This window comes from Pantherophis guttatus, chromosome 11, assembly GCF_059756535.1.
Source record: "Pantherophis guttatus breed Tessera chromosome 11, ASM5975653v1, whole genome shotgun sequence".
Classification (NCBI taxonomy): Eukaryota; Metazoa; Chordata; class Lepidosauria; order Squamata; family Colubridae; genus Pantherophis; species Pantherophis guttatus.
This window is the reverse complement of record NC_142073.1, coordinates 7,213,374-7,357,552: the sequence shown is the minus strand read 5'-3', so window position 1 is coordinate 7,357,552 and position 144,179 is coordinate 7,213,374. Positions and strand designations below refer to the sequence as shown.

The following is a 144,179-nucleotide window of genomic DNA, read 5'->3' as shown; positions in this document are numbered from 1 at the left end:
TGAAAAAGCAGCTTTGGGACATGGGTCGTTGTTAGTTTTTCATTTCTCCCAAGCCTGTTTTCTTGTCTGTCTCTTTGGGCTGAAGTTTAAACTTCATTTTTGCTGACCAGTTTTATTTTAGATGAAACAAAGCTGAAACTATTCAGAATGCTAATTGAGTTCTAATTGGTTGCGTTCCCTGCTTAATAGGCTAAAAAAATATTGCCGGGGGGGATAGAGAAGAGATGTCATAGCCCACAACTGCATAACAGGAGGAGAAAGAGGCTCAGAAAGGACTTTTCCCTAGTCTCTCAAATGGTTAAGGAGACAGTGGAAGATTTGTACCTTCAGACCTGAAAGATTCTATTAATATAACCTTACAATAATGTAGAATTATCACATCAGGTCCAGTTGTGGGATTCAAAATTTTTTACTACCGGTTCTGTGGGCATGGCTTGGTGGGTGTGGCATGGCTTGGTGGGCGTGGCTTCATGGGCGTGGCAGGGGAAGGTTACTGTAAAATCTCCATTCTCTCCCCACTCCAGGAGAAGGATACTGTAAAATCTCCATTCCCACCAGTGATGGGTTGCCCCTGGTTCGCACCGGTTCTATAGAACTGGTTGTAAAACTGACGGGAGGCTCCGCCCACCGACCCTGATGTCATAAAAATGCTTCTGCAAGAGCAAAGCGAGCGCGTACGCGCGACCCTGCTGCGAACCAGTAGTAAAGGTAAGTAGAACCCACTCCTGATTTCCACCCCACTCCAGGGGAAGGATGTTGCAAAATTTCCATTCCCTCCCCACTCCAGGGGAAGGATACTGTAAAATCTCCATTCCCATCCCACTCCAGAGTAAGGTTACTGCAAAATCCCCATTTCTTCCCGATCAGCTGGGACTCGGGAGGCAGAGAGTAGATGGGGGCGGGGCCAGTTAGAGGTGGTATTTACCGGTTCTCCGAACTACTCAAAATTTCCGCTACCAGTTCCCCAGAACTGGTCAGAATCTGCTGAATACCATCTCTGATCAGGTCATGTTTTCTGTCTGGTCTACCTTGGAAGTCTGAAGACAGAATAACAGAGTTGGAAGGGACCTGGGAGGTCTTCTAGTCCAACCCCCGGCCGGAAACCCTATACCACTTCAGACCAATGATTTGGTCAGACAATCTCATCTTAAAAACCTCCAGTGTTGAAGCACTCACAACTTCCAGAGGCAAGTCGATCCATTAATGAATTGGTTCTAACGGTCAGGTATCTCTTGGGATGAAAAAAAATGAATTAAAAAGAGAGAGAGAGAGAGAGAGAGAGAGAGAGAGAGAGAGAGAGAGAGAAGGAGGAAGGGAGAAGTAAAGCAAAAGAAGAAGCGGTGAATGAAGAAGCCAATAAAATAGTGTTGTGGTGTGATGGTCTTAAATGCAATCTCCATCGCAACAATTTGTGCATGTCTAACTTTTTAATCACATTTCGCAAAGCCGACTCTTGGCAACCAGCAAAAGTCCCCAATTCATTTGTAACGTGGATTAATTTATGGCATATTGGCTAATTCCGGATGGATGATTCCCATCAAGCAGAGATCAATATTTTCTTTTCTTTTTTTATTGTCTGGGAGGGCAACACGATACAGTATCCCTAATTTGTGTCCCACTAATTAAGATTTGACCTTGCCAATTAAAATTGGTTTCTCCATTAATCAATTAGAGCTGGTAGCATGAAAGCATAATTCATCCCTCCCATACTGTAAGGATGCTTTTGTTGAAATACAAAACCACCTCCACATCGTCTAATCAAACCATGCAATCTTTAGTGGGAACTGCCACAATCTGCCAATTTCTTTGTATTTATTAAAATAAACAAGAGTATCCAAGCTGTTGAATCAAACCTTAATAACTTATCAATAAACACGGACAGCATTCTATTAGAGTCAGTATTCTCAGTGTGGGTTTATTTACACACACACATGCACACACAAACACACACACACACACACCTGCCCCCCCTAACAATTTAAATTAAAAGCCCTATTCAATTATTGGTCTAAAACCACTCTCCATCTGTTCATAATTTTTTTAATGCCCTACTGGAAAAATTACAATCCATTCAGGCCACTTATGAAATAATGTTCACTCTCTAAAAGTATTCTGAATATTTAATCAAAGCCGGAACAGATGCTAAATTCATCTGAAGGAATATGTTTTTGTGCACATCTAGACTGCCTTTACCAGAGGTCTTGAAGAAGACTAATTTGTATTCTCCATTTATGCTTTGTACCATTAGCACTTCTTCCGTCCAAAGACTTCATCTGCCGTGAATGATATTCCTGATAAATATAATTAGGGTTATAAGATGAAAACAACAAAAGAGAGTCTTGGGCAGTGGTGAAATCCAAGGTTTTTTTTACTACCGGTTCTGTGGGCGTGGTCTGGCTTGGTGGGTGTGGCGGGGGAAGGATACTGCAAAATCTCCATTCCCATCCCACTCCAGGGGAAGGACACTGCAAAATCTCCATTCCCACCCCACTCCAGGGGAAGGATACTGCAAAATCTCCATTCCCACCCCACTCCAGGGGAAGGATACTGCAAAATCTCCATTCCCACCCCACTCCAGGGGAAGGATATTGCAAAATCTCCATTCCCACCCCACTCTGGGGCCAGCCAGACATGGTATTTGCCAGTTCTCTGAACTACTCAAAACTTCCACTACTGGTTCTCCAAACTACTCAAAATTTCTGCTATTGGTTCTCCAAACTACTCAAAATTTCCGCTACCGGTTCTCCAGAACCTGTCAGAACCTGCTGGATTTCAACCCTGGTCTTGGGCCTGAGTTGAAAGCCAAATCAAAAGCTTCAAATAATTTCAGCAGAATTGTATGGGTTCATGGCCCTGTTTTCACCAGAGATTTCCCTTTCCTTAACATCTATCAAGCTAGAGGAAACTGAAGACTGAATGTTTATCTATCCATTGCTTTATTTTCTGCTTAATTTCTATAATTTGGACACATTTCTTGCAAGATCCAGCTCTGTGGATGAGGTTTTAATGCTGGGAAAGATGAAAGGAGAGGATGACCAGCAGCAAGTCATGACTAAGAGTTCACGCCAACTGGATGGCACATAATCAATTATTATCTGCTTATTTATTGATTTAATATCCACGCTGCCCAACTCCAAGGTGCCCCTGGTTAGCTTTGCTAATGAAAAGAAGCAACAATATATAAAAATAACCATCATCTGAGGGTCAATACACTCAAGCTAAAGAGGTCAGGAGGAGGAGGAGGGAGATGGAGTCAGGGAGAAAGAAAAAGAGAAGAAAAATGAAGAAAAGGAAAGAGAAGGAGAAATGGTGGTGATGAAAAAGGAGAAGGGGAGAAGGAAAGGATAAATGGCAGTGATCATAGAGGAGAAGGAGAAGGAGACTTCAAGCCAGCATGAGCATCAAAATTGTCTATATCTTTCATTCACAGCACTTTCATAGCTTCTCCTGTCACCACAATATAAGACCCAATCGAAGTGGAAGTACTGTTTGGCACAAGGAGAACCAGTAAAGATGAAGATGAAGGTCCTGATTTGGGATGAAAGTCTTTTCTTCTATCCCCAACTCCGGTCTAAGGATTAGAAGGACAAATCCATACATCACTTTGGTAAAACTGCTCTCTTTTGTATTTTTTTTTTATAAGAAATTATTATCACTGCATATATTTTGTGACATCAACTAACTCTAGTACTTTCCATGTGTTTTTTTCCCCCAGTGACAGCTACTGCTTTTTAGTTTCTCCTTCTCCTCCTTTATTTACTAGAATAGAATAGAATAGAATAGAATAGAATAGAATAGAATAGAATAGAATAGAATAGAATAGAATTCCATTCCATTCCATTCCATTCCATTCCATTCCATTCCATTCCATTCCATTTGAATTGTCCCTTCGGTGATTTTAATAAGCTCTTCATTGCCCTTAAAGTCAGAATTAATTCAAGAGTTTATTCCTTATTTTGTAAGAGGGGAAGAGAAGTGAACAGAGATAGACAGACGAGAATCAATGATTGCTGCTTGATCATAGAAATCTATTTCTGGGCCACCTCTAGGCCACCGCACCACTCCTCCACCTTTGCACCAATCCCACCAGGAAAATTCCTGATGCTGAAGATAGGGGTACATTTTTCTCAATGCAAACGCTAAAATGGATGCCAGGATGAGATTTGAGGTGGAATTTCCTGCTTAAAATTGATGCTCGATGTTTTGTTTTGTTTTTTAATCACCCATATTGGTGGAAAATTCCTGATGCCGGCTGTAAGGGTTCGTGTCAATTTCATTCCTCTAGAGCAGCATAAAAATCTCCCTTAGATGAATTCAGGACAAAACATAGTATAATTTATATGCTTTTCCCTGGCTTTCACGTAGTGATAACTGCAATGCACATCAATATTTGGGTTGATGAAATAGCAGTTCCGAAACTCAGAATATAAGAGAAAGCATAATTGATCTCAGAATCACATTATGTCATGGGAAAGATTCTATGTATGGATAGAAAAGAAATATGAATAAAAGTTGATAGATAAATGATATAGATAATAGAAAGTTAAATGAGGGATAAGATAAAAAAGAAATAGAAACTCAGATAAATGGAAAAGAGGGATGGGGAAAAAAGAAAGAAGATGTACAATTATGAAATGATAGATTGGGTAAAATGGGAAAGAAATTGAAAAGAAAGTTATACTATTAGAAAATTGGAGTTGCTCAGATACCAAATAAGGGAAATATTGCACAACAAAGGAGAAAGAAAGAAAAGAGGAGGAGAGGGAGAGAGAGGAATGGAAGAAAGGGCAAGGAGAGGAAGAAAGGATAGGGGACAAGAGCAGGAGAGAAGGTGAGAAAGGGGGAAAAGAGGGGAGGAGTGGGGGAGAGGAAGGGGAAGTAGGGGAGGAGAGGAGAGGAGGAAGAAAGTAGAAGAGGAGAGGAGGGAGGGGAAAGAAAGAAGAAGGAGAAGAAGGTCTGTTGTGAAAAGAGGGAAAAGAGAGGATAGAAGAGAAACCCCAAATGTAACTATAATGTCTTATTTTTATGCTTTCATTAGAAAAAAAAATAGGTATATATATGATCAATTATGGATAAGAGAATGTACATTTACAATATTTAGCTTAGCTTAGCTTATTTAGCTTATATGCCGCCCTATCTCCAACAGACTCAGGGTGTATATGTGTACAAGAAATAAAAATAAAAAACTTTTTTAAAAACATCACATTATGTCAGTTCTAATGACTAATTAGAAATTAATCAATTGTGGTATGGAGACAATAACTTGGTCCTTAACACCAATAAGACCAAGGAACTTAATAGTGGACTCTAGAAGGAATAGATCAGACATCCAACCCTTGCTTATCAATGGAGACCGAGTGGAGCAAGTGGCCAGTTTTAAGTTTTTGGGTGTTATCATAAAAAGAGGACCTGACCTGCTCACATTGCAGCATTGGTCAAAAGGGCCCAGCAGAGATTATACTACCTGAGACTTCTCAGGAAACAACAACTGAATGAAAAACTGCTGGTGAACTTCTACCGCTGTACCTTAGAGAGTAATTTAACTTACTGCATCTGTGTATGGTTTGCCAATTGCACAGTGGCAGATAGGACAGCGCTCCAGAGGGTCAACGTCATTGCCCAGAGGATCATTAGTTGCCCTCTCCTCTCTTTGGAAGAGCTTTATAGCTCCCGCTGCCTTAAGAAAGTTCAAAACATTCTTAAAAATCCATCTCATTCTGGACACCCTTTTTTTTTTTTGAACTATTACCATCTGGCAGACGGTACAGGATAATAAAAACAAGGACAAATAGGCTGAAAACCGGCTTCTATCCCAGTAACTATATTGAATTCTACTGTATAGTGCAATATGAATGCAATATAAGAGGTTTTTAATTCAGTTGTATAGAATGTGAAGGATGTGTGTTTGTCTTTTATTTTTATAATTATAATGTACACTGAAGATGGCATTTAATTTCGTTGTACGAGGTTCAATGACAATAAAGTAAAATAATTACTAAAAACATAAAGGGAGTAGACATTAAGTCTCTATTTTAATTCCCTCACACGCTGACTTTATTGTGAGAGTGTTTAATTCGTCTCTTGTCTTGAAAAGTCATCTTGTCTTTTATCGCCTGAAATAATCCTCTTAGATCTTGTTCAGGAAAAATATCCTGAGAACAGTTGGGATGATGCATAATTATTGCACGTGGATAATTCTATAAGTTTACTAAGACAGTATAGATCAGAAATCCATTTATTGACTGTTGCAGGTGTGTTTTTTTTTTTCAATCTCAAATATTATTTTCCCTTGTTAGGAAACAAAAAAATACAAATTAAATATTTGTTTAATTCTAGTTTAAAAAAATAAGCTCAACAAAAGATATATTTTACCAAAAATGAATTGGACATCTGTCCTGGCCAGCTGTTTTCTAACGTAGGAAAGAGAACATATTGCACTTATCTTTTAAAGAAGAAGAATGTCAGAAGAAAAAATGGAATTGAGGCTTCCACTCCTTACAACTTCCAACAGAATAACAGTTGGAAGCAGTGGTGGGATCCTCCCGGTTTAACAACCGGTTCGGTGAGCAGGTGCTTTGCTGCGCGCGCGTGTGCAGTTTGAACAAATCTTCACTTCCGGGTTTCTTTGGAGGAGTAACACAGCTGATTTGTGCAGCCATCGGCTCTGCCATGTGAATCAGTTTAGGAGACAAAGGTAGGAAAAGAGCGTGGGAGGGCGGCTGGGCCTATCTGATCGTCGGGACGAACCGGTTCGCTCCCAGCTGATCGTCGGAGCTACCAGTTCAGTCGAACTGGTCCAAACTGTAGAATCCCACCACTGGTTGGAAGGGACCTTGGAAGTCTTCTAGTCCAATCCTCTGCTCAAGCAGGAAAGCTTATACCAGTGATGGCTAACCTTTTTGCCGCTGCGTGCCAAAAGCAGGGGGAGCGCAGAGGGTCGTGCATGTGCGTGCCCACACCTGCACCCCATTCCCCTGAACTCCCCCCACTTTTGGCACGTGATGGCACGGTGGGCCCGGTAGGCCCGTTTTTCACCCTCCCCAGGCTCCAGAGGCTTTCTAGGAGCCTGGGGAGGGTGAAAATGGCCTTCCCCTCCCTGCCGCAAGCCTTCCGGAGGCTAGAAACAGCCCATTTGCTGACTTCCGGTGGGACTGGAAGGCCCGTTTTTTCTTCTCCCCAGGCTCCAGAGCCTTTCTAGGAGCCTGGGGAGGGTGAAAACAGTCTTCCCCACCCCTCTGGAGGCCCTCCAGAGGCTAGAAACAGCCTGTTTCCCGACTTCCAGTGGGCCCGGAAGGCCCAAAAATCAGCTGACCAGAGCACGCATGCGTGCTGGACCTGAGCTCGGGCAACGCTCGCGTGCCCACCAATATGGCTCCGCGTGCCACCTGTGGCATGCATGCCATAGGTTCACCATCATGGGCTTATACCATTTCAGGCAAACAGTTGTCCAATCTCTTCTTAAAAACCTCCAGTGTTGGAACATCCACAATTTCTGAAGGCAAGCTGTTCCACTGATTAATTGTTCTGTCAGAAAATTTCTCCTCTCTCCTTTGTTAGGAGTAAATGAAGAAGTGTCTCAGTTGTGATATTCAGTTCTTTCTCAATATTATGTTGAAATCTACAGAGGTTACCACCCATTCCTGTTCTAGCCAACGAACTTTAGGAATGGCCAAAATATATAGTTTAAACTTTTGGTTAAACAAGTAAGACAATTGGAGAATATGCAACAATGGTAAGGTTGACAGGAGATACCCATAATAGAAGTTTACTCAAATGTAAACAAGAATGGGTCCTTTATATGCTATATATTAGAAAGCTAGGCAAATGTAAACATTTAGAATAGGGTTTCTATGAAAAATGTTATGAGACCAATAAAAATAATAAATGAAAGAATTTAGATACTTATCAATAATCTTCAGTGTTCAATTGGTTGTGATCAACGTTTGGGAAAACGGAAGAGAAGAGAATAGGAAATATCCCCATCATGTTTGTATTTATGCTTAGTCATTGTTTATCCTTTTTATTTTATTGGCCCTTTAACCTTTGCATTTTACTTTTCTCACAATATTTTTCTTAAAAAAGAATTTTACTGGACCATCGCAGAGATCCACCGAACTTATCCGTTTGTGCTTTCCAAGAACAGCTGGCCTAAAACAACCACATGTATTATTGATACTTCCTTTATTATTTTCTATATTTTTATTTCATTGTTACTTTATTAACATATTATATCATTGACACTTAGTTGATCCAAAAGATTAAAAAAGAAGAAAAAAGTGGAGCGTGCCCTTGCAGAAAATTGTTGGAAGAAAAAAAAAAAACACCAGAATTTATGAAAGCAATATCAGGTACCAGATCATAGTATTACTCCCGATATTTTAAATAGAGTCCAATTAAAAAGATTGCTCCTAAAAGACAAATGAGTCAAACACTCTTGACCTGCTCTGTTGACCTTAAATTATAGTCTTGGGCAATTCCAGGGGTGGGCTGCTGGGGGTTCGCAGGGGTTCGGGAGAACCTCTAGCTAAAATTCTGTGCAGTTCAGAGAACCCCCAAATCCCACTCCTGGCTGGCCCCGCCCCGCCCCACCCCGCCCACCCCTCTCAGGAGTCCCCACGCGGCCCATTTTGGATGCAGGTAAGTGCAAGGCACGCACAGAGGCTCAGGAAGGGCAAAAAACGGGCCTACTGGAAGTTCAGGAAGGCTAGAAATGGGCGCTAGAGGGCCTCCGGAGCCTGGGGAGGCCATTTTCGCCCTCCCAGAGGCTCGAGGAAAGCCTCCGGAGCCCAGGGAAGGCAAAAATGCCCTCCCACCCCACTATGGTGCAGGAGGCTGACTAGGCCACGCCCACCATGGCCACACTCACCAAACAACCGGACAGAGAACCCTGTGCTAAAATTTTTGAAGCCTACCCCTGGGCAATTCCATAAATATGTAAAAAAAAAAAAATAGAGATGCAACTAGTTCAAAAATTATTTACTTAGAATCTGGCCATTCTGATCAACTTGAGGGATCTTCCGACTAAGACTGAATTGGCACAATGTTCCATCTAAGAAACATGTCTACAAAAAACAGGTTTCCATGTATTTGAACTTCACGATAGATTGGTTGTTGAGTTCAAGAGCCCCAGAGCCTCATAAAGCTTCAGAATTGTATTCATTCTGAGTTATGTTATATGTTGAGACCTTACAGAATTTAATTTCTGTCTCTCTGTAGCCGAGGCAATATTTTTAAGGTGTTCCTTTGACCCATAACATTTTCAGTTTCGAGAATTAAAGGCTGTTCTTCTCGCTCTCCGAACAAAATGTTCTCTTCCTCAGATTTATTTTATTTTACTTTTAAGAACAGAGGCAAAATTAATGAGGGACAAGTGAAAGATCCTTTTTTATTTTTTATATTAAAAAAAAAACCTCTTAAGATATCACCCAATTGGAATGGCTAGGTCAGATGTTCTTGGTCAAAGCAAAAGCTTAAAGGAAACCATGCTCCACACTTAGGCCAATAATGTTTCTTTAGTCTATCAGGAAAATAACATTTAGGGGGAAAAAATACTTTTCCTAGGGATATATAGCCCAAGTTTACAGCAGTTGATTGGGAGCCAAATAATTTTGGGGAAGATACATCACTGGGAGGAGAAACAAGAAACGAAAAAGAATGTAGATGACCAAAAAAACTGCCAAAAAAAAAAAAAGCCAACACAGTCCTAGACTGCATAAACAGAGAGATAGATCACGTGAAATGTTAATACCACTTTATAAGGCCTTGGTAAGGCCACAATTGGAATAATGCATCCAGTTTTGGTCGCCATGATGTAGAAAAAGAGGTTTAGACTCTGGAAAGAGTGCAGAGAAGAGCAACAAAGATGATTAGGGAACTGGAGGCTAAAACATATGAAGAACGGTTGCAGGAACTGGGTATGTCTAGTTTAATGAAAAGAAGGATTAGGAGAGACATGATAGCAGTCTTCCAATATCTCAGGGGCTGCCACAAAGAAGAGGGAGTCAAGCTATTCTCCAAAGCACCTGAGGGCAGGACAAGAAGCAAAGGATGGAAAGTAATCAAGGAGAGAAGCAAGAACTAAGGAGAAATTTCCTGAATGAACAATTAATCAGTGGAACAACTTGCCTGCAGAAGTTGTGAATGCACCAGAGGTGGATTTCAGTAGGTTCTGACCAGTTCTGGAGAACCGGTAGTGGAAATTTTGAATAGTTTGGAGAATTGGTAATAATAATTCTGACTGGCCCCACCCCCATCTATTCTCTGCCTTCCAAGTCCCAGCTGATCGGGAGGAAATGGGGATTTTGTAGTAACCTTCCCTTGGATTGGGGAGGGAATGGAGATTTTATAGTATCCTGTCACGCCCACCAAGCCACGCCCACCATGCCATGCCCACCAAGCCACGCCCACAGAACCGGTAGTAAAAAAAATTTGAAACCCATCACTGGCATGCACCAACATTGGAAGAGATTGGACAACTATTTGTCTGAAATGGTATAGGCACAGGGCTTCCTTCCTGAGCAGGGGGTTGGACTAGAAGACCTCCAAGGTCCCTTCCAACTCTGTTATTCTGTTCTGTTATGAACTTCGTAATGCAGTGTTCCTTGGAGCCGGCTGCGTTTACTAAGCAGAGAACTGACCTACGAGTCTACTGTATCACTAATGGTTCAATCAGCTCCTCCATAAAAGCTTTCTCTGTTCCCAAGAAATGAAGGGAGCGTTACTGTAAATATACTCACCGTCTTCCTGCCTTCAGAAATGAGTTTCTGTGCCCTTAAAAGCAGCCGCATTTTGGCAAGGAAGTCCATCCTTCCATCTGTTATGCTTCCTAATCGGGGAAAGGTTTTTTCCCACCTCTCTTTTTAACCAAACGTGCAGTGAATATAGAAAGCTACCCTGGTTTTGGAGATGTGGTGCATTTCAGCCTTCGATACGCCCAGACACCATGTAAATGAAGTCCCCGAGTGGGATTTGTAGTCCAAAATACGTAGCAATTCAACACATCTGGAGGGAGAACTGGTCTACAGCGATGGAAGGTGTGTAGCAGTGGTGGGTTGCCCCTGGTTCAGACCGGTTCGCAAGAACCGGTAGTAAAACTGGCAGGAAACTCCGCCCAGCCACCCGGACGTCATCAGGAAGCTTCTGAGCATGCGGCCCTGTTGTGAACCGGTAGTAAAGGTAAGTAGAACCCACCCCTGGTGTGTAGAGCTTTAGACTCCCATTAGTAGCTAAGGAGTCTAAGAGATGCTTCCTGTTCTTTCTCTTCCTGAGCTTCTGCCTCTTCTTCTTTGCTGTTTCATGACCGTCTTATGTCAGGGATCCTTCATGAATTGATAGAAGAGAATATTTGTAGCTCAGAGTTGAACAATGGAGTCCTTGGTGCCCTCTGAGCTTGGTTGTTTTCTTGCAGCATTGATGAAATTACCTAGTTTGGGTGATGAAACTTCTGCAAGAAAAACAACCAAGCTCAGAGGCCACCAAAGTCCCCTCATTTCAATCCTGAGTTACAAATATTCTTTCTTTCTTTCTTTCTTTCTTTCTTTCTTTCTTTCTTTCTTTCTTTCTTTCTTTCTTTCTTTCTTTCTTCCTTCCTTCCTTCCTTCCTTCCTTCCTTCCTTCCTTCCTTTCCTTCTTCCTTTCCTTCCTTTTTTCTCTGTCTTTCTTTCTTTCTGTCTGTCTGTCTGTCTGTCTGTCTGTCTGTCTGTCTTTCTCTCTCTTCCTCCCTTTCTCCCTCCCTCCCTCTCTCTTTGGTACTAGCACTGATGATGTTACCTAGTTTCGGTAATGAAATGCCTGCAAGAAAACAACCAAGCTCAGAGGCCACCAAGGACCCCTCACTTCAACCCTGAGCTACAAATATTCTCCTTTCTTTGTATCATTTCATTTTTCTGCATTGGTATGTTGATTCCATAAACTATTCTTTGCTTAACTGTGGTTCGTTGAGTGGCTTGCATTGTGGCTCAGAATGAGGTACGTACTCTGCAGTGGTAGGATTCAAAAATCTTTACTACCGGTTCTGTGGGCGTGGCTTGGTGGGCGTGGCATGGCTTGGTGGGCATGGCTTGGTGGGCGTGGCAGGGGAAGGATACTGTAAAATCTCCATTCCCACCCCACTCCAGCGGAAGGATACTGCAAAATCCCCATTTCCTCCCAATCAGCTGGGACTCGGGAGGCAGAGAATAGATGGGGACGGGACCAGTCAGAGATGGTATTTACCAGTTCTCCGAACTACTCAAAATTTCCGCAACCGGTTCTCCAGAACCAGTCAGGACCTGCTGAAACCCAACCTTTGGTACTCTGTTCAGGTAGACTAGCTCAGAAGGAAGCAGTGATTGGACCGGACAAATAGAGAAATCAAGACCACATAGAATATCTTGCGATTTGTTTCAAAGGCAAATATGGCATCAGGATTAGGATGATCACATCTAGGCTGCAAACTTGTACAGGTAATCCTCGACTTATGACCACCGTTGGACTGAGAATCCCATCACTGAGGTTGTTAAGTGAGTTGCGCCTGATTTTACATCCTGTTACACTGAATCACATCGTCTTTAAGCAAATTCACTTTCCCTGTTGCCTTTGCTTGTCAAGCATTCACATGACCCTGGGATACTGTAAGTCATAAATACATGCCAGTTGCTAAGTATCCAAATTTTATAGAATATAGAATATCAGCTGGAAGGGACCTTGGAGATCTTCTAGTCCAACCCCCTGCTCTTTTGCTCGCGTGACTGCAGGGATGCTGTGATAGTCGTAAATATGGGAACCAATTGGAAGTCGTTTCTTTTAATGCCATTATAACTTCTAACTGTTATGAGTGGTCATAAATCAAGGACTACCTGTAGGTGGCAGCCAAGAGACACAGGAACACTTTAGCCTGCTGCCATCCAGTGGACATTTGGATTTTTGCAGCCTAGATATGATAGCCTTATTAAGAATGGCCTGCCCCCCAGTTCCCAAATGCATAATTATGCATAAAAGGTCTGCAAATCATTCCCATTTAATGCGTTTGAACGTTACTTCAATAAGTGAACCAATTATGCTAATCCAATTATTGTTATAATAATAAGGGTGCTAATTTGAGGCTTTTAAGACTACAAATGCACAGCTCAGCCACATTATAGTCTCATTAGTCACCTGCTGCAGAACCTGACACAAAACGGGTGTTTCATCTTTCCCAGATTTGATCCTCCTCAAACAAGGAAAACAGCCGATCGATTCGCCCAGGAAGGATCAAGCTCGCATGACAACTCCACGGGCTTTTCCCGAAGGAAACGTAGGAGGTGAGCGGTAGAAAAAGAATGATCTAGAGTTCAGAAATGAAGAACAAGAAACGCAGGGCCAAATATCAAGAGGGCTGTTTTTCTAATGTTCATTACTCGGAAAATCTCTTTTCCACGTGAAATTGGATGTTTCTGTGCAAAGCATTCTAACATGCGGATGTGGGGGGGGAGAGAGAAATTTTGGGGAATTGACTCTCAGGAATGCCGTGCGAGACGCAATCAAAACACAGCTACAGCCTTATTCAGCTCTTTTTGGCACGCTGGTTTATTCGCATCCGCATCCAGCTACACACTGTGATTCGTAAACACGATTGAAATTGGCGCTACGTTACACCAAGAATGGGGCGTTTATACAGCCCATCTTTCCATTAACTCATTAGGACCGCGCCCTTGTTTGTTACTACGCCCCTCGTTTAGGGGCGTAGACCGTGCCCTTGTTTATTACCACGCCCCTCTTTTAGGGGCGTAATTGGTCTTCAGCGTGTTCTGGAAGGTGCTGCCGCTGTGTCCTCTGGAACGGCCCTAATCCCGTCGCACCCGATACCACCACCCCACACCCCGCATACGTCCGCCTTCACCCAGTGCCACCACCACCAAGTATGTATATGTCCCTCGATGCTTTCAGCACGCGTTAGCGATGTCGAGCAGGTTGCCAGGCTCGACATTAACATTCAGTTGACTGTGTTGGGGAGGTCAACAGGATGAGGGAACCTATAAAGATTAAGATTACATATCACGCTAGACACACTTTGTGGATGGAGATAGATAGATAGATAGATAGATAGATAGATAGATAGATGGATGGATGGATGGATGGATGGATGGATGGATGGATGGATGGATGGATGGATGGATAGATAGATAGATAGATAGATAGATAGATAGATAGATAGATAGATAGATAGATAGATAGATAGATAGATAGATAGATAGATAGATAGATAGATGGATGGATGGATGGATGGATGGATTTTTACCTGCCTCGGAAGGATGGAAGGCTGAGTCAACCTTTAGCCTGGTGAGATTTGAACTGCCAAATTGCAGGCAGCCGGCAGGCAGCAGAAGTAGCCTGCAATACTCCACTCTAACCACCGCGCCACCTCGGCTCTTAGATAGATAGAGCAATAGCAATGGCACCTAGATTTTATACCACTTCATAGTGCTTTACATCCCTCTAAGCAGTTTGCAGAGTCAGCGTATTGCCACCCCAACAATCTGGGTCCTTGTTTTATTAACCTCAGAAGGATGGGAGGCTGAGTCAACCTTGAACTCCGTCAGGATCAAAATAAGTTATAGGCAATATATAAATGACAAACTACTCCTGAAAAACCTCCTCAAGGAAACTGCAGGCAACTGTCCAGGTAGTTTCCAAGAACGGGACATGATTGAAGAGGAAAATTTAACATTTTTTCTTCCATTCAGTCATGCCCGATTCTCAGACAGTGCCAAAATGAGTCCCAGCATTTTTCTTAGCAAGACTTTTCATGGGTGATTTGCCATTGCCTTCTTCCTAGGGCTGAGAGAAAGTAGCTGGCCTAAGCTCACCTTGCTGGCTTTTCCTCCAAGGAGAAACTAGAACTCATGGTCTCCCAGTTTCTAATCCAGTGCATTAAACTGGCTTTCAAGATTTTGGGGTATTTGGTGGAGAAAAGTTCCCCGAAACCAGGGGTCGGCTGCTGGGGGTTCGCAGGGGTTTGGGAGAACCTCTAGCTAAGATTCTGTGCAGTTCACAGAACTCCCAAATCCCACTCCTGGCTCGCCCCGCCCACCTCACCCCTCCCAGGAGTCCCCACAAGGCCCATTTTGGATCTAGGTAAGTGCAGGATGCGTGCGGAGGCTCGGAACATGGGGAACAGGCTCCAGCTGTTCGTCTGCCTCACTGATGTCCGACTCCGAAGGCAGCTGACAACTGTCTGACGGCCCTGGCCCCCTCTCTGCCTCCGACGCAGAGCCCTCATTAGAGCCTTCCCCAAACTCCAGGACTGGCCCATGTTCCTCCCCAACCTCCTCACTGTCTGAATCTGCTGCCAGCTCCACTGGCCACTGGCAGGCCACAACAATTAGGGAAAAAAAATAGATAATTAAAAGGAACATTTTTTTTCACCGATTATGTTCCAACATGTCCTCTCAAGTGCTTAAGTTCACTTTATAAATAAGATGAATAAAACAGAGCCTAAAACCAAACCTCAATCAGAGGGCACATTTAATGGAATTTGCAGGGCCACCGGTTGAAAGGACCTTGAATCATTTCTGGTACGTTGTCCTGCGGTTTGTTATTGGGACCTTGGGCTCTCGGCTTGATTGAGTGACAAGCATTAATAGAAAGAGTCAGGGTTTTTTTTTATAGTCTTAGCTGCACAACGTAGACTCAATTATCTTATGTCATTCTGCCTCAGAACTTCAACTGCAATTCTTGGATGGCCAAAAGGCATCCGGTAGGCGTTGAAAGGCATTCCAAAGTTCTTCATGAGTGAAGGAATGGCTTTGGAAAGAGGAATTGGAAAATACATTTTCTTACCCATTTAGAATCTTAACAATGAAAAGCAATAATAATAATAATGATAATAGTAATAGTAGTAATATTATTATTATTATTATTATTATTATTATTATTATTATTATTATTATTATTATTATTATTATTATTTCCAATATAAACATACATGTTTTGTGGACAGTACATTGATTGGGTCAGGTATTTTTTATACAACGTTAACAATAATAATACAAATAGTATGTAGAATTCTAATCTTCCAACTTGAAACAATACTAGCCTCATTTTACATTTTCCCTTTAATTCATTTAAACATAAATAGCATTTCTTCGCACACTGTGTTTATTATCCCTTAGTAAATGACTCTAACCTTGTTGATAGTATCCTTAAGATTTATATGGACTGTTTCCCTATGACTATCATTAAGTGTTGTACCTTATGATTCTTGACGAATGTATCTTTTCTTTTATGTACTCCGAGAGCGTATACACCAAAGACAAATTCCTTGTGTGTCCAATCACACTTGGCCAATAAAGAATTCTATTCTATTCTATTCTATTCTATTCTATTCTATTCTATTCTATTCTATTCTATTCTATTCTATTCTATTCTATTCTATTCTATTCTATTCTAAATGTTATCATTCAATATTTTAAAAATCACTCATTATTCCACCATAACATCAATATTCCAAATGTATAGGATTACTAATAATACCACTTATTAACAATATTCAATCCATCATGGAAGTATGGGTTTTTTAACGTCTCTTATTGTATATTGTTCATATGTCTTTGTTGTAAGCCGCCCAGAGTCCTCGGAGAGTTGGGCGGCATAGAAATACAAATAATAAATAAATAAGTATAAATTAAAAGCAAAAATTTTTGGGGAAAAAGACTCTCTAGCCCAGGGTTGTCAAACTTGATTTCATTGAGGGCCGCATCAGGGTTGGGTTTGATCTCGGGGGACCGGGGTGGGTATAGCTGGGGTGGGCGTGGCCAGCTCGACATCACTCATGTCGGAGTGGTGGCCCAAGCACTCTGCCAGCAAAAAATGGGCTCGCAAGCTCCATTTTAGGCTGCGACAGCTCCTGCAACCTTCTGCCAGAGAAAAAGGCTTTTGGGAGGGCCACGGGCCAGTCCTTCAACTTTTCCAGGATGGCCCCATGGGCCAGATCCAGTGGTGGGATTCAGCCAGTTCGCACCAATTCGGGAGAACCGGTTGTTAACTTTCTGAGCAGTTTGGTGAACTGATTGTTGGAAGAAATCATTAGGGCAGAGAACCGGTTGTTAAATTATTTGAATCCTACCACTGGCCAGATCTAAGCACCCCATGGACCAGATCTGCCCCGTGGGCCTTGAGTTTGACACCCCTGCTCTAGTCAAACCTATGTGACAGAACTTTGTTGGTTAAAAGCATGCAAAACAAGCGTTGTGCTACTAAGCAATGGGCAAATATTTTAGCAACGCATTTTCCTTCATCCTTCTGGTTTTTCATCATATGCTCGCTTCACCATGGATAACTTGATTTGCATTAAGGTAGGCTGCTCATTATTCCGAACCAGGGAACTCTGCTAAACAGACTAGGATAATAAATCAATCTCAGATTAAGTCCTGATTGATGATTCCAATTTGTTAATATTAGCACAGCTCCTTGTGGGGAAACAATGGTGCGCGTTGACCTAATGCAATCTTGGTTCAAAGTCTGAATATTGTAATGTACAACGTGGAGCCAGTCAAGCATCTCTTTTATTCAAGCTGCGGAAAAGATCTTCTATAGTTGACCTGCCATAATGAACTATACTGAAATCACATCTAATTCTTTTTTTCAGAAGAATGGCAAACTGAAATGAGGGAATATGCATCACTGTCAAAAAAAATAAATAACGTTGCATCTGAAAAATAAGTCTCGTGCAAAATGTAATTGAACCTGAAAATTGCACAAGTGTTATAATTCTGCATATGGATTCTAACTGCATCTAGCTTTCTCTGAACATTTAAGGCTTTCATATATTAGCTCTTGCCTGGCTTTTTAAATAAGGAATTTATTTTCTTTAGATCTGATAAAAACTCTGGCTAATTGCTTAGTGGTAGTTACAAATCTAATTATAATGTTTATCTTTTTTTGGTTAATTATGAAATATTGACTTGATCTTAATAATGGTTTGGATCACTTTTATATGCAGCACTAATCTAATGTTACTTTTAAAGGGAGTACTCGGTTTTATACAGCTCTTACATCTCTTTTCTTATTTCTTTTCTCTTTTTCTCCCGCCCCCCGGATTGTGCTTTTAAATATTTATTTATTTATGTATTGTATTTATTGGTTCGATTTATATTGCGCCCTTCTCCGGAGACTCAGGGCGGCTTACAATGCGTTAAGCAATAGCCTTCATACTTTTGTATATACCTGCTTAGTAGGGCTTTTTGGCCCTCCCTAAGCAGTGTTCTTTTTTATACAAAGTCAGTTTATTGCCCCCACAATCTGGGTCCTCATTTTACCTACCTCGGAAGGATGGAAGGCTGAGTCAACCTTGTGCCTGGTGAGATTCGAACTTGCAGTAATTGCAGGCAGCTGGCAGCCAAGTGCTATTTAACAGCGCTTTAGTCCACTGCTCCACAAGGCTCCTTATTTCCAAAATAAATGAATAAAAATGAGAATACAAGCAAAAAATGACAAAAACAATTACATGATTTGAGTCGAGGAAGACAGATGCATTTTTTTAAAAAAAGCTTTATTTTCTGCACTGACTTCATGCATTTTTTTTTAAAATTTGATTTATATGCCGCCCTTCTCCGGAGACTCAGGGCGGCTTACATTTATATTATATTTATATAATACAATACTTATATTTATACAAAGTCAGCTTATTGCCCCCACAATCTGAGTCCTCAATTTACCTACCTTAGAAAGGATGGAAGGCTGAGTCAACCTTGAGCCTGGGGAGATTCGAACCTGCAGTAATTGCAGGCAGCTGGTCTTAATAACAGGGTGCTTTAGACCACTGTACTACCAAGGCTCTTGCATTGATAGAAAATAATATTCGTAGTTCAGAGTTGAACTGTGGAGTCCTGGGTGCTCGGTGAACTTGGTTGTTTCCTGGCAGACGTTTCATTACCCAATGAGATGACATCATCAGTGCTGCACTGATTATCATCATTGAGGACTCATGATATTAACCTAGTTGGATAATGAAACATCTGCATGAAAACAACCAAGCTCAGAGAATACCAATGAGTCCACTTCATGCATCATTGCTTTCAAGAACTCCCAAGTAATTATTCTCTATGCCATTATTTGATTACATGGTCTTTGTGTCATGTACAAATACGTTCTTCGTAACCGAACAGTCAAAACTGTTCCAGCCAGAAACACATTAAGATCCCTTCCTAGGAACAAAAAAAAATAAAATAAAAACCAGTCTTCTAGTTTTCTGTAAGGAATGGAAAGTTTTGCTAATGAAAGCTGGCTTGACTTGACCTTCCCACAATCCTTTAGGGACCGGCTGAAACATTATCTGACACTAACAATTGTTGTAACTCAGCTTCAAACTGAATGGCGAAAGCAAGGAGGAATTTTAAAAGGCTTGGTTATTATAAATAAACTCTGGGAAGAGTATAGACCTGTCCATCACTCTGGATTTCCTCCCGCAATCAATAATTTGAGGAGAAGCCGAAGCGGCTCCGTAGAAGCAGCAGCACCAGTAGCGACAACGATACCAACAGTACATGAAATGGTAAGGAAGAAATAGCCATAAAATTAAAACAAAACCTTCAAAGTTGTGAAAAGCAGGCTAAATATATATGGAGAACACTTGCAGGAATTGGCTATGTCTAATTGAATGAAAAAAAGGACTAGGGGGCGACATAATAGCAAACTTCCAATATTTGAAGGCAGTGGTGAAATTTTTTTTTACTACTGGTTCTGTGGGCGTGGCTTGGTGGGTGTGGCTTTGCTTGGTGGGTGTGGCTTGGTGGGCGTGGCAGGGGAAGGATATTGCAAAATCTCCATTCCCACCCCACTCCAGGGGAAGGATACTGCAAAATCCCCATTCTGTCCCCACTCCAGGGGAAGGATATTGCAAAATCTCCATTCCCATCCCACTCCAGGGGAAGGATACTGCAAAATCTCCATTCCCACCCCACTCCAGGGGAAGGATATTGCAAAATCCCCATTCCCTCCCCACTCCTGGGGCCAACCAGAGGTGGTATTTTCCGGTTCTCCGAACTACTCAAAATTTCTACTTTCGGTTCTCCAGAACCTGTCAGAACCTGCTGGATTTCACTCCTGTTTGAGGGGCTGCCACAAAGAAGAGGGATGTGTGTGTGTGTCAACCTATTTTCCAAATCAGCTGAAGGCAGGACAAGAAGCAATGGATGGAAACTCATCAAGGACGGAACCATCTTAGAAATAAGGAGAAATTACCTAGCGGGTGAAATCAATTAATCGGTGGAAGGGCCAGTCTTCAGAAGTTGTGGCTTCTCCATCACCGGAGGTTTGAAAGAAGAGATTAGACAGCCATTTGTCCGGAATGTGCACAGAGTCTCCTTCTTGAGCTAAGGGTTGACTAGAAGACTCCAAAGTACAATTCAAACCTTTATTGTCAACATGTGTACAATGCAGTGGTGGGTTGCTCCCGGTTTAATCCGGTTCTTGTGAACCGGTAGTAATGGCGGCCACCCGCCCTGACGTCATCACCTGACGATCTGCGCATGTGCACGCGCGCTCTCATTGTGGACTGATAGTAAAGGTAAGTGGAACCCACCCCTGGTACAATGAGATTGGCTGAGCCTCCTTTCGTGCATGCCCCCCCCAACCGAGTGCAACTCACAGTGAAAGATAGTAAAAGAAAACTCCCTAACCCAATGAATCCTACTAACAAACACACAATCCTATTGCACCATGTGAGTTTATAGCACATTGCGCCAGCCTCACAAATCAATCATACTATGTTGTTGTAAAATTATTTTCCATTCAGAAGCCTGACAGCCCACAGATAAAAAAAATTGTTTTTCAGCCTATTTGTGCGGCCGCCTATGCTTCTCTATCTCCTTCCCGATGGCAGGAGAATAAAGACGCACTGGCCAGGGTGTGAGTCGTCACTGGTGTGATGACATCCCATCATGTCATCTTTGCCTCTCCTTGGCCTTCTCGGCGGAAACTCATCTCCATTAGTTGCAGCTGCCAAATGAGAAACACGAGTGGCCGTCAGAAATTGAATCTGTGAGCGGATTGATTCCAACGAAATGAGAGCGAGATTACATAAATTGATGTAAAGCCGTTTCCAAAACCCCCATATAAATGCAATCAAAAGCCATGCGGCCCATTTAGCCATGTGTGTGAGAAAACCGTGAGGAAGCAGGGAAAGTAGATGCAAAACCTCCTGGAGATAGCAAGCGAATCATAGCTTATCGCATAAATGGGCCGTTAGTCCAGCTGGAGAGACATCCAAGAAGAAGCGTTTCGTTTCAGCCTTAACAGACTGTCCATGAGTCCTTGCAGTTTCTAGATTCTGCATTTAAAGGTAAAGGTTAAGGTTCCCCTCACACATATGTGCTAGTCGTTCCCGACTCTAGGGGGCAGTGCTCATCTCCGTTTTAAAGCCGAAGAGCCAGCGCTGTCCGAAGACGTCTCTGTGGTCATGTGGCCGGCATGACTAAATGCCAAAGGCGCACGGAACGCTGTTACTTTCCCACCAAAGGTGGTCCCTATTTTTCTACTTGCATATTTTTTACGTGCTTTCGAACCGCTAGGTTGGCAAAAGCTGGGACAAGTAATGGGAGCTCACCCTGTTATGCAGCACTAGGGATTCGAACCGCTGAACTGGCAACCTTTTGATCGACAAGCTCAGCGTTTTAACCACTGAGCCACTGCGTCTCTTACTCTGCATTTATTCCAGTCTAAAATTTGAAGATGCTTTTCTGAAAAACGATGTAATTATTGCCTTCTTGGTCTTGTTCTCCTCTGTGAGCCATTCAGTGGCATTCTTAGGTTTCTGGCATTTCGTTTATTGATGTATTTTAAATTGATCTCCCATCTCACAAATGTGACTTTTGGGTGGCATAAAATAAAACCAACAATTAAAAACCGTCTTAAATAACCATCAACGTTCTCGCTTCTTGAGTCTTACCCGGCTTCATGGAACCTGACACTCTTCTTCTTGATATATTTGTAAATCAGGACTCAATACTGACTAAATTGGGTGAATACCATACAGATAGCCCTCAACATAGGATTATAATGGAGTCCACCTATTGTTGTGGCCCGCCAGCGGCCAGCGGAGCTGGCGGCAGACTCAGACAGTGAGGAGGTGCGTGGAGCAAGACGGGACTTCTCTTGCCATCTTACCTGATTTCCAGTTCTGTCTCCCTAACCCTAACCAGAGGAAATGCGGTGACCGGCTATGCATGCATTTAAATATTTTCAGGGAGGGCTTATTTTTGGAGGAGGACTTATTTTTGGGAGAGGGCGTATTATCTGGGGAGGTCTTATTTTCAGGGAAACATGGTACCATTCACACATGATAAATGATGTGTCGTTTTTTGACCATCCCTTTTATTGGGGTTTCATATCAATCTTGTCTGGCTTCAGATGCTTTCTTTCCAACTTTCTGGCCTTCACCCAGTCAATTTTTCCAGTGCTTCCCATTTGTGTCTCTGGGGGATTTCCGAGAGATTTTATTTGGACAAATAACTGCCAGTTGAATTCCCCCCTATAAACTTCGAGTTGCAAAACCCAGACACCAGAGACAGAGTTCATTTTCCACTTAGCTGCTTTCGGCTTTCTAATAAGATGAGTGTGCTATTTTGGAATATTCAACCAGGGGATTTTTACGAACCTTTGAAAATTTATACAAAAGGGAGCGAGCATGAAAGAAGAGGCAAGAATTCGGACCCAATGAACTGTTGCCTGTTCAAGCAGCAATGATACTAAAATATGGCAGCCTAGCATTAGAGTCTCAGTACTTCTTGGGCCCCTTTTATATTAAAACATTAATTTTGCTTGCAATTGTTCTACTTGTCACAGAGAGGACACTGGCGTTGGCCTGGAGAACAGTTAACTTTTAATAACTGTGTGTTGTAGACTCTTTCAGAGTGAATATTCAGTAGAGGAACACATGCTGTTTGCTCTTGGAATTTTTATTATAAAAGCAAACTCCACCGAGATTTGACTTGCCTTAAAGTAATATACTGTGTTATGGAAATATGAATAAATGGATTTCTTTCCTAACGGGCAAGAATTATTTTTGGAAGACAGCATTGCATCGAGAGATTCTCTGTTCTTGTGGGCTATTAAACCCAGCGGTGTTGGGGAAAGGCATCAATCAAACCCTTCAAAAAGCAGAAGGTTTGATGGATCTCCTTGCATGGATACTTCCAGGGGTGGGCTTCAAAAATTTTAGCAAGGGGTTCTCTGTCTGGTTGCTGGGTGGCCATGATGGGCGTGGCCTAGTCGGCCTTCTGCACTATGATGGAGGGGGGTGTTCTTGCCCTCTCTGGGCTCTGGAGGCTTTCTTTGAGCCTCCGGGAGGGCAAAAATGGCCTCCCCAGGCTCCGGAGGCCCTTCGGAGGCCAGAAACGGGCCCATTTCCGATCTTCCCGAACTTCTGGTAGGCCCATTTTTCACTCTCCCCGAGCCTCTGTGTGCGCTCTGCACTTACCTGCATCCAAAACAGGCCATGTGGGGACTCCTGGGAGGGGTAGGGCAGAGTGGGCAGAGCCAGCCACAGGAGTGGGATTTGGGGGTTCTCCGAACTGCACAGAATCTTAGCTAGAGGTTCTCATGAACCACTGCGAACCCCCAGCAGCCCACCCCTGGATACATCGGAAATCAAGGGGCCTTTCAAAGCCAAAGAGCGCGTGTTCATAAGAGCCCTCACAATCTGTAATTTGGTTCTCATAAATTAATCAGCCAATCTCACATTGCTTCATTAGGGTTTTTAAGGGCAATCTGCCACCCAGACCAACGACTTACTTTGTTGTTGTTTTTTGGTTTTTTTTTGGTTGTTGTTGTTTTTTATTAAATTTATATACCGCCCTACTCCCGAAGGACTCAGGGCGGTGAACAGGCACAAAATAAAATACAAAATACAAAAGTTAGAAACATAATTAAAACCAGATTAAATAATTTAGTCTGAGACAATTAAAAATCCCAATAATTTAAAACAGATTAAAATTTCGATTTAAAAGAATTTTAAAACAGGGGAGAAAATTAGGCCAGGCCAGCTTGCTGGAATAGGAGGGTCTTAAGAGCATGGCGGAAAGTGCGCAGATCCGGGATCCTCCATATCTCTGGGAGGAGCTCGTTCCAGATAGTGGGTGCCCCCACAGAGAAGGCCCTCCCCCTGGGGGCCGCCAGTCGACATTGTTTGGCTGACGACTTGCCTGAAGATATGATGGTGCTTTCGGCTAGCCCAGTCAACCAATGCTGATAGTCTTCTCTTTGAGGTTATATATTGTTCAACACTCCTTTCATGATTGCCAGGAATTTGGGGCAGTTGGAGAAGAAAGCACAGCGGTACCTTGGTACTCAGATGCTTGGAAACTCATCAAATTTGGTACTCAGTGCATTTTGACATGAAAATTTTGTCCATTGTTTGTTTGGTACTCCATGCACAATCTAGACCTTGTTGGTGTCGGCTGCCTTGTGACTCGCTACATTACTCCTTAAAGGAAAAAATTGTTTTTTTTCTTACTCCTCATTTTTGGTACTCAGTGTACTTCCCGGAACCAATTAATGATGCATACCGAGATACCACTGTTATGAGGAGGGGGTGTACAGGAATATTGTTGGGGGTGAGTTGCAGAGGTAGTATTCAGCAGATTCTGACCAGTTCTGTAGAACCAGTAGCGGAAATTTTGAGTAGTTTGGAAAACCGGTAAATACCACCTCTGACTGGCCCCGCCCCCATCTATTCTCTGCCTCCCGAGTCCCAGCTGATTTGGAGGAAATGGGGATTTTGCAGTAATCTTCCCCTGGAGTGGTGAGGGAATGGAGATTTTACAGTATCCTTCCCCTGCCATGTCCACCAAGCCACGCCCACCAAGCCACGCCCACAGAACCTTCCAATGAATTCTCCAAAAAATGCTTGATTAAAATCACAAAGGTAGAAGAGACATTCTTTTGCTGCGACCTTCTTTAATATCAGATCTGGAACTAAAAGAGCTTGTCCCTCGCATAACATTCTCATCAAATATCAGAGTCGATCCTGCCCCATTATTTTAATAAAATATCTGACACGCCAGACCTTCAGCTAGGAGGTCCAATGGCAAACATGTTTCCCATTTTTGCACAGTGTACTTTAAAAATGAGAAAAGCCATTCTTTGATGTAACTCACAATCTTGCTGTTGGTCCCTAAGAGCAAATAATATAAGTACATATTTAATTTGCTTTTATTGCGTCTCTTGCAGCTGGAAAAAAAAAACGGTAGCAGGGTTTTCTTTTCTTTTTTTTAAAAAAAATCTCCATATAATAGATTCTATCATGCGTGAAATATTTCTCATTTAAAAAGCTTCTGCAGACAGTCATGTATTCCCAACATCGCGCAGGAAATAAAAGGGACTTTCATTGCAAGACACATTACCATTAGAAATTACGATTCCCTTCACTGGATGGCTGTTTTTCTTATCATATTTTTCTTGCAAATGGCCTATCAGGTTTATTATCACCAGGAAATAGTCAAGCCCGACAAAGCATGAAGGCGAATATCAGCGTGGCAGCTGATGTTTTCAGGTGCAGGAGAAACTGGTCAGGCTGAAGGGTCTATGGCAAATCTCCGCAGCCAACTTACCATGGCCAACTTGCCATGACTATCTTGCTGGAGCTGGAAAACAGGTTAGTGGGGTGGGGAGGGAATGGAGATTTTATAGTATCCTTCCTCCTAGAGTGGGGTGGAAATGGAGATTTTCCAGTATCCTTCTCCCCTGCCGCATCCACCAAGCACACCCACAGAACCGGTAGTAAAATTTTTTGAATCTCCCTCGTGGACTACCTGCAGGGGTGAAATCCAGCAGGTTCTGGAGAACCGGTAGCAGAAATTTTGAGCAATTCGGAGAACCAGCAAATACCACCCGTCGTTGTCCCAAGAGTGGGGTGGGAATGGAGATTTTGCAATATCCTTCCCCCAGGAGTGGGGATGGAATGGAGATTTTGCAGTATCCTTCCCCCAGGAGTGGGGATGGAATGGAGATTTTGCAGTATCCTTCCCCTGCCACACCCACCCAGCCACACCACGCCCACCAAGCCACGCCCACAGAACCAGTAGTAAAAAAATTTGGATTTCACCACTGACTACCTGTATACGTGTCCCACGTATGTTGCCCATGTATGTTGCACACATTATCTAAGGATACACATTCTGGTGAGAGAGAAGTTTCCTGAGGATGGGCTCCAGCACAAGTCCAAAAACTCAGAAGACTAAACCTCTGGTCCCAGTGAGCGACTCAGATTGAATCCTGCAAATAGGGACATGTTCAAGATTGTCTCTGTCCCATTTGAAGAAGTGCAGGCAAAGTTCCATTTTATTCTTCCTATCAAAGCAGTGAAACTTGGGGCCATCCAATATCTTGTTAAATCTAGCTGACTGTCAACAGAGATTTGGGATGCATCCAAGAAACGAATTTCTCATCAGCTCACGGTAAAAATTAATGAGTTTGCTGCCACAGGAGGTGGGTGAAGACAGCCACTTGCTTGGGCGGCTTTAAAAAGGGATTCAGATGATGATGATGACGATGATGGCCGTGATGATGGCTAATCAATAATGTGACTCACAATAGGATGTGAGGGCGATCTGGTGGTGACATCTGTCATCCCATGAGCGCCACAGTTGATTACGTTGATCTGGCTAGCTAGGTGGATGCCGTCTTCTTCTTCTTCTTCTTCTTCTTCTTCTTCTTCTTCTTCTTCTTCTTCTTCTTCTTCTTCTTCTTCTTCTTCTTCTTCTTCTTCTTCTTCTTCTTCTTCTTCTTCTTCTCCTTCTCCTTCTCCTTCTCCTTCTCCTTCTTAAAAATGCTTTTAAAAGTAAAAAAAAAAAAGCCTCAGTTGGGATTGTCAGAGGCATTTAAAAGAAAAATAGTTTTTTTTTTCCTTTAAATGCCTCTGACGATCCCAGCTGAGTTTTTTAAAAAGCCTCTGCCGATCAGGCAACTCAGCTGGGATCGTCAGAGCCTTTTGAAAGCATTTTTTTACAACCTCTTCGGCCAAAGAGGTTGTAGAAAAACTGCTTTTAAAAGTAAAAAAAAAAAATTGGCCATGCCCACCCAGTCACATTACCCCCCCCCCACCAACCCATGCCCACAGAACCGGTAGTAACAAATTTTAGATTTCACCACTGGGGCGGGGCCAGTCAGAATTTTTACTACCAGTTCTCCAAACTACCCAAAATTTCCACTACTGGTTCTCCAGAACTGGTCAGAACCTGCTGAAACCCACCACTGGGAAGGATATTTCAAAATCTCCATTCCCACCCCACTCTGGGGCCAGCCAGAGGTGATATTTGCCAGTTTTCCAAACTGCTCAAAATTTCCACTACCGGTTCTCCAGAACCTGTCAGAACCTGCTAGATTTCACCCCTGGAATCAACCTCTTACTTATATCGTGGTGACCAAAACTGGATGCAGTATATTTTCTCCCTAATTTTCTCCCCTGTTTTAAAATTCTTTTAAATCGAAATTTTAATCTGTTTTAAATTATTGGGATTTTTAATTGTCTCGGGCTAAATTATTTAATCTGGTTTTAATTATGTTTCTAACTTTTGTATCTGTGTATTTTATTTTGTGCCTGTTCACTGCCCTGAGTCCTTCGGGAGTAGGGTGATATATAAATTTAATAATAATAATAAAAAAAAGTGTGGTCTTACCAAGGCCTTATAAAGTGGGTATTAACACTTCATGTGATCTTGAGTCTATCCCTCTGTTAATGCAGCCTCTGCAGTTGTATTTTTGTTTTCCTAAAATGTGAAGATTTCTCGTTTGATCACAGGAAAACTGGACTCATTTTTAATTTTAGAAAACAGGAGCAGAGGAAGTTTGGGAGGATAGAAGTGTGCATCAACTAGCATTCCAACTTCTCGGTTCCTCAGGGAGATGGTTCCAACCCATTTAATCTCTGTAATATACATATAATGGCATCTTATCTTGCTTTCCCACTAGCTTCAGTGGTTGAGCAGATGGAATCGCCCCGGAGAACATCATTTTGAGCTCTTGTGAATATTGCTCTTCAGCTTTCCTGAACTTGGTGCCATTTCTGGATGCGTTGGACTGGTTACAGTCATAAATTAAAAACCAGTGGCTTTTAATTCTGGAAGCTGACATCTGGCACATCTGGAGGGTGCCAGCTGTGTGGAAGAAGGCTTCAGAAACATCTTCTGATGCTATCTGAACTGACCCTCTCTAGTTGTCAGTTGCGTACTGAGATGGCTTTATATTCACAGTGTCTAGGAATTATGGGAGCTGCAACCCGCAATACAAGTAGTCCTCGACTTATGAACACAGTTGAGCCCGAAATTTATGTTGCTAAGTGAGAAATTTGCGAAGCGAGTTTTGCCCCATTTTATGCCCTCTCACGCCACAGAGTCATGGTGGAGCGGTGGTTAGAATGCAGTATTGCAGGCTAATTCTGCCAACTGCCAGCAGTTCGATTCTCACCAGCTCAGGGTTGACTCAGCCTTCCATCCTTCTGAGGTCGGTAAAATGAGGACCCGGATTGTGGGGAGGGGCAACGTGCTGACTCTGTAAACCACTTAGAGAAGGCTGTAACAGGACTGTGAAGCAGTATATAAGCCTAAATGCTATTTGTTAAGTGAATCTGGCTTCCCCATTGACTTTGCTTGTCAGAAGGTCTCAAAAGGGGATCATGTGACCCCGGGACACTGCAACCGTCATAAATAGGAACCAGTTGTCAAGCCTCTGAATGTAAATTACGTGACCCTGGTGATGCTGCAACAGTCGTTAAGTGTGAAAGACGGTCCTACGTCACTTTTTTCGGTGCCGTTGTCACTTTGAACGGTTGGTCCCTAAATGAACTGTTGTAAATTGAGGACTATCTGTATCTCGGGGGCTTGCCAAATTGTGCAATGCTCTTTAGCTAAAAGGTAAAGGTTGCCCTCGCACATATGTGCTAGTCGTTCCTGACTCTAGGGGGCGGTGCTCATCTCCGTTTCAAAGCCGAAGAGCCAGCGCTGTCCGAAGACGTCTCCATGGTCATGTGGCCAGCATGACTCAACACCAAAGGCGCACGGAACGCTGTTCCCTTCCCACCAAATGGTCCCTATTTTTCTACTTGCATTTTTTACGTGCTTTCGAACTGCTAGTTTGGCAGAAGTTGGGACAAGTAACAGGGAGCTCACCCCGTTACGTGGCACTAGGGATTCGAACCGCTGAACTGCTGACCTTTTGATTGACAAGCTCAGCGTCTTAGCCACTGAGTCACCGCGGCCCTATATCTGTAGCTCTTTAGCTACAGATATAGAAATCCATATAAGCACACATCACCTCCTACAGGGGTTTAATTTCTGCCCTTTTGATTGCTCCTGGAGCTAAAACTCTGATTCCAGCGTAGAGACGGACTAAGAGCGAATGTAAGATTCCATTTCTTTTTCTTTTCTTTCTGAAGGGGGAAAGGAAGAAAAAAAAAATGAAACCATCCCTATTACCCAGATGTCAGTTTCTGTGATTTTGTACTAGACTCGGGAACATTGCATTTTCTTTCCGTCGGGCTCCATAAACGCATTCGCAATGACAAAATGGTCTTGCTACTGATTGGATTTACCCAAGAAGATTGCCGGCCGAGATAATGCCTCCCTGAACACCATGAGGCTGTGCATTCAGGATTCCCATCACCCTGGCTGGTACTGCCACCTCTGGATCAAAAAATGAAATTTGATTCTAGCTGCAGATAATGACTTCCACACCAGCCAAACATTTTAGAGCAAGGTTCAGCAGGCAGAATGTGGCAGAGGATTCCTTTCCTTAATTTGCCTTTTTTTCCTGTCCTCTCTCCTTCTCTTTCCCTCCCTCTCTCTTTCTCTCCTTCTCTGACTCTCTCTTTCCCTCCTCTCTCCTCTTTCTCTCTCTCCTTCTCTCACTCTCTCTTTCTCTCCTCTCTCCTCTTTCCCTCCCTCCCTCTCTTTCTCTCCTTCTCTCACTCTCTTTTCTCTCCTCTCTCCTTCTCTTTCCCTCCCTCCCTCCCTCTCTCTCTTTGTCTCCTTCTCTCACTCTTTTTCCCTCCTCTCTCCTCTTTCTCTCTCCTTCTCTCACTCTCTCTTTCTCTCCTCTCTCCTCTTTCCCTCCCTCCCTCTCTCTTTCTCTCTCTCCTTCTCTCCCTCTCTCTTTCTCTCCTCTCTCCTTCTCTTTCTCTCCATTCCTGCCTCTCTTTTTCTCTCCTTCTCTCACTCTCTTTCTCTCCTCTCTCCTCTTTCTCTCTCTCCCTCTCTCTTTCTCTCTCTCCTTCTCTCTCTCTCTCTTTCTCTCCTCTCTCCTTCTCTTTCCCTCCCTCCCTCTCTCTTTCTCTCCTTCTCTCACTCTCTCTTTCTCTCCTCTCTCCTTCTCTTTCCCTCCATTCCTGCCTCTCTTTTTCTCTCCTTCTCTCACTCTCTCTTTTCCTCCTCTCTCCTTCTCTTTCTCTCACTCTCTCTCCTTCTCTCACTCTCTCTTTCTCTCCTCTCTCCTTCTCTTTCTCTCACTCTCCACCCTCTCTCTGCCTGGCAGCAGACTTAAAGGAACCAATCCTTTCATTTTGAAAAAGTCTGCAAATATTGCTCCTCTTAACTGTATGGCAAAACTTATATAGTAAGAGCAGACGTGGAATACTGCATCCAGTTTTGGTCACCACCTTTAAAAAAAGACGTTTGGAAAAAGTGCAGAGAAGACCAGCCAAAATGATTAAAGGCCTGGAGACTAAAACGTATGAAGAACGGTTGCAGGAATTGGTTATGGCTACTCTAGAGAAAAGAAGGACATGATAGCAGTGTTCCAATATCTCAGGGGCTGCCACAGAGAAGAAGGAGTCAACCTATTCTCCAAAGCATCTGAAGGCAAGACAAGAAGCAACAGATGGAAACTAATCAAGGTGGGAACCAGCTTAGAAATAAGGAGAAATTTCCCAACAGTGAGGACAAATAATCAGTGGAACAACTTGCCACCAGAAGTTGTAAAAGCTCCAACCCTGGAAGTTTTAAAGAAGATGTTGGATAACCATTTGTCTGAAGTGGTGTAGGGTTTCCTGCCTAAGCAGGAGGTTGGACTAGAAGACCTCCAAGGTCCCTTCCAACTCTGTTATTCTATTCTATTCTATTCTATTCTATTCTATTCTATTCTATTCTATTCTATTCTATTCTATTCTATTCTATTCTATTCTATTCTATTCTATTCCATTCCATTCCATTCCATTCTATTTTATTCGATTCTAGAAGCTAAACATCTTCAAAGAAAAAAACCCAGAAAGTCCAGTTGCCTATTGAAAAAGCACCTTTGGGAAAACCATTGCTAGATGAAACAATGATCTGATGTAGCCTCTTTTAGAGTTCAGATTGTCTACTCTGAGAGAAGTTCTCAGGAGTCCAGTTCAGGAAGCCTTTCTTCTCATCCGTGACTTGCTTTTCGTGGAAGAAATGTCCTAGGATCACATGCCTTGAAGATCTTGGGTGAAGAAAGAAAAAGGGAAGAGATGCTGAAAGTGCCTGAGTTTTACACCATCTCTGGGCTTTTGAATTTCAGCTTGTATTCTGATTGGTTGTCAGACTCCCATGGGGCCATGCAGGGGTAACTTTGTAGGTTGAGTTTTTGAGTCCCAAGCTTGGTTGAGCCTTGCTGGGTGATGATTAGGGATGAAATGCTCTGAAGGCTGCTACCGGTTCATTTCACGCGTGCGTGCACACCACAGGCGCTACCGCACAGCGCTGAAAAAGGAGGATTAAGGAACCTTTTCTAAGGTAAGTAGAACAGTGATGGCAGGACAGCTGTGCCGTGTGATTTAGATTAGCTAGAAGGCAGGATTTCCTGCTTTCTAGCAAATATAAATAATGCGGCACAGCTGATCGTTGGAAATACCAGTTAGCCTGAACTGGTAGCATTTTTTTTTTTTACTACCGGTTCAGGCGAACCAGTCCGAACCCGTAGCATTTCACCCCTGGTGATGATGTAATGAAAAGGCTTTGGGCAATTCCTATTATGGCTCTCCCTGAAGGAGGTAGATCTTTGTTATGTAGAATGGATTGGCCCAGGCCTTAATGGCCCATTGACAAAGATGGGGAGAGTGAGTTTCCACCTCCCTTTTAGGGGAAATATTCTGCCCTTTTAATATTTCCTAAAATGTCTCATTTTCCTAGGAGAGGGGTGGGTGTTAACTCCCTACACTTTTTAAGAAATTAAAGCTAGAAAAGCCCAGCTGTTAAAGGTGGGACTTTGCGAATGTATTTTTTTTCCCAAGCCGAACCTTTTGCAAACCACAGTCGCTGTGAGGAAGACAGTTTCCAGAGGATCACAAGCATCTCTGGCAAGAATAATTCAGTTGTAGGGCTTGAATTAATGGCTAGTGAGATATCCAGGCTGGTTTTATATGCTAGTGCCTCTGCGGTGAGAAAGGATCTCTCTAATGGGCTTATCTAAGGAGGCTTTTTTCCCCCCCGGATACCATCTCAGGTTTGCCAGTTGCAATATATAATAAGCATAAACGAACTGCGGTTAGGACAGATTCTGATGAATTTGCAAAATGGATGCCTTCCAGGGAGATTAAGGGGGTGGTTTATCTCTCTTATCATCAGAGCTGTCGGTGGTTTCCCTATTATGTCTTTTTTTTTCCCTAGGCTGCTTTGGCGAGCTGAAAAATGCTTGCAAGAAAGGGAGGAGGAGGAGGAGGAGGAGGAAGAGGAGGAGGAGGAGGAGGAGGAGGAAAAAGAAGAGGTACATGCCAGACCATTTATTCTGAAGAGAGAGAGAGAGAGAGAGAGAGAGAGAGAGAGAGAGAGAGAGAGAGAGAGAGAGAGAGAGTGAGTGTTTTGCTCAGAGGAAGCTGTCCAATTAATTAGCTAAATTGTGAGTGCGTTTCAAAGAAGATGCAGAGATGGCAAGCAAAGTTTTGTTCCTGGGAGATCGAGAGAAAAGGCTGTTTTTGAAAAAAAAAGGATGAAAAAAAATACATTTCCCAATTCTCCAAAGTTCTTACCAGCCTTGTGTTGAAAAGCCGGCTGGGATGTTCCTCTCCCAAGATACCCGAACCGCAGTTAATCTGCCATCAAAATAACAGAGAGGATATGCAAAGGATTCTCCAGTGTACTCTTTGGAAATGTAAAGAACGCCAGCTGCTACAAAATGACACGTTTTACCAAAAAAATAAAATAAAAAAAAAGTCCTCCTTAGCATTTGCACTTCAAGGCCTTTAGAACTTGAAGGTTAGTCTGGTTCTTATACAGGCTAATGCCTCCTTGGTGGGTTCAAGCTCCCACTGCAAATATTTGCAGCCAAGTGGTAAGAAAATGGGGGAGTGTGGATTTGGTATACCAACAGGATGCTTGGTTAGGGCTTAGGTAGGGTGTTGTATTCAGCTTGTTCTATCCGGTTCAGGCAAACCTGTAGCGGCGGCTGTGGGAGGCTCCGCCCACCTCCCCGAGAGTCATCACCAATGGTGAAATGTAAAATTTGTTACTTCTGTCGGCGTGCCTTGGTGGGGTGGGTAATGTGACTGAGTGGGTGTGGCCAACTTTTCTTTTTTTTTTACTTTTAAAAGCATTTTTTATACAAGCTCTTTGAGGTTGTTAAAAAAAATGCTTTTAAACGCCTCTGACGATCCCAGCTGAGTTGCCTGATCGTCAGAGGCTTTTTTTTTCTTTTAGAAACATTTTTACTACAACCTCTTCACCCGAAAAGGTTGTAGAAAAAATGCTTTTAAAAGCCTCTGACGATCCCAGCTGAGCCGCACAATTATCAGAGGCTTTTTTTTTCTTTACTTTTAAAACCATTTTTTCAGCCGAAGAGGTTGTAGAAAAAATGCAAACATTTGCAAAACAGTAGTGAAGGTAAATGAATACCACTCCTGGACCACACCTTACTAAGACCACACATGGAATACTGCATCCAGTTTTGGTCACCACATTACAAAAAAAAATGTCGAGACTTTGGAAAAAGTTCAGAGAGGAGCAACTAGGATGATTAAAGGCCTGGAGACTAAAACATATGAAGAACGGTTGCAGGAACTGGGTATGGCCAGTCTAGAGAAAAGAAGGATTAGGGGTGACATGATAGTAGTGTTCCAGTATTTGAGGGGCTGCCACAAAGAAGAGGGGGTCAACCTCTTCTCCAAAGCACCTGAAGGCAGGACAAGAAGCAATGGGTGGAAATTAATCAAGTAGAGAACCAACCTAGAAATAAGGAAAAATTTCCTGACAGTTAAAACAATTAATCAGTGGAACAACTTGCCTCCAGAAATTGTAAATGCTCCAACACTGGAAGTTTTTAAGAAGAGATTGGATAACCATTTGTCTGAAGTGGTGTAGGGCTTCCTGTCTAAGCAGGGGAATGGACTAGAAGACCTCCAAGGCTCCTTCCAACTCTATTCTGATTGGTTGGTTGGTTTTGATTGACAGCTGGACTCTAAGCCAATGAAAGGGCATCTTTCACCCCATGCCAAGGTTCCTGAATGTACGCAACAGATAACAGGAGCATAACTAGTGTGCCAAATTCACTCCTCCCAGGGGTAATGGTGATGATGATGTGAGTTTTCTGGGGAAAAGACATCCTGTTGTGTTGACATTTCCCCTTTTTCCCTGCAGAGAAAAACCTTGTTCCTACTGGCGTCTAAGTCATGGCTGCATGTAAGGTGCCAGTCACGTTTGCATCGTGAGAGAGAAATTAACCCGTCGCATGATTGCTAACATTATTCCGGCACCGTCTAGACAGCCAAGCAATCTTTGCTCAGCAGGGTGTGAGAGATGGTGAGGAGGAGGCAGGAAAAAGAACAGAAGAGGCAACAGACGCAAACCACCTGGAGACAGCAGGTGAGTCAGAGCTTATCTCACCCCTCCTAGAAGAATGAAATATGTTAGGAAATATTAAAAAGGCAAGAATATTATATTTCCCCTCAAAAGAGAAATAGAAATCTTAAGCGAGACAGAAACTCAGAGCCACAGTTCCCTGCCCCCCAAGCAGATACTAAGCTGAGGCCAGCTTTTAGAAATGCAGATTTGGTAATCCATTCAAGACAAAGGCAGAATTAGGTAGAATGGTAGGATCAGCCCTCACTTAAGATCCAAACCAGGAAAGCCATTAAGACACAACAGGAATCGCCCAACACCTTTTCAGGACACAAGCCTCCTCATTACATCATCTCAGAGAGTCTGGGTATCAATCAAACTTAACTCAGACAACCTAAAAAGTTAGCTATGACCCCTGCATAGCCCCCTGGGAGTCAGACAACTAATAGAATACATTTCTTGCACAGGAACAGGAAGCTCAAGGGCAAGGCCCAAGAGAGAGTATAAATACCCCTCTCTCTCTCCTCCATGTGTTCGGCTGCCCAGGACCTCAAAGCCCATGTGGTCCTGTCCATCAATAAACCATCTTTCCAATCAGCCTCCATGTTTTCAGTGTCTTTCTCCTCACTTGGAACTGAACCAGATGGATATTTCTTCCAACATCATAAATGACACCTTAGTCCAACCGGAGAGACATTGGAGAAGAAATATTACAGATCATTCAAAGAGAGTCTGCCTTGTTCAGCCAACAAACAACGTTGGCAAGCTTCCAGCCAGGCAAGGAGGAAGAATCAAGTAGGAAGCTAGCCTCGAGTCATTGCAGAGCTGCAAGAGAGGTAGGACAGACCCTCCATTCCATATTCCATGGAACCTTATCTGGTAGTTCCCAAGAGAAGGCGATCAACCTGACTAGATTCTCATATTATAGGCAGAACATCATAGAGTAGTCAACTTGAACATTGACATATGGATGTGGTTGCTTTCACCTGACAAACAATGTGGCTGGAGAAGACCTCTGGCAGTTTCCAAGGAACTGTGTTTAAGACTAAAATTAAAGATCCTTTCCTGAAAATTGAGTAGTTATTGTTTCTTTGGTCTCACTCCCTTATGTGCTAATGGAGTCATTCAAAAGCCCTTTTGAGTTTCTGGTCCCTTATTTATTGACCAAATTTATATAGTCGCTCATCTCTGCTGTGACCTCTGCATGGCATCAGGAAGGGCATCCAGCCAGTAAACATTCAGCTCTATCCCGTCTCCCCCAACTCTACCCCGAATTAAGGGATTACAGGGTCATAAAAAGGGAATTTGTATAGTTGCTCATTCCACAAATATGACTCTGAGTGGCATGTAAAAAAAATTAACATTAAAATAGTCAAATAAAAATAAACATGTACAAGATCATGGGAGAATTTGTCAGAAGCTTATTCATAGCACAACCAAATCACAGGCTCCCTGTTGTCAAGTTCAGGATAGCATTTGTGGTTTGATGACCAACTCTGAAGTTGTTGAAAAGGCAAATTAACAGCCTCCTCATTTTTTTTCTTTCCATGATCTCCACAGATGGTACTCTGGTTATTCCAAACAGAGCAAGAATCAGGGAGGGAAAAGTCAAGATTAGTGTCAGGCACTGACAATTAGCTTTTTACACGTTGCAGCAATGATGATAGAATTACATACATGATAACCCACCAGAATGTAGGGAAAAATTAATTGATTATGTCCTATCAAGTCATTTTAGCAACCAGATTTTTTTTTTCTCTGACTAGGGGAAAATAGAAGTCCTGAATACAGGACTCCTCCCTTAAAAAAACAAAACTATAACAGACTTATCTTCTTAGCCATGCCATTTCTCCTCCTTTCTTGAGGAACGTCTCCATCTTGTCTTTAAATGAGTTAAATTAGGATTCTTACTTTGTGGTCCCAAAGGTGTTTTTTTTTCAAAAGGCAAATGGGCTTTCTTGGTTTTTTCTTGAAGACGTTTCACTTCTCATTCAAGAAGCTCCTTCAGTTCTGACTGAAGGATTTGTATTCCTTGCAGTCCTCTGGTCGTTAGCACTCTTTCTGAGAGTCATTGAGGCCACATGGAGGTTCATCTGTGCCCTCAGGGTCATGTAAATAGTGCAAATGGGTGTGGGACCTTCTTGGAACTGCTGAAAGGACTAGAGGAATTTAAAGGAATATAAATCCTTCCATTTTCCACTATTCGGTCAGAACTTCTTGAATGAGAAGCAAAACGTCTTCAAGAAAAATCCAAGAAAATCCAGTTGCCTTTTGAGAAAGCACCTTTGGGACAACCATGACCTGGACGACTGAGAGACTCCATAGACGTTCTTGCTTGTTGCTTCATGTACAACTCTTGAAGAAGAAGATGAATTTCCTGACTTTTCCTGCCCTCTGCTGACATTCGTTTTGCTTAGTAGCAAATCCGTCAGAAGAAAAATGGGTTCTGCCTGCTATTCAGAAAACAACAAGCAAACACATTATATTTCTACACAACTGACAATGGGAAAATGCACGGACAGCTGAATTGCATTGAGGTTAGGAAGTTCCCTTTTCCAATGCCCAATTTTTATTTCTAGTTTCCAAACCGTGGACTGTGTTTGCGGAGGTGTTTAAGAGACAGTGTTGAGAGTAGTTTTCGACTGTGATGGACCGCATATTGCAATGAATAATAAAAATGAAACAGAATAAGCAGCTATCCATCCATCCATCCTTTCTATGTATTATATAGTCCCTTTCAGGGTAAATGTTATGCAACACTTGGGGGGGGAAAAGGAGTTAGGAAAGGAAATAAAAAGCAGGAGAAAGAAAAGAAGAGGAAAAGAGAGAAGGGAGCAGAAGAGAGAAGGCAGGGGAGAGCAGAGGAGGCAGGAGAGCAGGGGAGGGGAGGGAGGGGAGAGGAGAGGAAAGGAGGCAGGAGCAGGGGTGGGCTTCAAAAATTTTAGCAAGCGGTTCTCTGCCCAGTTGCTGGATGGGCGTGGCCATGGTGGGCATCGCCTAGTCAGCCTCCTGCACCATGGCAGGGGGATGTTTGTGCCCTCCCCGGGCTCCGGGGGGAGGCAAAAATGGCCTCCCCAGGCTCCAGAAGCCCTCTGGAGGCCAGAAGCGGGCCAGAGGGGAGGGGAGGGGAGAGGGGAGAAGAGGCAGGGGAGGGGAGGGAGAGATGGCAAGAGAGGAGGGAGGGGAGGGAGAGGAGAGGAGGCAGGAGAGGGAGATGGGATGGAAGGGAGAGGAGGGAGGAGGGGAGGAGAGGAGAGGAGGGAGGGGAGGGGAGGGGAAGGGAAAATAAAAGGAAAAAGCAAAAGCAAAAAACAGCTCTAACTAAATCTGGTGTACATCAATAACATCAGTTACATCAGAGTGTTTTGTTTTGTTTTTAAAATGACTTTCCAAAATAGATCCATGATGGTTTTACGTAGCATTCTCTAATGCACTGAACCCTGGCTTAATGGATCTTGGGGTTTAATGGATTTTAGACAGAACAGATACTGGTGCTTGGGTTTGTTTTTTTTCCCAGTTGTTCTGAATTCACCCACATTTAACTCTCTATTCTTCTAAATGGAGGGTTGGTCTGTTAAACGAATATTTTATTGGAAAGCATGCCATCGATGTCAATGGCATAATTATACAAGTAGCATAAATGGACGTAGATGATATAAACGGACTTTGGTGGACTTCCCTTCCCCACAGAATCTTCAAGGTGTTATTGTACGTATGGATTTTTTTTTTTTTGGGTGAACTTTCCCAGCTCAGAGCGAGAGTGGTCTCCATTCCTGTTGTCCTTGCTGGTTTGAGAAGATTAAACCTTTTCAATATTTTTTTTTTAAAAAACCCTGTAAATCCTGCTTCCAATTTCTCCAGGGACCCCTTCCTTCCCTCTTTGCAAAGAAATGAAAGGATGTTTACAGATCCTGCCCACCTCCTGCAAAGGTCACCTACCTAGCAACCAAATCTGACATGGAAACTTCAGAATGAATCATTCCCACATCCTAATTGTACGTATCACAAAAGGGGAAGGGGGAAACAGGGGTAGGCTGCTGGGGGTTCGCAGGGGTTCGGGAGAACCTCTAGCTAAGATTCTGCGCAGTTTGGAGAACCCCCAAATCCCACTCCTGGCTGGCCTCTCCCACCCCACCCCGCCCCTCCCAGGAGTCCCCACACGGCCTGTTTTGGATGCAGGTAAGTGCAGGGGGCATGCGGGGGCTCGGGGAGGGTGAAAAACGGGCCTACCGGAGATTCAGGAAGGCCGGAAATGGGCCCATTTCCGGCCTCCAGAGGGCCTCCAGAGCCTGGGGAGGCTGTTTTCGCCCTCCTGGAGGCTCGAGGAAAGCCTCTGGAGCCTAGGGAGGGCAAAAATGCCTCCTCCCCCCGCTGTGGTGCAAGAGGCCGACTAGGCCACAACCACCATAGCCACGCCCACCCAACAACTGGGCAGAGAACCCCTTGCTAAAATTTTTGAAGCCCACCCCTGCGGGGAAGTGATCCTCAACCCGATGGATCCTTTCAGGTCTTTCTGGGAAGCATTTCTATATTATGTCATCTGGCTGACTCCTTTCCCCGTTTCAATTATAAAACATGGTTTACCGAGGTTTCAGCTGTCGAAAGCCAGACTCGTGAGCTGATGGAGGAATAATTGCATTTTTATCACTGGAAATGTTTGAGCTGATTTCAGCTGTCAGTGTTTTCCCTTCCCGCTTGATGCCTTGGAAACTCGAAACGGAGTGCATGTCATACCTTCAAATGAGGCTTTGCAAGCTGATGCCGCCTTTTCCTTCCAAACACGTTTCCCGCTGTCCCAAAGGTGCTTTTTTCAGGAGGCAACTGGACTTTCTTGTTTCTTCTTTGAAGACGTTTCGCCTCCCATCCTAGAAGCTTCTTCAGCTTTTACTGGATGGTGGGGAATGGAAGGATTGATAATCTTTGCAGACAGCTGGACATTTGCATCCTTTTAGAGGGTTGTTGAAGCACTTGAAGGTTTATCTGTGTCCTCAGAGTCGCCCGAGTGGTGCTCCTGGTTCCTGTAGTCTGCAATTTTTTTTCTCTGGAAATCCATTCTTAATCCCACATCATTCAAAGGGTGTTTATCCCAAATTATATAGCTAAAAGTCTGTAAAGATTCTCAGTCATCCAAGTCATGGTTGTCCCAAAGTCACTTTTTCAGGAGGCAACTGGACTTTCTTGTTTTTTCTTTGAAGGCATTTCACTTCTCATCCAAGAAGCTTCTTCAGCTTTTACTGGATGGTGTGGAATGGAAGGATTTATACTCCTTGCAGACAGCTGGTCCTTTGCTTCCTTTTAGAGGGTCGTTGAGGCCACTTGGAGGTTTGTCTGTGTCCTCAGAGTCGCCCGAGTGGTGCTCCTGGTTCCTGTAGTCTGCAATTATTTTTCTCTGGAAATCCATTCTTAATCCCACACCATTCAAAGTGTGTTCATCCCAAATTGTATAGCTAAAAGTCTGTAAAGATTCTCAGTCATTCCGGTCATTCCCAGTGAATGAGGAAAGGCTGAACGAATGGATCTGCAATCCTCAAATGTTGGTGGAAAAAATGTAACACTATTGGCTCTTTACCCCATCTCCCCCCCAAAAAAATCTTTCAAGACTTTCCATACTCCCCAGCAGAACTAGTTGCCTCTAAGTCATTGCTTTTTGCCAAAACAGAGACAGTTTGGTCTAGTGGTTAGGGCACTATGCTAGAAACCTGGAGACTGGGAGTTCTAGCCCCATTTTAGGCCTGAAAGCCAGTTGGGTTAATTCCCAGGAATACCACATCCAAGTATTAGATGGGCTAATTTTGCTGAAGATAAGACATCTTACAAACCAATGTCCTCTCCGTCTTGTGTTTTCCTTTTTCTTGTTTTTTTTCCTTTCCTTTTTTTCTTTTTGGTTTAAGAATCTTTTTGTGTCACCCTCCAATTAATTTGTCCCCTGCCGCCATGAAAAAAAATGGACCTGTCAGTTTCAAAGATATGATCTTTGGTCGAGCGGTAACTGTTAGAATTAATTTTTCATGTTACTCTTTTGATGAGCTTCCAACCTCACTTTAAGAGATTACAGTTGTCATTTCCCTTTCTGTTTTTGTTTTTTTAAAAAAAATGATAAACGTTTACCCCACGTTTGACAAACTTGGAAGTGTTCTCGGATGACTCTTTCCAAGAGCAGCCATATGGAAATATCATTTGAAAATCCCACCGATCCTGTTTAGCTTTATACCGCATTGGATTACATGTCAAAGTCATTCTCGCGCCAACTGCAAGATTTCTTGGAATGGGTTTCCCTCTGACACCCAATATCAAGTGAAGCATTCTTTGCATCAAGTTATCAGCATTGGTATACTTGTTACAAATGCCACGGAACTTAATTTATCCCATTCTTTTGAATCTTGGTGGCACAGTGAGCCTTGATGGCACAGTGGTTAGAGTGCAGTACTTCATGCTACTTCTGTTGATCACCGGCTGCCTGCAATTTGGCAGTTCGAATCTCACCAGGCTCAAGGTTGACTCAGCCTTCCATCCTTCTGAGGTGGGTAAAATGAGGACCCAGATTGTTGGTGGCAATAAGTTGACTCTGTAAACCACTTAGAGAGGACTGGAAAGCACTGTAAAGTAGTATATAAGTCTAAGTGCTAATGCTATTGCTAAGTGCTACCTTCAGTGAAGATTCTGGATACTTACTGTACCGATTCCAGAAGATAGTAGCAGACTCAGATGACATCCAAACACACATATGTGCAGTCAGATTAGAAAACTTTTAGTACACTTTTATTCCAAAATGCATAGCTAAGTGTCTATGGAGATTCTCAGTCATCCAGGTCAATGGTTGTGCAATTGGTGCTTTTCCAAAAGGCAACTGGACTTTGTTTTTCCTTGAAGACATTTCGCTTCTCATCCAAGAAACTTCTTCAGTTTCTCCACCATTCAGTCAGAACTGAAGAAGTTTCTTGGATGAGAAGCGAAACGTCTTCCAGGAAAAACAAAGTCCAGTTGCCTTGAAGTGGGGGGGGGGGGAATTTCTTCCTCCTCCATTTCCTCCTCCTCCTCTTCCTCCTCCTCCCCCTCCTCTATTTTCTCCCCTCCCCCTCTTCCATTTCCTCCCCCTCTTCCTCTTCTCCATTTCTTCTTCCTCTTCTTCCTCCTCCTCCCCTCCTCCATTTCCTCCTCCTCCTCTTCTTCCTCCTCCCCCTCCTCCATTTCCTCCTCCTCTTCTTCCTCCTCCTCCCCCTCCTCCATTTCCTCCTCCTCTTTCTCCTCCCCTCCACCATTTTCTCCCCTTCCCCCTCTTCCATTTCCTCCCCCTCTTCCTCTTCTCCATTTCTTCTTCCTCTTCTTCCTCCTCCTCCCCTCCTCCATTTCCTCCTCCTCCTCTTCTTCCTCCTCCCCTCCTCCATTTCCTCCTCCTCTTCTTCCTCCTCCTCCCCCTCCTCCATTTCCTCCTCCTCTTTCTCCTCCCCTCCACCATTTTCTCCCCTTCCCCCTCTTCCATTTCCTCCCCTCCTCCTCTTCTCCATTTCCTCCTCCTCTTTTTCCTCCTCCTCCCCCTCCTCCATTTCCTCCTCCTCCCACTCTTCCATTTCCTCCCCTCTTCCTCTTCCTCCTGATTAGCAAATGCTGCGCAGTCTTTTTGCCAAGATCTGTTGGGAACCAATTAGCGCATGACATTTGGAATTGCTTGGTGACTTCGGAGTAAGTCTGCTCTTTCACATAATGTGTGGATGAAATGTCATGCTCTCGCGGTGAAAAAAAAAGTAGAATTAATGAATTGTAAATTAGCAAGAAAAAAAAAAAAAACCAAGGGCGACATGTAAAAAAAAGAGTTGGCATGACTCTTCATAAAACGAACGAATTAATTTAATGGAGATGTTCCACAACCATGAAGGACTTAGTTCAATCTGTGTGGCAGGGCACATCCATGCTTGAGTGACATTCCAGTCAGATGCTCACGGAGTAAAGCATTAGCTTACAAATAGGAGCTTCTTGATTTCTTTGGGCTCGGCTCTGACTTAGATGAGACAAGTCCTCATACATGGTCTTAGGGTGATAAACCTAGCAGTCGAATGTGGGTGAAATTAAGTCAGGAAATAGCAGAGTTCAAGCTAAAGGTTGGCATTCAGGAACGATCTTCTCTGTCATTGTCATCTTATTCCTAAATTGTACACAGGCAACCAAGGACAGGCAGGGCAAAGCTATAAATTGGGGTCAATGCAGTGAGTGTCATCGTTCCGAGTAATGAACTCAGGGAAGTCAGGACTCTAACACTTTGCCCAGGTTCAAGAGATCCTTTATTGAGTACATCATATTGGCACTTAGAAAAGTGAAACTAGCTCTAAATTATTCCCGCGCTTAGGGATAGTTAAAAGAATAAGACGTCCCCATCCCACCCTTTTGTCTCTCGGGTCCCATGGACCAATCAGTCCAGATGTAGGTTCCCGCTCAACTTCAACAGGTGTCCATTGACATGATCTTGGTTCCCACGCCTGGCTGGTAGATGTTATGGCTAGCCAACTGAGGCACCACATTCCTGAGTCCCATCCACCACCATCCCTCGAATGGCAACCCAAAAACAAAGTGTCAGGTCTGGAAGCCATCTTTTGCATTGGGCCTTCAGACCTGCCACATTTAATGCTGTTGGAAACTGGGAGGGGGGATTGTTTGGAGCACGGGTGATATATAGTCATAATAACATTCCTTTCTCAGAGAGTCAAGGACATCTTGCCCTGCACCTGGACGGTTGGATTTGGGAGGCATCTCCAGTTGGGATGGTGCTTTGATTGGACCACGTGATGGACTTGTGGGTGCTGGGCAGGGTCTTGAACTTTCCTTGGGTGGGGAAAACCTGGAAACTTTCAGATTCAGGTTTTCCCAGATGTGCCAATATGACATCTCTAACAAAATGGATCTTTGAGGAACTTCAAGCCTTGGAGTCTTCTTTCGTTGGGGGTGTTACTTGGAACCCTGACACAAAGCAGAGTTAAGCATGGCTTCAGATGAAGTCATTTTGCAAGTCGACAGTTTAACTTGGCAGTTTCTTGACTGATTTGGCAGTTTCTTGACTGACAAAGAGCCATCAGTAAACCCAACCAAACAATCTCTTAGACCGCCCCCACACAGACAGGCAAGGCACCAAAATATAAACTGATAGCAAACAGCGCTCCTTAGTAGCACTGATTTCATTACCTAGTTGGGTGATGAAATGTCTGCAAGAAAACAAACAAGATCAGAGAGCATCAAGGACCCCACAGTCATCATCATCATCATCATCATCATCATCCTGCCCCCTCCTCCCCTCCCCCTCCCCCTCCATTCCACAAACCCTACTCCCTTCCAACACTGATGAGGTTACCTACTTTGGGTCATGAAACATCTGTAGGAAAACAAGCAAGCTCAGGACCCCTCATCTCAATCCTGAGCTACAAATAGTCTCCTTGATTGATTGATTGATTGATTGATTGATTGATTGATTGATTGATTCAATTTATATGCTGCCCTTCTCCGGAGACTCAGGGCAGCTTACAATGCATTAAGCAATAGCCTTCATACTTTTGTATATACCTGCTTAGTAGGGCTTTCGCGCCCCCCCCACCCCAAGCGGTGTTCTTTTTTTTATACAAAGTCAGCTTATTGCCCCCACAAACCAGGTCCTCATTTTACCTACCTCGAAAGGAAGGAAGGCTGAGTCAACCTTGAGTCAACCTGGTGAGATTTGAACTTGCAGTAATTGCAGGCAGCTGGTGTTACTTAACAACACTTTAGTCTGCTGCGCCACCAAGGCTCAGCAAGCTAAGAGTTCATAAGCTCAGGTTGCAAAGCCCTTGTGAACTCTGGGACAGTATAAGATATTGGTTGGGGCAATTTCAGCCTCCATCAGCCGATAGACCTTGCTTCATGCAAGGTCACGCATGGCGTGGAGGATGGTGGAGTTGCATTTCAACAGGGTGGGAGTGGAGGGTTGGAAAATATAGTATTGGGCAGCGATCCAGCTTCCAATGGAATTAGGAACTTTCCCTTAAAACAGACATTAAAACACCTTTCCGGCTACCCGCTGATAAATGTGTGTTCTTTCCCCGTGTGCATTTCTCAATCTCGCTGCAAAGCCGTGATTTTCCTTAGATTAGTTATCTTCCAAGGCTGCTTGCTTGCTTATTAGGGTCTCTGCTTCTGTGAAATCCCTGCTGTTCCCAGCCTTGTATTTCATGCAAGAAAGCACAGGGCACACATTCCCTCCCTCCCTCCCCCCCCTCGAAATCCCTGCATAGGCTTGCTGTAAAAATAACAGATTTTTTTTTTAAAATCTTCTTATTAACCTCAAAGTCTCACCACAGCCTGGCCCTAGGTCTCTGAACAGCATGGATTTAATTATAAGATAGCCCAATCCAAGTCTCCCTGGTCCACAAATTCCCAATTGTTTCATTGTCGTAGTTATTGTTAATTTGATGAGGAGATGAAGTGGGGGAAGGGAGATTTGGCATCTGTTCCTTCTCCGCGCCATGAGGAGAAAGCTTCCACTGGAACTCTGGCTATCTCCATGGGGCTGCTGGCAAATATCGTTTGGAAGCTGTTCTATGAGTCGGCCTCACTCAATGGTCTTTGTTAGACCTCAGGTTGGCCCGGGGTGTGTGTGTGTGTGTCTTGAGATATTAACCCAACCCGAAGATTGCAGCTTTAAAGAGTTATTTTGAGAAAAGGGATTGAAGAAAGACTATGTTTTTGTGAGACGCTTAACGGAAGTCAAGAATAAGTTAGCAAGTTGTGTAGACCTTATAACCCATTCCATTTCCACTGGAATGGCTTAGATTGAACTTTTAAATACCCCGGGAGGGGGATTCATTTGTAATAAACTTAATCCCCCTGGTCAGCTGCAGGATGTGAACATAGGAAAGAGGGCTACTAGCATGTGAGTAGCATGCTGGAATACAGAAATAACATGCTAAAAAAATGTCCTTGTCAAAATGGGGCTAGTCTAGGCACTCCCCGTCTATGATCTCCTCACTTTTCATCTCCTCACAAGCACATGCCAGATTAAAGAGAAGGAGGAAGAGGTGGTGTGAGTAACTTTCCTCAAAGTCTTAACTCTAGTTGAGTTGATTGAACCTTACCAGTAGAAATGATAGAATAGAGAACTACAAAAGCAAAATACGTAAGTCAATACGAAATTTTGTAAAATTACCATTAATGTTATGTAGTGTTCAATACGTTACATCTTGATATGTTTTGTTTTTATATATGTATGATTGTTTTTTGTGTTGTTTTTAAAGACAAACTGTTTCATAAAATTGTTTTTTTTAAAAAAAATTATGTGAAACTCACCTCTGGTACAGATCACAGAAATCATTGCAAAGACCAGCTTAAGATATGTGTGCTTCTGGGTTGGAGGAAATGAGCATTTGGGTCAATTTTTCCCTCTCAACTTTGGATGCCTCCAAATGTGCAGATTTCAACTCTCAGAAGAAAAACCACGTTGGAGGAAGATGGTTTTAAATAACTCAGGCTCAGAAAACATAATAAATTTGATGGATGTAAAAAAGGAAGAGGGGAAGGCCGTACGTTATCCTTTTGAAAGCTTGGAAAGGTGCATTCCGATCTCAATTTCTGACAGTGAAATTTTCTGATATTAATCTCAGCCTGCCTAGCTTTGGTCTGTAACTTGTCTATCTTAGCTTTCAGGTAACACTGCTGTCTTCTGATGTTCTGAGTAATTGCTACCTTTGCTCCAGATTTCTGTCTAGGGGGGAAACAAGTTCTGGTATGCCAGATTCTTACATGGTAATTGTTATCGTGCTGGCCCTTCATATTAAAAATATTTTTCTTCCTTTCTTTCAGAGAATGGGTTTGCCTTGCAAATCTTCCTTTGCTCCAAAGTTTGCCCTTGATGTGGCTTTAATTGCTGAGGAATTTCTGGGTCTCTTCCTTTTCCTAGATGAAATACAGTTTGGGTGCGTTGTTACATTTATTATTATTATTATTATTATTATTATTATTATTATTATTATTATTATTATTATTATTATTGCAAATCAAAAAACCCTTTCTGAACAGAGATTGACGCAAAAGTGCTAATCCCACAAGGCTTGGCAGAGAAATACATTTTGAGAGTGTGTTTTATTCATTTTCACGCTTCTGCCCTCTGCATAATAATAGTCCTATCTCTGTGCCGTGACCAAGTAGAGAATGAATTAGGGATATTGTGCACAAATAGTTTTTTTTTCCCCTATTTCTTCCAACAGTGCATCTGCAATGAGGTTTGGACTAGAATATGAAATATGGTCAGTTGGGATGATCAGCAACTCAGTGCATTAGTATCTTCAACTGGATTTCTGTCAGTGGAGCTCTTATTCAGTGATCCGAAGGGAGACAAGAATGAAGAGAATCAGTTCTTTATGAGCAAGTTGGCAATAGTGAGTTGGCCAATTGTACAATTTTGGAATTTGACTCGCCCTGAAGCTAATGTAATGTCGTTCCTACTGGGAGCTGTCCAGTGCTGTCCAGTGTTGGCTTTCTGAATTCAGAGGTTCTAACTAAAACTGAAGGTAAAGGTTTCCCTGTCCAGTTGTGTCTGACTCTAGGATGCAGTGGTCATCTCCATTTCTTGGCTGAGGAAGCTAGTGTTGTCCAAAGACATTTTCTGTGGTCATGTGGCCAGCGTGGCTATACACCAAAGACTTATGGAACGCTGTTACCTTCCCACCGAAGTGGTACCTATTTATCTACTTGCGTTTGCATGCTTTCAAACTGCTAGGTGGGCAGGAGCTGTGACAAGGATGGGAGCTCACTCTATCATGTGGCGCTCGGGTCTCAAGCCCAGCTTTTCATCTGACAATCTCAGCGTTTTTAACCACTGAGCCATCATGCAGGGATATTCAACACTGACCCTTGGCTAAACTGTGGGCTTTTCTGCAGTCAGGTATGATGGTAGCCACCACTTCAGATAGTTTTTAAAAGGGACTGGGTGATTCATGAATAGTATGAATTGTTTTTATGACTTAATATTTTTTCCATCCACTTCTGTTTACTGGCCCAGCCAACCACCCAAGGTAAAAAGTTTATTGTTAAGTTCATCATGGCTTAATACAATACAGTAATATTCAATGTTTATGTTCAGGAAAAGCCTAATGAGTGGGATGTGATTTACAGAGATTCTAGAGATCCAGGTTGATCTGGAGTTGTCTGACATACTGGATGTCCCACATCACTCTGTAGAATGATAAGCATCAGATTATTTTTATAAAGGTAGAATAACATTTTCCAAGAAGCAGAATTGCAAGGAAGTTTCTATCATCAGAGGAAATCAGGAATGTGTAATATTTTTAGGCTGCATCTGAAATTGCCCTCTCTAAAGTGCTATTACATAGCAATCAGGGGCACATTATGGAAGTCACTTGTATCAATTACCAACCAAAGATAGCGCTTTATTTCTGCTAATGAGCTACCAAGCCTACATCATATTCTGTAGTCATGCAGAAAAATGAGCTAACTGATATGGCAAGGCAGACTATCAAGAGACTTCTAGACAGAGTGGAGAAGATTAATGTGAAATGGAGAGCTGGAGTGAATACTTGCCAACATGTGTACAGGAACGAGGCTCTTAGCAAAGCTGGTGGAAAACAAAGTTATGCTTTAGATGATCATTCATCTCTAGGAAGAGTTGAAGAGGACTATCAATGTCAGAGTGTGCACAGTTTTGACTATGTGAGACAACCCAGGAGAAAATACAGCAAACAGGGGTTTGTATTGTGATTTTATCTACAAAGAATATATACATACACGGTCTTTAGTCAGATCTCAAACAAACAGCAATCAGCAATTACAGCACGGAAGCACCCATGGAGAACGAGATACGCCCCAATAGGGCTTCTTCTTATTAGAGGCTCTTAAAGTGATATCAGCCCAAAAATCTTGCTGACTCATCCCAGCATTACACCATTGTAGCAGCTGGTCAGCTCTTGAATCTTTACCCTGACAATCAAGTAGTTGGATCTGTTTACGGAAACAGGTCTCATGCAGAAAGTAGCATTCCATATGGAAGATGTCATTTTGATAGCTTGCATGTTGTATTAAACCATGGTTTGCACATGCATGGTTTGTGGAGTGAGCCACAGTTCATGCACCTGGTGACTCAGAGTGGGCAGCCTTTTGATGGCTGAGAGCCAAAACTAGCAGATTGTCGTGGCCTGTTGGCTGCTGGTCCCTCCAGGAGCCGAATCAGAGGAGGAAGAGGCATGGGAGTCAGGATCAGCATCAAGACAACCTTGATTGGTCAGTTTTTTTTGGAAACATGGTCGGCAGGACATCAGGAGACTTCTGGACTTGAAAACAAAGAGCTGGAAAGTGATGGATGGCAACACAGCTTCCTACCGTTTGATTGGTTTGTGTTTTTTAATTCCCGCAAAGGAGTTGCATTTAAAAAGGTCATGTATTGATGCTCCTCAAGACAGCTAAGAACATCATTTTCCCTGCTGGGGTACCATATTTACATCTCTGTCCATCAGCAACAGCACAATATCCCCAGAATAAACTGTATTCCAACTTAGATCAGTACCAATTATTTCTAAAACCGCCTTCTCTAACTTGATCTCATCCATATATATGTTGCATTACCCAGACCTTTTACGGATAGGGAGTTATTGGGAGAGTAGTCTCCAATGGGATGCGGTGGCTCAGTGGGTAAGACGCTGAGCTTGTCGATCAGAAGGTCGGCAGTTCAGCGGTTCGAATCCCTAGTGCCGCGTAATGGGGGTGAGCTCCCGTTACTTGTCCCAGCTTCTGCCAACCTAGCAGTTCGAAAGCACGTAAAAAATGCAAGTAGAAAAATAGGGACCCCCCTTTGGTGGGAGGTAACAGCATTCCGTGCGCCTTCGCTGTTTAGTCATACCAGTCACATGACCACGGAGACGTCTTTGGACACCGCTGGCTCTTCAGCTTTGAAACGGAGATGAGCACCGCCCCCTAGAGTTGGGAACAATTAGCACATATGTGCGAGGGGAACCTTTACGTTTACCTTAGTCTCCAATGATTGATTCTTCTCTAAAGTACCAAAGAATAGACACTGCTCAAAAGCTTTGGTCAATTGTGACAAAGTCATTCCATGTATCTGGTTCTTTTTTCCCTCAGTTTCCAAAAGATTTTCTCCTTAATTATTTTTACTAAGTTTAAATGTTTGCTTTGGCTGAGCCAACCATCATATGAAATGATGGAAGCTGGGTGACTTTAGACCAAGCATTTCAAACACATGTGTCATTTTGAGTATGTAAGAAGGACTAAACTTAAATGTAAAATAATCATCTTCATAACCACAATCACATACACATGCATGGACCCTTAAAATGTTATTATATACCAAGAAATTCAGTCCAAAGTTTAAATTGTGACTCTTGAGTGACTTTATATTTTTCTGTGAGTCTGAATCTCTTCTTTTGGCCCTCCAATTCGATTTTTTTTAACTTTAGAAAGACTCTAAGGAATAGAAAGATAAAATAAATCTTTCTCACCAGTTTTTTTTTTCCCCTCGCCAACATTGGATCCATGAAACAGAGAAAAATATACCCTTCGGCCTTTGTCCAGGAACCACATACCAATTCTCAATCTCTGAAATAAAGAGCTGAGCCTTAAAAGTCAAGACAAGTTAAAAGTTCGAAGTCCCACAGGGACTTTTCTTTGAAAATCTCTGCCTGGGTTAATGACATCAAAGATCTGTTTTCTAACCTCTGTCTCTTTAATAGAATTCCATCACTCTAAAGCAAGAGTCAAACATGAATTCATTTTTTGGGGGGGTGCGGTGGGGAGACGGGAATGGACGATCGTGATGGTAGCGTATGAAAACCCATTACAGTTATATCTTTGACCCAGCAGGTATTTTTATCCAGTAGTGAAGTGACAAAATAGGAACCAGCAGCCATGTTTTCTACTGAAAGGAAGAGGAAATCATAACAAGTAGAATCTTCAAAACAGTGGAAATATAGTTGACTGCTTGCAAATAAGGGGAAGAAGACCCACGACCTATATTTTTTAGTAGCTGGGCTTCAGGGGTGAAATCCAGCAGGTCCTGACAGGTTCTGGAGAACCGGTAGTGGAAATTTTTTTTTTGAATTTTTTTTATTTTTTAAACAAAACATAAAACAAATCCATCATCCATTACAATTGCAAACAGTGTGTCAGTCGGTTACAAATCTTTTGTGCTTCATCCCCATATTCAGAATTTACTAATCATCTAATTTCTCATATTGTCAAACAAATCAACATCCTCATTTAACATTTATTTAACTATGGCTTTGTCGCTTCAAAAACATTATTTTCAAATATTATATCTATAACATTCATTTCATGTTTCATATTTCATTTCCATGTTTTATTATCTAGCCATTGATAAAATAAATCCCATATCTTCTTGTTCTCTAATTTCAAATGTCAATTTACTCATTCAAGCACATTCCATGATTTTCTTAATAATTTCATCTTGCGTTGGTATTTTCCGGTAACGGAAATTTTGAGTAGTTCGGAGAACCAGCAAATACCACCTCTGGCTGCCCCAGAGTGGGGTGGGAATGGAGATTTTGCAATATCCTTCCCCAGGAGTGAGGAGGGAATGGGGATTTTGCAGTATCCTTCTCCTGGAATGGGGAGGGAATGGGGATTTTGCAGTATCCTCCCCCTGGAGTGGGGTGGGAATGGAGATTTTGCAGTATCCTTCCCCTGCCATGCCCACCAAGCCACACCCACCAAGGCACACCCACCATGCCCACCAAGCCACGCCCACAGAACCAGTAGTAAAAAATATTGGATTTCACCACTGTCGAGTTTGTGTATACCTGTAGTGCGATCCCTATATATTTTTCCTTGGGAAGAAATCTCACTTCCAGGGAAGCTCCTCTGGAGGAAGTGCCTAAAATTACAGCCTTAATTCTTTTTGCTGGAACGCGGCCTTTTTAATTGGACGGATGGATAGATTAAATATGAATTCAATGGGATTGAGCAAGCATTGCCGCTGAAAATGCTAAGCAATTGGCACTGCAAGATGTCCCTTCTCCAGCAAATTAGATCAAATGCAAATGATGCTTGATTTTTTTTTCATTCTCATTATCTGCCATTTGGAAGATCCACCGGGGATGCGAAAATGCTTAACTGTAGCTTTCCGATTCTCAGGGATCCACAAAAATAGAGATTTATCATTTTCTTTTCCGGGTACTTTGAAAAGCAGGCTCAGAATCATAAAGTTTATAAAACTAGCTGGCTGTTTGTTACTCTCAGTTGGAGATGACATTTAAAATATTTATTCGTAAACTTTCCAGAGTCAGGTAGGTGAGATGGGAAGGGTAGGAAATGGATGAATAATTAAACGGATAAATAAATAAAAAGGGTTTGTTTCTTTGTTCTATTGTACAGCCATTGGCTGTGGGCACTTGACTTCCCTTTCTGTTCTATTCCATTTTTAGAAGTGTGTCAAGCATTCACCTTATAGAATTACGCTTTGCTACTTCAGCTCAAAATAGAAACGAGCTCGGGCTAATTTTGGCACAAGATTATTTCAGTATAATGGCTTCTTGATACAATCAACAATTATACCTTAATGTATTTCTTCCTGCCCCCAATATGTCTGAGACCATATCTGGGAAGGGAGAGCATAATTACATTTTTTTTCTCTCCGTAGGTTTTACTTCCTATACATAGGAATCAGTGGTGGAATTCAATTTTTTTTACTACTGGTTCTGTGGGCGTGGCTTGGTGGGCGTGGTGAGGCTTGGTGGGCGTGGCTTGGTGGGCATGACAGGGGAAGGATACTGCAAAATCTCCATTCCCACCCCACTCCAGGGGAAGGATACTGCAAAATCCCCATTCCCACCCCACTCCAGGGGAAGGATACTGCAAAATCCCCATTCCCACCCCACTCCAGGGGAAGGATACTGCAAAATCCCCATTCCCACCCCACTCCAGGGGGAAGGATATTGCAAAAACTCCATTCCCACCTCACTCTGGGGCCAGCCAGAGTTGGTATTTGCTGGTTCTCTGAACTAGTCAAAATTTCCGCTACCGGTTCTCTAGAACCTGTCAGAACCTGCTGAATAGCAACCCTGATAGCAATGCGCGGCATACGACTTAATAGGTACAATTCAGAATCTTTTCTGAGGGTAATATTAACATTTCATTATGTTCCTCTCCTTTTTTAACGGGCTTAGTCTAGTACAGGTTGTCCTCGACTTACGACAGTTTGTTTAGTGACTGGTTGCTGGCATGCCATGAACTGTTTATCTTTCAAACAGACCAAGGGAAGGAGTGGGGGACATTTGTTTCTGAATTCCCTTGCTGGATTGCACCAGAATACTGCCACCTCCTCCGAAGACCCACATTTTAAAAAGCAACATCCAGGGATGGGCTGCTGAGGGTTTGCAGAGGTTCGTGATAAGCTAAGATTCTGGGCAGTTCGGAGGACTCCCAAATCCCACTCCTGGCTGGCCCCGCCCACCCCGCTCCACCCCTCCCAGGAGTCCCCATGTGGCCCGTTTTGGATGCAGGTAAGTGCAGGGAGCACACGGAGGCTCGGGGAGGGCGAAAAACAGACCTACCGGAAGTTTGGGAAGGTCAGAAACAGGTCTCTTTCCAGCCTCCAGAGGGCCTCCGGAGCCTGGGGAGGCCGTTTTCGACCTCCCGGAGGCTTGAGGAAAAACTCTGGAGCCCGGGAAGGCCATTTTCGCTCTCCCGGAGGCTTGAGGAAAGCCTCCAGAGCCTGGGGAGGGCAAAAATGCCCTCCCCACCATGGTGCAGGAGGCCGACTAGGCCACGCCCACCATGGCCACGCCCACCCAGCATCCGAGAACCCCTTGCTAAAATTTTTGAAGCCCACCCCTGGCAACATCTGTCCTTAAGAAGTCGGTGGAACAAAAAATCCTCAGGTCGAAGTGCTGACAGGCAAAGCCCACGTTAGAATCACGAAAAACCACCACAAGTGAAGGAGTGGCATAAAATGGAGGCCCAGCTCCTGATTAAGATCTGTAATGAATCAGCAGTTGGAGAACTTTGAATTTATCCAGCTGCTTCATGCTCAGTTCTCCCTTCACGCATACACAACGGGACTTTTTCTAGCGTGGGAAGGATTTTTAAAATAGAAAAATAAATATAACAACGGCTCCCTGAGGGGAAAACTTCTGACAGTTCTTTTTTGCTTTTTTTTTTGCTTTTTGCTTCTGGATGTGAAAACACTTGAGACCATTGTAGTTATTGTTGCATTTGTCTATGAATCATTGGAGTCCTGTTAACCTTCAAAAGGTTTTTTTCCTCTCTGTCTATTCCTCGACCATCTCTCGATCCAGCTATCATCTCTATAGGTATTTGTTAACGTTGGCAGCTTTAAGATGGGTGGACTTCAACTCCCAGAATTCCCCAAACAGCATGCTGAAAAGGGGGAATTCTGGGAGTTGAAGTCTATCCATCTTAAAGTGGCCAACGTTGAGAAACACAGATCTATATCACCAAAATCATTGAGGGAAAATTATGAGAATTAATGAAATCTCTTAAGAACTTTTTCAGTTATACATTTCAGTGATTTACTGGCTGGATAAATGAAATGAACCAAAGAGGTTTTACCAAGCAGAATAGAATAGAATAGGATAGGATAGGGTAGGGTAGGGTAGGGTAGGGTAGGGTAGGGTAGGGTTGGGTAGGGTAGGGTAGGGTAGGATAGGATAGGACAGGACAGAACAGAACAGAACAGAACAGAACAGAACAGAACAGAATAGAATAGAATAACAGAGTTGAAAGGGACCTTGTAGGTCATCTAGTCCAACCCCCACCCAAGCAGGAGACCCTACACCATCTGACAGATGGCAGTCCAGCCTCTTCTTGAAAGCCTCCAGTGATGAAGCTCCCACAACTTCTGAAGGCAATTTCTCACTGTGAGAAAATTCCTCCTTGTTTCCAGATTGAATCTCTCCTTGATCAGTTTCCATCCATTATAGTTACACAAACTATACTTTCATTCAGGGATGTCCAAGACTTGTGGACTACAACTCCCAGAATTCCCCAGCTAGCATGGGTGTTGAAATCCAAAGATCTTAAAGTTGCCAAGGTTGGATTCCCCCGTTTTACATCATAAATGTGTACCTTCCAGTCAGGTTTTGACTCCAAGTGACTGCCAAGCCTGGTCCCAGTAATTTCCTTGGATATTTGGCAATTAAAGACTCCCTGTTGGTGAAAATTTATTTATGATTCATTCCTTTCCACTCCCACATTTCTTTTTTGTGGTTCATTCACACTGACCTTTCCAAATCCCATTATATCAGCTTCCTGGCAGCTACTCACCACCCGTAGGTAAATGGTAACAGCCAGCAAGCAGATGATTACACTCAATATCATCCTAAAACAAATGTTTTTTGGCTTTGTCATATGCCATCTTTTCAAAGCCCAATAGTTACACAGAAATGAAGCATCTTTCCAATTCGGACTACTGATTCGCAATGGAATTATACTGTTAGAACTATTATCCTTCTGGATTCAGCTCCAAGTGGGGAAAAAGACACTGGAAACATGGAGATTGTTTGGAAAAATGGTTTAATGGTGGACAGGATCACATGGTTTGAGTTCCTGAACAGAAAAGGGGCTGAGATGCAGCGAATCCCCGGGTTTTATGCCCTCTCTGGCTTTGAACTTCCTGGGGCCCCGAAAGAGTATCCTGATTGGTTGTCAGACTCCCAGGGGGTGGGGGTCTTAGCTAGCCTTGCTGGCTGATGTAATCTTCCCAGGTGCCATGGGGTGGGAATGGACATTTTGCAATATCCTTCCCCCAGGAGTGGGGCGGGAATGGACATTTTGCAGTATCCTTCCCCTGCCATGCCTACCAAGCCACGCCCACCAAGCCACACCACGCCCACCAAGCCACGCCCACAGAAGAGGTAGTAAAACAATTTGAATTCCACCACTGTTGGGTATGCGTAAAAGAGCCCTGTGACATCTCACTTTGTCATCATTGAGAATTTTGTAGATCTGGTACTCCCCAGTTCAGTTCACTTCTCAGTTGCCAAAATGCAAATTTGAATGCTTCGAACAGGACTTCGCGCAGCTCAAATTCGTATTTCGTTGTGCTGCTCCTTAGAAACCTTGGAGTTTAACGGAGACGGCGAATAACATTTATAAATCAAACCATTTTGCACAATGGCCAAACGTTTGGAACGTAATTTGAACACAGGTTTCCAAATTCAACACTTGCTCACTTCCTAAAATAGAAATAGACAATGTCTCTTTTTGTGGAATGACTGTTCTTAAAAGTCGCATTTGGCAGAAGTATTCCTCTTTGTATGTTCAGAGCGATTCAGCTTCAGAATCTTTTTGTTGAATGACTTTTTTAAAAATAATAGTAATTCAAGAAGGGCGGTTAATTTGATATAACAAAAGAAGAATGGCTTTATTTTACGCAGACTGGGTTTTTCCTCTCTGAAAAAAGACACATTTTCTATTTATTTCCACTAAATATCTGATTGTAGAATACTGCAACGGCCATCAGCTCCACCCGAGGAAGAACTAAATTAAATTACTGCTTTGAGTTAAGACGGTAATTTAGCTCCAAATTTGACAATAATCCCATAATGTAGCACATTGCTCAGACAGATCTAATTAATGATTGTGGAAATAAATCAATAGAAAAAGCAAACTCACCGTGTTTAACCGAAACACCTTTTTTTACCTCAATGGCTCATTTTTTTTCCCTTGCCATTCTAGGCCAAGCCATAACATTCAGCCAGAAAATGAATAGTGCCTTATCCTAAACAAGAACAAATAGGGAAACAGAGTTTTATTTAGAACTGGAATGGGGAAGAGAAGCTCGGGATCACTTGATTTAGAGATTAATGATGGTTTGTACAATACTGTTGTTATGGCCTGTCGGCCACTGGCCCCTCCAACAGCCAAATCAGAGAGGGAGTCAGTGTGGGAGTTGAGGCCAGCATCAAGGCAACCTGAGAGCTCCGAGGGGGAAGAGGGGATGGAGCTGGCAGAGATAGAGACAGAGGCAGAGCCTGGGCCGTCTGTTAGCCCCCAGATGGAGAGTCAACAGCCCCCAGGTCTGAAGGTGGCTGATGAGGAAGAGGAGGAACAGCTGGGTCCCGTACCTCACACACGGACGTGCAGAAGGCAGAGGAGAGGAGAGCAGTGGAAATCTATGGGCCAGTCCTCAAGTCAGAAGAGCCACCGCTGCTAGCTAAGCCCTACCATAGCTCTGGGGATAAAAGGCAGGGGGCGGAGATTAATAAATGTGGCAGACAACTATACATCTCCCTGTCGGCTAGCCACTGAAAGTCCAAAATTCTGAATCCTGTGGGGAACTGTATCAGAATGCTTTCTTGGAATCTGCGGCGCAGAGAGTCAGGCGTACCTTCGGAGCATGTTTGTGTGTGTGTGTGTGTGTGTGTGTGTGTGTGTGTGTGTGTGTGTGTGTCCTTTGCTAGAAAAAGAGCAAGCACACCTTGCAGGACTTCTGTTACAGGTGTGGAGAGAGAGAGAGACTCCTGGTGGGTTGGAGTCATTTCAGGGGGAAAGGGAGCGAGCTTTGCTTTCCACAGGCACTTAGGGATTTCGTTAGCCTGCTGTGAGTGAGAGAGAGGCTCTTTGCTGGGAATGCTGGCGCTCCTAATAAAGGGAACGTTTAGTTAAAAACAGCGTGCTGGTCATGTTAGGGAGCCAGATCAGAACAACTGTATTCAGCAACCGGCAAACCTTGGCTGATCTCCCCACAACTAATTAAGTTGGACTTGCTACTTAGACCTAGGACTTGGACATGGGACCATGAGAAAACCACAGCATGGTTGGTTGGACTGGGAAGTTGAAGAGTTCCAGAAGAAAGTTATCACAGATGCCTCCCAAATGGTTGTTTTCTAAACAATCTTTTAGACACAAAGGACATCTGGTCAACAGGAGTCACGTTCAATTCAAGGGAATTTAGAATAATAGAATAATAGTTGTAAGGTACCTTGGACGTCTTCCAGTCCAACTCCCTGCTCAAGCAGGAGACTCAGTACCGAGTGTCTGCAACCTGTGGCTCCAGAGCCGCATGCAGCTCTTTTGTCCCCCTGCTGTGGCTCCCTATTGGCTGAACTCACCATTGGCTGGCCCCACTCCTCACCCTCCCCTTCCAGTCACTCCTCACCTGACCTGAGAGAGATGAGAGATGAGAGAGAGAGAGAGAGAGACAGAGACAGAGACAGAGACAGAGACACACACGGAGAGAGATACATGTTTCCCACAGAAAAAACTGGGAGCCACAAAACATAGGTAGGCATGGCTGGGGGATTGTCATGTGACTGGGTGGGAGTGAGTGATGTCGAGTTGGCCATGCCAACTCAGGTTTTGTGGCTCCCAGTGTTTTCTTTTCTGTGGGAAACAGGCCCAAATGGCTCTTTGAGTGTTTAAGGTTGCAGACCCCTGCTCTATATCATACCAAACAAATGGTTATCTTGGTCTCTTCTTGAAAATCTCCATTGATGAAGCATCCACAACTTCTGGAGACAAGTCGTTCTAACTGATTAATTGTTCTAAACCGTCAGGAAATTTCTCTTTGATTCTAATTTTAAGGATCTTCCACCTGTTACTTCTTGTTCTGCCCTCTGGTGCTTTGGAAAATAGATCAGCTCTCTCTTTTCCGGTGAGAATTCAGTCCGTCAAAGCTTGAGACAGGATTGTAGGAGACTCTGCTATGCTGGAAGGTTGTAATACAGTATATTAAAAAAAAAAGAGAGATTCCCCAAGGACACATTATTATGGAAAATGTGCACTAAGAACATTAGGAGCGGCACAAACGAAAACACATTTGGATGTTCATCAATTTTTTATCTCTGTCATTCATCAACATCAGATACAGTCAGTAGGAAGAAAGCTGACTTCAATGCGTCGGCTGCAACACCTACTTATCCTGCTATAAAGTTTCTCCTTGCCTCTCATAATCATAAATCTAGGGAGGAAACAACTGTAGCAAACCTCCCCAGGAGACCTCCATCAATAGATTTTGTAAGGATGCAGAGACCGTAGGGACCTTTTTCTTAAAATACCAAATTTTGAGTGCAGCCCACCCAATCTCTGATTCATCAGCTTCCCAGGAGGTTAATCACAATCCCTGTAGTTCAACCTCAGACTTTGTATTCTATCAGAACGCTACTGGCTGCCCACCACTTAGTCAAGCATTCTGCAGTTTGGGATCAGTGATTTTCTCAGAACCCCCTCTTACTTCATAGACATTCGATTTATTGGGATGATTGTGGACTCTAAAAGAACGCCTTAGTTGTTCTAAGAAGTACTGTATTTTTCAGAGTATAAAACGCACCCCCTGCCAAAAAAAGAGGGTGAAAATTTGGGTGCGTCTTATATACCGAATGTAGCCCCGCCCACAAAGCCAAAAATGAGGCCCAGACATTGCGATGGTCTGTGGCAATCCCTGCAGCCTGGAACAGCTGATTGGGGGGTATTCCAGGAAGCCGATTCACCCGCCAATCAGCTGCTCGTGCTGAATCAGGCTGCAATAATATGCTGAAGCTGACCAGGCTGTTCGCTATTTGCTGCAAGGACATGTCAGAGTTTGCAGCGGCAATCACATCCAGAAAGCACCCACAAGTAACTGATTCAGCAGGATTCAATAACTCCTCTTTATATATAATATAACACATGAAGTAAAAATATACAGTACCAAAAGCAGGTTTTCCAACATGGTAGTAAATACAAGCAAAACACAAGCAGAGGAGAGGAGTTTCAGTTTCAGTTTTAGTTTCAGAGCGGCATGCAGCTTTAGTACAGAACAGTTGAGCTAAGCCACACCCAGGTTCCTTGCTGTCGCATTGTTGCTCACACAGCAAATACTGTTTCAGTTTCCAAACAGCCCTCAATGCTCTCACACACTGATAGGACGCTAGCCAGATGAATACCAATGGATGCTGGTAGGCAGAGGCAGAATTTCCCCCTCCCCCCTTATTTTCCTCCCCAAAAACTAAGGTGCATCTTATACTCCAGAGCATCTTATACTCCAAAAAATACAGTAGACAGAATGGAGGTAAAGAAAAGGTGCAGGAAGACCAGACTATTTTCTCTTCTGTAAGATGTTCCCAAGTTCCTCTCTCTCTTTGAAATAAAATTAGAAGGTAAATTCTCTTTCGGCAAATGGAAGGATTGTCTGAGAAGTTTGATTCTGATGAAGAAGTAGACAGCTAAGAAGAGGGCAGATTTGTCTTGGTTGAAAGCTACGCTTGGTGATGGTGTGGTAGATCAGGGGCCATCTACTTGAACAGAGAGCAGAGACAGAACAAATTTATGGGCAGGACTAGGACAGAATAACCAAAAACACAAAATAAAGATTGGGCATAAAGATAGACAAAATTGCCAATGGATTGTCACACCAGGTTGGCACAGGAAAAGAATGACAACTTAATTGTGACAGTCAACACTGTTGACATAAATCACGGCCACTGTGAAGGGGTGATGATGGCTGTATGAGAATATCATGAACATTACGGCTATTCATTCCTATCATCACTTGATCCTGAAGATGAAGAAGTAGATTCTGAAAAGCAGAGATGTTATCCGACTAGTTCGGTTTCATTTGGGAGAACGAGTTGTTTTTCAATTGAGCTGAAGAAGCTTCTTGGATGAGAAGCGAAACATTTTCAAAGAAAAACCAGAAAGTGCAATTGCCTCTTGAAAAAAAAAAGCAACTTTGGGAGTTGTGCAATTCCTCTTCTTCAGGAACAGAAACCCAACTGTTTCTGTTCTCTTGGAGCAAAGCTAGATTGTCCTTTCTGCACACCTGCTGGCTGCATACTCCAACAATCGTCTTTTCTACAGCAAGGTTCTCATTGGACACAAATGTGGCTAAAACCTGAGAAGTTGTGTCCTTGTAAACCAGGAGTCAACAATCTGCCCCGGCAGGCACTGTGGTACAAATGACACCCCCCCCACACACACACATCCATGCACAAACATAGAATTCTTGTCTACAGAACTCAAGAAGAAAGCAAATTAAGAAAAATGTCTAAAATCTCATGATTTCAATTGGTTGATTTTTTTCATGCTTGAACTCCCTGCTTAGGCAGGAAACCCTACACCACTTCAGACAAGGGGTTATCCAATCTCTTCTTAAAAGCTTCCAGTGTTGGAGCATTCGCAACTTCTGGAGGCAAGTTGTTCCACTGATCAATTGTTCTAAGTGTCAGGAAATTTCTCCTTAGTTCTAAGTTGCTTCTCTCCTTGATTAGTTTCCACTCATTGCTTCTTGTCCTGTCCTCAGGTGCTTTGGAGAATAGGTTGACCCAGGGGTGAAATGCTCCCGGTTCGGACTGGATCACCCGATCTGGTAGTGATGGCAGCAGGTGGTTCGGAGAACCGGTAGCAAAAATCCCTGCGCCCACCCCCTCCAATGCCCAGCTGAGCCGCACGGTCATCAGAGGCTTTTTTTTTTTACTTTTAAAAGCATTTTTTCTATAACCTCTTCCGATGAAAAAATGCTTTTCAAAGTAAAAAAAAAAGGCTCTGATAATCGCGCGGCTGAGCTGGGATCCTCAGAGACTTTTCAAAGCATTTTTTTCTGCAACCTCTTGGCCGAAGAGGTGGTAAAAAAAATGCTTTGAAAAGTCTCTGACGATCCCAGCTGAGTTGCCTGATCAGCAGAGGCTTTTCAAAGTATTAGAAAAAATGCTTTGAAAAGTTTTTTTTTTTAAAAAAGTTGGCCACGCCCACCCAGTCACATTACTCCCGCCGCCGCTGCCAAGCCAGGCCCACAGGACCGGTAGTAACAAATTTTACATTTCACCCCTGGGTTGACTCCCCTTCTTCTTTGTGGCAGCCCCTCAAATATTGGAACCCTGCTATCATGTCTCCCCTAGTCCTTCTTTTCATTAAACTAGACATACCCAGTTCCTGCAACCGTTCTTCATATGTTTTAGCCTCCAGTCCCCTAATCATCTTTGTTGCTCTTCTCTGCACTCCAAAACTCTTGCAAGATTTGGAGCAAGAACACACACACACATACACACTAGTTAAAGGAAGTTGCACCAGTTAGTCCCTGCAGCATGCCTTTGGAACCGTAATGGTCCCTGGATTACAGGCTGGGAAACATTACAGTACATAATGCACTAATTCTCCTTCTGAAGTAATTGGCATTCTAACCAGATGCTGAACTGAGTGCTCAGATTATCCCAAGGCCGCCTTCGGATTACAAGCTAAACCTTAAGTAGGTTAACAAAACACAGTGGCTCAAACTTAATCATGGCTTGCAAGTTTAGGATGGAGGGTATTCTAAAGAGGCCGGCACTTCTGCAGACCCGATAGCTACTTTGTGTAGGTAGCCGATACCATCCTTGCAATGCCAGGACCATAGTTTGGGGGATGGGGCTTGTTTGTTACTATAGGTAGTCCTTCAGTTATAACCGCAACTGAGATTGGGATTTCAGTGGCTGAGCAAGGCAGCTGTGAAATGAGCTGCGCCCAATTTTACAACCTTATTTATTTATTTATATCCTGCCACTGAGTATTGTTACAAATCACTCAAGGTGGCGGATATTATCCAACACGTTCCTCCTCCTATTTTCCCCAAAACAACAACAACAACTCTGTGAGGTGGATTGAGCCAAGAGAGAGTGCGACTGGCCCAAAGTCAGCCAGTGGGCTTTCACAGCTAAGGCAGGACTAGAACTCAGGGTTCCCTCCTTTCTAGCCTATGGGCCTTAACCACTAGAGCACTCTGAAAATCACTGCCGCTAAATGAATCATGTGGTCGTGAGGTGAATCTGGCTTCCCCCATTGACTTGATTTGTCAGCTGTGAAGATTGCAAACTGTTGTACATAGTCCTGTTGGTTACAGTAACAGAGTTGGAAGGGACCTTGGAGGTCATCTAGTTCAACCACACCTGCTCGTGCAGGAGACCTTTACTAGGGATTCGAACCACCGAACTGCTGACCTTTCTGATCGACAAGCTCAGTGTCGTAGCTTCAGAGGTGGGTTTCAGCAGGTTCTGACCAGTTCTGGAGAACCGGTAGCAGAAATTTTGAATAGTTCGGAGAACCGGTAGTAAAAATTCCGACTGGCCCCACCCAAATCTATTCTCTGCCTTCCAAGTCTCAGCTGATCGGGAGGAAATGGGGATTTTGCAGTAACCTTCCCCTGCCACGCCCACCAAGCCACACCCACAGAATCGATAGTAAAAAAATTTGAAACCCACCACTGCTCTGCTTCATCGTTAAACTTTCTTCCCAATCAGCCTCCATGTTGTTTCCAGCGTCTTTCTCCCAGCTTGGACCTGAACCAGATGGATTTTCCTTCCAACACTGTGATCATATGACCCCGGGATGCTGCAACCATCATAAATATATGCTGTGGTTCAGTGGTGGGATGCAGCCAGTTTAACAACCGGTTGGATGAGCGAGTGATCGCCTAACGAGCTTGCGCGCAGCGTTCAAACTACAGCAATTTGAAGCTCAGCTGGTTACCTTTGGTAAGGTAAGTAGAACAGTGGAGACACAGAAATCAGCTCTGCTGCATGAATCAGCAGAGCCAGAAAAAAGGAAATAAAGGACAGGATAGAATGGGGATGGATGGGCGGGGCCAGCTGATCATTGGCTCTACCGGTTCGCCTGAACTGGTCCGAACTGGCTGAATACCACCTCTGCTGTGGTTGCTAAATGCTCAAATTTTGATCACGTGGTTAGCTATTTCTCCCTGGGCATCCTGATAACATCAGTTGTCTCCCTTCAGGGGAACAAAAAATCCCTTTGTGATACAAAAGATCTGGAAAGCAGAAGACGGCCGCTAAATCTCGCTAAGCAATGAGTTCGTGTTGTATTAAAAAAACATGATTAGGATGCATTTAAAAACTGAAAGGATGAGGTGGTTTTTTTTTTCCTCTGTCACCTACTTTTCTAAAATCGTGATTTCTAACCAATAAAACGGTGTACATTTTTCTCGGAACACGAGCAAAAAGCCTTTCACAGATGTGATTAAAAAATAGGAACCGAGCCATTTCTCTGCCAGCAGCCACATGGGATGGATCATTTTAAACTGTCTTCGGGGGTCTTTCTTATTGCTTCTCTTCAACAAAGGAGAAAATAGATGTCTCCTGTAACTGGCTTGTTGGTTTAATGCATCTCTGCGTTTTTCTCCTCCCTGCTGCACTCTCCTTCGAAATTCTCCGGGACGTGTGTAGACTTTATGGCTGTCAGAATCGTTTTTGAAATGAAGATCATTGAAATCGGAGAGGTTGTCATCGTCTCCTCTCCTTCCCTCTAGTCATAGAACAACTCTGTAGAGAAGTATTAACTTCAAGAAGAGCCGGCATTGAAGTCGTCATCAGAATTTTGCTTCACCCTGGGCGGAATTCCTATTCCCTTACAAATCCATTTTCTGTTCGCTGGGGAACTCGTGGTGAGTCTGCTTGTGTAACGGTACTTGGAAAAGAACCTGGGGAAGAAGGCGAAGAGGCAGTTGCCAAGGGAACGGTCAGATAAGTGAGGATCTTCTTGCTTGGCGCCTTCTCTTTCAGCTGCGCTGCTCCTACCAGCCATGCGTGTGCATTCCGGTTTGGGCACTCAGTGCCGAAAAGGTTCACCATCACTGTGATACCGTCTTACCTTTCTTTTATCTTGGAATATGGGTGGAAAACTTTTTTTGGGGGGTGGGCAGTCTTGGAACCTTGTCGAACGCTAGTCTGGACACGCAGAACGATTTTTTCAACTTAAGACCATACTGATGGTAGGATTAAAATGTCGACTTGGACAAGACAAAAAGATGTTATATTTAACAAAAATTAAGACTAAGCCTGAAGAAATTTAAATGAATTGCAATGACTATAATTATGTCCTGTGTCCTAATCATAATAATTTCCTTGTCACGTTAAAGAACTCAATGTTTAGGTGGCATTTTGGAGCTATCCCAAATCCTTAGACATAGCAACCGCCCTTAGACTTATATACCGCTTCATAGTGCTTTTACAGCCTCCTCTAAGTGATTAACGGGATCAGCACATTTCCGCCAACAATCTGGGTCCTCATTTTACTGTCCTCGGAAGGATGGAAAGCTGAGTCAACCTTGAGCCCAGTGAGATTCGAACTGCTGGCAGTGGGCAGAGATAGCTTGCAATACTGCATTCTAACCATTGCACCGCCATGACTCACCTGCATTTGGAGATCAAGAACAGAGAGTAGTAGTGCAATTAAAACAAATGAAATTTTCAAAAAAATATATATTTTCCTTCCAAGACAGCCCTGCTTACAAATGGGAGGTGATCCTATACATTCAGGGGTGGGCTTCTGGGGGTTCGCAAGGGTTCGGGAGAACCTCTAGCTAAGATTCTGTGCAGTTCGGACAACCCCCATAATCCCACTCCTAGCTGGCTCCACCAACCCCACCCCGCCCCTCCCAGGAGTCCCCACGCAGCCCATTTTGGATGCAGGTAAGTGCAGGGCACACACGGAGGCTCGGGGAGGGTGAAAAATGGGCTTACCAGAAGTTCAGGAAGGCCTGAAACAGGCCCATTTCTGGCCTTCCCAAACTTCTGGTACGCCCATTTTTGGCTCGTTTTCCGGCCTCCAGAGGGCCTCTGGAGCCTGGGGAGGCTGTTTTTACCCTCCTGGAGGCTCGAGAAAAGCCTCCAGAGCCTAGGGAGGGCAAAAATGCCTCCCCCCCATTGTGGTGCAGGAGGCTGACTAGGCCACGCCCACCAGGCCCACGCCCACCCAGTAACCGGGCAGAGAACCCCTTGCTAAAATTTTTGAAGCCCACCCCTGTATACATTTTGTAGCTTTCAACACTCCCTTCCAAAATGGTTAAACCAGCCTTTCGTCTACCCAAAATCCATCTTCTTTGCTGTAGAGGAAGCAAAATCACCAGAGATTTTCAGATCAGGACACGTGATTAAGAGCAAGGGACGGTATCAAGAAAAGAGAAAGCTGTCTGCTCACCAAATTCAAGCGAGCTCAAAACTGAAAGTGTGTCTTTTATTCCCATCATGAAATAAGCATTGATTTTCTCTTCTTCTCCCTTTTCTCCTATTGCCTCTGGACATTTTGGGCTTCTCTGTACTTAGAAGAACAGACAACATTAATAGAATCTTGCAAGTCTGAAAGTACAAATCTTTCTCCCCCTCCTCTTTTTACAGCCCGAAAAGTTAGGGTTGACCTTTTCTAAGTTTCTTTCTTTTTCCTGTTGTGCAGTTGAGGGCTCCCCCTCCTTTTATTTGATCGTTCCCTAGACAGCATCTCTTTCCCTCATCTCTCAAGGACACCCCTATATGCCATTGCAATCTCCTTCCTAGCAGCTTCTGATCCTGCATGAAATAAACCCCCTGATCAGAATAATCTAAATAGCCCTTGTTATTTGCATAAAGGTTTCCTCTGGAAGGAAGGGACGCAGTGGCTCAGTGGCTAAGACGCTGAGCTTGTCGATCAAAAGGTCAGCAGTTCAGCTGTTCGAATCCCTAGTGCCGCGTAACGGGGTGAGCTCCTGTTACTTGTCCCAGCTTTTGCCTACTTTCCTTACACCCAACTGACATCACATTGTGTATCCAAATGAGGAAACAAAATAAAAAAAAGGAAGGCCCAGTAAGAGAATCAGAGTTAAATAAGCCACGATCTCCCTTGGATAAATTAATACATTGGTGCTCAAACGTTGTGGATAGGTTATAAAAAAATCAAAGGTGCCCGCAAGAACACTTTTATCCAGCAAATCAATACATTCTGAGACCCCCCCCCCCTCCAGTACAGTAGTCTTGGACTTACAACAGTTCCTTTAGTGACCTTTCAAAGTTACAGCGGAACTTTTTCACACTTACGACTGCAGCATCCCTATGGTCACGTGATCAAAATTGGCAACTGACTCATATTTATGACAGTTGCAGCATCCCAGGCTCATGTGATCGCCTTTGGCAACCTTCTGACAATGGGGAAGCCGGATTCACTTAACAACCGGGGTATTAACTTAACAACTGCAGCAAAAAAGATCGTAAAACGGGGCAAGATTTCCTTAACCAATGTCTCACTTAATGACACAAATTACATGATCAATTGTGGTCATAAGTCAAGGACTACCTGTGCCTTGGGGAGGTCTTTCTTGCCCCATTTTCTTTCTCCTAACAACCCCTTGCTTTAATGCAGTGGTGAAATCCAAATTTTTTTACTACAGGTTCTGTGGGCGTGGCTTGGTGGGCATGGTGTGGCTTGGTGGGCGTGGCAGGGGAAGGATACTGCAACATCCCCATTCCCTTCCCACTCCTGGGGGAAGGATACTGCAAAATCTCTATTCCCATCCTACTCCTGGGGCCAGCCAAAGGTGGTATTTGCCGGTTCTCTGAACTACTCAAAATTTCCGCTACCGGTTCTCCAGAACCTGCTGGATTTCACTCCTGCTTTAATGGCCTGGTGTCTTTCTGCATTTTAAAAAAGCTTTTATGCCTCTGGATATCTGGACTTCGCAATCACTCCATAAAGTATTTCGGATTCCACTGGCAAATCATTTATTACGGGTGACCTTATTTCTCTGAGGTTCCATCCCTGACTTAATCAGCGGAAGAAAATTCATTTGCATCCTCTTCATTCCTTTGTTATGTTTCAGTTCATTTCCCTCTCCCCCGCCTCCCCCTCCCCTCTCCGTGATCTGTAGCCTTGACCCTTTGATTCTGCTGGATTCATACATTATCTTTCTGTTTGGAGCCAAGGGGTAACCTGTTATTTAGAATTCCATTTGATGGGGAATCTACATGTGGAGTAGCAGGACCTGCAACTCTTGATCCGCCCACATTTAATCAGAACGAGTTAAATGCCAAGATGTATCATTTGGGTGGCGTTTGGTCTCCTCGAGGGGCGGGGAGCTAATGAAAGGGTCTGCTTCACCGTGAAGACAATTGGGTCAAGAAGACACAATGGGAAGAGGAACGAGTGTGTAGGATCACATTCCACACGTCATAGTTGGATTTTTTTTTTAAAAAAAAAATTGGCAACAAAAGGAACAGAAGACAAGGAACAAAAGAATGATTGCTCCCAGAATTTTATGGATCAGCGCACCTCTCTGCAATTTTTCAATCGATGGAATTGCTTCCAAAGAATTTGGAAATTGCTATGAGGATGGGAGGCAGGGAGAAAAACATCAGTTGTGCCTTTGCGATTGACAAGGTTTACGGGAATGAGCGTGGATCCATATTACGCTATCTGCACAAACCTCGCCAGAAATCAAAATTACACATTGTTATTAATCTGTCCTACATCTTGCAGCTCATATAGGGGTACAATAAGAGTGAATGGAAACAATTGTCAATTGCTTCTAATATTTGATGGGCTGCACGGTCTGAAGGTTGAATGATTAACTCCTTTCTTCTATCACCGTAATTCAATATCAGTGCATATTGAAGTTCTCTATTCTCTGTCTTTTTTTGCTAGAGGCAGTGCTCGACGTACCACCACAATTGAGCCCAAAATTTCTGTTGCTAAGTGAGGCATTTGCCTCATTTTATGATCTTTCTTGCCACGGTTGTTACGAGAATCATGGCAGTTGTTAAATTAGTAGCACAGTTGTGCTCCTCCTGTCCCTGCCCCCCTCTTCCTCATTTTCCCTCCTCCTTTCTCCTTTTCTTTCCTCCTCCTCCTCCTCTCCCCTTCTCCTCCTTTTCCCTTCTCCTGCTTTCCTCCTTCTCCTCCTTTTTCCTTCTCCTTTCTCCTTCTCCTGCTTTCTTCCTCCTTCTTTTTGCCTTCTCCTTCTTTTCCCTTCTCCTGCTTTCCTCCTCCTCTCCCCTCCTCCTCCTTTTCCCTTCTCCTTTCTCCTCCTCCTTCTCCTCCTCCTGCTTTCCTCCTCCTTCTCCTTTTCCCTTCTCCTTCCTCCTCCTCCTCTAAAATGGTTTTCAAGGGGTAGGTAGGAAAGTGTCTTCATTTTAGTTTGTTTGTGCATTTTCCCTTTCTGCTATAATAAAAATTGTCAGTTATCCAACTCCAGAAATCTATCAATGGAGAGCTCATGTATGAAAACTGCCTGATAAGCCAGGATACGCTAGTTTGCTTAGCTGGAAAAAGACTTGAGTGAGAAATCCTTTCATTAGCTCATGCATGTCACATTCATAGCTACCTTGCTCACCTGCAGGCGTGGTCCCAAAAATCCTCATCCCGCAAAGCCAGTGTGAGCCCTAATAGCCCCCGAATCTGAGCTCTATTTTGCAGAGAGACCCTGCAAAACTGGACCTGCTTTTGCCACCCCGGGCAAAGAAACGTTCCATGTGAGCTGCTGCTCTCAACTGCTTAGAATATGTCTTCATTTCTAGTCAGGATCAGAGCAAAATATGGATTTTCTTTTCTTCCCCCCCCCCCACCTTTCCTTCCCTGAACCCCTGAAGTTGGTAGTTTTGAAACTGGTGTATATTTGCACTGAGAATCAAAAGGCAAGGAGTCGCTTTGAAATACAGGTTGTATTTTGAGAAGACAGCAGGGACAGACAAAAAAGCTGCAGTTGGTTTATCCAAGAAGACAGCATGTATTCAGCAAAACAACTCCAGCTCCAAACGCAGATAAGAACTCGGACAGAAAATTTTATTGTCCTGTAACTTTTTACGGACACCGTTTCTTTACAAAACTTTCTCCCCCTTTTCACAATTTACAGCATGGTCTTGATTTACAGTCTGTCAGGGTAATGAAGATTTAAAGCTGACCAGCCCCTTTAAGACTGAGGATGAGTCAGTGGGGTTATTGCCCTTTAAGAAGCTGTCTATATAAAGGAGGCCATTAGAGGGCGTCTCTTTCTCTCCTCGTGTATCACTCTCCTCGTTGTAGTTCTACCTGAATTGTAGTTCTCTGTGTAGAGTTGAAGATTGATTGATTGCCTACCATGTGTATGTATGCACATGGAAGTCTTGTATATAAACCACTGTTTGTAATGACAAAACCTCTGTGTATTTTGCTACTGGGTTGTCTCAAAATAGTAGTTACACTGTAAACACTCTGACACAGTCACAGTTTGGGATCAGGATTTTCATCGTTAAGGCTCCCCAATTTTATGACCTATTGGCCGTGGGGGTTAAACAAATTACTATAGTTAAGTGACTCACGTGGTCATTAAGCAAATCCGCTTCCCCCATTCAGGGGTGGGTTCTAAATTTTTTTACTACCGGTTCTGTGGGTGTGGCTTATTTTGTGGGCATGGCTTGATAGTCATATGACAGTTATTTAGGATTTAGCAGAGGTACTGGTCTACTAGGCTTTTAATTGCTTGCAGAGCTGTACCGGTCTACTCATTTGTTTTTGGTGGCACCGGTCTACTCATTTGTTTTGGGAGGCACCGGTCTACTCATTTGTTTTTGGAGGCACCGGTCTACTCATTTATTTTTGGAGGCACTGGTCTACTCATTTGTTTTTGGAGGCACCGGTCTACTCATTTATTTTTGGAGGCACCGGTCTACCACCACACTGCCTTTTAACACTGATCAGCTGTAGGGCGGCCCTTTGAAACCCCGCGGCAAGAGTTTAAACAGTTTTTGTTTCCTTCTAGCCAATCAGCTGGGACTCAGGAGGCAGCAATAGATTGAGGGCGGGGCCAAATAAAATGTAAGAATAACGCAGGGGGGGGGAACGGGAGGGCCCAGCTCCCGAAAAAGAGAACCGGTTCGGTGATGTCATATCGTCATCGCTACCGGATCGGCTGAACCGGGAGGAACCCACCACTGCCCCCATTGACTTTCAATCAATCGGAATACAGTTGGAAGGGACCTTGGAGGTCTTCTAGTCCAGCCCCCTGCTCAAGCAGGAGACCCTGTACCATTTCAGACAAGGGACCGTCCAGTCTCTTCTTTAAAACCTCCAGTGAATGGAGCATTAGCTCTCTGTTTTTCTATTGTTATTGCATCATTCTACCACCTTCTTCCCAACTTCCCAGACATCCTAAAACATCCTAATTTCTTGTACAGGTACAGACTGACAGTGGCCGACACCGACTGTAGAGAAATATTGCTGTGCTCAGATGCATTTCATCTCCCTCCCCCCACCCCCCGGCCCAAATAAACCAGCCGTCCTTCTTTGCACTCGCTCCCCTAACCCTGGCGTCATGTATGTTATTTCTCCATTTATTATCCTTTTTATCTTCACTTGACTTTTCCAGCTCCAGAAATCGCTGTCATTTATCACTTGCCATCAGCCGCAGCATTTAAGCACCTTGTCCTCTTGGGTCAATGTCAGCTGGGCATCTGACAGTTAACTTGCTGTTTTGGGGTTCTCCGGGAGCCTCCCTTGGCGCCCTCACCTTGTTCGCCGGTCCCTTGTATTCTTCCCCAGTTGGGTAGCTGGCTGTCACGCTTGGCGTGAGTTCCCTGTCGAGGAAAGCTGTTGCTCAGTCATTGAAAAATGAGCCCGAACATGCGCCTGTTGCAATATCAGAGAGGTGTCTCTATGCCACAAATAATTCACATAGGTTCTGAAGGCTTGTTCACTTATGCTTGGGGCACTTCCATAATGGGATTTTGCGCTTTCGAAGGGAGGTTAAGAGGAAAGAGGTTGTGTTTGTTTAAAGCTGATTTATTACCCATTATAGCTGCAATGGATTAATCAATAGACTGATTAACCTAAGGAGTAAACGATTGCAGATGGTCTGTTGGGGGAAAGAAGAAAAGCCAACTGGGGGAAGTAGGGGGTTTATTTGTTTGTGTATTTGTTTTGTCCCACTCGGGCAGGGGTGGTATTCACTTACTTTCGCTACCGGTTCGCAAATGTGAATGTGCATGCAGGGCCTCCCGCACATGTGCAGATCGTCAAAAACGAGATGTGATGATGTCCGGGTGGGTGGGCGGAGCCTCCGCAGCCGCCGCTACCTGTTCGCCTGAGCTGGATAGAACCGGCTGAATACCACCACTGCACTCAGAGTCACAATCCACAGCAAGGGTCAAATGTATGATTTACATTGGGGAGGGGGGAAGTCATTCCAGAGAGAATGGGGAGTTTTCTATCAATGTAGATAGGTCTGATCCAGATTGTGACTCTTCAATTCAAGAACAAGGTCATAATTGATAAAGGATCTTCTTCGGTTATATTTTTCCTTAAAATTTCTAATTGCTGTGATATACTAAGAGAGCTTTCTTTGACCGGTACGGTAGCCTAGAGGTGAAGGTATTTGCCTCCCACTCAGAAAGTTGAGAGTTCAATCCTAGGCATCAACAGATATTTCTCTATCAGGGCTCGAAGAGAAAATATCTGCTGTGAACTCTGCATAGGTGTCAGGAAGGGCATCCAGCTAGTAAATGCTCAGTTTCACTCAATTGCTCTGTCCCCCGCCCCAAAGAAAGAGATTACAGGGTCATAAAAAGAAAAAAAAACTAGGAGAACTTTCTTCAGTTCAGTACCTTCCAGAGAATTTTAGATGACCATTTCCAAAGTTCTTGGACAAAATGTCCAAAGGTAAAGAGTGTGAAAATTGTATTCTAAAAGGATTGGACAAAATTGATTTACCTACCATGCAACATTCCAAAGTTGCAACAGCTAGCATTCTTTATCCTGGGTCCATCATTTAGCAGGCTTGGTCTTATAGAGAAATATGTCTTATATAACGAGCCACCTACGTTAGGTTTATGTCTCTCATGGCCCAGGAATCAGATTCTGACTCTGAAGAAGCTGCTCCAGCTGAACCCGTGGAGTCTCAGCCTCAGGAAAAACAAAGCCAGGAAACAGCAGAAGCATCACCAGAACCAGCCTTGGTAGTACAGGGGTTTAAGGCACCCTGTTATTAAGCTGGTTATTAAGACCAGCTGCCTGCAATTACTGCAGGGTTCGAATCTCGCCAAGGCTCAAGGTTGACTCAGCCTTCCATCCTTTCTAAGGTAGGTGAAATGAGGACCCAGTTTGTGGGGGCAATAAGCTGACTTTGTATAAATATACAAAAGGATGAAGGCTATTGCTGAGCACATTGTAAGCCGCCCTGAGTCTTCAGAGAAGGGCGGCATATAAATCAAATAATAATATAATTAAAAAAATAAAAAAAACAGGAGCATTAGTCAGATGGTAGGTATGGTCCCCAAGCCTCTCTGACTTGGCAAGTGGAGTGGAGAGCAGAGCAAAAAGGCTCAGTGAGGCTCCCTGCCAAGCAAGAGACAAGCGCTTTTCATTGAAAATAACTGGCCTGATTTAAGAGGCAGCTCTGACCCATATTTCTTGATTAAATAACTGTCTGATTTCCTATTCTGGCAGGACAGTCCTATGAATCTTGCTCGTGAAACTCTGACCTTGGACTGCCTGACAAACTTGGCTTGGCTTTTTGAACTTTGGACTGGATTTTGACTATTCCTCAGTTGTGTTGCGGTCAAAAGCAGAACCACCCAGGCAAAGCTTTCTTTCCAAGAGATTTTGGCGATTTACATTCCTTCCCTTATCTGCTGTTATCTTCTCACCCTTGAATAATTTGCTATTCTCAGCGAGTGGCTGTGTGTGTGTGGATTTGAAGCCTGAAACAGAACAATATCAGTTCTATCTTTTCCCAAGGCAATTTCCCAGCTGCAATATCTTCATCTTTGGGATAGCCATGTTAGAAGATTCGTTCTCAGGGGGGCTTTGGAAGAAAGATTTGATAGTGTCAGGGAAATCTGTATGAGCCTTACTGAATTAAGGAAAAGAACTCTCTAATATAATATGGACCTGTACAGCTGAGATGCTCATAACCAGAATATGGGAATGATCCCTTTGTTTTTCACTCTTGGCTCCTAAAAACTCATGTTAGGCATGCTTGCATACCAGAATATGAAATCAAGCAGCTGTGTTGTGTTTATTTGAACCTAGATTGATTTCACTTGAGTGGCGACTTGATAATCTTCTTTTAAGGAGAGATTGCAATTACTTCTAGGAGTTATAATTGCGGCAGCATTTAATCTCCGCGTTTGGAAATGTAAGCATCCGTGACTTTGGAAATATATGTAGGGGAGACGAGGAAGGCCCTGCCTTTCTGAGCACCGTCAGTGACCGTGAAATGGTGGTTGTTGATTGAAAGAAGGGAGATAGATCAGATCAATGGCATTGTAAGGAATGGAGTGTGTTGAAAAGGGGAAAAATCTTGAACACTCCATAGTGCAACAATTTGGCAAATCAAAATGACCAATGCTTTAGCTCAGCGGTCCCCAACCTTTCCAGTTTGGTGGCTTGGTGTGTGTTTGTGGGGGGAGAGGGAATGGTTTGTGTGTGAGTGGTAGGTGTCAGGGGTGAAATTCAGGAGGTTCTGACAGGTTCTGGGAAACCAGTAGTGGAAATTTTGCATAGTTCTGAGAACCCGTAAATACCACCTCTGGCTGGCCCCAGAGTGGGGGGGGGAATGGAGATTTTGCAATATCCTTCCCCCAGGAGTGGGGAGGGAATGGAGATTTTGCAGTATCCTTCCCCTGCCACGTCCACCAAGCCGTGCCCACCAAGCCACAGGCAGTAAAAAAAAAATTGAATTCCACCACTGCAGGGGTGAAATGCTCCCGGTTCGGACCGGATCGCCCGATCCGGTAGCGACGGCGGTCGGTGGTTCAGAGAACCGGTAGCAAAAATCCCTCCCCCCCCCCACGATCATCAGAGGCTTTTTTTTTTACTTTTAAAAGCATTTTTTCTACAACCTCTTCCGACGAAAAAATGCTTTGAAAAGTTTAAAAAAAAAAGCCTCTGATGATCGCGCGGCTCAGCTGGGATCGTCAGAGGCTTTTCAAAGCATTTTTTTCTGCAACCTCTTGGCCGAAGAGGTGGTAAAAAAAATGCTTTGAAAAGTCTCTGACGATCCCAGCTGAGTTGCCTGATCTGCAGAGGCTTTTCAAAGCATTAGAAAAAATGCTTTGAAAAGCTAAAAAAAAAAGAAAGTTGGCCACGCCCACCCAGTCACATTACCCACCCACCCACCAAGCCACGCCCACAGAACCGGTAGTAACAAATTTTACATTTCCACCCCTGCACCACTGGTAGGCGTGCGCACGAATCCATACAGTTCCATTTGCGCAAGTGGTGGATGTGCACACAGCTGCATTTGCACAAACTCACATAAATGTAGCTTCACACAGGATTGGGAGCATCTGCCTCTCATGCAAGTGGAACTTTTTGCGTGAACATGAGCGCCCGTCACTCGCACAAGTGGATCCACATGCGCACACACTTCCCTGCCGCTTGAATGGACTGGTTCTGAACAAGCCACAGCCCAGGAGTGGCCCATGGCCCAGGGAGTTAGAGACCCCTGCTTTAACTAGTGAGCTAGCATTCCTACACAGTTTCTTTCATCATTATCTTCTTCTTTTAACGATCCCATAATCCCTTGCGGGGTGGAGTCTGAGCAACTGAATGCAGCTAGCAGAGTGTTTTTATTGGCCAGATGCCCTTCCTATCACCAATGCGGAGTTTTGTTTGGCATATATATTCTCATTGTGCCCAGAGAGAGAAATATCTGCCTCTACCTAGCATCGAACTTACAGTGAAGCAAGAGCTCCACCTCTATATAGTTTCTTTCATCAGGGAATATTCTACTACCCTCTTTCCCCCAAAATAAGACATCCCTTGATAATAAGCCCAGTCGGACTTTTGAGTGTGTGCTCTAAAATAAGCCTCCCCCTCCCCGAAAATATTTAAACGCAGAGCTGGAAATCAGGTAAGACAGCAAGAGGAGCCTCATCTTGCTCCATGCGCCCCAAAATAATAAGACCTCCCCAAAAATAAGGCCAAGCGCTTATTCCAGGGTTCAAAAAAATATAAGACAGGGTCTTATTTTCGGGGAAACGCGGTAGATCAGTTCTCCCGCAGGAAACATATGATGCTCTCTTTGGATAATTCCTGCACTGCAGATGAGTCATGCCAGTTGCTATCCATTTAGCAGAAGGAGGGGCCCGTTTGTTCTCTTCTGCACCGGATCCTGCAACTTCTGAAGGCAGCCCATGTAATTGTAGCTCCCGTTAGGTGACGATGTTCCCGCTCCAGCCTCCATTAGGAAAATTTTAGATTCTCACTACGGTACTATTGTTAGTTATTCAAAGGCAGCTCCCTCGGTACGCTGTTTCCTTCCATGCTAAGAAGAAACAAAAGGAGCTGCCGAATAGTAATGGCCGTAGTAGTAGTGGTACTATAGAGGTTCTCTGTGAAATTTAAAGCCAGAGATGAATGTAGGAATATGATTTGTACACAATGAAATGGCAGTGAGTTTAGCAATCTGGGGGCAGTAAAACAACGGGAACAAGCAGATATTAATTAAACGGCTATATTTATCCTTCCCGACACAACTGTTTGTTATTCCGTGCGAATAGCTGAAAGATAAATCAGCGTGACCAGGGGAAAGGTTTTGCCAGGTGACCTAATTCCCTTTTAAAAGCTAACGATCGAGGTTACAAATCTTCCCTTCCCGTAGTGCGCAACCAAAGGATCATTTTTTTTTTTTAAATTTGATTTATATGCCGCCCTTCTCCGGAGACTCAGGGCGGCTTACAGTGCGTTAAGCAATAGCCTTCATACTTTTGTATATTTATACAAAGTCAGCTTATTGCCCCCACAAACTGGGTCCTCATTTTACCTACCTTAGAAAGGATGGAAGGCTGAGTCAACCTTGAGCCTTGGAGAGATTCGAACCAGCAGTAAATTGCAGGCAGCTGTGTTAATAACAGGGTGCTTTAAACCACTGTAGTACCAAGGCTCAGCCTTTCTGTCATTTGGGGGAACTGAAAGTACACGGGGAGCCCTTTTTTGCGATCCCCAAATCCAGTTGCCTCCTGAAAAAAAGCACCTTTGGGACAACCATGACCTCAGGATGGATGGCTGAGAATCTCTACAGACTTTTGAAGGTGCTTAAAAGTCTGCTGAGGTTAATGAGACTTTAGTTGGACCCATCCCATTAGAGCCTTGATAGTACAGTGGTTTAATGCACCCTGTTATTAACACAGCTGCCTGCAATTTCTGCTGGTTCGAATCTCTCCAAGGCTCAAGGTTGACTCAGCCTTCCATCCTTTCTAAGGTAGGTGAAATGAGGACCCAGTTTGTGGGGGCAATAAGCTGACTTTGTATAAAAAATATACAAAAGAATGAAGGCTATTGCTTAACACATTGTAAGCCGTCCTGAGTCTCCGGAGAAGGGCGGCATATAAATCAAATTTTTAAAAAAAAACTACATTTGCTATTTGTTATACAGGTCGTCCTTGATTTACAACAGTTCATTTAGTTCCAAGTTACAACGGCATGGGAAAAAGTGACTTATGACTGTGGGGTTTTTTTTTTTTTTACACTTATGACAATGGCAGCATCACATGATCAAAATTCAGGCGCTTGGCAACTGACTCATATTTATGACGGTTGCAGAGCAAAGTCAATGGGGAAGCCAGATTTCACTTCACGACCAAATTGACTAACTCATCAATGGCAGCGATTCACTTAACAAATATGACAGGAAAGGTTCGTAAAACATGGAGCCGAAGCCACTTAACAAGTTTCTCACTTTAGCAACATAAATATTGGGCTCAATTTTGTGGTCGTAAACTCAAAGTTTACCTGGACTGGAATATATTCAAGTGTAATGGACTGCCAACGTTCCAATGTTCAGGTTTTCATCCAGTGATGAAATCCATTTTTTTTTTACTACGGTTCTGTGGGCATGGCTTTTTGGACATGGCATGGCTTGGTGGGCGTGGCTTGGTGGGCGTGGTGTGGTTTGGTGGGCGTGGCAGGGGAAGGATATTGCAAAATCCCCATTCCCTCCCTACTCCAGGGAAAGGATACTGCAAAATCCCCATTCCCACCCCATTCCAGGGGAAGGATACTGCAAAATCCCCATCCCCTCCCCACTCCAGGGGAAGGCTCCTGAAAAATCTCCATTCCTACCCCACTCTGGGGCCAGCCAGAGGTGGTATTTGCCGGTTCTCTGAACTGCTCAAAATTTCCGCTACCGGTTCTCCAGAACCTGTCAGAACCTGCTGGATTTCACCCGTTTTCATCCCACTCCTGGTGTGGAGTTGAATGTACCAGAGAAGCATTTTTTTTCTTTGCACATATAATGGCGGTTGCTTTTATTTTCGAAACACCAAACACAAGCTGTAAGTGGTCTGTTGGAACCCAGGTCATGGTGCTTCTTTCCGTTTTCCTTGTCGAGTTCTCTGTTTTTAATTGCTGGCTTCATGCCGGCTTCGCCAAGCAGAAGGGGGATCCGTGGTGAAAAGGTTATAATATCTGTGGACAGGCTGGGTGAGTTAAGCATGAATTCTCCACTTACTCGCCTTCCTCCCTGCAGTGCTTTATTGGCCCAAAGTCCGCCTAGAAAAGTGCTGAGGATGATGATGATTTTGCCTTCCTCCCGTGGGAGTTTCCTGGCCGTGGCTAAGCGTCGGGCAAATGAAAACTGGGGTGTCTGAATATCTCTTTCGGCTTGCCAAAGGTAACCACCTGAAAATAATCAGGAACGAGGAATATAACAAATGTCAGCTGCATTAGCAAATGTCAAGTAGGAAGCAAGCGTGCAGCGAGTTTCCTGCATGCATTTCTTACCGCCTAGAAGTTGCCTTGGGGAAGGAGAATAAGAAGGAGAGGGGGAAGAAACCAGAAGGACTTGTTCTGGGCCTTCATTGTGGATTGGGTTTGCTCTGGGGGCTCCTTTATTGCGGGACACTTTCTAAAATAGGGCTCATGATTGAGAATGTCTGCCATCTGCCATAGATTCCCACCTCTCTGGGGTCCTGGATGCCCCCTGAGCTTGGTTGTTTTCTTGCAGACATTTAATTACCCAACTTCGCAACATTATCAGTGCTGGGAGGGAGTGGGGTTTGTGGAGAGGAGGAGGAGGAGGAGGAAGAGGAGGAGGAGGAGGAGGGACTGTGGGGGCCCTTGGTGTTTTCTGAGCTTGGGTTATTTTCTTGCAGACATTTCATTACCCAACTATATAACATTATCAGTTATAGAAGGGAGTGGGGTTTGTTGAGAGGAGGAAGAGGAGGAGGGGAGGATACTGTGGGGTCCTTGGTGCTCTCTGAGCTTGATTGTTTTCTTGCAGACGTTACATTACCCAACTAGGTAACCTCATCAGTGCTAGCTTTCCATCACTTTAGTTCATGTTAAGATTGTTTTAGTTCATGGTTTGTATTTTCCCCCTAATATTATTTGGGTGCTTACTGGGGTGTTGGTTATGAATCAAATGCACTTCACTGTTTCTCCTGTATTGTTTACTTAAGGGGGAAAAAATCATTTTCCCTTTTCCGCGAAAGGAATACTTATCATTAAAAAGAACCCAAAAGAATTCCTTTCTGAAAATAATCCCAATGCTCAATACCAGTTCCTGGAAGAACTGAGTCTTCTGTGGATTTTTTTTCTTCTCTCCAGTTCAATACCTTGCCTTTATCCATCACCAAAATACGGTTGCACTCTTTAATGGTGTTTAGGCGATGTGCTATTGTCAAGACTGTGCAGTTTACAAATGCTTCTTGGTTGGCCTTCTGGATCTGCGTATCTGTCTCAGAATCAATAGAAGCGGTGGCTTCGTCGAGAAGGATAATCTGCGGGGAGAATTCAAACAGGTTAGGCAAGGTGTTGTGATCCACCAGCAGTCTGCAGAGCTGGCAGTGGAGTCGGACAGTGAGGAGGCTGGGGAGGGCAATGGGCCAGTCCTGGAGTCTGGGGAAGGCTCGGATGAGGACTCTGCATCTGAGGCAGAGATGGGGTCAGGGCCATCTGGGAGTGATGCGCGGACTCCAGAGCCCCCAGAGTCAGACAGCAGAGAGGCAGAGGGACAGGAGGAGTGCACAAAGTGTGTGTGCGATGCAAACCAGTCATAAAACTGGTTAGAACCCACCACTGGATGGAAGGCTGAGTCAACCTTGAGCCTGGTGAGATTTGAACTGCCAAATTGCAAGCAGCCGGCAGTCAACAAAAGTAACCCTGCAGTACTGCACTCTAACCACTGCGCCACCGCAGCTCATAATGTAAAGGCAGAGGAAAGTCTTTGGGCTGTGGCAAATAGTCTCATGTATCCTGGAGAAACTTGGCCAGGGATCTCTACAGTGGTGAAATCCATTTTTTTTACTACTGGTTCTGTGGGCGTGGCTTGGGCATGGTAGGCGTGGCTTGGTGTGCATGGCAGGGGAAGGATACTGCAAAATTCGCATTCCCTCCCCACTCCTGGGGGAAGGATATTACAAAATCTCCATTCTCACCCCACTCTGGGGCCAGCCAGAAGTGGTATTTGCTGGTTCTCTGAACTGCTCGAAATTTCCGCTACGGGTTTTCCAGAACCTGTCAGAACCTGCTGGATTTCACCCCTGGATCTCTGTCTACGATTGTGTGTATGCACCCAAGCGCAGATCCAAAAATGGAGCAGTCAGTTGTGTCTGTAGAGATGTGTCACTCTTTAAATGTGCTCATGAACCCTCTGTGAGGGTGGTTTAAACATATGGACGTTCCTCCATATGTAAAGTTGTAAGATCCTTCATGAAGATTTAAGTACAGGTAGTCCTCGACTTACAGCCACAATTGAGCCCAGAATTTCTGTTCTTAAGAGAGACATTTCCTAAGTGAGTTTTTGCCCCATTTTACGACCTTCCTTGCCTCTGTTGTGAAGTGAATCCCTGCAGTTGATAAGTTCGTAACCCCGGTTGCGAAGTGAATTTGGCTTCCCCCATTGACTTTGCTTATCAGAAAGTCGCAAATCGTGTGATCCTGGGACGATGCAACTGTCATAAGTATGAACCAGTCGCCAAGAATCTGAATTTTGATCACGTGACTCTGGGGATGCCACAAAGGTCATAATTGTGTAAAATAGGCATAAGTCGCTTTTTTCAGTGGCGTTGTAACTTTGAACCAGGGGTGGTATTCACTTACCTTCGCTACCGGTTCACAAATGCAGAGCAGTGGTGGGTTGCCCCCATTTCGGACCGGTTCTATAGAACCGGTAGTAAAATTGGCAGGAGGCTCCGCCCACTGACCCTGACGTCACGAGAAGTGATCTGTGCATGTGCAGAAGCGATCCCGTTGCAAACCGGTAGTAAAGGTAAGTAGAACCCACCCCTGGCGCAGTGCCTTCCACGCATGTGTAGAGCATCAAAAATGGGATGTGATGACATCCGGGCGGGTGGGTGAAGCTTCTCACAGCCGCCGCTACCGATTCGCCCGAACCGGATCGAACTGGCTGAATACCACCAACTGCTTTGAACGGTCACTAAAATGAACTAAATGAAGTCGAGGACTACCTGTTATGATATAGATTTGCACGTTTACACTGGACGATGTTTTATTGATTTGCGAGATCCCATAAGGGCTTTTCGGTGAGGTAGGCAGCGAAATGTCAGAATAGATATTTTTGGAACAAAAAGCAGGATGCCAAGCCGAGATACAGAGTAAGCCAGTTGTTCCCTCAGAGCCTATTTAACCGAACAAATATTTGGATTCCTTATTAACAAGATCAGGTGGAGTTGACATTTTGTATGCAGATGGAGCCTGCTGGCCCTTTGAACAATAGCGCCATCTTCCTTTTTTCGTAAAGAATAGCAGCCCCCAGGAGCACACCTGGGCCTCTTCAATAAACCAGAATTGGTTGGAACGGTGACAGGAATGCGTGCCGATTAAAATTAAATTCAATTTTTAAAAAATGATTATGATAGTGTCGGAACGACAGTATCGTTTAAACAGTCCATCATTTGAGCAAGGTGAAACAATTCACCGAAACGAGTGTTTAAATATTCAAACGCGCCTCTTAAATATGCAAACAATTGCTTAAATAAAGCACAGAGTAAGGCCCCTTTAAAAGAAAAATTGGGGATGAGGGCCGATAAAATTACTGAAGAGAGCTTTTAGAAAGACAGGTGCTGGGAAAACCCCCCCACTTTCATAATTGACCATAACGGAAGTTGGTCCTTGGAGATTTTCCAAGTCCAACCCCTTGCTCAAGCAGGAAACCATTTCAGACAAATGGTTGTCTAATCTCTTCTTAAAAACCTCCAATTTTAGAGCACCTACAACTTCTGGAGACAAGTTGCTCCCTTGTCAGGAAATTTCTCCTTAGTTCTAGAGCAACGGTCACCAACTGGTGGTCTGTGAGAAAATTTTGGTGGTCAGCAGAAAAATTATTTGCATTTTTTTATATTGCATTAAATCAGGGGTCCTCAAACTACAGTCTCTGGGACAGATATGTGCAATGAACATATTGCTGCAGAGAGTCTCCCCCTTCGAGGTCTTTTTGTGTGGGTCAGAAGGGGACAGAAATTCCAAGTATGGCTAATCTAAAGAAAAGAAGGACAAGGGATGACATGATTGCGGTATTCCAATATTTGAAGGGCTGCCACAAAGAAGAGGGAGTCAACCTATTTTCCAAAGCATCTGAAGGCAGGACAAAAAGCAACAGATGGAAACTAATCAAGGAGAGAAGCAACCTGGGATTATGGAGAAACTTCCTAACAGTGAGGACAATTAACCGGTGGAACAGATTGCCTTCAGATGTTGTGGGTGCTTCAACACGGGAGGTTTTTAAGAAGAGACGGGACAGCCACATGTCTGAGATGGTATAGGACAGGAGTCAGCAACCCACAGCTCTGGAGCCTCATGTGGCTCTTTCATCCCTCTGCTGTGGCTCCCTGTCACTGGTCAGCTCCACAATTGATAGGGATTTCGGTTAGGACAGGTAGAGGAAAAACGATGCCGTACTAGGAGGAGACTCTATGGTGGGGGAACCGGACTTCCGGTCAGCAGAGGAAAAAAGGATGCCACACTAGGAGGAGACTCTATGGTGGGGGAACCGGACTTCCCAGCCGGCTCCAGAATTGAACAAGGGGCTTCCGGTTAGGACCCTTCTAGCTCTTTGAGTGTTTAAGGTTGCTGATCCCTGGTATAGAATCTCCTGCAGGGGGTTGGACTAGAAGGCCCTCAAAGTCCGTTCCAGCTCTATTCTGATTGATTGATTGATTGATTGATTGATTGATTGATTGATTGATAGCTGGAAATGCAGACGGAACAATCTTTTAAATTCGAGGGGCTCTTAAGTATTCAAGACCAGCCTGAATCAAGTCAGATTGCTGCAGGACTCACTTTTGAGTTTCGCAGGAGGGCTCTTGCCAAACAGAGCAGCTGTCGTTCCCCCACTGAAAAATTTTCCCCGTTTTCAATCACTTCTGCCTCCAGCTTTCCTGGTAGCTTGGAAATCTAAAGCAAGGAAGGGGGTGAGGGGAGGAAAACACCACAGCTGAAAGGTTCATCTTTGATGCTCACAATAGTTGAAGACGGGTGATGGGTTTTAACGATTATACCGGTGCTGCTTCTCTAAAAGTGATGCAGATATAAATGAACCGTGTGATAAGTGACGCGAATGCTGGGTGACAGGCAAGGGAGAAGACAGGCAGATGGGAGAAAGGAGCAGGAGAGAGAGAGAGAGAGAGAGAGAGAGAGAGAGAGAGAGAGAGAGAGAGAGAGAAAGAAAGAAAGAAAGAAAGAAAGAAAGAAAGAAAGAAAGAAAGAAAGAAAGAAAGAAAGAAAGAAAGAAAGAAAGAAAGAAAGAAATGGTCCATGTAACATTTTGCAGTGCAACCAACACCTAGGGATTGAGGACACCTTCTGTCTCCAAGAATTAATCTCCACTGGATGGTGACATATTATAGAATAAGTAGATAAACTTGGTTTGTATCTCAGGGAGGTGAATAGTTCTCATAAAATTTGCCTTCCGGGGTTAAAGGATCCAGTGATGGATAACTTCTCTCTCTCTCTCTCTCTCATCTTCCTTCCTCCCTCCCTCCCTCCCTCCCTCCCTCCCTCCCTCCCTTCCCTTCCCTTCCCTCCCTTCCTTCCTTCTTTCTTTCCTTCCTTCTCTCTCTTTCTCTCTCTCTCTCTTTCTTTCTTTCCCTTTGTCTATATGTCCCAAAAGTGCTTTTTCAAAAGGAAACTGGATTTTCTTTGAAGATGTTTCGCTTCTCATCATAGAAGCTTCTTTAGCTCTAAGAAGGATGGATAAGAAGCGAAACATCTTCAAAGAAAAACCAGAAAGTCCAGTTTCCTCTTGAAAAAGCACCTTTGGGATAACCAAGACCTGGATGGCTGAGAATCTCCATCGACATCTTTATCTATACATTTATATCTTTATATAGCTATATCATCTCTCTCTCTCTCTCTCTCTCTCTCTCTCTCTCTCTCTCTCTCTCTCTCTCTCTCTCTCTCCCCCTCTCTCCCTGTATATCTGTATCTATATCTATATACCTATACCTATAAATCTATATCTATATCTATATCATTTATATCTATATCATCTATATCTATATCTATATCTAGATAGATATAGATAGATCGATAGATCGATAGATATCTCTATATATCTCTATTCTCTCTCTCTCTGTCTATCTATCTATCTATCTATCTATCTATCTATCTATCTATCTATCTATCTATCTATCTCTATATCAATTGTCTTTCTATGCATCTTTCTATCTATCTTACCCCTATCTCTGCTCATCTATAGATCTATTCATTCCACATGCTGCCTTTTGTTTTATAACCAGCAAATAATAATACGCACTTACTATCAAAAACACAAACCACATACCTTGCTCATCATAAAGGTTTGGTTCAGAACTTGCCAAATTTGATCATCAGTATGGTTAAGAAGAGGATCCAAGTTGTATCTGGAAGGCAGGAATTGGTATCAAAAGAATAAATTGTTCGCTCCAAGGATAATACAACTCTTAACAGATCTGTCACAGATCCGTTAAATATGTAACAGAGATATGTAAAGAGAAAAAGTGCAATAAAAAAATAAATAACAACAACAAAAAAAAATGCAGTATTGCAGGCTAACTCGGCCGACTGCCAGCAGTTCAATCCTGAGAGGCTCAAGGTTGACTCAGCCTTCCATCCTTCCGAGATGGGTAAAATGAGGACTCAGATTGTTGGGGGCGACAAGTTGACTCTGTCAACTGCTTAGAGAAGGCTGTCAAGCACTGTGAAGTGGCATATAAGTCTAAGTCAAAAACTGCTTTTCATGGAATTAGCCAGAGGATCTGACTTCACCCAGTGGTTAAGTTCAATAAGCCGCCTTATGGCTCAACGTGGTGATGAATCTTTTGGCTGTGTTTGCATACAGTATAATAAGAAAACTGTGTGGGATGAGTTTTCATAACCCAGCCAGCAAAGAGGCCCATAACCCCATGGGATGGAGACCGTTCCAAGGCTTGGCCCTCTCCCAATTTAATCAACGGAGTCATTATAACTCAACAACGCTGGGTAGCCTCGCCATAAGGTGTTAGACGAGCACTGATTAGACCCGAGGTCTGGTTTTCATTTGCCCAGGGAATGTGTGGGTGTGATAGAAAGATGAAACAAATTCCTGAAAATGGGAAAGAGATAAATGGAGCATTAAGGGAGTAGGAGGTTCAAAATAGATTTCTCAGCTGCTGGAAAAGAACAAAGGAGGAGGAAGAAATTAATTCAAAAATAATCCTGCCTTCTCTTTGTTCGTGGTAAGATCTGTTAGAAAGAAACCTTGATGGGCCTAGGAAAAAAAAATCTATTCCAGATAGTCCTTGATTTACAACAGTTTGTTTAGTGACCATTCAAAGTTTACAACACGCTGAAAAAACTGGCTTATGACCGTTTTTCACACTGATGACCAATGCAGCATCCCCATGGACACGAGATCAAATTTCAGAGGTTTGGCAACTAACTCGTATTTATGACGGTTGCAGTGTCCCGGACTGCCACATGATCCCCTTTTGCGACCCTCTGACAAACAAAGTCAATGGGGAAAGTCAGCTTCGCTTAACAACCGTGTTAATAACTCAAGAACTGCAATGATTTGCTTAACAACGCTGGCAAGAAAGGTCATAAATCAGGGCAAAGCTCACTTAACAACTGCCTTTGCTTAGCAACAGACGTTTTGAGCTCAGTTTTGGTCGTAAGTCAAAGGACTACCTGCATTATACCCTACCGCCAGGAAAATTATTTCTGTACCTGTTACTGTTCTCTTTGCCTTCTTGGAAGGGCTAAAACGGAGCGACGTTGGGACAATCTCTGTCATCCCAAGTACCCAGAGAAAATATAAATGCCACTTACAATAAAAATGATCTGAGAGTTTGGAATGTAAAGATAAGGGATGAAATAGCAGCCAGTCAATTTAAGGGGTGCTTTGGTGCAAATAATGTCTTTTAAAAAAAGTTCACACAGGGTCATCATTCACAACCTGTCTCGCTTGTCACCCCAGATTGTAACCCAGAGATCATCAATCCTTTAGATTCCTTTTTAAAAGAAGGCCTGGAAACTACCATTAGTGTTCTGGTTACGCTTTGGCAGGAAAAGTAAAGGTAAAGAGATCCCTGCGGATTTTACGCCGCAATTCCGAAGACGTTTTCGTGGACCTGTGGTCAGCATGACGTCCCAGAGTACTTTTCCTCCCCACCAAAGTGGTACCTATTTATCTACTTGCATTTGCATGCTCTCAAATATGGCAGGAACTGGATCGAGGATGGGAGCTCACTCCATCACGTGGCGCTGGGTCTCGAACCTGGGTTGCCAGCTCTTTAATTGACAAGCCCAAAGTCTTAATCACTGAGCCACCGCCCCGCCCCCCCAAAACCAGCTGGAAAGGCTAATGGATAATTGCAACAGCTACCTTATTGTACCTACAAACAGAACAGGATCTTGCGGGATGATGGACAGCTTTGAACGTAAGGATTTCAGGCTAATATTGCAGTAGTCGATGCCATCGATGATGATCGTGCCAGATGTTGGTTCCACGAGTCGAAACAGAGCAGCTCCTAAAGAGGACTTTCCTGCAAGATTTGAACAATGCCAACATGGGTCCTTTTTAAATGAGCTTTTCCATCCTTTTTTTTAAAAAAAATATGCCAGGCCAAGGATGCCAACATCCGAGGGCCAAGAAATATTTTTCTGGAAATCTAGGATTTCCAGAAAGAGAAAGAGAATTTATGCTGCTCTTTAGATTTTACACCAGTGTCCCAAAAGTCTCAGTGCAGGTTTAAGCTTTCAAAGCTTCATGTTTTAGTGCAGTGTTGAGTTTTTGAAGCTTTAAAAAATGGCACTAAAAACCTTCTGGGACACTCTGTGTTGCTAGGATTAGAAAGTGTAAATTGGATGTGGTGAAATATTTGATTAAACAACCTCCCGATCTTAAAACAGGCTGTGTCCAACCTCAGAACGGATCTGTTTTGAGTTAAGAAGTGTCTATCACAGGGGACTGAGATTGGAGTCCCCTGGTCTTTTCAAGGCTGGATTATTCAATGATGAATTTTTTTGCAGATCTCTTATAAGGCAAGGTGGCCTTGAGGAAACTCACATTCTTCTGGAAGATGATAAGAGACCATTTTTCATCTGTCATCAGGAGTGTTTTTTTTTTCTTGAGGAGGGAATCCATTTTTCTATTTCTGCATATGCCAGGATGCGTTGACCCAAACTCTCTTCCCTCTTTATTTTTTCAGGGGCCTCCAACCATGGCAACTTGAAGACTTGTGGACTTCAAGTCCCGGGATTCTGACTGGGTAATTCCAGGAGCTGAAATCCACAAGTCTTAAAATTGCCAAGTTTGGAGATCCCTGGACTCAAACTACAGCAAGAGCACAGAATAAATCATTAGCAGAAGAGTAAATCCTACATATTTGAGTAAATCCTAAAGAAACAAGCATTTCATTATCTGTACAACTTACAAAGCAATCGACAGAGTAGATTATACCTGAACCTGTCCGGCCAATGATCCCAATTTTTTCTTTAGCGTGAATGTGGATGTTGATGTCATGGAGTACAATAGGACTATTTTCTCGGTATTTCATCTGATAGTTCTTAAAAATGATTTCCCCTTGATCGGGCCAGCCTGGAGGAGGGGTGATCACTGAAGGAGTCTCTGATCCCTCAGGAGTGCATTTCTGAAGGAAACAAAGAAAGAGCATCTGGAATCCATATCTGTCAGCCTTTTGGGGTAGACCAGATATGAATACTATTCCTACTTTTATTATCACTTATATCTTTTATGTACACTGAGAGCTTATGCACCGAAGACAAATTCCTTGTGTGTCCAATCACACTTGGCCAATAAAAGATTCTATTCTATTCTATTCTATTCTATTCTATTCTATTCTATTCTATTCTATTCTATTCTATTCTATTCTATCCTATCCTATCCTATCCTATCCTATCCTATTTTCTATCCTATCCTATCCTGTCCTGTCCTGTCCTGTCCTGTCCTGTCCTGTCCTATCCTATCCTATTTTCTATCCTATTTTCTATCCTATCCTATCCTGTCCTGTCCTGTCCTGTCCTGTCCTGTCCTGTCCTGTCCTGTCCTATCCTATCCTATTTTCTATCCTATCCTATCCTATCCTATCCTATCCTGTCCTGTCCTGTCCTGTCCTGTCCTGTCCTGTCCTGTCCTGTCCTGTCCTGTCCTGTCCTATCCTATCCTATCCTATCCTATCCTATTTTCTATCCTATCCTATCCTGTCCTGTCCTGTCCTATCCTATCCTATTTTCTATCCTATCCTATCCGATCCTATCCTGTCCTGTCCTGTCCTGTCCTGTCCTGTCCTGTCCTGTCCTGTCCTGTCCTGTCCTGTCCTATCCTATCCTATCCTATCCTATCCTATCCTATTTTCTATCCTATCCTATCCTGTCCTGTCCTGTCCTGTCCTGTCCTGTCCTGTCCTGTCCTGTCCTGTCCTATCCTATCCTATCCTATCCTATCCTATTTTCTATCCTATCCTATCCTGTCCTGTCCTGTCCTATCCTATCCTATTTTCTATCCTATCCTATCCGATCCTATCCTGTCCTGTCCTGTCCTGTCCTGTCCTGTCCTAAGGTTACCATAACAGAATACAGGTAGTCCTTGATTTACAACAGTTTGTTTAGTTCAAAGTTACAATGGCACTGAAATGTGTGACTTATGGCCGTTTTTCATAATTATGACCATGGCAGCAGCCACCTGGTCACATGATCCAAATTCAGATGCTTGGGAACTGACTTAGAATGTCCCGGGGGTCATGTGATCAGCTTTATTTGGCAACCTTCTGACAAGCAAAGTCAATGGGGAAGCCAGATTCACTTAACAACCCGGTTACTAACTTATCAACTTGCAGTGATTCACTTAACAACGGTGGCAAGGCAAGTCATAACCTGGGGCAAAACTCACTTAACAAAGGTCTCCCTTAGCAACCTAAATTTTGGGCTCAATTATGGCCGTAAGTTAAGTATTGCAAATCTGAATGCATGTCCTCCCTCTTTTCCTTTAGAGAAGTAGGGAAGATCAAAAATAAGATGCTTTCTTAATTTACATTTCTGCTTTCAACTCAAATTTATTTTGTTTGACCGATTTCTTATTTGGACCTTTTTTTCCATCTGTTTCTCAAGTTTATTGCTACTTCCTGTTAGGGTATCATAGTAACTTTAGTTAGAGATTGGAATTTCCGGAAGTTGAACATTTTCATAATTTGAGGCTCAAGTGAAGCTCATACAATTTGTTGTTATTTATGGCATTGTTCCAAGAGACATTTTAAAAATAAAATTGGGGGAATGAATTCATGAAAAAGAACCACACATACACACCCAAAAAATAAACCAGATCTCTTTCACCTATTATTTAAAACAAACGTTTTGTGTCATTATAGCAGTGGATACTTGATATCTGAGTCACTTTCAGTTAAAAGAAGAAATAGAAAATTAGATTTATCAACTAGTAAATGCCAACTCGATACTGTATTTACACCAGCATTTCAACCATGTCAACAACTTCTATCGATTTATGCCTTCATGTTCTGGCTTTCTGCAAATATTATTTTTTGTGTTTGGGGTGCATGAAAAACAAAATGGAAATCTCAGCATTCATTCCTCTGATGGTAAGAACCTTTCTTACCACAATGTATTCTCTTATCTGCTCCACCGAAGTAAATCTGCCTTGAACTTCGATGCACGATCTCACGCATATTTGAAGAAGTCCACTTAGCTAGAAAAAACAATGGGGAACGTGAGAAGACAGGAAACTGTATGGAAAGATCTTTTGAAGGGAAAGATCCAATCAGTTCCAGCATCACAGGTGGTATTCAGCCGGTTTGCAACGGTTCGCGCAAACCGTTGGCAGAAATTTGGCCAAGGTCACCAAACCGGTAGCGATGGCCGGTTGGCCATGCCCCTGAACTGGTTCCCCAGTCACGCTCATTCATCCCGTGCGCCATGTTCATCACCATCATGTTCTTCGCGCACACGCATCCCATTGCCTTGCAAGTCCAATGGGATGCTCATGCGCGAAGAACATGGCGGTGACGGCAGCAGCTTTTTCCGTGACTTCTGGTACTTTTTGGCAGCCTATGGCCAGAGGCTGGGAGATTTCTTTTCCAACCGCTTTTCAGCAGTGGCGGTTGGCTGGGGGGGCCACCGAAAAGGAGGGGAAACGGGGGCGACCGGTGAAGGGAGGACGGGGTTAGATAGGTGGAAATTCCAAAATTTTTCCTATCTTTTCCTGTGGGCGTGGCTTGGTGGGAGGGTCATGTGACTGAGTGGCCGTCGGCATGACATCAAGTTGGCCATGCCCACTCAGTCACATGCCCCGCCACCTAGCCACGCCCACCGAACCGGTAGCGAAAAATTTTGAAACCCACCACTGTCCAGCACAGTTCCATAGGCATCTGGTACAAGCAAACGACAGAACTGCACGGCTGTCTTAACAGTATTATGGGCCCCGGGCAAAGCCGTGTACTGGGGCCTCTACGGCAACTACTCACAGGAATAAAAATGTAAATGGTTGATAAAATTAAACCTATATTTATTTTATTGGCACTTCCGACAAAACCAGTGTTGAAACATTAAAAACATGCTGTGCAGCAGCAACTAATCAACATGATCAACATTGGAACAATACACGAGGCTTGAAAAACACAATAATACTCAGTAAGCCATACAGTTGCTGTATTTATATGATACAAGGTGCATTGAAGGGTTCACATACACAGATTAGTATGGGGCCACTATGCTCGTGGGGCCCACGGGCAAGTGCCCATCAGGCGTTAAGACAGCCCTGCTTTACTGTAGTCTTGCACGAGTAGGCAGCATATGTATGTGGCCTCAATAAATAAATCAGGAATGAATTTAAAAGGAGATTAGAGAAATCCACGAAGGATATAAGCCCCTTGGAAGTTACCACTCAAAAAATCCCATTTCACAAGCTGGAAATCTCTTGACTCCTATTGTGGGCGAACAGTAGACAGGATGCTGCTGTACACATCTCCTGTTTAAGAAATTCTGACCACTATTATGGGGCCAGAATATTAGATAAATGCAAATCCGATCCAACATGGAGCTTCTCGTCTTCTGAAATTCATGTGAATGTGATTTGGGATTTCCTTTCTGGAAATGTGCTGGAAGGAGAGATCAACTCATTGATGGGGTAGATCAATTATTAAAATTAGGATTAAAATTGCATGAAAAAATGTTCAGCTAGTCCTCGAGTTACTTACGACCACAATTGAGCCCCAAGTTTATGTTGCTAAGTGAAACATTTGCTAAGGGAGTTTTGCCCCATTTTACGACTTTTCTTGCCACGGTTGTTAAGCGAATCATCACATTTGTTAACTTAGGAAGGCGGTTCTTAAGTGAATCTGACTTCCCCATTGACTGCGCTTGTCAGAAGGTCAGACGGGCACTGCAACCGTCATAAATACGAATCGGTCTCCAAGCCTTTGAATTTTAATCCGGTCACCATGCAGAGATGCTGCAACGGTGGTCGTAAGTGTGAAAAAACGGTCATCAAGTCACTTTTTTCAGTGCCGTCGTAACTTTGAACGGTGACTAAATGAACAGTTGTTGGTGGGGTGGTGGTGGCTACCTTTACGGTTGTAATTTTTATTGTCCTTAAAATTGGATTCATGCAAGCAAAATACCTTTTAAGAAACGGCAGCTCACCTGTGGCAAATCTTTTGCTTAGTCCATTTGCATTGTTGAGCATCATTCGTATGTTGCTCGATGCCTGGTTGGCCCTACTCTTGGGCCACAACTGGACGAACCCACGATATCAAAGGACAGAGCAGGTTCCCCCAAATAAAAGATAAAGGTTTCCAAAACTCACAGGAGGAAAGTAAAGTGATAGGTGGGACCATGTTCTACCAGAGGGGTGGGCAATATGTCAGACTTACAGGAGTTTAAAACTTTTTTTGGTTTGTGTGTTTGTGTCTGTTATTTTTAATTGGTATCCTGAGACCCACCATATCGAGAAAACTGCAGAAGGCTTTGCTCCATGGATGTTTTAACAATCCGCTTTGGGGGCTGCAGCGTGCATTCGAAAAACGAGATGAATTTAGGATGGAAAAATTCCATATCTAGGAATTTGCTTCGAAGTTCAATACAAAAATACAATGCCATTTCCTTCTCCTGAAGCTTTTTTTAAAAAAATCATTTCAGGCCTATTCCTTATGGAAGGAGGTACACTGGTAGTCGTTAACTTATAACCATAATTGAACCCAAAATTTATGTTGCTGAGACATTTGTTAAGTGAGTCACATAGTCCCCATGACTACGATTCGTGTGCTCGGCAATTGGCATGTGTTTACAAGAGTTGTAGTATCCTGGGGTCACATGACCGCTATTTGTGACCTTTCCAGATGCCTTGTGACAAACAAAGTCCTTAAGTGTTGGAACTCATTGTTGGAATGTATTGCTATGCAACAACTAGAGTAGTATTCAGCCAGTAGATGGCAGCATTTACAAGTTTGGCTCTATGGTAGGTATTTTATTCTCTTTTGTTCTAAGTAGATTTTCCTGTTTCCTGTTACGGTAAAACAGTTGAGCAGTAAAGCACATGGTGACTGTACTTTTTGTTTGCTCTGTGATGCTGTATATACAAAGAATTTCTGACAATAAGGGAAGCTGTATTTGCTTACCTAATGTGGCAACAAAGGTTGTAAAATCGGGCATGACTCACTTAATGACTACATCGCTTAGCAATGGAACTTCTGGTCCCAACTGTGGTTGTAAGTCAAGAACAGCCTGCAGTTACAAATATCTCTCTCCTTCTCTCTCTCTCTCTCTCTCTCTCCCTCCCTCCCTCCCTCCCTCCCTCCCTCCCTCTCTCTGTCTCTCTGCATGTGTGTATGTATGTTTGTGTGCCTGTATATTCTCACTCTCCTGAACTTGTTGGAAGATGAGAGAGATAGATGCAGGAGATGATCAGGCTGACGCTGGGGGATGGGTCAAACACATCATAAGTCAAGAGTCCTTTCATGCCCACAACAGATCTAAATCCAGCCCTCCTTGAATTCCTTGCTATTCTTAACTCCCATGCATTTCCCTTAACGGTCACTTGACCAGATTCTCAAGCTTAAGTTGCAATAAAGCTTTATACTTGTTTGAATTGCCCGAATCTCCTGATTTCCCAGGCGCTTGACAATATCCATTCACATGTTGTAAACCCATTCTTTTTATGTTATTAATGTCACGCCAGTCAAGATCCAGTCTACACTCGGAAAACAGAAGGTTGAGTTACTTGAAGATCCTGCCCACCAAGTTTTTACCTGGAGAGAATAAGATAGAGCCAAGCCTTTTTCTGCAGTACTGATAGAAGAATGGCTGAGGACCACACACAGGGCTACAATCAACGTCATGAAGTTCATGAGAATATCTGTCCTCAATGCAAACCATCGTAGTGCATAGTTAAACATAAGGAAATGGTTTGAGTTTTCGTTATTCAAGATCGTAAAACTGAAACAAAAGTAAGAATGAGTTGTTCAATAGTTGTCTTGGATTGATAGAAGCCAATATTTGTAGCTCAGGGTTGAACTTGGTGCTCTCTGAGCTTGGTGGTTTTCTTACAGATGTTTTACGACCAAACTATGTAACATCATCAATGATAGAAGGGAGTGGGATTTGCTCTCTTTATATAAGTGGCTTGCCCAATCAGTGATGGTGGTAGTGTCCTTGGTAGTTCCTTGATATTCTTGCTGGTTCCTTCTTCCACCAAGAACACTCTCACCAACACTGGTAGGAGGCAGGTGAGAAACCTTAAGAGTTGACATCTCCAGCAGGCTGGTGCTGAACTACACAAATTAGCAGTCAGGAGGAAGGAAGGAAATGAAGGAGGAAATGAAGAAGATGGAGGGGGAGGAGATGAAGAAGATGGAGGAGGAGGAGAAAGAGGAGAAGGAGGAGAAAGAGGAGAAGATGGAGGAGGAGGAGGAGAAGATGGAGAAGATGGAGAAGGGAGGAAGAGAAAGAGGAGGAGGCAGAGAAAGATGAAAAGATGAAGAAGATGGAGGAAGAAGAGGAGGAGGAGGAGGAGAAATGGAGAAGATGAAGGAGATGGTGGAGGACGAGAAAGAGGACGAGAAAGAGGAGAAGATGAAGATGAAGGAGATGGAGGAGATGAAGAAGATGGAGGAGGAAGAGAAAGAGGAGGAGGAGGAATGAACCTTTACTGAGGCACATGCACAAAATGAGTGTTATGTCAGGGCTTTATCTCCCTTCTAGCTATCACCTCTTTTCCTTTCTCTTTTATAGAGAGGCCAAATAACCATACAGTAGTATTAGAAATAAGAAATTCTTCCTTCTGTAGATATTGTCTGCTTTCTTTCTGGGCAGTGATGAGAATTGGGACTACCTTGACGGTAAGGGAGATCCTGCCAAGATCTCCCTTTGAAACACTACAACTGCAGCAGCATGTTCACGTCATGCCATGAATATTCATGCCAGCCACGGTGGAGACTGCAGCTTGAACGATAGGAAGGTCTATCCAAGAAGCTACCCACTTCGGTTGAATAAGATGGTAGTCAATTAAACAAAACCAAAAACAAAGATATTAGGGTCTGCATCCTTGGGCAGGGTGGAGAAGGTGAGGTGCTTTTCTCCTCTCCCTCTTCCTTCTTTTAATGTGAGCTGTTTATTCTTTTCTCACGAAAGGGAGAGGCTTCAGAAGGCCACTACTGCCTTAAGGACCCCTTGGTAGTGGGATCCACAACCTTCCCTACATCAGGTCTCTAGTTTCCACGGCAGGACTTGCAAAACATGCTTAACTTAGTTGCTCAATGAACAACACATGTTCTGGTTCAAAGTCACAACGTCCCGATAAAGCTTGGCAGTCATGAAGTTTAATATACTGTGGTGGCCAAAATTGTGGAAACCTTTTGGGGAAAGTGTTATTTTCTAAAGCTAGCTAATAACACCATTATTTTTGGGGGGGGAGTAGTATCATAAAATTATGTATCAATGGAAAGATAATTTAATCAATAATGTAATGCAATAACTTTTATGAAGGATTTGCTATTAGAATAGCAGTTACAGTATAAAGAAGAAAAGTGAAACAGGTAGACATACAAAAATTATCACCATAGAAAAAACAAGATATACAAAAATGATCACTATGTCAGTTAAAACTTCGTTGGGTAACCTTTAGCATGAATGATGGCCTTACAATGTCTTCCCATGGAGTGAACCAAGTCTTTTAGTTCTGCATCTGTTATAATGTGAAACCAAGATTGAAGGATTGCTTCTATTAACTGGGTTTTATTGCTGGGTCGCTTCTGACTAATAAGTTTCTTGAGTCGGCTCCAAAGATTTTTAATTGGGTGAAGGTCTGGACTATTCCCAGGCCATTCCAGCAGTGGAATAGGATTATCTTGAAACTCCCCCCCCCAAAAAAGTGGTGTTATTGGCCATCAAACCTCAAAAATACACTTTCCCCAAAAGATTTCCATGATTTTGGCCACTACTACTGTGTCGATGGAAGAAAATATTTGTAGCTCAGGGTTGAACCGTGGGATTCTCGTAAATATGTTTTATGTGACTTTATAGGTCTTTAAGTGACCCATTAGATTTGTGAGATGAACTTATTGCACAAACTATTTGTAAGCTTTTGTCAGCCCTTTAATGTAGTCTAGACAAGAAGTACCTACCAGTGGTGGGATTCAAAATTTTTTACGACTGATTCTGTGGGCATGGTTTAGTGGGCATGGCAGGGGAAGGATACTGCAAAATCTCCATTCTCACCCCACTCCAGGGGAAGGATACTGTAAACTCTCCATTCTCACCCCACCCCACTAACGTGCTTTCCAGCTCCATTCTCCTGTGCAGGTCAACAAAAGAAGACCCAGCCAATCAGCTGGGACTCAAACAGCTGGGACTCGGGAGGCAGCGAATAGATCGGGGCGGGGCCAGCCAGAGGTGGTATTTGCCGGTTCTCCAAACTACTCAAAACTTTCGCTACCACTTTTCCAGAACCAGTCAGAACCGGCTGAATAACACCTCTGGTACCTACCATAAGTACTAACACTATCTTTAGTGCAAGGTTACAGTAACATGTCTTGAAAGCATTTCCCCCCCTTCTTTAATTTCACTGTCTTGAAAACTGGGGAGGGTGTCTTCTGAGATCTTTTCTCCACCCCAGTCCCAGCTCAAGTGCTGCTTATCTGACCATTTTCAGACTCCTGTCTCCAAGTTCATTCTTATGTACCATTATACCTCTCTTAGAGAAAGAGGGCTAAAGCCATTTTCCCCGCCGATCTATCGTTAAAGTGCTATGAAGCTTGTCCGCATTACTGTTATTTTGGCCAATGATGGTTGGATGACCCTAGAAGAAGCTATAGATTGAATAGTGGGAAAACAATCCAAATTCCTCCATTCTACTGGCTTGGAAAAGGCACCCTATCCTCCCACTGAGTTACTGGTTAGCGTTTTTTTCACCGAGCCTCAGATTCTGCCAGAAACGGGCAGAAGACTCAAAAGTTGAATTCCTTTGCTTTAGAAACCAGATCTTAAGAATAGTTTAATGGTTGCAGAGGAATATAAAGTGCTCTCGTGGGGGTCGTATACGGCTGCACTTAGAGACAATCCCGAGAATCCATAGGGCAATCAGAGAGCTTCCCAGCAGCTCAGCATTTTCTGCAAATGGAAAAACCCCTGGATATCTCCCACTTAGGTAGCACAATAGGCAGAGGGGCTTCATCAATTTCGCGGCAGGCACAAGATCGGTGCTCAGGTGGAAAACAGTGAAACAGCCGTACTTAAGAATGGAGAGATGGGTAGTGAAAAAAAAGAAGAAAAAACAACAACAACAGTGTGATTTGGGCCCAGGCGGGAAACTTACTGTTTTATGTAGTCCTCTGTCTTGTTGAAGGCACGGATAGTACTAAGACCATGGATTGAAGATGTGATTAAGCAGAGCCACAGAGATCTACTGAGGTTCTCAATTCGTTTGAGGTCTTGGATGGTGTTCTGAAAAATACTGTGATGGAATGCAGGTATGTCGTGCGCAATCATATGCCTGTGTCTGTCTGTCTATCTGTCTGTCTCTCTGTCTCTCTGTCTCTCTGTCTCTCTATCTCTCTAATCTATCTATCTATCTATCTATCTATCTATCTATCTATCTATCTATCTATCTATCTATCTATCTATCTATATCAGTGGTTCTCAACCTGTGGGTCGGGACCCCTTTGGGGGTCGAATGACCCTTTCACAGGGGTCGCCTAAGACAATCGGAAAACACATATTTTCAATGGTTTTAGGAATAATTTTATGGTTGGGGGTCACCACAATATGAGGAACTGTATTAAAGGGTCGCAGCATTAGGAAGGTTGAGAACCACTGATCTCTCTCTCTCTCTCTCTCTCTCTCTCTCTCTCTCTCTCTCTCTCTCTCTCTCCCTCCCTCCCTCCCTCCCTCCCTTCCTCCCTCTCTCTCTCTCTCTCTCCTAATCTATCTATCTATTTATCTATCTATCTAATCTATCTGTCTATCTAATCTATCTATCTATCTATCTATCTATCTATCTATCTATCTATCTACCTATCTCATCTGTTATATGATCATATGAGCCACGGTGACGCAGTGGTTAGAGTGCAGTACTGCAGGCTACTTCTGCTGCCTGCCGGCTGCCTGCAATTTGGCAGTTCAAATCTCACCAGGCTCAAGGTTGACTCAGCCTTCCATTCCTTCCTTCCAAGGTCAGTAAAATGAGGACCCAGATTTCTGGGGGCAACAGGCTGACTCTGTAAACCACTTAGAGAGGGGCTGGGTCAGCCCTGGAGGCCATCTTTTACTTTGGATCTTCAGGGCTGCCACGCTTGGTGGATGGGCGTGCTGTTTACAGTGTAAAGCACTGTAAAGTGGTATATAAGTCTAAGGGCTGCTGCTGTCAATCATCTATTTATAAAAATGTATTGGCCATGCCCATGCAGAATATCCCACTTACTGGAAGAGCAGAATGAAAATGATCGTTAGGGCCGCCATGCTGATGAGGAGGTAAGGAAAGACAACGGTGACAATTGTAAAGATGGCCAGGAGTCCGAAAAACTGCAGCAGGAAGCTCTCGAGGTAAAACGGCAATCGCGTGTCCACTTCGTCCATATCCTTAGAGAAACGGTTTATGATTCTGCCGGTGGGATTGGTATCAAAGAAATTCATTGGACTCTTCAAGATCTGTAGATAAGTGGGGAAGGTGTTGTGGGGGGGTGGAAGAAGAGAGAGCACTACAATATGCAACAAACAACGTAGAACGGCAATAACAACGCCACGAGATAATAGATAAGCCTTTTGTAGCGCTCAGTTTTTGGATGGCAGAAATAGGCAGGTTTCACCTAAGCTTCAGCATCAATGCAAAACAGGGACTTCTCTTCTTTCCCCCCTAATAACTAAGGTAAAGGTAAATGTTCCCTTTGCACATAGGTGTTAGTCGTTCCCGACTCTAGGGGGCGGTACTCATCTCTGTTTCAAAGCCGAAGAGCCAGCACTGTCCGAAGACGTCTCTGTGGTCATGTGGCCGGCATGACTCAATGCCAAAGGCGCATGGAACGCTGTTACCTTCCCACCAATGGTGGTCCCTATTTTTCTACTTGCATTTTTTACGTGTTTTCAAACTGCTAGGTTGGCAGAAGCTGGGACAAGTAACAGGAGCTCACCCCGTTACGCGGCGCTAGGGATTCAAACCGCTGAACTGCCGACCTTTTGATCGACAAACTCAGCGTCTTAGCCACTGAGCCACTGCGTCCCTATAAAAGGCACCGTGTCCCTTTACCTAATGACTAGAAAACATTTTAAAGGCTGTTTTATGAAGGAGCAAAGAAGAGAGAGTGGTTGGACTCATTTCTAATAACATGTGTTTGGAGAAAGGGTTCGTAATCAATAAAAATTACCATCCTAGAACTGCAGCGGTAGAAATTAAAGCCTTCTGCTAGAAATGGGATTTAATTTTTTTTTTGCAGAATCGTAATATCTGTTTTAGCTAAGTGCAAAATAATAGAACAACGTTGTTGGGTTCTCATAAAATATGGCACTCTAGTTCATCTGCTCTCCACTGATTTATGCTAGTCTTCCTTGGCCAAGGTGACCTACAGGTTAGAGGACTTCACTTCCCAGAATTCTTACTTATATTTAAGCGGGTCGGGAAATTCTGGGAGATGAAGTTTATGTAACTAGAAAGGGGAAGGCACTTAACAGATGGCTGAGCTCAATCAACCCAGTCTGCAAAACCAGCCATAATTTGGGCAGAACATTCCAACCAGATCCTTTGCTGGAAAGCAATGTCCAACAGAGAATTTAATTGACTTGGAAGAAAACTACTTTCCAGTAACAGATTGTTAGCTGTAAGCGGATTCAGGCCACAAACCTTTCCTGAAACTTTTATTTCCTGCATCTCTGAAATTCATCAAGAAGTTATAGCCTTTTCTAAGCTTTAGTTTTATTTTAGTTTTAGTTTAGTTTTTAAAATTGGATCGATGGGCATGAGAGATTTCTATAGAAATGCTCTTTTGGCCTTGAGGAAAAATCCAGATCTGACCTCCTTGTCTATGGTGAATTCCATGTCTGTCTGTCTGTCTATCATATCTATCTATCCATCCATCCATCCATCCATCCATCCATCCATCCATCCATCTTTTATCTGTCTATCATCTATCTGCCTATATATATATATGGAACCACAATGATGGTTAACCAAAGTTTAATGATACCTGGTAAAACATGGTGTTATGGAGGCTGGAGGCAGCTCGTAAGGTCAACTTAGTGAAACCATAACCTTTGATGAAACTCAGGATAATCATGGCAATCACACCCATCCCGAAGACCAGCTGGTAGAAGTGAAGCTGAGGATTGTTGGTGATGCTGCCTTTGTTGCAGGTTCTGTTTTGAGGCTGGTTACAGATCATGTTCTAAAGAACAGATTTGAAGCAAAAAAAAAAAAAAGAAGAAGAAGAGAAGCATTTCCTTCTTTCTTAAATAGGAGACGGGGGGAAAAGGAGCATCAGTTATATATCTCCTCCTGTTCCTAGTGCACATATGAAAAGAGCTGCCAGAAGGCAAGAGCAGATAAAGCAAAGAGGACGACTCGGGAGTAGGGCCAAGAGATGATTGGCCCCTCCCATAAGGCTTAAAAGACCAGCAACGGCTCTTGGGCTCTTTGTCGGAAAACAACGTTGATAGACTAGTTCTTGTCTTGCTGCACTTATCTCTGGTCGGCGTCTTCTGCTTTTGAACTTTTGCCAAGAGAAGCCTTTGGCAGTTTGCCTAATTATACCAAGGTTGGTGATTAGACTGAAGAATTTGTGTTAGGAAGAGTTTGTTTTAAATTTAGTTTGGACTACGCTGAGAATGAGTTAATTCTCAGCTGTTCTAATAAAGTCTGTTTGTTTTGGAACTGTTTGTATCTAATACTATCTACTTGGGCCTGAGTCACAACACATTGTCTCTTCTTGGCCATGTCTTTGCCTCTGGGTTTTTTGTCCAAAAAACAAAAACAAAAAACGCAGAGGTAGAGGAAAGTTTGTGGAAAGGGAATATTGTCCAAATGAAACTTCATGAAGTCTTACTTTACTTTTTTTTTTTTTTTTGCCAGCCCAGGTTCTTGTGAGAAACAGACAAATAACCTATTAGACTACCAGAGTCCATAGGTCTCAGAAGGATAGCAGGCCCTTAAAAAAAGCTACACGGATCAAAGTTTAGATAGAAAGATTTCAAAGTTTATCAGAACTATTTGTCATCCTGCTGAGCTGTTGCTGTGAAATGTGATTTTGCAAAGTACGTAGTTTTGAGATATGTTTGGAATCAGAACGTTGACACTGTGAGAAATAGGGAACTGAAAGTAGCCGATGGATTAGAGGTTTGAGACGTACATGGGTGTTTGCAGAGAGTGACAGTCAGTAAGAATGTCAGAAAGAACAAGGAAGTGAAACGATGGATTGTGTATTGTGAGTAAAAAAGAAGGTATAAGAAATGTGACTTGAGATGGGAATGGTGTCCTTTGCCTGATAGCAGTCCTCGTAGGACCTGCTATGTGTCATGCGACCCCATTGCAATGGTTTAATAATGTAACTTTTGTTGTGAAATTGCATTGCTATCAGTGGTGGGTTTAAAAACTTTTTACTACCGGTTCTGTAGGTGTGGCTTGGTGGGTGTGGCATGGCTTGGTGGGCGTGGCAGGGGAAGGATACTGTAAAATCTCCAGGGGAAGGTTACTGCAAAATCTCAATTTCCTCCAGATCAGCTGGGACTTGGGAGGCAGAGAATAGATGAGGGTGGGGCCACTCAGAATTTTTAGTACCAGTTCTCCAAACTACTCAAAAATTCCGCTACCGGTTCTCCAGAACTGGTCAGAACCTGCTGAAACCCACCTCTGATTGCTATGTTGACTGTTCATGTTCCAAATTGCTTATGAAATAATCCTCTGAATCTTAAAGTAAGATTTATTGCTTGTGGTTTTGTCTTTGGTTTTTTATTGGGATGTTTTTATAACACTCTGCGTGTACAGGAGGACATAAACCAGGGATGGGAATTCTGGGAGTTGGCGTCCATAAGTCTTTAAGTTATCAAAGTGGGACACCCCCGACATAAACGGAATGACATTTTGGTGCCAAATGGCACTTACTTACCCCGGATCCTTGGTTTAGCCAGAAACTCAACCACCAGTTGCTGAAGATTGAGCTGGCAGTCATCAAAACAAAGAGAAGAATGATGACAAACCACAATAGGAAACCTAGGGGGGAATGTAGACACAGGATGTTAAACCATGCTGCATTCCTGAGGATATGAAGGCTGACTTCACACAACCACTGAACCAGTTACGGTGAAGAGCTAGCGGCTGAATTTGCATAACCTGCCGTAAAAAGTCAACACCCACTCACCCCTCCTAGAAGAATGAAATATTTTAGGAAATATTAAAAAGGCAGAATATTTCCCCTAAAAGAGAAATAGAAATCTTAAGGGATACAGAACTCAGAGCTTCAGCTCCTTGCCCCCAGCAGATATCTGGTGCCCGTTGAGAAGGACTGGGCCAGCCTGTCTACAAAACAAAAGACCTTCAACTCCAAGGTGATGGGATTAAGACATGACCCCTCAGGACATAATAGGATTAGCCCTCTACCCATCCAACAGCAGGGCTCACTGCATTTCAAAATTTCCTAAGGACATTGCATCATCTCAGAATCCAATCAAACTTAATTCAGACAACTTAAAAAGTTAGCTACGACCTGCATAGCTGCATAGCCCCCTGGGAGTCTGACAACCAATAGAATGCATATCTTGCACAGGAACAGGAAGCTCAAGGGCAAGGCCCGAGAGAGGGTATAAATACCTCTTACTCGCTCCTCCATGTGTTCAGCTGCCCAGGACCTCAAAACCCATGTGGTCCTGTCCATCAATAAACCATCTTTCCAATCAGCCTCCATGTTTCCAGTGTCTTTCCCCTCACTTGGAACTGAACCAGGTGGATTTTTCTTCCAACAATGCTAAACTTATTTACCAGCAACAAATGCATTTCAGAAATTGTGCAACCGGTTATGGCGTGTACCTCCAGATGCCTTGATATAAGTATGGTAGGTTTCCCATTTGATCCAACCTTCTGCCTTCACCTCTTTTTGAATCAGCTGAACTTCAGGAGCTGTGGGAGAAATCATTTTTCAAGCATTTATTCACACCACAACCTTACCCACGGATGACAATTCTCATGCATTTCAAGCAAAATTGGTCGTCGGTTGAGCCCAGCTCCTCAAATGAACATTTGCAGCTTCGCAAAAGCCTTCACAAATGCCTCTCACCCCCCCACTCCTGCCATTCCCCCTGGATGAAGCTGTATGAAAAACGCTCCTTTTGTTTCTCTAATGGCTGTTGAATGAATGGAAGCCCGTGACAAGAATGTAATTCGGAAGGAGATTGATTTACCTGAAGTGATCAATACTGCCAGCAGCTGGGATGCAAAACCCGATTGATTTTCTTATTCTCCTCTTTTGATTGTGAACAAAGGAGAGGCAGGTCAGAAGGAAAACAGCCCCAAGGGGCTGATTTAGCTTGGAGTTTGAACTTTTTTATTTTTTTCATCATTTCCTCTTTTGAACTTTTTAGGCACAGAATTCACCAGGCCTCTCTCTGTGGTCTTTTACTTAAGTTTGAATATTTTTTTTTAAAAAAAAATGTGGCACTTCCAGAACTTCCATTCAGTTGGGGGAAAGTGTTGTGGCCTGCCAGCAGCCAGCAGAGCTGGCAGTAGATTCGGACAGTGAGGAGGTTGGGGAGGAACGGGGGCCAGTCCTGGAGTCTGGGGCAGACTCGGATGAGGACTCTGAGTCGGAGGCAGAGAGAGGTCCAAGGCCATCTGGTAGTTCTTTGCTGCCTCCGGAGTCTCCAGAGTCTGACATCAGTGAGGCAGAAGAACAGTGTGAGCCTGTTCCCAGTGTGCACATGCACAGAGCTGCCAGAAGACAGGAACAATTAAGAAAACAGGGTTGACTTGGGAGTAAGGCTTGGAGATGATTGGCCCCTCCCATAAGACATAACAGAAGAGCGAACTGGACGTGAGCTTTTGCAGGAAGCAATTACTGTAGTTTATCTGGTTGGTAAAAGCTTTCAGAAGGTTCTGTTTGACTCTGTGCTAAGTTTGGCCTTGCCCTGCGTGTGGCAATTAGTTCTTTGGCACCATTAATTTCACCTCAGAAGTAACCTTGAAGCAATTATGTAAGAAAACCTGGGTTCTTCTGCACTACAGAGGGGTTGACACTGAGATCTGGGGGTTTAATCACGCAGGAAGACAAAATGAAACTTACTTCTGCTTTTTACTTCTTTAAGGTCTTTGTTACTCTCTGTATCATCCGGTTTATCAAAACCTTGGGAGATTAAAAGTGAAGGGAGAGTCAAACTAATACTTGCGAAAAGAAGCATTCTTATTTCTCACTGACTTGGCAACATTAATTTCCCCTCAAAAGTAACCTTGAAGCAATTATCTAAGAAAACCTGGGTTCTTCTGCACTACACAGCGGTTGACACTGACATCTGGGGGTTTAATCACACAGGAGGACAAAGTGAAGCTTACTTCTGCTTTTTCCTTCTTTAAGGTCTTTCTTAGGCTCTGTATCATCAGGCTTATCAAAACCTTGGGAATGAAAAGTGAAGGGTGAGTCAAGCTAATACTTGTGAAAAAAAAACACCCTTACTTCACACTGACTTGGCAACATTAATTTCACCTCAAAAGTACCAAGGCCTAACCTTGAAGCAATTTTCTAAGCAAGCCTGGGTTCTTCTGCACTACAGAGGGGTTGAGACTGAGATCTGGGGGTTTAATCACGCAGGAAGACAAAGTGAAACTTACTTCTGCTTCTTCCTTCTTTAAGGTCTTTCTTACTCTCTGTATCATCAGGCTTATTAAAACCTTGGGAGATGGAAAGTGAAGGGTGAATCAAGCTAATACTTGCGAAAAGACACATTCTTATTTCACACTGACTTGGCAGCATTAATTTCACCTCAAAAGTAACCTTGAAGCAATTATCTAAGAAAACCTGGGTTCTTCTGCACTACAGAGGGGTTGACACTGAGATCTGGGGGTTTAATCACGCAGGAAGACAAAGAGAAACTTACTTCTGCTTTTTCCTTCTTTAAGGTCTTTCTTAGTCTCTGTATCATCAGGCTTATCAAAACCTTGGGAGATGGAAAGTGAAGGGAGAGTCAAGCTAATACTTGCGAAAAGAAGCATTCATATTTCTCACTCACTTGGCAACATTAATTTCAGCTCAGAAGTAATCTTGAAGCAATTATCTAAGAAAACCTGGGTTCTTCTGCACTACAGAGGGGTTGACACTGAGATCTGGGGGTTTAATCACGCAGGAAGACAAAGAGAAACTTACTTCTGCTTTTTCCTTCTTTAAGGTCTTTCTTAGGCTCTGTATCATCAGGCTTATCAAAACCTTGGGAGATGAAAAGGGAAGGGTGATTCAAACTAATACTTGCGAAAAGAAGCATTCTTATTTCACACTGACTTGGCAGCATTAATTTCACCTCAAAAGTAACCTTGAAGCAATTATCTAAGAAAACCTGGGTTTTTCTGCACTACAGAGGGGTTGACACTGAGATCTGGGGGTTTAATCACGCAGGAAGACAAAGAGAAACTTACTTCTGCTTTTTCCTTCTTTAAGGTCTTTCTTAGTCTCTGTATCATCAGGCTTATCAAAACCTTGGGAGATGGAAAGTGAAGGGAGAGTCAAGATAATACTTGCGAAAAGAAGCATTCATATTTCTCACTCACTTGGCAACATTAATTTCAGCTCAGAAGTAATCTTGAAGCAATTATCTAAGAAAACCTGGGTTCTTCTGCACTACAGAGGGGTTGACACTGAGATCTGGGGGTTTAATCACGCAGGAAGACAAAGAGAAACTTACTTCTGCTTTTTCCTTCTTTAAGGTCTTTCTTAGGCTCTGTATCATCAGGCTTATCAAAACCTTGGGAGATGAAAAGGGAAGGGTGAGTCAAACTAATACTTGCGAAAAGAAGCATTCTTATTTCACACTGACTTGGCAGCATTAATTTCACCTCAAAAGTAACCTTGAAGCAATTATCTAAGAAAACCTGGGTTCTTCTGCACTACAGAGGGGTTGACACTGAGATCTGGGGGTTTAATCACGCAGGAAGACAAAGAGAAACTTACTTCTGCTTTTTCCTTCTTTAAGGTCTTTCTTAGTCTCTGTATCATCAGGCTTATCAAAACCTTGGGAGATGGAAAGTGAAGGGAGAGTCAAGCTAATACTTGCGAAAAGAAGCATTCATATTTCTCACTCACTTGGCAACATTAATTTCAGCTCAGAAGTAATCTTGAAGCAATTATCTAAGAAAACCTGGGTTCTTCTGCACTACAGAGGGGTTGACACTGAGATCTGGGGGTTTAATCACGCAGGAAGACAAAGTGAAACTTACTTCTGCTTTTTCGTTCTTTAAGGTCTTTCTTAGGCTCTGTATCATCAGGCTTACCAAAACCTTGGGAATGAATAGTGAAGGGTGAGTCAAGCTAATACTTGCGAAAAGAGGCATTCTTACTTCACACTGACTTGGCAGCATTAATTTCACCTCAAAAGTACCAAGGCCTAACCTTGAAGCAATTATCTAAGCAAGCCCGGGTGCTTTTGCACGACACAGGAGTTGACATTGATTTCTGGGGATTTAATCACACAAGAAGACAAAGTGAAACTTACTTCTGCTTTTTCCTTCTTTAAGGTCTTTCTTAGGCTCTGTATCATCAGGCTTATCAAAACCTTGGGAGATGAAAAGTGAAGGGTGAGTCAAGCTAATACTTGTGTGAAAAAAGCATTCTTATTTCACACTGACTTGGCAACATTAATTTCACCTCAAAAGTACCAAGGCCTAACCTTGAAGCAATTATCTAAGGGAGCCTGGGTGCTTCTGCACTACACAGGGGTTGACACTGAGAACTGCGGGTTTAATCACGCAGGAAGACAAAGGGAAACTTACTTCTGCTTCTTCCTTCTTTAAGGTCTTTCTTACTCTCTGTATCATCAGGCTTATCAAAACCTTGGGAGATGGAAAGTGAAGGGTGAATCAAGCTAATACTTGCGAAAAGACACATTCTTATTTCACACTGACTTGGCAGCATTAATTTCACCTCAAAAGTAACCTTGAAGCAATTATCTAAGAAAACCTGGGTTCTTCTGCACTACAGAGGGGTTGACACTGAGATCTGGGGTTTTAATCACGCAGGAGGAGAAAGTGAAACTTACTTCTGCTTTTTCCTTCTTTAAGGTCTTTCTTAGGCTCTGTATCATCAGGCTGATCAAAACCTTGGGAGATGAAAAGTGAAGGATGAGTCAAGCTAATACTTGTGTGAAAAAAGCATTCTTATTTCACACTGACTTGGCAACATTAATTTCACCTCAAAAGTACCAAGGCCTAACCTTGAAGCAATTATCTAAGGGAGCCTGGTTGCTTCTGCACTACACAGGGGTTGACACTGAGATCTGGGGGTTTAATCACGCAGGAAGACAAAGAGAAACTTACTTCTGCTTTTTCCTTCTTTAAGGTCTTTCTTAGTCTCTGTATCATCAGGCTTATCAAAACCTTGGGAGATGGAAAGTGAAGGGTGAGTCAAACTAATACTTGTGAAAAGAAGCATTCTTACTTCACACTGACTTGGCAGCATTAATTTCACCTCAAAAGTAAACTTGAAGCAATTATCTAAGCAAGCCCGGGTGCTTTTGCACGACACAGGAGTTGACATTGATTTCTGGGGGTTTAATCACACAAGAAGACAAAGTGAAACTTACTTCTGCTTTTTCCTTCTTTAAGGTCTTTCTTAGGCTCTGTATCATCAGGCTTATCAAAACCTTGGGAGATGAAAAGTGAAGGGTGAGTCAAGCTAATACTTGTGTGAAAAAAGCATTCTTATTTCACACTGACTTGGCAACATTAATTTCACCTCAAAAGTACCAAGGCCTAACCTTGAAGCAATTATCTAAGGGAGCCTGGGTGCTTCTGCACTACACAGGGGTTGACACTGAGAACTGCGGGTTTAATCACGCAGGAAGACAAAGGGAAACTTACTTCTGCTTCTTCCTTCTTTAAGGTCTTTCTTACTCTCTGTATCATCAGGCTTATCAAAACCTTGGGAGATGGAAAGTGAAGGGTGAATCAAGCTAATACTTGCGAAAAGACACATTCTTATTTCACACTGACTTGGCAGCATTAATTTCACCTCAAAAGTAACCTTGAAGCAATTATCTAAGAAAACCTGGGTTCTTCTGCACTACAGAGGGGTTGACACTGAGATCTGGGGTTTTAATCACGCAGGAGGAGAAAGTGAAACTTACTTCTGCTTTTTCCTTCCTTAAGGTCTTTCTTAGGCTCTGTATCATCAGGCTGATCAAAACCTTGGGAGATGAAAAGTGAAGGATGAGTCAAGCTAATACTTGTGTGAAAAAAGCATTCTTATTTCACACTGACTTGGCAACATTAATTTCACCTCAAAAGTACCAAGGCCTAACCTTGAAGCAATTATCTAAGGGAGCCTGGTTGCTTCTGCACTACACAGGGGTTGACACTGAGATCTGGGGGTTTAATCACGCAGGAAGACAAAGAGAAACTTACTTCTGCTTTTTCCTTCTTTAAGGTCTTTCTTAGTCTCTGTATCATCAGGCTTATCAAAACCTTGGGAGATGGAAAGTGAAGGGAGAGTCAAGCTAATACTTGCGAAAAGAAGCATTCATATTTCTCACTCACTTGGCAACATTAATTTCAGCTCAGAAGTAATCTTGAAGCAATTATCTAAGAAAACCTGGGTTCTTCTGCACTACAGAGGGGTTGACACTGAGATCTGGGGGTTTAATCACGCAGGAAGACAAAGTGAAACTTACTTCTGCTTTTTCCTTCTTTAAGGTCTTTCTTAGGCTCTGTATCATCAGGCTTATCAAAACCTTGGGAGATGAAAAGGGAAGGGTGAGTCAAACTAATACTTGTGAAAAGAAGCATTCTTACTTCACACTGACTTGGCAGCATTAATTTCACCTCAAAAGTAAACTTGAAGCAATTATCTAAGAAAACCTGGGTTCTTCTGCACTACAGAGTAATTGAGACTGAGATCTGGGGGTTTAATCACGCAGGAAGACAAAGAGAAACTTACTTCTGCTTTTTCCTTCTTTAAGGTCTTTCTTAGTCTCTGTATCATCAGGCTTATCAAAACCTTGGGAGATGGAAAGTGAAGGGAGAGTCAAGCTAATACTTGCGAAAAGAGGCATTTTTACTTCACACTGACTTGGCAGCATTAATTTCACCTCAAAAGTACCAAGGCCTAACCTTGAAGCAATTATTTAAGGGAGCCTGGGTGGTCTTGCATGACACAGGAGTTGACACTGAGATCTGGGGGTTTAATCACGCAGGAAGACAAAATGAAACTTACTTCTGCTTTTTACTTCTTTAAGGTCTTTGTTACTCTCTGTATCATCCAGTTTATCAAAACCTTGGGAGATTAAAAGTGAAGGGAGAGTCAAACTAATACTTGCGAAAAGAAGCATTCTTATTTCTCACTGACTTGGCAACAATAATTTCACCTCAAAAGTAAACTTGAAGCAATTATCTAAGAAAACCTGGGTTCTTCTGCACTACAGAGGGGTTGACACTGAGATCTGGGGGTTTAATCACGCAGGAAGACAAAGTGAAACTTACTTCTGCTTTTTCCTTCTTTAAGGTCTTTCTTAGGCTCTGTATCATCAGGCTTATCAAAACCTTGGGAATGAATAGTGAAGGGTGAGTCAAGCTAATACTTGCGAAAAGAGGCATTCTTACTTCACACTGACTTGGCAGCATTAATTTCACCTCAAAAGTACCAAGGCCTAACCTTGAAGCAATTATCTAAGGGAGCCTGGGTGGTCTTGCATGACACAGGAGTTGACACTGAGATCTGGGGGTTTAATCACGCAGGAAGACAAAATGAAACTTACTTCTGCTTTTTACTTCTTTAAGGTCTTTGTTACTCTCTGTATCATCCGGTTTATCAAAACCTTGGGAGATTAAAAGTGAAGGGAGAATCAAACTAATACTTGCGAAAAGAAGCATTCTTATTTCTCACTGACTTGGCAGCATTAATTTCACCTCAAAAGTACCAAGGCCTAACCTTGAAGCAATTATCTAAGCAAACCTGGGTGCTTTTGCACTACACAGGGGTTGACACTGAGATCTGGGGCTTTAATCACGCAAGAAGACAAAGTGAAACTTACTTCTGATTGTTCCTTCTTTAAGATCTTTCTTAGTCTCTGTATCCTCAGGCTCTGTTGTAGCCTGCTGGCGGCCAGCAGAGCTGGCAGCAGAATCAGATAATGAGGTGGTTGGGGAGGAACGTGGTCCAATCATGGAAACTGGGGAATGCTCAGACGAATGCTCTGCCTCTGAGGCAGAGAGGGAGCTAGACAGCAGCGAGGCAGAGGAACATCTGGAGCCCATTCCCAGTGTGTCGTTGCGCAGAGCTGCAAGAAGACAAGAACAACTCAGAAAGCAGGGTCGACTCAGGAGTAAAGCCATACCTTGGAGGTGATTGGTCCCTCCCATAGGAAATTAAACAGGAGCGAACAAGGGAGTGGGAAGCTAATACTTGTGGGAAAAAAGCATTCTTATTTCACACTGACTTGGCAACATTAATTTCACCTAAAAACTACCAAGGTCTAACCTTGAAGCAGATTTCTAAGCAAGCCTGGGTGCTTTTGCACTCCACAGGGGTTGACACTGAGATCTGGGAATTTAATCGTGCAGGAAGACAAAGACAAACTTACTTCTGCTTGTTCCTTCTTCAAGATCTTTCTTAGTCTCTGTATCATCAGACTCTTCAAAACCTTGGGAGATGAAAAGTGAGGGGAGAGTCAAACTAATACTTGTGATCGTTAAAAATATAAAGAAGGAAAGGAAACAATTTTACCAGGAACTTTCATTTCTGTCGGAGAGATGTCTGAATCGTGATCCTGGATGTCTTTCTTTTTCATTGATTCGTCTGATGATGACGAAAGGAATTGGTTGTCTTCAATCTAAAGTAAACAAAGAATTTTTTATTTGAGAATATAGAAGCCCAGCTAGATCATATACAACATCCTTCTAACCCAGAGGTAAGGAACAATGGCCTCCTTTATGACTTGTGGACTTCAACTCCTAGAATTCCTGAGACAGCAGGGCCATTATTCCCCATGCCTGGTCTAACCCATAGGACACCCCATAAACTTGTCTTGAGGATAACACTTATTTATTCTTGTTTTTCTCCAGCATCTGATACTGGAAGGAACAGTGTCAGTGACCCAAGGAAGTTATTTTAGCTATTGTTTCTAAAAACTATTGATTGTTCTAAGTCCTGACAGTTTTTCCTCATCTGTTAAGAATATATAAATACCCTGGTGTGTTCAACCCCAAGTCAGTTTAGTCCAACAGCTTGTTACCTACAACATCTAAGCAGACGTCTCCTGGAAGCCTACAAGCACAACACGATACAGATATTCCTCGACTTGCAGTCCTCAACCTATGACCATAATTGAGTTCAAGATTTCTATTGCTAAGTGAGACATTTGTTAAGTGAGTTTTGTCCCATTTTACGGCCTTTCTTGCCACAGCTGTTAAGTGAATCACTGTGGTTATTAAGTTAGTAACGCAGTTGTGATGTGAATCTGGCTTCCCCATTGACTTTGTTTCTCGGAAGGTCGCAAAAGGGGATCTTGTGACCCCCAGGACAGTGCAACCGTCATAAATATGAACCAGTTGCCAAGCGGCCCCTCCTTAGCCATATCAGATGAGGAGGAGGAGGCATAGGAGTCAGTATCAGCATCAAGGCAATCAGAGAGCTCCAAGGGGCAAGAGGGAATGGAGCTATCAGAGATAGAGACAGAGGTGGAGCCTAGCCCATTCATCAGCCCTCAGATGGAGAGTCAACAGCCCCCAGGTTGGAGGTGGCTGATGAGGAAGAGAAGGAACAGCTGGGTCCAGTGCCTGACGCAGGGATGCACAGAAGGCAAAGGAGAGGAGAGCAGTGGAAATGTATGGGCCGGTCCTTGTGACAGAAAAGCCACCGCTGCTTTGAAGCCCCACGTGAGCTCTGGGGATAAAAGATAGGGGATGGAGACGAATAGATGCGGCAGAGAACTATTCATCTTCCAGCCAGTCGGACTTGTTAGCTTGCAGTGAGAGAGAAACTTTTTGCCGCTCCTAATAAAGGAATCTTTGAGTTAGCTTCAGAGGGTTTGTCATGTTTGGGAACTGGATCAGAACACAAGCATCTGAATTTTGATTGCGTGCTCATAGGGAGGCTGCAATGGTTCTAAGTGTGAAAACCGGTCATAAGTCACTTTTTTCAGCGATGATGTAACTTTGAACTGTCACTAAATGAACTGTTATAAGTCGAGGACTATCTGTAATGTTCTCCAGCCATTGTTTCCACTGCCTTTCTGATTCAGGGGCTACTCCTAAACTATCTTGATCATTGGGCCATAAGTATCATCCATTAGACCTGCACAATGTATAGCCATCCAGATATTGTTAGACTTCACTTCCTTTCACACACTGCTATTATCCAAATTAGCTAGGTCTTATGAAAGTGGAGATTCGACAGTAACTGGATCTGCTATTACCTACATTATTGTAATAAGCACTTTTTTGCATATGATTATCTCTAAAGCTGTGCCTCTCCGCCTAACCCTCTCTTTCCTTTGTCATCTTCGCAGGCACCAGAAGGCGTTGCCTGGCTCTTGGTGGGGGTTGAGCCACAAACTCTGGTCCTTTTGGCACATGCCTGGAATATAACAATGCACGCAGAAAAGTATCACGGTATTTCACGTGGTACTGATTGCCTGAGTCACCTCCCCTTTGCTTTCTGCACAGACACTGCTGCTGTTGTACATTTTCTCTTCATCCGTGCAATGCTTCGAAAAGTTTGCGAGGTGAAAATTGCAGTGGAAATCTGCAAGAGTGCTAGTGTTAGTGCATAAGCCACATTGTTCTTTGCGCTCGTGCTTGGTAAGTGTGGATTAGGCATTGAAATATAACAGAATAACAGAGTTGGAAGGGACTTTGGAGATTTTAAAGCAAGAATAGTAGAGTAGAGTAGAGTAGAGTAGAGTAGAGTAGAGTAGAATAGAATAGAATAGAATAGAATAGAATAGAATAGAATAGAATAGAATAGAATAGAATAGAATAGAATAGAATAGAATAGAATAGAATAACAGAGTTGGAAGAGACCTTGGAGGTTTTAAAGCAATAAGGTTTTAAAGCAAGAGCAGAGCAGAGCAGAGCAGAGCAGAGCAGAGTAGAATTAGAATTAGAATTAGAATTAGAATGGAGGGGAGGGGAGGGGAGGGGAGGGGAGGGGAGGGGCGGGGAGAGGAGAGGAGAGGAGAGGAGAAGAGAAGAGAAGAGAAGAGAAGAGAAGAGAAGAGAAGAGAAGAGAAGAGAAGAGAAGAGAAGAGAAGAGAAGAGAATAACAGAGTTGGAAGGGACCTTGGAGGTCTTCTAGTCTAACTGTCTGCTTAGGCAGGAAACCCTATAACGTTTCAGACAAATATCTGTCCAATCTCTTGAATGTCTCTATCCTACACAATGATTTCTGGTAAAAGGCATCAAAAGGCTTCACATCCTATGCTGTGTCAGAAGACAGCTCTTCTAGAAGCTTTCACCCAGTACCCGAGAACTAACTTTGAGGATGCTAATAGGCAGCAGCACAAAATAAGTCCGGAGAACTAAAACCCACAATGACATCTTCTGCGCGCTGGTTATAAAAGAGTTGAGCGTAACGGCCCTTGGCTTTCAACAGCTGTGCATGGGTACCACTTTCCAACATCTCCCCATCTTCCAGCAAGATGATTTGATCACAAAACTGCAGATACTGTGGGTATTAAGGAGAGAGAAAAGAATCAGTAAACTAATGAGAAGGTTGTAGGGTTTGTATTTCAGGGCCCCACGTTTATAGTGGTAATCCTCGATTTATGATCACAGTTGAGCCCCAAGCTTTTGTTTTGCTAAACGAGACATTGGTTAAGTGAGTTTTGCCCCCATTTTACATCCTTTCTTCCCACAGTCATGAAGTGAATCACTGCACTTGTTAAGTTAGTAACCCTGTTGTGAAACGATTCCGGCTTCCCCCATCGACTTTGCTCGTCAGAAAGTCGCAAAAGGGGATCACGCGACCCCGGGGGCACTGCAACCATCATAAATACGAGTCAGTTGCCAAGCATTTGAATTTTGATCACGTGACCACGGGGATGCTGCAATGGTCGTAAGTGTGAAAAAGTGTGAATAAGTCCCTTTTTCAGTGTTGTTGCAACTTTGAAGGTCACTTAATGAACTGTTGTAAGTCAAGGACTACCTGTAGACTTTCAGGATTGTCGTTAGTCTTCAAGGGACACAAGATCAAGGAAGAGACATGGCCGTTTTAACTTCGAACGGTCACTAAATGAACGGCAGTAAGTCAAGGACTACCTGTAATCATATTTTTAAATGGTGTTTATTGTTGTAGGAGAGAATTGGACCCATGTACCAAACAATATCAACATGGGGTTATCCTGAGTGTCTTTCTCACGCCTCCCTCTTTCTTGGGTCTAAATACAGGTAATCCTTGATTTATGATCACAATTGAGCTTCTATTGCTAAGCAAGACAGTTGTTAGGTGAGTTTTGTCCCTGTTGTGACCCAGGCCCAGGTAGGTAGTAATCGATGCAAACAGTTCCAAAACAAACAGACTTTATTAAAACATCTGAGAATTAACTCATTCTCAGCGTAGTCCAAACTAAATTTAAAACAAACTCTTCATAGCACAAATTCTTCAGTCTTATCACCAACCTTGGTATAATTAGGCAAACTGCCAAAGGCTTCTCTTGGCAAAAGTTCAAAAGCAGAAGACGCCGACAAGAGATAAGTCCAGCAATACTATCAATGTTGTTTTCTGACAAAGAGCCCAAACTCCATTGCTGGTCTTTTAAGCCTTATGGGAGGGGCCAATCATCTCTTGGCCCTACTCCTGAGTCATCTTCTTTGCTTTATCTGCTCCTGCCTTCTGGCAGCTCTTCTCATACGTGCACTAGGAACAGGCTCCTCCTGTTCCTCTGCCTCTCTACTGTCAGCCTCTGGAGCCTCGGAGTCCGCACATCACTCCCCGATGGCCCTGGCCCCATCTCTGCCTCCGACGCAGAGCCTTCATCTGGGCCTTTCCCAGCCTCCAGGACTGGCCCCTGTTCTTCCTCAGCCTCATCGCTGTCTGACTCCGCTGCCAGCTCCGCAGGCTGCTGGCAAACCACAAAAGTCCCATTTTACAACCTAAACACATTATTGTAAGTTGAGGATTACCTGTATGTTCTTGTTTGGTGGATAAGAGTTTCGGAAGTTCTTATAGGCAAATTATGCAGTCTGAGCATGAAGCTTAAGGAAGGAAAAGCAGAAGTCTTCCTCTGGCCACCTTTGCTAAGTCAGAGATAAGACAGCAACATTTGAAGAATGCTAAAATTAAGAAAAACCTTTGAATGACGATGCAAAGGAAGAGGTGTCAGCAGCTCACCTTCCCTCTCAAATTATTGCTGCTTCTAGATGCCGTCCAAGGACATGGATGGATTAACTCCTGTCCCTCGGACTCCTTTCCTCACTTTTATCAGTCTTGTACTTTTATCATGGATTAACTTCTGTTCCTCGGACTCCCTCCTTCACTTTTATCAGTCTTGCACACTCAGTCTTTTCCTTTCTCATTTTGAAATGAGGCCAAAAATCTAAACCTTTATACGTGTGGATTGGGTATTGGATAGTATCTTAAGCACACCATTTTTTTAAACCTCCCATTTTGCTTATTCTCATAGACAGCATGAATGGACTTGCCGCAATTAGCAGACGAGATTGCAAGCGATTGTTGGTTCTGAAAGATACAGAGATTCAGTTAAATAAAACATAGCAATTAAAAAAAATAGAGATAGGTGGATGGATCTAGTGCAGGGGTCGGCAACCTTAAACACTCAAAGAGTCACAAAGGTCCTAACCAGAAGCCCTCCGTTCAATTCTGGAGCTGACCGGAAGTCTGATTTCCCCACCATAGAGTCCCCTCCTAGCGCAGCGTCCTTTTTCTTTGCCAACCGGAAGTCCAGTTCCCCCACCATAGATTCTCCTCCTAGCGTGGCGTCCTTTTTCCTCTAACAGTCCTAACCGAAAGCCCTATCATTTGTGGAGCTGACCGGTGACAGGGAACTGCAGCAGAGGGATGAAAGAGCTGCATGCGGCTCCAGAGCTACGGGTTGCTGACCCCCGATCTAGTGTATGTTGTAATATGCCGCACAAAAATGTTCAATTTGGAGACTTGATTTGAAGGCCGTAGAAATGAATCTCTGGATCAGATGAGATTTCTGAACTGAATCAGCAAGTCAGTTGCAGCCGTCTAGTCAAACTGATGCCACTGGATAGTTCTGGATCAATTTTGAAGAACTTCTATGTGTGCCCCAAAAGCCTTTATTTTAATCTTTTTTTTTTTTTTTGAAGTTTGAATGAAAGTGGTTCGCTTACACCAGGGATGGCGAACCTATGGCACGCGTGTCGCAAGTGGCACACAGAGCCATCCCTCTTGGCACACCAGCTGTTGCCCATTGCTCTTCTGGGTTCTGGAGCACACATGCATGCCGGCCAGCTGGTCGTGCACGCGGTAGCACCGGAAACCCGGAAGTGCAGTTCCCTGGTGCGCAGGCCTGAGCTGGGAAACTGAGCTTCCAGTTTCCGGCGTGCACATGGTGCATCGACCAGCTGGTCTTCATGCATGCATGCACACCAGAAACCGGAAGACCAGGTGACTGGCACACATGCGCCTGCCAGAAACTGGAAGCTCGGCTTCCTGGCACGGACATGCGTGCTGAGCTGCTGTTCTTTTGGTTTCTGGCACTCCCCCGCGCGAGTGCTCCATTTCGCCACTCAGATGCCGAAAAGGTTTGCCAACACTGGCTTAGACATTCCAGGTAAATTGAAACGATTTTTTAAAATCAAACTGGATTCAAGCTGGAATTGAATTGGATCACAAATTGCAATGAACCAATAAAATGGATTTTGGCAGATTTATACATACTTCACTCTCTCTCTCCCTCCCTCCCCCCCCATTCTTTCTCTGAGAGAGAGAGGGGGGGAGATTCCCATTGTGTGTATGTGTCAATGTCTCTCTCTCTCTCTCTCTCTCCCTCCCTCCCTCCCTTTGTGTGTGTGAGAGAGGGGGGGAGAGATTCCCATTGTGTATATGTGTCTATGTCTCTCTCTTTCCCTCCCTCCCTCTGTGTGTGTGTGTGTGTGTGTGTGTGTGAGAGAGAGAGAGAGAGAGAGAGAGAGAGAGAGAGACAGAGACAGAGAGAGAGAGAGAGAGAGAGAGAGAGAGACAGACAGACAGACAGACAGACAGACAGACAGACAGACAATGGGAAACAGATAGACAGTTAAAGTACATATAGACAAAGAGAGAGGCAGGGGTTCACTTCTGTTCAACAGAAAAAGAGTGCAAATTTTAGAAAATACTTTTATAGGGCACGGGCTGTGTTTTAGGTCAGACTATAGAAATTCTCCCCATTCTTTAGCACGAGTATCTTTGTTTCTGTTCTGTTTTAAAGGGATCAAGGACTTCTGTGCCCTCTGCTGGTATGGAAAAAGATATTTTATTTTCCAAGAAGGGAGGAGGAGGAGGGAAAATATAACCAAATAAAACCGCAGGGATGTTTGTTGAGAAGGTCTTTTAACAATGAAAAATAAAACCAGAGTGGCAAAGACTCAAAAGACTCGCAAACATTGTGCCTGCCGTGGAAAGGATGGATGGTTACTGACCTCAATTCTCCAACCAATAATTGCTGCCCGAAAACCAAACCATGCCACCAACCTCACTGCTCGGTGTTGTTAAGAGCTTTGCCAAATGCTCTAATTCATTTTCTGTTATGTTAGACTCACTGTGCAATTGTCTCTCTCCGGGGGCATAAAACCCAGAATGCTTGTTTGCTTCTAAACTAATAGCACACTTACTCTCCAAATGTAGGTTATTAGGAAGGGAATGTTCACACACCAGAGGAAAATATTAGCAGCTCTGAAGAGGTTCTAATGGTTTGCAGGAATTTAAACAAAATGGAGGAGGGTTACTGGAAAACAGTTCAAGGATGAATATTGGTTGAACATGCTAAAGCCGTGATCGTGAACCTACGGCACATGTGCCAGAGGTGGCACGCAGTGCCCTCTCTGACGGCATGCAAGCCATTACCACAGTTCAGCTCTGCCACGCATGGGTGTGCGCCTCCTGCCAGCCAGCTGGGTCTCTGCCACACATGCGCAGGGCTGGGGGACGTGCAGGGGGGCACCCAGGGTACATGCGGGGCACCGAGCGCATACAGGGGGTGGGGCACATGTGCAGAGGGGCATTGCATTTTGGGGGTTTGGATGTGCTTTGGGCACTCAGTCCAGAAAAGGTTAGCCATCATTGTGCTAAAATATTAAAATTATTTTTAAAAAACGAAAAGCATCTTATAAATTATGAGCCATGGTGGCGCAGTGGCTAGAGCACAGTACTGCAGGCTACTTCTGCTGACTGCTGGCTGCCTGCAATTTGGCAGATCGAATCTCACCAGGTTCAAGGTTGACTCAGCCTTCCATCCAGGGGTGGAATGCTCCCAGTTTGGACCGGATCGCCCGATCTGGTAGCGATGGCGGCGGGTACAAAAATGGACCGGTAGCAAAAATCCCTGTGCCCCCCCCACCCCCAACATGCCCAGCTGAGCCGCACGATCATCAGAGGCTTTTTTTTTTAACTTTTAAAAGCATTTTTTCTACAACCTCTTCTGATGAAAAAATGCTTTTAAAAGTAAAAAAAAAAGCCTCTGATGATCACGCAGCTCAGCTGGGATCAGCAGAGGCTTTTCAAAGCATTTTTTTCTGCAACCTCTTGGCCGAAGAGGTGGTAAAAAAAATGCTTTGAAAAGTCTCTGACGATCCCAGTTGAGTTGCCTGATCGGCAGAGGCTTTTCAAAGCATTAGAAAAAATGCTTTGAAAAGTTAAAAAAAAAAAAGTTGGCCACGCCCACCCAGTCACATTAACACACACACACACACACACACACACACACCAAGCCATGCCCACAGAACCGGTAGTAACAAATTTTACATTTCACCCCTGGGCAAAACTTACTTAACAAAGGTCTTGCTCAGCAACTGAAATTTTGGAATCAATTGTATCTACCTATATTGAGGCCTTTGAACTCTGGTGCTGGAGAAGACTCCTGCCAGTCCCTTGGACTGCAAGGCGATCCAACCGGTCAGTCCTAGAGGAGATCAACCCTGACTGCTCTTTAGAAGGCCAGATCCTGAAGATGAAACTCAAATACTTTGGCCACCTAATGAGAAGGAAGGACTCCCTGGAGAAGAGCCTAATGCTGGGAACGATGGAGGGCAAAAGAAGAAGGGGACGACAGAGAACGAGGTGGCTGGAATGGAGTCACTGAAGCAGTCGGCGTGAGATTAAATGGACTCCAGAGGATGGTAAAGGACAGAAAGGCCTGGAGGAACGTTGTCCATGGGGTTGCGATGGGTCGGACATGACTTTGCAACTAAGAACAACACCAATATTGGATTTCTTTCACCCCAACTCCATCGTGGGTGAGTTTCTGATTTAGGACGCCGTTCCTCATAGCCATTCCCTATGAAGTTCTTTCCTGTTTCTTTCAGCAATTCATTTACCTGCAGCTGATGAGACACCAGAAGGATGGTTTTCTCTTGAAGAGCTTTCTTAATGCATTCTTTGAAAATAGACTTTCCAACTTGAGCATCCACAGCAGACAAAGGATCGTCCAATAAATAAATATCTCGGTTTGCATACACAGCACGAGCTAAACTAATTCTCTGCTTCTGACCTCCAGAAAGGGTCACGCCCCCTTCTCCTATCTTTAAAAAAACAGAAGGGATACATCAATCAAACCCAAATATATAATATTCATATACGCATTTTTTTTAAAAAAAGCTTTCTATCCTTATTGCAATGTATGTGACATTTGTCAGGTTATGAAATTTTCCGGCCTTTATGACAAACATTCAGAGGACTGATTCTTTATTCATACGAACCAAGGTGGTGCAGTGGTGAGAGTGCAGTACTGCAGGTTACTTCTGCTGACTGCCAGCTGCCTGCAGTTCAGCAGTTTGAGTCTCATTGGCTCAAAGTCAACTCAACATTCCATCCTTCCGAGGTGGGTAAAATGAAGATTGTTTGGGGGCAAGAGGCTGACTCTGTAAACTGCTTAGAGAGGGCTGTAAAGCACTGTGAAGTGGTATATAAGTCTAAGTTTTATTACCCTTCCTTCCTTCCTTCCTTCCTTCCTTCCTTCCTTCCTTCCTTCCTTCCTTCCTTCCTTCCTTCCTTCCTTCCTTCCTGGTACAATGGTTAGAATGCAGTATTGCAGGCTCTGCCCATAGCCAGCAGTTTGATTCTGACCAGCTCAAGGTTGACTCAGCCTTCCATCCTTCCAAGGTCAGTAAAATGAGGACCCGGATTGTTGGGGGCGATAGGCTAACTCTGTAAACCGCTTAGAGAGGGCTGTAAGCATTGTGAAGTGGTATATAAGTCTAAGTGCTATTGCTATTCCATGGCCCATAATGTCCTTTTTAGTTAGAGCAGATAGGACTGCCAGGTGTTCATCTTAAGAGTACCGTAGAGTCAGCCTCATTTTCTGAAAAATATTTTGGCCAACTACTGTATTCTGCAGAAAGTGAGATCAATCTTAGCATGCAAAAGGAAGAAGGTTAGGCCCCAAGTACCGATAAATTATGAAGGGAACAGGGACATCCATGCATGAAGAGGAGAGAGAAAACGAAAAAGTTAAGATGGCATTCCCAACCATAGATCTTTCACACAACTATGATTGTCTTGTTGATGATGGGGCTTCAACCACGCGATCTGTCCTTCCTATCGTTTCCTCTAAAGATTTGCAGTTGACTCCTGCTTGAATTACATGGAGGAATGTGGTTGAATAAGACACTATCTTAGCCCTTCAAGAGAGGAGAGAGTGAAAAAGAAACTCAAGAATGTCCCATCTTGATTCTCTTTGGTGTAACATGGAGAAGAAAATCTTGGTCAAGTTCTTTTATGTTACTCCTCAACTGTAGCTTACAGCAGTCCTGATGGCATCTATTTTCTGACTTGGTTGACCTCAAAGTGCTGACCAATTATGACATTTTCCTGATTTTTCGCCAGTTTGTCTGAATCTCTCTCTCTCTCTCTCTCTCTCTCTTTTTTTTTTTTTTTTTACTTTTTCTAAGAAGAACTGCAGAGTGGCTAATTTGACTTAGCGGTTTAAAGGTTGAAGAATCTATCTCTTTCCTTTTGGGAACATGTTATGGTGAGGTACTATTAGTTCCAGGGTTGGGACTGTGGATTATGTAGGACCTCCTGTTTTTGTGTGGTTCCTCCCTGCCCCATAACTAACCGTAATCCTGGCCCCTCACCATGTATTTTATTTACAGCAGGGAACCAAATTAGATGGTCTGTGTGTTTACAGGGAATTCCTAAAAGATATGTTCAAGATTTTTCTCCTGGGAATCTATCAGTATGTCAGAAACTCGGAAATCAACAGCAGCTATAAGAATTCCAGCGAGGCCATAATGCCATTTTCAGAACATCCGCAGATGTTCAGCAGCATAGCCAGGGCAAAACTACTTCACTATGAGTCTCAAGTTTGATCATGTTGCAAGCCAGAATGCCGAGAACGAAAATGTAAACTGACAAGCTAGCTTGGAGGGACAAAATGCCAAATCTTGTTAGAATAGATTTTTTTTTCCCCTTCTGGAGCCCAGACTTGCTTGTATTCCAGCCATTTCCAGGAAAATACAGCAGATTGCTCAGATAATAAAATAGGAATATTTAAATCAGGGGTTTTTTTTTCTCTCCTTCAGATCCACTAATCCTTTGGTGATAAAAACACATTATGGCCCAATTTAGCCTCAACGCGTTATGACAAATGTTGGGTTTATGAAACACATCAAAACTAAATTAGCAAAACACGATTGGTTTAACATCTTGGCCTATCAGTTACTTACAGACTGACAGATGAGTTCCCATAACAAGCTGGATCCAATCCAGGGATGAAATCCAGCAGGTTCTGACAGGTTCTGGAGAACCGGTAGCGGAAATTTTAAGTAGTTCGGAGAACCGGCAAATACCATCTCTGGCTGGCCCCAGAGTGGGGTGGGAATGGAGATTTTGCAATGTCCTTCCCCCAGGAGTGGGGAGGGAATGGATAATTTTGCAGTATCTTTCCCCTGCCACGCCCACCAAGCCACACCATGCCCACCAAGCCACACCCACAGAACCGGTAGTAAAAAATGTGGATTTCACCACTGATCCAATCCCAGTTTACATTAGCCTACTGTGTTATTTGAAGCCAGGGGTCCGTTAGCCATGCTTTGTGGCTTACTACCTTGTGCACAACCTATTATGGTTTATCCAACAAGCCATGACTAAGCCAATATGTTCTGAAAGTCAGTCTATATGTGTAGTAGCCCTGAAATCAGAATCATGTCACCCCTAACTCTTCTTTGCAAAATTATAGGAAACTCATTTGTATCACTGTTTCACAAAGCTGATGTAACACCTGAAGATGCTTAACATGAATTAATATTGGAGTTTTGTACCCTTCGTACTAGGAAGAATATCTAAAGCTAGTTTGACCAATTGGCTTCAGGCCCAGTGATGCATTTTTCTTTCTTGAAAAAGCAAATATAATGCTGTCATTAATTAACCAATTGACTGAGAAGCTCAGTAGGTGATTTGAGGTCAATCCTTCTCTCTCGAGGAATGGAAGAAAGGGGAAGGAGAGGAAGAAAGGATAGGGGACAAGAGCAGGAGAGAAGGTGAGAAAGGGGGGAAAAGAGGGGAGGAGTGAGGGAAAGGAAGGGGAAGTAGGGGAGGAGAAGAGGAGGAAGAAAGTAGAAGAGGAGAGGAGGGAGGGAGGGGAAAGAAAGAAGAAGGAGAAGAAGGTTTGTTGTGAAAAGAGGGAAAAGAGAGGGTAGAAGAGCAACCCCAAATGGGATTAAAATGTCTTCTCTTTATGCTTTCATTAGAAAAAAATATGTATGATCAATTATGGATAAGAGAATGTACATTTACTATATATGCGTAAGAAATAAAAATAAAAAACTTCTTTCAAAAAAAAATTCTCTCTCCATCCATCGTAGCTCACTGACTTATTACGTGCATAAAATCAAGGGAGATCTCCAAATATGTTGCCATGAGGTGAGATACCAATAGACAAAATAAGCAACCGTAAGTTGGCAGTTTAACTTAGCATCCTTAAATTAAATGAAACCCCCATTATACTTACTTCAGTCATATCTCCATAGGATAAACGTTCCATATCTGTCTTGAGATTGCAAATGTTGATGATATGATTATACCTAAAATATTAAAACTGAACTGAACTGCAAGCAATGAATCTCAGCAAATTTCTTTCACTTCTATAAATAAGCCTTGTAGCAATATTGTGATTTATTATTGGAGAAGACTCCTTCAATGTCGAGTATTGCCAGTCTTGACTCAGTCTTAGCCTTAGCTAAGACAGCAAATGTGACCAACTAAGCTAATTCTATTTTATTGTAAAGCTGCATTAATAGAAACTTGCAAATTTGAAAGTACAATTTTCTCACCATCAGCTTTATAGCCTGATACAGAGGAACCTCCGTACTCAACTGCTTTGAAACTCATCGAATTTGGTACTCAACGCATTTTGACAAGAAAATTTTGTCCCGGTACTCATTGTTTGTTTGGTACAAACAACACGCAAGCTAGAACTTGATGATGCTGGTTGCCTCGTGACTCGCTACCCTTTTCCAGCCGAGCAAAGGGTGCCACGTTAGTCACGTGGTAACTCGTGCCCTATGCACATCCTCTTGCAGTCTTATCTTAGCTTCTGTGGTCATTTTGTGTATTTTTGCGCTGTTCCCCCCCCTCATCACTACAGCTAAACTGAAGTTTTTATTTTATTTAATCTACGTATTTATTAATTTCTAGGTTTATTTCTCATGTAAAGTCATGATATGTAAGGTCGCCTGCTTGGGCAGGGGGTTGGGCTAGATGACCTACAAGCTCCCTTCCAACCCTGTTGTTCTGTTTTATATAACCCTATCTTTTTTTTTTGTTTTTTTGTTTTTGTTTTTTACCATGTAACTGGTTTGCAAAGATTATCTACTTATGTATATTATGTACAATTTGTATTTATTTCTTTTTCCATACTATGTAACTGGATGGATAAAATTGTATTATTATAATTTCTTTGGATTTGGGATACATTACATTTATTTACATTATTCCTCGTGAGAAAATTTTGTTTGGTACTCATCGTTTTTGGTACTCAGCATGCCTCCCAGAACCAATTAATGTTGAATACTGAGGTATCGCTCAGTTACTTAGCATTAAGGATCCCTCGTAAAACTCCTGTTCCACTCATTATGCAACTGTGGGCTATGTTTCCTCTTATCTAACTCTTCCCTAGATAGCATCTCTTCACAATTTTTTTTTCAAGTTGTAGAGCTCTTACAATAACCAGCTGAGATGGAAATGACTCGAGCAAAGAAGGCACTCAAATAACTGGGCCTTATCAATTATTTTACCCTTAGACATTGTATGTAATATTTGAAGTGAAGGTTGCTTTTCTATTTCATATCATTTCAGCAAAGCTTAATGCTTCCCTGCAGCATCTAATGGCTTGTGACATGCTGGTAATATTCCCTGGAGCCATTTTGAAGATGTCTTAAAATGAGCTCTTGGGAGTTGGGTTGGCTTGTTTGTTTGTTCCTGCTAAGCTGGAATAGACTTTTCTTTCTTTTCTCTTCTTTTTTCTTTTTCTTTTTTTGATCCTCTCCAATATAATTTGAGGAAATGACAGAAGTGATATTTAGCAACCGTTTACTCTCACAGCTGAGTACACTGGTCGGGTATAATATTTAGAAAACTAATAAGAAAGAACAGTTTCCTTGGTTTCATTAAAAGCAAAGGATTTTCTGGGGAATACATAAACTCTATTTGAAAATGAGAAGTTAAGACATGTCTTATCTTGATTACTGTAATATAGGTTGTTCAGTTGAGGTCCTTGACCTGCCTGTGGCCCTCAGAATACTTGGGTGAAGCCCTTAAAGACCTTTTGAAATGGCCCACCAAATTGTAATTTTGGTCTTGATACATTTAAAAAGAACATTAAATATATGGCGAATATTAAGGTTAAAAGGTAAAGATTCCCCTTGCACATATGTGATAGTCATTCCCGACACTAGGGGTCGCTGCTCATCTCCATTTCAAAGCCGAAGAGCCAGCACTGTCCGAAGACATCTCTGTGGTATGTGGGCGGCATGACTAAATGCCAAAGACACATGGAACGCTGTTACCTTCCCACCAAAGGTGGCCCCTATTTTTTCTATTTGCATTCAAGGTTGTGTTTGACCTTGGGAGGCCGGGGGGGCGCGTTGGTGGCCATAGTGGGTGTAGCCATGATGGGCATGGCCAGCTCCACATCACTCATCGGTGTGATGGCCTCCTGCAGCCCTCTGCCAGCAGAAACACATGCTTCATTTTTGCTGTCAGAAAGCTGCAGGAGGTTGTTGTGGCCAAACACAGAGCCCTGGTGGGCCGTGCACCCCCACCCCCACATGCTCTATTTTCACTGGCAGAGGGCTGCAGGAGGTCGTTGTGGCCAAAAAATGGAGCCTGGGCAGGCTACCAGACTTCAAATAGAGAAGGCCTAATACAAATTGCTCTCTGTCCTCCAATGAACTTCTTCAAACATTCAGGTCAACTTCTGATGCCTCACATCAGTTCCCATCGCTCACTCAGGTAAGATGGCTCAGAAAGACAGGTTTGGTGATGCCTTGCCTGCAGAAGTCCTCTGGCAATGTTAGAATCTGAGAACCTTTAAGAAGCTGACATTTTATGCCACTATTTCCTCTCCAATTGAGGAGTTATGTTTTGGTTTAATGTGCTTTTTTAAAAAAAATCTGAGTTGCCATTTTGAACATTTTCATTTTGTTACTTCCCTTTTCTGTCCCCAGGGCATTTCTTATAAATACAGCAAGAGAAATAAGTAGGTGTTTCCATAAATACGTCTGATAACAGTTATTTAACAGTACAACATCCTAGCATTTAGCTGAACACAATGTTTGCCTTTTCCTTTATGTAGCTAAGAATAAAAGGATTAAAGACTTAATTCCTTAAAAAAAAAAACAAAAAACCAGAGCCAAGGATCAGCAAAGAGAGTGTGATAATTTTGAATGATGGAGCACTCTCCCCACTAATCTTCATGTTTTTTAGTACTTAAAATTGTAGTTACCTTTGAGGGCACAATGGCTCAGCAGTTAAAGAAAGCAGACAGACTGGGTTCAAGACCTGAGCTCCATGCAATGGGGTGAGCTCCCGTCCTCATCCCAGCTCCTGCCCACCTAGCAGTTCAAAATCATGCAAACGTGAGAAGATAAATAGGTACCATTTTGGTGGGAAGGTAACAGTTCTGTGCGCCTTCAGCATATAATCATGCTGGCCACATGACCACAGAATTGTCTTCGGACAATCCTGGCTCCCCCCGGTTAAGAAAAGAAGATGAGCACTGCTAGACTTGGACATGACAGGACAGGGGAAATCTTTAGCATTTTTTTATAGTTACCTTTGTTCATCGTAGTCTTCTCCAAAGAGTATGTTATCCCTGACACTTCCATGAAATATCCATGCTTGCTGGGACACATATGCCAAAGTGCCATTCACCACGACATTCCCACGATACAGATACATCTGAAGTGGAGAGAAGGAATGCTTGGATGTCAAATCTGCTTCAGTGGGTTTCCCTGTTATCTGTGAATCCAGGTATCATAAATCACAATTCTTAGGTACCAGAGGTGGCTTTCAACAGGTTCTGACCAGTTCTGGAGAACCGGTAGTGGAAATTTTGAGGAGTTCGGAGAACCGGTAAATACCACCTCTGACTGGCCCCGCCCCTATCTATTCTCTGCCTCCCGAGTCCCAGCTGATCGGGAGGGAATGGGGATTTTGCAGGATCCTTCCCCTGAAGTGGGGAGGGAATGGAGATTTTGCAGTATCCTTCCCTTGGAATGGGGTGGGAATGGACATCTTACAGTATCCTTCCCCTGCGACGCCCACCAAACCACGCCCACCAAGCCATGCCACACCCATCAAGCCACGCCCACAGAACCAGTAATAAATGTTTTTGAATCCCATCACTGTTAGATACCTATTTTTTTTCTGATGGAGAATTTGAAAATATTGGAAAATTAGGGAAGACACTGCATATCAAGGCCAGCCCTTCCATCAGGGCCAAACAAGACATAATTTCTATTCTCTAAATTTAAACTTTATGTCATGTAGTGGAAGTAATTATTTCCTTTGCTGTTATTGTAGTTTTGGAATTATGATTGGGGAAAGATTTTATTGTGTGTCATACACCAAGAATTATCGGATAGATTGAATTTTTTGCATCTTGATTTAGTCTGTGCAGCGCAATCCCTCCCACGGTTTGCAGTTACATAAAATATTTAATGCTGACTAGGCCACGCCCACCATGGCCATGCCCACTCAACAACCAGACAGAGAATCCCTTGCTAAAATTTTTGAAACCCATCTCTGGAGCAAATGCATGAATTTTTAGATCTGCTTCCTCTGTTTAAGCAAATAGTAAAACACCTGCAACCAGCATCATAATGTTGGTATGCATTAACCATAAGAGCTGAGAAGATCAGCGTATTAGCAGAATGATGTATATATAGTTCACGCACTATAGGCCTAACTTTGGCTACCACATAATACTGAAGCTTTGACTTCATCAGCATAGCAGAGTCAGGGGAAAAAGCCATGTTAACTGTAAAATATCACATCAGAGCTGAACTGAGAAAAATGTAGACATTTACGTACCTGTCCTAATACTGCTTTAAGGATTGAGGTTTTTCCACTTCCGACATTGCCACTAATCCCCAAAACTTTGCCCTGGGAAAGGAAAAAAAAATTAAGTATAATTTATAGACAGCAGTAGAATACTTTAGAATTAGAATACTTCATTTCGCCAAGTGTGATTAGACACACAAAGAATTTGTCCCTGATGCAGAAGCTCTCAGTGTGTATGCAAAACAACAGGGTAATAGTAATCATAATAATGATATCAGAGAGGGTAGTAGAGAAGGTGGGAAGGATAATAATAATATTACAGAGATACAACAAGGGTAGATAGTACTACCTAAGATAGTACTACCTAAGATAGTACTGTGGGAATTAGGTGTTCAGCAGAGTGATAGCATGAGGGAAAAAACTATCTAAGTGGTGCAGTGGTTAGAATGCAGTACTACAGGTTACTTCTGCTGACTCCCAGCTGCTTGCAATTTGGCAGTTCGAATCTCACCAGGCTCAAGGTTGACTTACCTTCCATCCTTCCAAGATGGGTAAAATGAGGACCCAGATTGTTGGGGGCAAAAGGCTGACTCTGTAAACCGCTTAGAGACGGCTAATAAAGCACTATATAAGTCTAAAGGCTATTTTCCTCCCTTCCTCCCTTCCTTGCTTCCTCCCTCCCTCCCTCCCTCCCTCCCTCCCTCCCTCCATCCATCCATCCATCCATCCATGGTGGTGCAGTGGTTAGAATGCCATATCGTAGGCTGACTCTGCCCACAGCCAGGAGTTTGATCCCGATAGACTCAAGGTTGACTCAGCCTTCCATCCTTCCAAGGTGGGTAAAATGTGGACCCAGATTGTTGGGGGGCAAGATGCTGATGCTGTAAACTGCTTAGAGAGGGCTGTAAAGCACTGTGAAGCGGTATATAAGTCTAAGTACTATTGTTATTGTGTTTAGTTGTTTTGGCATGCAATGTCCTCTAGCAAAGGGAGAATTCTTGAAATAATTTATGTCCAGGATGTGAGGGCTCTGTAGATATTTTCTCAGCCCTCCTTCTGACTCATACAATACATAGGTCTTCTATGGGAGGCAAGCTATATTATGGCAGTAAGGGATCTTCCCCATCAATCCGGAGGTTGTTTATATCCAGGCCAAATCTTAACCTCTTAACGTAAATTATCACCAGGTCGAATTTGGTTTCAAATATTATTGTTCCCGTATACTTACTTTCTCTACTATGAAACTTATATTCCGCAGGACAAAGCTGCAGTTGATATCGCTCCCAACCACTGATATCTGAGAGTGAGGAATGATCGCATTTACCCTGGGAGGAGATTTGTAGACCCTTTTCCCATTCAGAAGTGTTTCTTTCCCACTTTTCCTCTGGGGTTCACCAGAAGCACTTTCCCAAGATAAGGTGACGTCTTTCAACACCACCGCATTTCTGGAGCCCTGCAGGGTCATCACATACTCAGAAGGCGTTTTCATAGTGAGAATTTTCTACAAGAGAGGGGGAAAAAAATGATCTAAGATAAAGCAATAGCATTTAGACTTATATACCGCTTCACAGTGTTTTACAGACCTCTCTAAACAGTTTTTGGATGGTACACGGTGGCTCAGTGGCTAAGACGCTGAGCTTGTCGATCGAAAGGTCGGCAGTTCAGCGGTTCGAATCCCTAGTGCCGCGTAATGGGGTGAGCTCCCGTTACTTGTCCCAGCTTCTGCTAACCGAGCAGTTCGAAAGCACGTAAAAAATGCAAGTGGAAAAATAGGGACCACCTTTGGTGAGAAGGGAACAGCGTTCCATGCACCTTTGGTGTTTAGTCATGCTAAACAACATGGCTAAAATCTCTGCATATTTGAAGGATCGTTCGAATGAAAGATATGTACTGGAATGGAGAAGATGGATTGACTATATACAAAATAAATATGGGACTAAAAAGTTGCAAATAGCTTATGAATGAAATATTTAGATGATTTTTCTTCTTATTCTGATATTTTGGTACCTATAGGGGAGTTAAAGAGTAAGGGGGAGTTAAGAGCTTATAGTTAGTTTGTTTATATTAGATTATGTTTGCTAAATGTAATACCCTGTATTTTGCTCTGGGAAGTCGGGGGGGGGGGAGGGAAGGAGAAGGGAATGGGTGGGGGGAGGAGGGGGGGAAATCTTTGTAAAACATTCTAAAACTTTTCAATTAAAAAAAAAAACCTCCAGTGGTGGAGCACCGACAACTTCTGGAGGAAAGTTGTTCCACTGATCAATTGTTCTGTCAGGAAATTTCTCTTTAGATCTAAGTTGCTTCTCTCCTTGATTAGTTTCCATCCATTGCCTCATTGGTAGACATCCTCAATTCAGGGGTGGGCTTCAAAAATTTTAGCAAGGGGTTCTCTGTCCGGTTGCTGGGTGGGCATGGCCATGGTGGGTGTGGCCTAGTCAGCTTCCTGCACCATGGCTTTGCCCTCCCTGGGCTCCGGAGTCTTTCCTCGAGACTCCTGGAGGGCGAAAATAGCCTCCCCAGACTCCAGAGGCCCTCTGGAGGCTGGAAACAGGTCCTAACTTCCGGAAGGCCCATTTTTCGCCCTCCCCAAGCCTCTGTGCGCGCCCTGCACTTACCTGCATCCAAAATAGGCCGCGTGGGGACTCCTTGGAGGGGAGGGGTGAGGTGGGCGGGGCCAGCCAGGAGTGGGATTTGGGGGTTGTCCGAACTGCACAGAATCTTAGCTAGAGGTTCTCCGGAACCCCTGCGAACCTCCAGCAGCCCCCTGCCTGAATTCCTGCAACTGTTCCTCATAAAGAACAGTTGTTCACATTGTTGTGTGTATAATACAATTTTTCAATAATAGATTAAGGGGCATTGACAGCAAAACAGATATGATATAATATAGCAATCTAGAGTATTCTGTAACTAACACAGGGTGTTCTTCTTTTATGTCCTTGCTTAAATATCCCAAAACATCTGTAATCATCCCACCCGCACTCCCCTCAAAAAAACCACCATTTTCTACCTTCAACCTTTTTAAGGCGACGCTGGCTTCTGCAAGGGCTTTCACTGAAAATGGCAAAATGGCAATTGAAAACCTCATGGTGTTAAATACTGAAATCACACTGAAGGCCTGTAAAAGAGAAGCAATTAAAGGATTCTTAATATCACATGTAGGGATGTGGTGGCTCAGTGGCTAAGATGCTGAGCTTGTCAATCAAAAGGTCGGCAGTTCAGCAGTTCGAATCCCTAGTGCTGCGTAACGGGGTGAGCTCCCGTTACTTGTCCCAGCTTCTGCCAATCTAGCAGTTCGAAAGCACGTCAAAAATGAAAGTGGAAAAATAGGGACCACCTTTGGTGGGAAGGTAACAGCGTTCCATGTGCTTTTGGCTTTTAAGCATGCTGGCCACATGACCACGAAGACGTCTTCGGGCAGCGCTGGCTCTCCGGCTTTGAAACGGAGATGAGCACCGCCCCCTAGAGTCAGGAATGACTAGCACATTAAATTAGGCATACCCAATTCCTGCAACTATTTCTTCATATGCTCTCCAGTCCCCTAATCATCTTTATTCTCTACACTTTCTAGAATTCCAACATCTTTTATACATGTCTCTATCTCTATCTCTATCTCTATTTATAGCTATAGCTATAGCTATAGCTATAGCTATAGCTTTCTATCTATCTATCTATCTATCTATCTATCTATCTATCTATCTATCTATCTATCTAAACAAAGATGCAGACATTATGCGAGCTCTGGAACTAATATTTGTTTACAAATATACCTGGAACTCGTATTTTTAGAATAATTTGTAATACACACACAGACACACACACATATACATACATACACTTATCTGGGCACGATGAGAATATATCTGCTGAATATAACTCCTCATTAGTGACAGGAAGGGCATCCGGCCAGTAAACACTCAGCTCCATTCAGTTGCTTTGACTCCATCCCACAAAGGATAATGGGGTCATTAAAAGAAGATGACCACACGCACACACACATCCTTGGTGACCAAAACTGGAGGCAGTATTCCAAGTGTGGCCTTACCAAGGCATTATAAAGTGGTGCTAACTACTTCACGTGATCCTGATTCTATCCCTGTGTTAATGCAGCCTAGGACTGTTGATCTGTCATTCTGGGATCATCTTGGTTAGGGATTGATAGCTATCATAAAAATACAATTGGGGGGGGGGGCAATTATGAAACAGAAATATCAACTTACAGCAGCAGCTGTTAGTTCACGCTTTAACAGGGTGTGGAAGGAAAACAGCATAACAATGGTTAGAGTGGAAACGACCGGGGTAAGAGCAGAGTTCACACTCTGGAAGTATCCTGCCTTTTCTAGGATTTTTCTTTCTGCTTCCCTGATGCCTGCAAAGGGTAAAAAGACATCATCCTGTAACACATGGAACGAAGAGATAAATCTTTTCTAGACCATGGTCTATGACAGGTGTCAGCAACCTGCGGCTCCGGAGCCGCATGCGGGTCTTTGGGCCCTCTGCTGTGGCTCCCTGTTGGGTGATCCCACCACTGACTAGCTCCGCTCCTCGTCCTCCCCTCCCAGTCACTCCTCGCCTGGCCTGAGAAGGTAAGGGCGATGGGGGGGGGATGGAGAAGCGGCCAGGGCAAAGAGAGAGAGATACAGAGAGGGAGGGAGAGAGGGGGGAGGAAGGGAGGGAGGGAGGGAAAGAGAAGGAGATATTTTTTAACAACCGGTTCTCTGCCCTAATGACCGGGTGGGTAGGCGTGGCTAGGGGAGGTCATGTGACTGGTGGAAGTGAGTGACATCGAGTTGGCCACGCCCACCCAGGTTTTGTGGCTCCCGGTGTTTTCTTTTCTGTGGGAAACGGGTCCAAATGGCTCTTTGAGTGTTTTAAGGTTGCAGACCCCTGGTTTATGATTTTTTTTGCACATTATACCCTGTACATCTTCAATTAAAGGTGAATCATAAATCAGGATGCGGAGGATCTAGTTAAAACATTCCACTGAAACACGAACCTCCCCACTCCAGGTACCTGTGATAATTTTTGCAAACGATGTTTCCCAGGCATACATTTTGATTAATTTAATGCACGTCAACACCTCATTCATGATTCGCACACGTTTGTCGGTCAGCAAAATAGAGCGTCTTCGGAAAACAGATGTTAATTTGGCCATCAGCATCTGCAAGGAAGGGGAGCAAAAGGTGAGCCACAGCCCAGATTTCATTACAGGGCTGACAGGTAAACTCATGGCTAAAGGCTGAAGAGTCTTTATAATTGTAGCTATCCCTTCTGTGACTAGCGCTGATAATGTTACCTAGCTGGGTCATGAAAAGTCTGCAAGAAAACAACAAAGCTCAGGGAGCACCAAAGACCCCTCATTTCAATCCTGAGCTACAAATACTCTTTCTTTCTTTCTTTCTTTCTTTCTTTCTTTCTTTCTTTCTTTCTTTCTTTCTTTCTTTCTTTCTTTCTTCCTTTGTCTCTCTCTCTCTCTCTCTTCCTCCCTCTCTTCCTCTGTGTCTTCCTTCCTTCCTCTTTGGTACTGGCACTGATGATGTTACCTACCTGGGTCATGAAATGTCTGTAAAAAAACAACAAAGCTCAGAGAGCACTAAGGACCCTTCATGTCAACCCGGAGCTACAAATATTTTCCATTATTGATATCCCTTCTGTTGTTCAGATTTAGGCTGTGAGTATAGGTAGTCCTCGACTTACGACCACAATTGAGCCCAATGTTTCATTTACTAAGTGAGTTTGGCCCCGTTTTACGACCTTTCTTGCCTCAGTCGTTAGGTGAATCACTGTAGTTGGTAAGTTAGTAACACAGTCCTTAAGTGAATCTGGCTTCCCCACTGACTTCGCTTGTCAGACGTTCGCAAAAGGGGATCACATGACCTTGGGACATCGCAACGGTCATAAATATGAACCGGTTGCCAAGCCTCTGAATTTTGATCACATGATCATGGGGATGATGCAAAGGCCATAACTTTGAAAAACGGTCGTATAAGTCACTTTTTTCAGTGCCGTTGTAACTTTGAACAGTCCCTAAATGAACTGTTGTAAGTTAAGGACTACCTGTATTATCACTTAAATATTTATTTATTTATTTGTTTGTTTTAATTTGTATACCACCCTTCTCCAGCAGGACTCAGGGCGGTGAACAGCCAGAATAAAACAGAACATACAAAATTTAAAAACAGTTTAAAAATAATTAAATATTTTTGGCCGCAATTTAAAACAACCCAATTAAAATCGATTAAATTTAACCAAAACTGTCCACACTAGTCTTGCTGTCGTATAGGAGGAGGGCGATATCAATGCATTTGGACTATAACATTTGCAGAAGACTTTTAGTAAAATCCCACCAGAACCTGCAAGGAGATCTCTGCTAGGAAGCAAAACCATTAAGATCAAAATATGATGGAAACATGGGTGTCAAACAGGCGGTCTGCGGCCCGGATGTGTCCCATGCAGGCCACGCCCACCCCAGCTCCGTGAATGGGAAAAACATCGTGAGTTTGACACCCATGGACTAGAACAGGGGTTGGCAACCTTAAACACTCAAAGAGCCACAAAGGTCCTAACCGGAAACACCACCATCCCCCCCCCATTCAATTCCGGAGCCGACCAGAAGTCCAGTTCCCATAGAGACTCCTCCTAGTGTGGCGTCCTTTTTCCTCTGCCAACCGGAAGTGCGGTTCCCCCACCATAGAGTCTCCTCCTAGCGCGGCATTCTTTTTCCTCTACCTGTCCTAACCGAAAGCCCTATTAATTGTGGAGCCAACAGTGACAGGGAGCCGCAGCAGAAGGATGAAAGAGCCACATGCGGCTCCAGAGCCACGGGTTGCTGACCCCTGGAATAGAATGTCCTCTTCACATCCCACTTTACACATCTAATAAGAGCCATGAGGGTACAGTGGTTAGAGTGCAGTACTGCAGGCTACTTATGCTGACTGCCGGCTGCCAGGAGTTTGGCAGATTGAATCTCACTAAGCTCAAGGTTGACTCAGCCTTCCATCCTTCCGAGGTGGGTAAAATGAGGACCCTGATTGTTGGGGGCAATAGGCTGACTCTATAAACCACTTAGAGCGGGCTGTAAAAGCACTGTGAAGCGGTATAGAAGTCTAAGGGCTATTGCTATTCCTCCTTCCCTTCTTTCCTTCCTTCTTTCCCTCCTTCCTTCCTTCCCTCCTTCCTTCCATGGTGGTACAATGGTTAAAATGCAGTATGGCAGGCTCTGCCCACAGCCAGGAGTTCAATCCTGACCGGCTCAGGGCTGACTTAGCCTTCCATCCCTCCGAGGTCTGTAAAATGAGGACTGAGATTGTTGGGGGCAATAGGCTGATTCTGTAAACTGCTTAGAGAGGGCTGTAAAAGCACTAAAAGTGGCATATAAGTCTAAGGGCTATTGCTATCTAGTTGCCACTAACAACTTCCTTAACATGGGAGGGTTTTTCCCCCCTTATTTTAATAACACAAAGAGAGGACCTTAGGGGAGATCTTCTGGTATAAGCGCATCATCATTTTGTAGAAAAGGAAAACGTTTTACCTGCAATGGTATAAATGCAGTATAAATGAATGTTCCTATCAGTGCTGTCGGACCAAGGAGGACACAGGAATAGATGGTGCAAACCACGATCAGAAGAGGCGCCAACATGGGCATGGGGCCGAACAAGGCAGCTTCGAATATCCGAAAACCATCGTTGGCTAAGAAATTAATCAACTGAAAGGCAACGAGGAAACTGCTCAAAAATGATCCAATGTTTGGAAAGCTTTCCAAATCGTCGTCCACCAATGTGAATGGCAGGATCAGAATGGCCGATTCCTACGTCTAGAATGGCCAACTCTAAAGACCACAGATGAAGATCTACCTTCCCAGATAGGCTAAACAGGCAACCTGACCAGGTGAGCTAATTCTATTTTATTGGAAGAATTGTACTAACAAACACACTTGCAAGTCCGAACGTACAGGTAGGTGGTCCTTGACTTCCAACAGTTTGTTTAGTGACCATTCAAAGTTACAACGGCACTGAAAAAAAGTGCTGTTTTTCAAAGTTACAACCGTTGCAGCATTCCCCATGGTCACGTGATCAAAATTCACAGCTGGGGGAACTGACTTACATTTATGATGATAGCAGTGTCCTGGGGTCATGTGATTCCCCCTTTTACAAACTTGCTTAACAAATGTCTCACTTAACAACATAAATTTTGGGTTCAATTGTGGTTGTAAGTCGAGGACTACCCGTACAGTTCTCTTAGTGTCCCTTCTACAACTTGAGAATTTGAAGCTGTCCTCTCTTCTTGCCCCACTCACTATATAGCAGTGGGCTAGGCTGTCTGTTATCTGTTCTGTAGGCAGCATCTCTTTGCTCTGTCTCCCACTCCTGGGGGAAGGATACTGCAAAATCCCTATTCCCACCCCACTTCATGGGAAGGATACTGCAAAGTCCCCATTCCCTCACCACTCCTGGGGGAAGGATATTGCAAAATCTCCATTCCCACCCCACTCTGGGGCCAGCCAGAGATGGCATTTGCCGGTTCTCCGAACTACTCAAAATTTCTGCTACCGGTTCTCCAGAACCTGCTGAATTTCAACCCTGGGATGTGATCTCCGAATCTTACCTTGCTTAAAGACGCGTGTTTCAAGGACTTACAAGCCAGCAGGTTCTCAAAAGCGATGGTCGTCACGGCAACCTTTCCCCGGACAGCTGTGCGATAGTTGATAGCCCATGTCAGTGACCACAACACAACTTTTGAAACTTCGGTGAAAAAAAGGGCCATGCAGAGGCCAATACCCTCCAGCAAGTCCCTCGAATTTTTGTCCGTGTATTGAAGAATGTTATGGAAGATCAAGGTCTGGCAAAAACATACATACCAAAACATAAACATGTAAATTTCTTGGACAATGTGTGTTGCTAAATTGATACATTTTTAAAGCAGTCAATATTATTCAATACCGCCTGATTTAATTCCCCTCCTGCCCACAGTTTAAAAACAGAAATGGAAACAGACTGATACTCCTCCAGACCACCTGATAATAAGGAAAATTTATGAATGTGCAGAAATGGATAAACTGTCTATGGAAATGAAGGAGAGGGAAGAAACCGAGTACTATCAAATTTGGAACAGATGGTATTCCTGGCTTGAGAGTAAATGTAAAACTTAAAGGTATAAATTGTAAAAAGTATAATATATAGAACGTAACATTTATAAGAAATATCTGATATTGATTTGTGAGTAGATATTATTATAATTTAAATAAGGATATAACATAGGAGAGTGATGTAGATAAATAGAATTTTTGTAAATATGATTGTTACAAAAGATATTGATACCGATATGGAGAAGCTGTTATAAGTGTAAATATGTGTTTTGTGTTTTAAATGTTGGAAAATTCAATAAATACAATTTAAAAAAATAAAATCTGTGCAAAAAAAATTGACAGGTCTCCCAGGCAATTTACAATCGCTCTGCCAACATAAAATAATTGTCCAAGGACTGGATCATCTACGATTATTTGCAACCTGAATTCTCATGGGATTTTTTTGGCAGATTTCTTTTGAGTGTTTTTTCACAATTCGAAGCATTGGGAGGAGACGTGTTTTAGCAATGTTTGGGACATCGGAACTGACGTCATCCTTATCATCATTGTCAAAACAGTGTTCTGCTAGGAAAATCACCAAGTTTGAGCTGTGGTTCCAGATCACTCAGGATGATGGCGATGCCAAGATGGATGTGGTTCTTAGCCTAAGAAAAGTTTCCCTATCAAGTTCGGGCCAAAGACCAAAAAGTGGGATATTTTTGCATGTGGTATGAGTGTTTCACTGAAATAAGATCTCTCTTTAAAAAAAAAATTGGTTTATAAATGCAATAGCAGTAGGCAGAGACATTCTCCAGTGGCTGGTCTATCGATTCTCATTCAATTTGATGAGAGAGAATTTGCTTTTGAAATTTCTTTCAAAGCAGATGCCAATTGCAATGAGTGTCTTAAAAGTGAAGTAGGTTTCCCTCTGTCTCTCTCTCTCCCTCCCTGCTCCCTCTCCCTCCCTGTCTCCCTCCCCCTCTCCCCCTCTATCCCTCCCTATCTCTCCATCTCCCTCCCTCCTTTCTCTCTCTCCCTGTCTCCCTCCCTCCCTCTCTCTCCCTCCTCCCTCTCCCTCCCTCTCCCTCCCTCTCTCCCCCCTCTCTCTACCTCCATCCCTTCCTCTCTCTGTCTCTCCCTCTCCCACCCTCTTCCCTCTCTTTCTCCCTCTCCCCCTCCCTCCCTCCTTCTCTCTTTGCGACAAATCAACTGGGAAGATAGGTCTACAGCATGGTCAACTCAGTGTGGCCAACTTGCCATGACCAACTCATCATAGCCAATTGTCCATGGCCAACTCGCTGCAGCCAACTCGCCGTGGGATAACTCGCTGCAGGACAAGAGTTACGCTACTAGCGAAGAAATGGTGGAATCGAATCATGAAAGAAAGGCTGGGAAAGGAGGGACAAAATGAAATGTGAATGACAAAAATTAAAATAATTTTTTAATTAGTTGAATTGTCCTGCAGCAAGTTGTCCCACTGCAAGTTGGCTGTATTGAGTTGGCCATGGCATGTTGGCTGTCCCAAGTTGTCCCATTCCAGCCTCTCTGGCTTCCCACCTATTCTTTCCACCCCAAAGACAGACATCAGAAACCACTCCAGGGTAGCCTTTTGACTGAGGGGTGGATTTATCAAAAGTTCTGCCTCAAACAAGGGTTTGAAATGTCCTCTTTCCCCCGGAGAAATTTCTGAGAAATCACCCCGTCAAATTCTCTTTCCAAATCTTTTGAAAGGTTATCGGGTGTCAGCTCTCAACATGCGCCTCCAGGTTACTCACTGGCCCCAAAACACCAAAAATGGAATAAAAAATATTAGCAATGATGTCCATGAAAATCCTTGTCCTTTGAAACCGAAAGAACACTTTGCCTAAAGAAGCTTTCTCAAGTCCGACTTTGGCAACCTCGGCTTCCCAAAGGAGTCGAAATCTGTAAAAAAAAAAAAAAAAAAGCAAACAACTCACGTGACATATTTCTTCCACACCCACGCTTGTTAAAGTCGCTGTTGTCAATTAATTATTACAGAGGCCAGATAGAGAATTGAGAAGTTATAACGGGGCATCTTGCTTTAAACAGACATTGAAATCTAGTATTGGATAAGCATCGATCAAGGCTTGGCCAATGCCTTATGTAAAAGTTGGGTATTTTACTCCACTGTTTGTTTCACTGGTGTTCCACTTTGCAGGGAATAACAGAATAACAGAGTTGCAAAGGGGACCTTTCCTTCTAGTCTTCTAGTCCAACACCGTACTCAGGCAGGAAACCCTATGCCATTTCAAACAAATGGTTGTCCAATCTCTTCTTAATGCACACCTTCTCCAAAGAATGTCTGCAAAGAAGACTTAAACCAGGATGATAATTTTCCAGGTGCAACCGAAATCATGTAGAGGGTAAAGTAAAGTAAAGTACAGGGTCTCGCTTTGGCCCATTGCCCTGCTTTCCTTCTCCTTTTAGGAAAGGTACGGCAGGACACCATCAGCCCTCTTATTTTGTTACAAACAATTGTTTCCCTGAAAATAAGACTGAGCCTTATACTAATTTTTGCTCCAAAAAATGCATTAGGGCCAGTGGTGGAATTCAATTTTTTTTACTACTGGTTCTATGGGCGTGGGTTGATGGGCATGGTGTGACTTGGTGGGCATGGCAGGGGAAGGATATTGCAAAATCTCCATTCCCTCCCCACTCCAGGGGAAGGATCCTGCAAAATCCCCATTCCCACCCCACTCCAGGGGAAGGATACTGCAAAATCCCTATTTCCTCCCCCACTCCTGGGGGAAGGATATTGCAAAATCTCCATTCCCACCCCAATCCAGGTGAAGGATACTGCAAAATCTCCATTCCCACCCCACTCCAGGGGAAGGATACTGCAAAATCCCCATTTTCTCTCCACTCCTGGGGGAAGGATATTATAAAATCTCTATTCCTACCCCACTCTGGGGCCAGTCAGAGGTGGTATTTGCTGGTTCTCCAAACTACTCAAAATTTCCGCTACTGGTTCTCCAGAACCTGTCAGAACCTGCTGGATTTCACCCCTGATTAGGGCTTATTTTCTTGTTAGGGCTTATTTTTGGGGAGGGCTTATTAGTACTAATATCCATCTGTCTGGCTAATTATCTTAACTGGGGCTTATTTTGGGGGAGGGCTTATATTATGAGTATCCTTAAAAATCATGCTAGGTCTTATTTTCGGGAAAACAGGATATTGGGTTTGTTATCTTCAAAGTCCAACAAATGCAAACGAGGACCACCTCCTTCTCTCCAGGAAGCTTGGGGTGGGTCGAGAGAGATTTTAAAAATAATAACCTTTTGGCATTCGGTTCGGCACTGTCGTAGTAGGAGATGGGAGGCAACATCGCTATATTGATTTTGTGCCGGTATCCTTGGAGCATTAGAGAGGAAAACCAAGAATAGGTAGCAAAGGAGAAAAGTCCAGCATTGTCCACTGGATTCTTGGAAGACCTGTAGGTCGGGCAGAAAGAGGGAATCAGTCATTGGGAGAAGGGGGAAGATTTTACGGGAATCAAAAGCTGCCTTTGGCCTTGGACCGTTGCCCATTCCATCCTCCTAATCATTTCTTTGATTGGCACTTGTTCATCAGTGAGACCTTTCCCTCATCCCCAGCAGCTACGGTCTTTGAGCAAGAGTTCTCTAATCTTTTCACTGGATATTGAATAGCTGTCTCTGAGAAGTCAGCCGTCTTGGTTGTCTTTTCAACAGTGAAAACAGGCAAGATACGGGTTTTTTATTCACTCCCGCTTTGAATTCTCAACAATTCTCCCCGTGCTTGCCAATCATTTAATTTCCATGATAAATTTAAAATTGGGCTCTGTGTGTGTGTGAAGAATGTAAAGCTGGCCTTGGGAATGGGGAACAACTGAGCAAACAAGGGGTACTTAAAAAAAAAAAGATTACACGTAGTCCTCGTAGTTCATTTGGTGACTGTTCGAAGTTACAATGGCATGGGAAAAAGTGACTTATGACTGTTTCTCACACTTATGACCTTTGTCGTATTCCCGTGATCATGCAATCAAAATTCAGAAGTTTGGCCACCGGTTCATGCTTACGGCAGGATCACAGGATCATCTTTTGCGACCTTCAGACAAGCAAAGTCAATGGCTAAACCAGATTCACTTAACAACGGTGTTGCTAACTTAACAATTGCTACAGTTCGCTTAACAACTGTGGCAAGAAAGGTCGTAAAATAGTCTAAAACTCACTTAACAAATGTCTCGCTTAGCAAGATAAATTTTGGGCTCAATTGTGGTCATACGTTGAGGACTTCCTATATCAGGTTCTCTCTGCCCCATCTTATACCACACAAAAATCAAAATAGGGTTATCTTGAGGTTCTTTCTTATGCTTTTTTTCTTTCCCAGGACTGAGTTGTTGTTTTTTTGAAAATTTCCGCTCTACTGGTTCATCAGTGCTTTTTCCATTCCAAAACCAGCTGTAGATTTTTCCACAAGTTGGCACAATCCAAGATCCCAGACCAACATCCAATTTATGAGGCTAATTTAAGTGCTCTGCTTATCTACTACATCTCTGTGTATGGGAATAACTAACACCAGGTCTCTGATAGTTATAAATTAGATGATTGGTTCATTCAGGAGTCATGGTGACAATCATAGGGATATTAAAGGTAAAGGTAAAGGTTCCCCTCGCACATATGTGCTAGTCGATCCCAACTCTAGGGGGCGGTGCTCATCTCCGTTTCAAAGTTGAAGAGCCAGCGCTGTCCAAAGACATCTCCGTGGTCATGTGGCCGGCATGACTAAATGCCGAAGGTGCACAGAACGCTGTTACCTTCCCACCAAAGGGGGTCCCTATTTTTCTACTTGCATTTTTTACGTGCTTTCAAACTGCTAGGTTGGCAGAAGCTGGGACAAGTAACGGGAGCTCACCCCATTACGTGGCACTAGGGATTCGAACCGCTGAATTGCCAACCTTTCGATCGACGAGCTCAGCGTCTTAGCCACAGAGCCACCACGTATTCATCGCAATATTCTAATATTCATCGCAATATTCTAAGTACGAGAACTGGAACTTGCCTTGCTCTTAAGCGGATGGGAATCATGGTTTTTAAGCTTTGTGAATATTTCTGGTAGAAGGTCTTTTCAATATTTGTTTTGTTCAAATCAGTGGGAGGCAGATAATGTTCCAATAGTATACTGTCATTCTGAAGGTACCAGGGCTTGCCGTCCTTAGCCATTTTGTCTGCCTTTAAGGGGGAAAAAAATGAGAGAAGGGGATTAATTTTGAGCAACCATTTCTTTTCATTTTCCTGTTGGTAAAAAAGAAAAAAAAAAAGCTGGAAGGCTTGGAGTCAGAAGAGGAACAGAAATCTCTGCCAGTCAAAGATAAAGGCAAATACACCTGCATAGATCAATTTTGTTTGCAAAGCCATGTTAATTTCGGAGGCATTAAGTCAATTTTTTCAGCAGCAGAAATGGAAGGGTCCCAAATGCTTATCAATGGGGCATAGTTGATTGAATCTGTTTGGCAACCATCCTCTACTTTTCAAGACCAAAGCAACGAGGCACCGCGTGTTTATAACCTAATGAAAGGCTGCCCCCTTGTTCTCGTGGCCTACTTCTCATCTCCTCCCTTCCCCAATTCTTCATATGTTCCTCTTTTAAAGAACAGCTTAGAGCAAAAGGTTCTAAGGTAAGACAAAGCGGCATCAAAACTAGGCCAACAGTTTGATGGGATGTTTCTTCGGGCATAGTTTATGCCCAGGGGTTGGATTTAAAAATTTTAGCAACTGGTTCTCTACCCGGTTGCTGGTTGGGCGTGGCTATGGTGGGCGTGGCCTACTAAGCCTCCTGCACTATAGGGCGGGGGGTGGTTTTGCCATCCCCAGGCTCCGGAGGCTTCCCTCAAGCCTCTGGGAGGGCAAAAATGGCCTCTCCAGGGTTCTGGAGGCCCTCCAGAGGCTGGAAACGGACCCATTTCTGGACTTCCGGAACTTCTGGGAGGCCCGTTTTTCGCCATCCGAGAGCCTTTGCGCGGGCGGTGCACTTACCTGGCATACAAAACGGGCCGCGTGGAGACTCCTGGGAGGGGCGAGGCAAGGTGGGCGGGGCCAGCCAGTCCTTGGAACTACCGGTTTGGCGAACCAGATGTAAAATTAGCATCCGAGTCACCTGAACCAGTCCGAATCAGCTGAATCCCACCCCTGTTTATGCCCCATGTTTTTACATGCATACCTAGTGACAACAAAATACATTTGTGGCTGAAGGTTCATTCTCAGAGCTCGTGGGGCTGGTTTCTGAATGTTTCGGTACCAGGTGTGGGTGTGTCAAGGGAGGTTCTTGTGATGGGTCAGGTGTGAGGCATCAGTGAGTCTTTTTTTTTTTTTTTTAATTTGATTTATATGCCGCCCTTCTCCAGAGACTCAGGGCGGCTTACAATGCGCTAAGCAATAGCCTTCATTTGTTTGTATATTTATATAAAGTCAGCTTATTGCCCCCACAAACTGGGTCCTCAATTTACCTACCTTAGAAAGGATGGAAGGCTGAGTCAACCTTGAGCCTTGGCGAGATTCGAACCCTGCAGTAATTGCAGGCAGCTGGTCTTAATAACCAGCTTAATAACAGGGTGCCTTAAACCCCTGTACTACCAAGGCTCTTGTGAGTCTTGTGATGGGTCTTGTGATAAGGTGTCAGGTCAGAGTCATTGAGAGGCGAACTGCCGGTGGGAGGGGTGGTGGTGCGTGAGTTGGTTGCGGGCCGGTGCCGCCTCTGGTTGGCTGAGCTGTTGAAATACATTTGCTCCCACCAATTTCCATTCCCTTTGTTGGCGATTATGCTTCAAGGTCGAAAGGCGTTAAGTTTATTGTTCTGGGTCAGTCAAACTGATCCATTCATTCTGTGTGTGTGGGGGGGTGGAGATCTCACCATTTTATGGAGATCAAAGGATGGGACCCTTGTCTTCTGGACACGGTCCAGAAGCAAGAGAGAAAGAAATGAAAAATAGCCATTAAGCACTAAGGGTTGGAAAAGACTCCTAAACCTGGAGCTAACGTTGTGACGAAAGAATTAGATTTTCAACCAGAGCATTTGCTATTCTGCCCAATTTGCTGAACTGACAGGAAATTTGGAATGGAAAAAGAGTGTAGAGCTGTAGAGAGGAGACTGGATGTGAATGTTATAGATGAGAAAAAAAACAACAACCCCTTATCTCACATCAAAACGTTGCCTTTTGCAAATCTGCCCTCTTTTGAAATGAGTTCCTCTCCACAACCTGGACTTTTAAGACGAAAGACAATTTCTCAGTAGCTTTGTGTGGCCACCACGCAGTGTAACGGATTGGCCAGCAGGATTAAAGTTTAGCCGAAAGACATGCAAATATTTCTAGAGCCCTGAGTTGACGTTGTGAATCTGAGAATTTCACTCCTCCTCTTGATTAAGCTTGGTTTCACCCTTCTGCAGAGTGACTGCGCTGCTTAATTCTCTCCTGCATGTGCCACTGCTCCCCTAAAGAGATGATTGACAGACTGAATATGTGATGTTCTCCTCGCCCTTCGCGTTGCTACACCTTCAATTCGCTTCCAGTATTTTTTGTCTGATCTTCCAAACTGGTGCAGCCTCTCTCTCTCTCTCTCTCCGCAACTGCCTGACTCAACTGCCACTCTGGATTCATAAAGAACATTCTAGAACAGGATTCTCCAACCTTGGCAACATTAAGACCTGTGGACTTCAACTCCCAGAATTCCTCAGCAAAGCAAAGCTGGCTGAGGAATTCTGGGAGTTGAAGTCCACAGGTCTTAAAGTTGCCAAGGTTGGAGACCCCTGTTCTAGAACGCTTCCTGCTCTCCCTCCTGACTTCTGTCGAACTTTCTAAACCAGGTTCTGACCGGTGAGTGGATTGCAAGAAGGATAAGAAGAATTCAG

The 144,179-nt window shown here is 43.5% G+C and overlaps 1 protein-coding gene across 1 annotated transcript; it reads right to left on the bottom strand.

Annotated features, from left to right (window-relative positions):
• Positions 1-77,755: 77,755 nt before the first annotated feature.
• Positions 77,756-143,952, bottom strand: LOC117670891 (ATP-binding cassette sub-family C member 12-like). The gene is made up of 51 exons (XM_087877293.1): positions 143,824-143,952; positions 141,336-141,505; positions 139,592-139,747; positions 138,071-138,218; positions 135,836-136,069; positions 134,763-134,936; positions 132,245-132,392; positions 131,452-131,600; positions 130,242-130,349; positions 128,463-128,735; positions 127,265-127,336; positions 126,006-126,130; positions 122,682-122,754; positions 119,050-119,253; positions 113,081-113,215; positions 110,276-110,381; positions 110,133-110,192; positions 109,584-109,829; positions 109,308-109,367; positions 109,033-109,092; positions 108,767-108,826; positions 108,491-108,550; positions 108,225-108,284; positions 107,959-108,018; positions 107,682-107,741; positions 107,139-107,198; positions 106,873-106,932; positions 106,596-106,655; positions 106,330-106,389; positions 106,053-106,112; positions 105,512-105,571; positions 105,246-105,305; positions 104,980-105,039; positions 104,714-104,773; positions 104,448-104,507; positions 104,182-104,241; positions 103,906-103,965; positions 103,640-103,699; positions 102,391-102,480; positions 101,474-101,577; positions 99,560-99,757; positions 97,804-98,030; positions 96,700-96,837; positions 93,137-93,323; positions 89,491-89,580; positions 87,322-87,511; positions 86,245-86,404; positions 84,184-84,262; positions 82,683-82,796; positions 78,998-79,162; positions 77,756-78,059 (listed from the first exon to the last, which is right to left on the bottom strand). The coding sequence occupies exons 1-51, from the start codon at positions 143,935-143,937 to the stop codon at positions 77,994-77,996; spliced, it is 5,703 nt and encodes a 1,900-aa protein (XP_087733419.1). The 5' UTR covers positions 143,938-143,952; the 3' UTR covers positions 77,756-77,993.
• Between the last annotated feature and the right edge of the window lie 227 nt (positions 143,953-144,179).

What these genes read in the sequence shown, in the direction of transcription:
- LOC117670891 (XM_087877293.1), bottom strand. Translation starts at nt 143,937, where the DNA reads ATGTTCTTTATGAATCCAGAGTGGCAGTTGAGTCAGGCAGTTGCGGAG. An exon ending in TAAAGAAGGAAAAAGCAGAA is followed by an intron (nt 106,933 to 107,138) that starts GTAAGTTTCACT and finishes CCATCTCCCAAG; the next exon opens with GTTTTGATAAGCCTGATGAT. An exon ending in TAAAGAAGGAAAAAGCAGAA is followed by an intron (nt 104,242 to 104,447) that starts GTAAGTTTCTCT and finishes CCATCTCCCAAG; the next exon opens with GTTTTAATAAGCCTGATGAT.